Source organism: Coptis chinensis, chromosome 6, assembly GCF_015680905.1.
Source record: "Coptis chinensis isolate HL-2020 chromosome 6, ASM1568090v1, whole genome shotgun sequence".
In the NCBI taxonomy this organism is placed as follows: domain Eukaryota; kingdom Viridiplantae; phylum Streptophyta; class Magnoliopsida; order Ranunculales; family Ranunculaceae; genus Coptis; species Coptis chinensis.
Genome location: NC_141461.1, coordinates 83,467,213 through 83,611,391, shown reverse-complemented (window position 1 = coordinate 83,611,391; position 144,179 = coordinate 83,467,213). Strand labels below are relative to the sequence as shown.

Sequence of the window (144,179 nt, the reverse complement as noted above, 5' to 3'; positions counted from 1 at the left end):
CAACCAACAAAGATCAGTCCTCATAGATAGGGTCCTATAAAAAGACTTCCTCCACATCATGGGACATTAGCTTATGAAAATATTTTAACCGCTGGCCATTGACTTGAAAGGTACTGTTGTCCTTGGGATTTACCAGGGTGATTGCCCTGTAAAGGGTGACTTCAGTAACCAGAAAAGGACCAGACCAACGAGTTTTTAATTTCCCTGGAAAAATATGTAGATGGGAGTTGTAAAGTAAGACTTTTTAACCTACCACAAATTCTTTGTGCAAGATTTGCTTATCATGAACACGTTTCATGTTAACTTTATAATCTTTCGCGAGATCATAAGAATCGTTACGGATTTCTTCAAGCTCATTCAATTGCAACTTGCGCTTGACACCCGCCTTATTAAAATTGAAGTTAAGGCTTTTTATAGCCTACATAACACGGTGCTCCAATTCGATGGGCAAATGATAAGGTTTCCCAAATACAAGTCTAAAGGGAGACATACCTATAGGAGTTTTGAAAGCAGTCCTATATGCCCATAAGGCATCAGATAGATGCTTTGACCAGTCTTTCCTATCAGGATTTACAGTTATTTCTAAGATCTTTTTGATTTCCTTATTAGAAACTTCTACTTGTCCGCTAGTTTGTGGATGATACGGAGTTGCTACTTTATGTGTAACTCCATACTTTTTCACTAGATATGCAACAACTCTGTTGCAAAAATGTGTTCCACCATCACTAATGATGGCTTTAGGAATGCCAAATCGATAGAAAATGTATTCCTTAACAAAAAATATAATTGTCTTATGGTCATTGCAACGGCAAGCCATGGCCTCTATCCATTTAGACACGTAGTCCACGGCAACTAGAATATAAATGAAACCATGGGAAACTGGAAAAGGACCCATGAAATCAATGCCCCATATGTCAAAAATTTCTACCACCATGATTGGATTTAATGGCATCATATTACACTTCATGATTCGTCCAAGTTGTTGGCAATGAACACACGTCTTGCAATGCACTTGGGCATCTTTAAAGAGAGTAGGCCAATAAAACCCACATTGAAGAATTTTAGTGATAATCGTAAAAAGATAGTTTTACTCACAAATAAAGCGATGAAACTCTAAACGAAAGTAAAACTATAAACTAAACTTATACTAGACTTATCAAAGATATTTGTTTTCTACTCTCGAATCTATTGAAGTAGAGTTGGAATAGAAGATTCGTTCCACTCCTAGTTCTTTAGTATTCAAGTTTTCTATGACTATCAATCCTACCAAAGTCAATGAGAGAATTACGAATTATACTATGATGCAAATTTAACTAACAAGATATGAATAACTCAACTACGAAATGCTACTGAATACTAAGGTTTGAATCTAGAATAAGAATTAGGGGGGAATTGAATTCACCTCGACTCCAACTTAAGAGACTAGCATAGGTGATTGTAATCCAATTCTTACGTTCTCACGGTAAGAATTGGTCGTTCTAATCCCTAATTATACATAGCATTTCTACCAATTCATAACTAGCATGTGAGGAAATCCACCCATTCTCATAGCGAATCAACTTCCTTCTAGAGTGGAATAGACTCTTACAACGTTTCTACGCTACACAATCAAGTTTTCACCAAGGCTTCATCAAATCTCTCTAATGGAGGTTTAGCCTCGATTCATCAAACTATCATTTCCAACTGAAATTGAATAAGACATAATATAAAAATTCTACCTTTATTGAATTTAACTAAACAATAATTGAAATCTAAATTAACAACTAAGAATTGAATAACAACTAATAACTGAATTTAGATCTAAGTAATTCAATAAATAACAAAATCGAATAAACCAAGAATTAACTATTTTATTTCTCTAATCAATGATAAACAATGAATCAAATACTTAATCTAAAACAAGGAATGAAAACTAATTAATAAACTAATTAAAATCTCAAACTAGATCTAGAACTAAGGTTTAATGGCTACTCTAATGGCTACTTTCTAACTTAAAACTAATTGATACTTAAGAGTTAAGTCTTGTGTGTGGAAATGGAGGAGACCAGATCCACATTTTCATGCATGGGCTGAGGGTCCATGTTTTGGGCCAGAAAATCGAGCCCAAAGCCCAATTTCTTCAGTCCACAGGGACCTTTTCAGCTGGCTTTGACTTTAACAATCTTTTCTTCCACTTCTGCTTCTCTGATTGGGTCAATTTTTGGAGCACTGGAAAGCTCTTTCCGAGTCGGTCGTTTTGACATAAGGTATGCCCAATTCCAAGGCCTGAGTCCAAAGATACGATCTTCGGAAGTTCTGCTGACTTTTGTGTGTTGTTTCTACCCGTCTTGGCCTTTAATCCCAGAACTCTTAGCAACCAACCCTTTGCTCCTTTATATTGCCAAAGTGGCACATTTATGCACATAATTGAGTTCCATGCCTGAAATAAATAAAAGCATGTAATTAGCATTAACTCTTATTTATTACTTGTATAATTGGTCTAAAAATATTATTATTAAGGGGTTAAAACTACAGTTTTGGGCTCTTATCATTTAGCACCTGTTTTCATATCACTAAAATGGCCACTACACTCTTTTTTATGGCGGAATGAGAGAACCTTATTATATTCCCATTGGGGAATACAACGATGAATAATCTATTCCGCAAAATACTTGGAAAGGTAGGGCTCATCCCAGTAGTATAGCTTAACTCTGGCCAAGAACTTCTTACGTTCATTTCTTGACCAATCATAAGGAATAACATCAGACGCTAAATAATTCACATGTCAGCATACCATGGTGTAGAAAAAATAGCATACAGATGCTCATCAGGAAAAGAGTCCGGTATGGACTCAGAATCACTATCATCGTCGTTTGTAAGTCTAGATAAGTGGTCGGCAACTACGTTTTCGACCCCTCTTTTGTCATTTATTTCTAATGTGAACTCTTGCAGGAGAAGAATCCATTGGATTAATCTCTGCTTAGTATCCTTCTTTGCGAGAAGGTACCTAAGGGCTGCATGGTCCGTGTAAACTAGACTCTTAAAACCAACCAAATAAGGACGAAACTTATCTAAAGCATAAAACCATGACTAAGAATTCTTTTTCAGTAGTTGTATAATTCCTTTGAGCATCGTTTAGAGTTTTACTAGCATAATAAATAATAGTGGATTTATTATCTAGTTTCTGTCCCAAGACAGCACCAACTGCATAATCACTAGCATCACACATGAGTTCGAAAGGTTTAGACCAATCGGGACGCTGTATAATGGGTGCAGAAGTTAAGGCGGCTTTTAAAGTTTCAAAAGCCTGTCTACAGTTAAAATTAAAATCAAAGATGGCATCCTTTAAGAGCAGATTAGTTAACGGCCTAGCTATTTTTGAAAAATCTTTGATAAAGCGTCTATAAAAACCTACATGGCCTAGAAAGGCTCTAATATCACAGACAGTCCATGGTATAGGTAGAGTCACTATCTTATCTAGTTTGGCCTTATCTACTTCGATGCCATCACTAGATACAATGTGACCTAGTACTATGCCTTTTTTCACCATGAAATGACATTTTTTCCAATTTAAAACTAGACTCTTCTCTTCACATCGTGTCAAAACCTTAGACAGGTTAGACAGGCAGTTAGTGAAAGAGTCTCCATAGATAGAAAAATCATCCATGAATACTTCCATGAAACGCTCTACCATGTCACTAAATATATGAAGCATACACTGCTGGAAGGTACCAGGAGCATTACAAAGGCCAAAAGGCATTCGTTTATAGGCATATGTTCCAAAATGACATGTTAAGGTAGTCTTTTCTTGGTCATCAATATCAATAATAATTTGGAAATAGCCAGAGTAGCCATCCAAAAAACAATAAAAAGAATGACCAGCTAGACGTTCAAGCATCTGATCTATAAAGGGTAAAGGAAAATGATCCTTTTGTGTCATGGCATTTAAATGCCTGTAATCAATACAGATCCTCCATTTCATAGGACCATACGTGGCAACATATTCACCCTTGGCATTACGTACCATGATAATCCCTGATTTCTTAGGAACTACATGAATGGGACTTACCCATTCGCTATCAGAGATTGGGTATATGATACCCGTATCGAGTAACCATAAGACTTCTTCCCTGACCACTTCTTTCATGGCAAGGTTCAAACAATGCTGAGGTTCGCGAGAAGTCTTTGCGTTATCCTCTAAATGGATACGATGAGTGCACACATTAGGGTCAATTCCCTTAATGTCAGCTAGGGACCAACCAATCGCAGAACGATGTTCCCTAATCACCCTTATCAAACGTGTCTCTTCCTCCTTAGATAACAGAGAAGATATAATTACCGGATGACTACCATCCGGATCAAGTTGAATATATTTTAACTCGGAAGGAAGAGGTTTCAGTACCGTGGTGGTTGGAATGTCGATAAATGCTTCTGGAGGGTCCTCATCTTGAGTAATGAATACTTGCTTAGGCAGCAGGTCTTCAAACTCAGGAGATGAAGCAACAGAAGGGTCTAGGATAGGTGTAGACTCAAAGATGGTGTTTACTTCCTCTAAATAGGAGTCATCGACAAAATCTGAACTTCCAAAAGAAAAAAATTTATGCATATGGTTTTTTGGAAACGTGTTGTTAAAATAATCTTGAGCTAAGCTCTCGATCATACTAACCTCCCCATCTATAGAGGAATCTAGTAACTATTTCATCATTTTAAAAACGTTTACCTTAACAGAAAGATGGCCAAAAGACAAGGACATCGAACCATCGCTGCAATTTATAAGCGTGTTGGTAGTTGCCAAGAATAGACGCCCTAAGATGATCGGAACGGAGTCATTAATGACTTTCGTATCGAGGATAACAAAATCAGCAGGATAGTAGAAATCCTAAACCTTAGCAAGCACATTTTCAACCACACCCTTAGGATACTTAATAGACCGATCCGCTAATTGCAACGTCATTTGAGTCGGTTGCATCTCTTGTAGACCTATTTGTTTGTATAAATAATACGGGAGTAAGTTAACACTTGCCCCCAGGTCTAATAAAATGGTGGTCGTGTGAGAATCTCCTAAGGTGCATTGTATAGTAGGACGACCAGGGTTCTTGTACTTAACTATTCTATTACGTTCTGATAAAGTTGGAAATTGTTCAGTTAGAAAGGCGTCTTTGGGAATATTAGTCTTACGCCTAGTAGTGCACAACTCTTTAAGAAACTTAGCATGGTGAGGTAATTTTTTAATTACTTCGAGAAAGGGTAGGTTTATCATTAGATTTTTGAAAACTTCCCTAATCTCGTCAAAGTTTGTATCCCTGTTTAACATAGCTAATTTCTGGGGAAACGGTGGTTTCTGTCTATATTTAAAGTATGGATCAACTGGATGTCTAACCTTTGTTTTCTGTTTCTTAGGTTGTGGTTTAACTGGTACCTCTACAGGGGTAGGCTCTTCAGTTTCTATTTTGGTATCTAAATCAATCTCCGGTGTAGGGACAACTGGTGGGGTAACTATAGGCATAGTTACATTTTTATCAACCACTCTCCCAGAACGGAGAGTGGTGATGGCATTTAGCTCACCTACGTTTGGATTTTCCGTACTAGTATTATTGTTCACCTCAAAGGCTGTGTTTGTTGTTTTAGGATTAGTTATTGCTTGACCTGGAAACACACCTTTAGGTTGTACTTTCTCTTCAGCTAACTGCTGTAAGAAAGTTGGATGGCTTGAAAAATTTGTTGTTGAGATTGCATAAAGGTATCAAAACGATCCGGTTGTGGAGGAGTGTTAGTTATAGGTTGTGTGACAGGAACTATGTCACGTTGATTATTAATGGGTGGATTTTGATAGTTATTATTTACCGAAATGATACCTCTATTAGCATTATAATTATTATTGTTATAATTATTATTATTACCCTGACCTTGTGCTTGACCTTGTCCTTGTCGTGGTTGAGCTTGGTTGTTATAATTATTATAATTACCCTGACCTTGTGCTTGACCTTGTCCTTGTCGTGGTGGAGCTAGGTTATAATTGTTTGCTTGCCTAACATTTTGATTATTAAACCCTGGAGGTGTTACTTATTGATTATTTCTCCAACTGAAGTTGGGGTGTTGTCTCCAAGGGGCGTTAGGAATAGGATAACTATTAATTGAGCAAACGTTATCTTGTTGTAATGTTTGTTGTTCGTAGTTTAGAGGACAATAGAATTAGGGATGCTCGGACTCAAACAGAAATTACATGGATTGGAGTTGACATTCATGACAAGGGAATAGCCTTTTGTTGAACGTAAATAGCCTCTACCTTTTAGTGAGAGATTGATTAAATTTTTAAGTTCAGGATCGGGTTTCATCTCAAACATACCGGCGGCCTTAACTGTTGTAGAAGAACTAGCATAACGGGTCCCCCAAGTTATTATTACACTTTGTTTGATCTTCTAAAAATTTATAAGCCTCTGAGGCTCCCTTACTGAGGAAGCTACCCCCATTCATTATGTCAAGCACCTCTTCATGGTGGTGTAACAGTCCCTTGAAAAAGGCACGAACTAACGTGTCTTTCGCAAGGTTATGGTGTGGACACTCTATAAAAAGATTGGTGAAATGATTTCAAGCCTCTAAAAATAATTCATGAGGATTCTGTCGAAAGAAATGAATCTTGGAAAGCATTTCATCTGTCTTCAGTGGTGGGTAAAAATGTTCCATAAATAGTTGAACAAGTTTAGCCCACGAGTCCATAGAATTAGGCGTTTGGGTAGTTAACCAAGACGCCGCCTTATCGGCTAAGGTGAAAGGAAACACCCTCAGTTTAATTTGTTCAGCACCAACCATAGGATGGTGGAATGTAGTAAGGACTTGGTCAATCCTACGCATGTGCTGATAAGGTTTTTCATGGTCTAACCCATGAAAAACGGGTAACAAATTAAATATATTTGGGGGGATTCAGAAATCCCCCACTGGGTCTGATATAACGATGCAAGATTTAGGGATATCGTTCAAGGCTTTGTAAAAGTCAGAGAGAGGAGACTTTCTTTCTTCAGCCATTATTTCAGGTGTGGTGTGTGGTATACTAGCTAGAGGTGTAGTGAGTGGTATACTAGAAAGGCGTGTTTGTCGACGTTGCCGGTTGATTACGTTAGGCATTTTTCTTCGGCCTGACCTTAATCTCATGCAAGGCTAAGACCAATCTTAACTAAACATAACAACACTCCAAACAATCCTGATATGCTAGTATGAACCTCTAACAGGAGATGCGAGGTGTGGAAGAAAGAAGTACATGAATGCCTCCTTGCTTCGCTTATGAATAGCGTCTTGTATACGCATGCTTAGTGTGTTTAACGAGTTAGAAACACTGAATAACTTGAAAGAAATGGAAGTTTGAACTAACCTGTGGAAATCGGGCGTTCAGTAAGAAGAGGTAGTCGCTTCGAATCAAATTTTAGGTAGGGCTGGTAGCACCTTTTCGAGGTCCAACTCGAGCTCCAAGCACTTCAGTGCAAGGGGCGCTTGATCTTTGCCTTGGCAAGGCGCAGGTCGCGCTCAGATGAAACTCAAGTTCCAGGCGCTTCAGCGGGTAGTTTCAAGTTTTTGCCTTGGCAAAGCGCTGGTCGCCTTCGAGGTAAAACTCAAGTTCAGGCACTTGCAATTTCGAATTTTGCCTTAGTAGGGCACGGGTCGCGCTCCATGTATTCCTGCGAGGAAAAATTCAATTCTGAAATGAACAACCACATTTAGAATCAAACAAGGGCGGGTGGGTTATGGGACTTTGGAAGACTAACAATACTAAAGAAAACAATACTAAACGGGAACTAAGATGGCAGCGGCGCCATTTGATAACCGTAGAATGAATAGTTTTACCTACAAATAAAATATTGAACTCTAAACACAAGTAAAACTAAAACTGATTTCATGTGTGTTATATCAAAGATTATTCTACTCTCGATTCTATCGAAATAGAGATGGACTAAAAGATTCGTTCCACTCCTAGTTCGTTAGTATTCAATGTTTTCTATGACTATCGGTCTATCCGAGGTTTAATGAGAGTAATGTGGGATTTATACTACGATGCAAATTATGCTAACAAGATACGAATAACGAAATGACGGAAATACTAAGGGTTGAATCTAGATAAAGAATTAGGGGGGATTGAATCCACCTTAAATCCAACTTAATTAAACTAGCGCTAGCATAGATTGTTGTAATCAAATTCTTACATTCTTACGATAAGAATTGGTTGTTCTAATCCCTAATCATTCATGGCAATCTCTACCAACTAATGACTAGCATGTGAGGAAGTTCTACCCATTCTCATGGCGAATCAACTACCTTCTAGAGTGGAATAGACTCTTACAACGATTCTACACTACACAATCAAGTTTTCATCAAGGCTTTATCAAACCCCTCTAATGGAGGTTTAGCCTAGAGTCATCAAACTATCATTTCCATATGAATTTAAACTAGACATCATATAAAGATTCTAACTTTACTAATATAAACTACAATAGTAATGATTTCAATCAAATTTAACAATACTAAAACTAAATAAGAATTTAATTGATAAACTAAATTAAAATGAAAATAAATACTTTATTATGAAACTAATATTTGATTCTAAAATAACAATCTACTTGTTCTAACTAATCTATTGCAAAGTAAAAACTAGATCTAAAACAATAATTGAAAACTAATTAATTGAATGTAAAACTAGATCTAGATTCTTCTCTAATGGCTACTTTCTACCTTAACTAAGTATATCTTAAGAGCTAAATCTTCTCTATTCAAATGGAGGAGACAAGATCCACATTTTCGTGTATGGGCTGAGGAGCCATATTTTGGGCCAGAAAATCGAGCCCAAAACCCAATTTCTTCAGTCCATAGAGGCATTTTCAGCTGGATTTTGCTTCAACAGACTTTCGTCCACTTTTACTCCTCTGATTGGGTCAAAGTTTGGACCATTGGAAATCTCTTTCCGATCCGATCGTTTTGACATAAGGTACGCTCAATTCCGAGGTCTGAGTCCAAAGATACGGTCTTCGGAAGTTCTGCTGACTTTTGTGCTTATTTCTGCCCGTGTTGACTTTGACTTTTCAGCTTTGACCGGGCTTTTTAAAGGCTTTTTCTCCTTGAATCTTGGCCTTTAATCACAGAACTCCTTAGCAACCAACCCTTGCTCATTTATCTCACCAAAGTGACACATTTCTGTACATAATTGACTCTAATGCCTGAAATATATAAAAGCACGTAATCAGCATTAATTAATATTTATTACTCGCATAATTGGTCTAAAGGTATTATTGTTAAGGGGTTAAAACTACAGTTTTGGGCTCTTATCACATGGTGGTAGGTGTAAGCTCGTGGAAACCGAGTTGTTTAAATAGGTAATATGGAAGGATGTTAACAATTGCTCCAAGATCGAGCAAGGTAGTGGTTGTGTATTTGTCTCCTATAGTGCAAGGGATGGTAGGATGACCAGGGTCTTTATATTTGACGATTTTGTTGGTCTCTGTAAGAGATGGAAATTGTTCTGTAAGGAAGGCATCTTTTAGAATGTTTGTTTTTCTTTTGTTAGTGGACATATCCTTAAGAAATTTAGCATGTTTGGGTAAATATTTGATGGCATCAAGAAATGACAGATTTATGATTAGACTCTTGAATGTTTCTTTGATTTCATCAAAATTTTCATCCTCCTTCGGTGTCATTAAGCGTGCTGGAAATGGTGCCTTTGGTTCGTATTGCCTAAATAGGTCAGGTGGATACATCGATGGCTTAAGGATTGGAACATTGACAGGGATATGTGGGGAGGTATTTGGCTTTCAATTTTTGGTTATGGTACTGGAACTGGTACTTCTATAGGTGCAGGGTCTTCTAGTAAGACTATTTTGTTGTCAACTATTTTACCAGATCGCAAGGTTGTGACTGCTTTAATCTCTTGGGCTTTAAGGGTTTGAACTTTAAAACCTGGCAACACATTTTTCTAAGTTGTTTCTTGGGCTAACAAGTTTAGAGATTGTTGCATGGATGCTAGGATTTGGGTTTGTTGTTGCATGATAGATATCATTATTTCGGTGAGCTTATCTGTTTGGACGCTAGTTGATAGTGTAATAGGAACTAGGTCTCTTTGGTTGTTGATAGGTGGGTTATGGTAGTTCTGGTTAAAATGGGATGGAACCAATGCTCTGTTCTGATTGTTATACGTACTTTGTCCTTGTCCTTGTCGGAATGTATTTGATGGTTTTGTGAAACCTAGAGGTGGTTGGTTTTATGGAATGTTGGTTCATGCAAATTTTGGATGTTGTCTCCATGGTGCATTTGGTACATTGAAAGCACATACTTCTTCTGGCTGAAGTGATGATAGGTTTGTAATCAAGGGACAAGTGGCATCTATATGATTTAAGCTTAGTGATAATTGTAAAAACACGTTTTTAACCTATCTTAGCTAAATTAACTAGGCGGAAGTAAAAACTACTTAATTTTTTGTTATCAAATTTCTACTCTCGATTATCATATAATAAAACTGGAGTCAGAATTCGTTCCATTCCTAATTGCTTAGATCATAACTAATTTTACTAGTGATTAACAATTCAACAAACATAAGAATAATTATTATGAATATAACTAATATGGTGAAAACTATGAATTAAGATATTCTAATTTAAACTATGACAATTGAATAATAAGATTGAATATGAGAAGGAATTAAAGAGATTTGATATCCACCTTGATTAATCCCTAACATGCTAGTATGGAGTTTGTTTCAACCCTAATCCTTATATTTTCACACAAGGTTCAACATAAAGGTTAGGTATTTTTATCCCTAATTATTCATGGCATCTCTAATCAACTAATAATTAGCATGAGAGGAAATTGAAACCCATTCTCATGGTAAATAAACTACCCTATAGAATTGAAGCTCTTTAATACAACTATTCTATACTAACACATAAAGTCTTCATCAAAGCTTCAATCAAACCCTTCTAATAGAGGTTTAGCTATGGTTCATTAGATTATCATGGAATACATAAGAAGACATAATTAAAAGAATACTTGAATTGAAATTAACTTGAAATGTATTAATGGTGGCTAGGCTAATAAAACATAAAACTAGGTTTAGACTAAATTAAATAACTAATAGGATATAGAGATACATTAATTAACTAAGGGGTTATATTTAGAGTTTTACCTTAGTCCTCTTTATATAGGAGAGGGCTAGGATTACAATTTCGTGTATGGGCTTTAGATCTATGTTTTAGGCCAATAAATCAAGCCCAAAACCTAATTACTTAAGTCTAAAAAGGGTTTCTCTACTAGAAATTATTAAAACAACCTTTTCATCAATTTTTACTCCTCTGATTGGATCAAGGCCTAGACCATTAGAAATCTCTTTCCAAGCTGGTCATTTTGACATATAGTAGGCCCAATTTAAAGGTTTGAGTCTAAAGATACAACCTGCGGAAGTTCTATTGACTTTTATGCGCTATTTCTGCCCACGTTAACTTTGACTTTTCAGCTTTAACTGGGCTTTAAAAAGGCTTTTTTCTCCTTGAAACTTGGGCTTTAACCATAGAACTTCTTAGCAACCAACCTTTGCTCCTTTCTCTTGAAAAAGTGGCATATTTCTTCACATATTTGACTCCAAAACCTAAAATACACAAAAGTACATAAAAAGTACTAACTCTTATTTATTATAAACATAATTGGTCTAAATGTAATATTATTAAGGGGTTGAAACTACAGTTTTGGGCTTTTATCAAACCATCCCCAAACAGCATTTTGATTGTCCTCAAGCAAATATGAGAAATTAAAATAAATGACTAAAAATAGAGTACTAACTAATCTCGTTTTGCCGAGTGCGATTGCATTGACCATATACAATAAGGCATTAAACCACTATGAATTCCCTAGTGGATGAGTTATAGCCTCGTGAGAGTTTTACAGAGAAGATACTCACAAATTTCATTTATACTACAACGACTAAGAAATAAAATTAATGCTTCCTTATTTATTCTCAGATATCAATACATCTCACTAGCAATGAATACAGAATAATCAATTTGAAACCTAAGCTAATACTTGCATAATAATCAATCATCTACGAATAAACATGTATATAATGAACTATGCTATGAAATGCAATAACAGGTTCATTTCTGAAACTTTGGAATAGCGTCCTTAAATAGGTCCTCACAAATATGTCAAGACAAAAACACTTATTTTTCCACTATAGTTTCGCTCACTCCAGTGTGCAGTAGGCACACTTTTCCTCACAAACTTAATGATGTACAAGGAAGCCGAAGTTGATCAAACACATCTGCCACTTACTACCACACTAACATATTCCTAATTGAGCTATAGGTCTTTATTAGGTGTTGCAGGGATTATGTGATGGTTTTAAGAAGGAAGGAAATGGATATTCAAAAGGACAAGTCTGAGATAATAGGATCTTCAAAATATGTAACTAGAGAAAACATTGTTCTTACTTTGCTTCTACATTTTGTTTCCATCCTTAGCCATTTTTCTCTTTTTCTTTTGGATTTTGACTCATTTGATTCTGTTTTTTGAGTTTTAACTTTTTATTTTATTTATTTATATTATTATTTTTTCTTTTGATGGAAACTTTCTTTTTTTTTCTTATTTAAACCAACTAACAAATTATTGGTTTTCCACAGGTCTTTCTCTTTTCTTTATTCCATTTCATCCTACTTCTCAGACTCATTCAAAAATAGGTAGGCTGATTTTATTTTTATTTTGTTTTCATAAAAGGGTAAAGGGTTTGTGCTTTATGAAATGGCTAAAGAAAGGCTCAGAAGGGCGACTAGCGGAAAACAATTTCATATAGGTTTGAATTTCAGGCTATATCAATCCAAAAAAGGCCTAAATTCTCGCTTGGGATATAGTATAGTGATCAAGCAAATGGACATGTGATTTCTATATTCGGAATTTACTTCTCCTTTGTGTTATTACTCAGATATTTCACTCGTATAAGGTTTTTAGGCTATATTCTCATAGGATTTGTAGAATAAGTACTCTAGCCTAGATTTCATAAACTTACTGTCAATACAAACATAGATGCTTATATAATATATTTATGGAAAGTTGCAATGACTATTACCTACATATTAACCTACGTTTCTAAAAACTATTCTAATTTAAGAGCTAACGTGAAACTTCTAGACTACTACCATCACAGAAAAAGAAACAATACCAATATTCCTAAGTGCATAGTATAAATACTTTTTATTTATATTATTATTATTATTATTATTATTATTATTTACTAGAAAGCAAGTGAATATTATACATACATATATATACTAATAGGCGCCTTAAATTCCGCGTGTTTCTATGCCACCCCCAAACAAAAACATGCTTTGTCCTCAAAGTATAGAAATAAGAAAGATAGGAAATACCATGGAAATGCGTGAAAATTTTAGAGCATCTGCAAAACAAATTCAGAAAATAATAATATAGGTAAAGAAAAATAGACGCAACTCTATATGAGTTCCACCCATTATAGGAATAACAAAAATTAAATTGTTTGGGACATAAACAAACACTAACAGAAAGTAAAACTTACCTCCCCACTAAGTGTTGTCCTCCCTTTCTATAAAGAAGTGAGGTTCCTTTGCGTCCTGCCAAGCCATGATAATTTGTCAGGCCTCACGCCATTTATCATCTACCTTTGCTAACTTGTTAAGCGCCACTTGGTCGGATGGGGTGTAAGGTGCAACCCAATAAGGTTGTAGCCTCCACCCCAGCCAAATCATCGCACGGAAAGAGCGTATAATGCAATTGGTGGGTCTCATAATGTCAACCCCAACCCAATCCGTGGAATGGGTACAAAACTCAGGAAATAAACATAGCATTATGCAGCAAACCAAGACAGGCATAAGAAGGTGCTTATGCTTCATCCTATGTGCTCATGCTAAACTAGACACTATGGTCTGGAGAAGGTCATATCACATACGTCCCTCAACTAGAGCAAGTAAGACATCACAAGTTGCGTTATTCACTGAAGAAAAACGTCATTCCCCTAAAATATTCAGCATGATAAAGAACATAATAGTGCCTAAGTTAAGGGATAGGCTACCAAGGGCTACGTTATATTGCCCTTAGTCCTCTACACGAAAAATCCCTGCCCCATAGGTCTCATGGAAATAAATATAGTTGTAGATGTACATATTATCAACCATATAACCCCATGAGTTTTGGGCAGCAGGCATAGACTGTCCAATAGCAAAGGCCAACAAAAACTTGCTTAAATCCATTGTTACATCATCAATGGTGATGTCTTCCTTACATCAGAATGGCTTATGTCAGAGGGCGGGCGTGCTCTTTTCTGACAAAAGAAAAATCTGTGATACTGGAAGTTGGGAGTGGGCACGCTCTGTGTCAATGCAAAATAAGGGCGTGCGTGCTTGGAGTAAGACTTGTGGTATGAATATGAGAGGTGCAGTGTGAAGTATATGGTGTGCCATGTATTTATAGAACGCTAGTTTCTTAAACAAAGGTCCCTAAGGTTCCCAAATTGATAAGGAAAGAGATAGAATAAGAAAAGGGTTGCTAAAAACCAAAATAGAAACAGCCGAGAGAAACCTCAGCAGCAATTCTACATGGTTTTAACCATCCTATCAAAATAGCAATCTCAATGCCTTTAACCCTTGAGGTTGCACCAAACAACAGTAGCTAATTCTAGCAACACCACATTAGCAACATGCTCATATATAAACTATATTCTTACAACCTTGCAATATTAACTTCCAAAAACATGTGGATAGGGTAATACAATGTTAAACAATTAATGCCACCCCCAAACAAGTTGGAAAGGTGGGATTCATGAAGAATAGATAGCATGTTTGGACAAAAAATTAAACTAACTTCAAATTCAAATAACAACCAAATACATAATCTAATATTAACTACTTAACTAAACAACTCGGAATAAAAATTCTACTAAAATAGAGAAATATTTTTAAACATAATACAATGAAACTAGCCACGAGATGAGGAAGGGCCAGAGCCATCCATCCTGTGTCGACGACACTCACACCTTCCAGAGTCAGCAGAAGAAGAACCATCATGAGGTGGTAGGCGTCGTAGAACTTCTTCTTGAAACGTGCGTTGTTACTTCATTAAAATATGCATGGCTTCCCAACGATCATTATTACTCTGAACGAGAGTCTCCATGTTAGCCTGGAGATCCTAGTGACTATCACTGAGCAACTGAATATTGTTCTGAAGGTTAGCATGGTTACGTTGGATGTTACTTTGCCTAGTCTGGATAGCCTCACAGAGTCCACTAAGAGAACATTGGCTTGTACGAATCGTCTCATACTGGTTATGGAGAGTTCACAGGCCACAATGAAGTAAGGAGACATGGACTACATCCTTAGTAGCCATTTCCAAAGCTCCTATATCAAAATAGGTTGTATCTTCCTCCTCTTCCTCATCCGATTCCATCTCAGTAGCCAAAACCTCAGGCTAATTCCACTCCTTCTGAATACACTCCCTATAAATATATGCATTCTCATGCAACTTCAACTTAACCCTAACAGACTCTAGCACACATCCCCAAAACAACATAATTTTCATAATCAATGCAGGGAAAGTTGCGGTAGTTTGACCAACTGCTATAATCTCATTCAATAAAAATTTGAGAATGCAAAACCCATACCTTCTGTTCTAAAGGGTCTCGAGAATGTGTAGATAACTCAAATTGTTGTCACTACTTTTGTGGTGGCAATAACATTCCTGCGAACCCACTGAGCCACTGCCAGTTGGTTTCTTCTCAGAAACGTCTATCGAACACAATGTGACCCAAAATTGTAACGTCCCTCCAATATTGTCTCTGTCACCAGCAGACCTATACCCCTGAGCTGAGATTCCTGCATGGTGATCACGATGTCTCGTTCCTCAATGCCAGTAACCTCAGCCAACACTGCTATAGTCAACTCCTTATGACTACCATTCACATCCAGAAAAATCCTACGACCATTAATCACTTTTTTCTTGTGAAAAGCTAGTACCAAATCAGTATGATAAAAATCCTCATTAGAATACCACAACCCCTCCCACTTCCTAATACGCATCTCGGTATCGAAGAAGGGTGCAAACTTTGCACTGGAAAAAACTTGTTCAGGAAGAATTGTTGGTTTTAGGAGCCATTGAGATCTGGATTTGGAATTTGTTGTGAAGGTAAGGTATGGGATAGTAAACCAATCACTCGGTTTAAACTGGAACTGGGGTTGTGTGGAGGCTAGGGTGTGGGCGCACTCAAGTTGATCGGAAAACGGGTGCATGTGCGCTCAAAGTTTTCTGGGCTCAGGCAGTGTTCTTGAGTATGGAGGCAAAGAAGAAAAGAAGAAAATGCATGTGGTTTTTTAAATAGGAAGTCATGTACGAGGCACATGACCGCGTAGGGTTTTAAAATTTTGGGCCCAAGCCTAAAACAAATATGTAATACCCATCCTATCCTATGCCTCGTATAACTTAAGACTAAAATTCCCGATTCGTTAACGATCCAATTTTTACGAATGAGCTATGAAAATGATTAGCAAAGAAATTACAATCCAATGATCTATAAAAAAAAAACTCAAATCTAACCGTGGTTGACATATAAGAAGATGGAAAACACCTCGAAATGCGTGAATGGCATAAGTTATGTGATCAAAAGAAATCTAAATTCATAGATAGTGTCAACCCAAATCAAAGTACGACTAAACAGCATAAACAACAAGAATAGGAAGTTGAGTGATCAAGAATAGAAAGACCAAACACCCCACCCCCAAACAAATTTTTGAAAACAGGGTTTAGAAAATTTGTTTAAAAACATGGGTCTTTTAAAGTCAGATTCCCGAGACTTACTAGATTACTGCTTATATGGTTTTAATATTTTTTACCCTACTTTTTATGCATAAGGTTTCATATAAAAAAAACAATGAAGTAATAAAGACGTAAATCACTCCATAGAGAAACATGACTCAAAAACGAGAAAATATGCAAAAGTGGAAAGCGTGAATTACGTTAAACGTGGACTTAGGATCCAATACTTACAGCCACACACTCCAAAGGGAGGGCCCGATTACCTTAATGGTGCACTTATCAATATATGGAAATGAAAGGAAGTACACCAAACATCAAAGGTCAGTTCTCATAGACAGGGTATTTAATTTCCTTGGGAAAATATGCAAACGTGAGTTATAAAGCAAAACCTTTTGACCAACTACAAACTCTTTATGCAAAATCTGTTTATCATGAACACGTTTCATGTTAGCTTTATAATCTTTCGCGAGATCATAAGGATCTCTACGGATTTCTTCAAGCTCATTTAATTGCAATTTGCGCTTGACACCTGCCTCATCAATATTGAAGTTCAGGCTTTTTATAGCCCACATAGCACGGTGCTCTAATTCAACGGGCAAGTGACAAGATTTTCCAAACACAAGTCTAAAAGGAGGCATTCCTATAAGAGTTTTAAAAGTTGTCTGATTGGCCCATAAGGCATTTGTTAGACGCTTAGACCAATCTTTCTGATCAGGATTTACTGTCATTTCTAATATTTTTTAAATTTCCCTATTAGAGACTTCTACTTGGCCACTAGTTTGTGGATGATAAGAAGTTGCCACCTTATGGGTAACTCCGTACTTCTTAACTAAAGAAGCGACTACTCTATTGCAAAAATGCGTTCCACCATCACTGATGATGGCTTTAGGGATGCCAAAACGACAGAAAATGTATTCCTTAATAAAAAATACAACTGTCTTATAGTCATTGCTACGGCAAGCCATGGCCCCTATGCATTTGGAAACATAGTCCACGGCAACAAGAATATAAATAAAACTGTGGGAAACAGGAAAAGGACTCATGAAATCAATGCCCCATACATAAAAAATTTCCACTACCATAATGGGATTTAAAGGCATCATATTACGTTTAGTGATATGCCCAAGTTGTTGGCAACAAACACACGTCTTGTAATGAACTTGGGCATCCCTAAAAAGGGTAAGCTAATAAAAACCACATTGTAGTCACTGACCTAGCATTATTCCTCTTTTAACCATAAAATAACATTTTTTCCAATTTAAAACCAGATTCTTTTCCTCACACCATGTCAACACCTTGGAAAGGTTAGACAGGCAGTCACTGAAAGAGTCTCCATAGATAGAAAAATCATCCATGAAAACTTCCATGAAGCGCTCCACTATGTCACTAAAGATATGAAGCATACACCGCTAGAAGGTACCAGGAGCATTACAAAGGCCAAAAGGCATTTGTCTATAGGCATATGTTCCAAAAGGATATATGTAAGTAGTCTTGTCTTAGTCGTCAGGATTGATAATGATCTGAACATAGCCAGAGTAGCCATCTAAAAAATAGTAATAAGCATTACAAGCTAAACGTCCAAGCATCTAATCTATAAAAGGTAAAGGAACGTATTCCTTTCGTGTGATGGCATTTAAGCATTTGTAGTCAATACAGATCCTCTATTTCATAAGAACTCGTGTGGAAACATATTCACCAGCAACATTACACACAATAGTAACCCCCGATTTCTTAGGAACTACGTGAATGGGGCTTACCCATTTGCTATCGAAGATGGGATATATGATACACGCATCGAGCAACTGTAAGACTTCTTCCCTGACCACCTCTTTCATGGTAGGGTTCAAGTGACGCTGAGGTTCGTGTGAAGTCTTCACATTATCCTCCAAATGTATGCGATGTGTGCATACACTAGGGTCAATCCCCTTAATGTCGTCTAGGGACCAACCGATCGCAGAACGATGTTCCCTAATCACCCTAATCAAACGTGTCTCTTCATTAACAGACAACTGAGAAGATATGATCACCGGATGAATACCATCCAGATCAAGCTGGATATATTTTAACTCAGTAGGAAGAGGTTTAAGCACAGGGGTGGGAGGAATAGGTAGAAAGGCTTCCGAAGGGTCTTCGTCTTGAGTAGTAAAGACTTGTTTAGGTAAGACGTCTTCAAACTCGGAAGATTGAGCTACATAAGGATCTAAGATAGGAGTAGACTCCAAAAGGGCGTTGTCTTCCTCTACGTATGAGTCATCATCGAAATTGGAACTTCCAAAGGAAAGGAATTTATGCATCTGATTTTCTGGAAACGTGTTGTTTAAATAATCTTGAGCTAAACTCTCGATCATGCTAACTTCTCCATTGATAGTCGTATCGGGTAATTGTTGCATCTTTTTGAAAACATTTATCTCAACAAAAAGATGGCCAAAGGACATGGACATCGAACCATCGTGGTAGTTTATGAGTGTGTTGGCAGTTGCCAAGAAGGGACACCCTAAAATGATAGGAACAGAGTCGTTAGCGACTTTTGTGTCGAGGATAACGAAATCAGCTTGGTAGTAAAAATCTTGAACTTTAACAAACACGTTTTCAACAACACCCTTAGGATACTTAATAGAATGGTCAGCTAATTGCAACATCATTTTAGTTGGTTGCATCTTTTGGAGACCTATTTATTTATATAAATAATAAAGGAGTAAGTTAACACTCTCCCCCACGTCTAATAGAGCAGTTATCATGTGGGTATCCCCTAAGGTGCATTGTACAGTAGGACGACCAGGGTCCTTGTACTTAACGATTCCATTATATTCAGATAAAGTGGAAAATTGTTCAGTTAAAAAGGCATCTTTTGGAATGTTTGTTTTCCACCTAGTAGTGCACAACTCTTTTAGAAACTTAGCATGTTGTGGTAATTTTTTAATAGCTTCAAGAAAAGGTAGGTTTATTGTTAGATTTTTAAAAACTTCCCTAATCTCGTCAAAATTGGTATCTTTGTTTAACATGGCTAGTCTCTGGGAAAATGGTGGTTTCTCTCTATATTTAGCATATGGGTCAATAGGATTTTTAACCTTGGCCATTTTTTTCTTGGGTTGTGGTTTAACTGAGACTTCTACAGGGGTAGGATCTTCAGTTTCTATATCGGTATCTAGTATATTTTCATTTTCAATGACCACTGGTGGTGTATCAACGGGCATAGTGACGGCGTTATCAACCACTCTGCCATAACGGAGAGTGGTGATGGCATTTAACTCACCTATGTTTAAATTTCCGTTACTAGTATTGACAGTTACTTCAAAGGCTGTGTTTGATGTTTTAGGATTATATAGCTTGACCTGGAAACACACTTTTTGGTTAGGCTTTCTCTTGGGTTAACTGTTGTATGGATTGTAGAATCTTTTGTTGAGCTTGCATGTAGGCATTGAAATGATCCGGTTGTGACCACTATTATTATTATTATTATTATTATTATTATTACATGGTCCTTGTCCTTGTCATTGTGGAGCTGGGTTATAGTTGTTTGCTAGCCTAACATTTTGGTTATTAAACCCCGGAGGTGTTACTAGTTGATTATTATGCCAACTGAAGTTGGGTTTTATCTCCAAGGTGCATTAGGAAAAGAAAGGTTATTTATGGAGCAAACATTGTCCGGCTGTGCGGGTGGTTGTTTATAGACGAGAGGACAATAGGGGTCGGTATGCTCAAGACTAAAACAAAAATTACATGGAAAAAAGTTGATGATCATGACAAGAGTAGGCTTATGTTGAATAGAAATGGCTTCTACCTTTTCTGTGAGAGATTCGATTAGAGTTCTAAGCTCGGGATCAGTTTTAACCTCAAACATACTGGCAGCCTTGGCTGTGGAAGAAGAAAAAGTAGCGGAGCAGGGAATGTCGTTACCCCCCCCCCCCCACAAGTATTATTACGCTTAGATTGATCTTCTAAAAACTTATAAGCCTCTTATGCTCCTTTACTAAGGAAACTACCCCCATTCATTATATCAAGAACCTCCTTATGATGATGTGAAAGCCTCTAAAAAAAGGCACGAACAAGCGTGTCTTTCGCAAGGTTATGATGTGGACACTCTATAAGTAGATCAGTATACCGGTTTCAGGCCTTTGAAAAGGATTCATGAGGGTTCTGGCAGAAGAAATGAATCTTTTGAATCATCTCATCTGTCTTCAGTGGTGGGTAAAACTGTTCCATGAACAATTGAACAAGTTTGGCCCATGAGTCCACAGAATTAGGTGTTTGGGCAGTTAACCAAGACGTCGCCTTATCGGCTAGGGTGAAAGGAAACACCCCTAGTTTAATTTGTTCAAAACCTACGTTAGGATGATGGAATGTAGTGAGAACTTGTTATATCCTATGCATATGCTGATAAGGCTTTTCGTGGTCTAAACCATGAAAAACGGGTAACAAATTAAAAATATTCGGGGGAATTCAAAAATCCCTCATTGGGTCTGTAATAATGATACATGACTTAGGGCCATCGTTTAGGGCTTTGTAAAAATCAGAGAGAGGAGTCTCTGCTTCTTCAGCCATTTTTTTTTTTTTTTTTTTGAAAAGCTAGGGGTTAAGGTTGCCCCAACCTTTATTTGATCATGATCTCAAGTACAACTTACCCTCTTCATCCTCTTTGACCAAAACATGAAGTCTTTGGTCTAAAGGGGGAATGAAATACAAAACACTTTCATCTTTAGAATCACTAAGCTTAGATAAATAATCTGCAGGCTGGTTCCCTTCTTTGTAAACATGTTCAAAGTCCACCAATTCAAACTCAATAATAATGCGCTTTATCTGTGCTATGCTATTCCTCTCCGTCCAAGGTGGCTCCTCCTTCAAATTCAGAATGCGTACAACCCTCATGGAGTCAGATTGTACATGCAGTCTCTTTACTCCCAACTGGGCAGCTCCTTGTAGACCTTTCATGACTCCTAGCAGTTCCTGACGAAGCACTGAGGGAGATTTTGACAATCCAGTAAACCCAAAGAGGACCCTACCTTCTGAGTTTCTCATTAGCCCACCATACCCTGCCTTGCCGAAGCTTCATTGAACCATCGAGATTCAGCCGCAGTGCACGATCATTCGGCTTTGACCAAAGACACCCAATGTTCCTCAACTGGCTTGTAGTTACCTTCTATTCCTAGTCTTTGCAGCAACACCCGCATCGCATGGCTCTCCTTAATAGACTGCAGTGTTTTTCCAAGATACACTTTCATATCGTTTAGAATCTGCATACTCAAGATACTCGGTAGTCTTTTCCTGCCTTTCTTTAATCACCAGTTCCGCTCATTCCATATCGCATGGACTGTTGCACAAGTGAAGGCCCGCAGAATTTCGTTTTGCATTGAGTTCGCTCTGCATAGTCTCATTAAGAAGTACCACTCTTCATGTGATTGCTTCACCTGCCCAGACAAGCCCATAGCTAGCTTTATCCTCGCCCAAACTTTGCGGCTGAAAGTACGCATATCAAAAAAAGATCACGAAGAACATTCCATGTGACCATTACATAGACAAAAATTTGGATACATTTATGACTTTCTTTAACATAAGTCTATTTTGGGTGGGCAATGATCCAGAGAAGAGCTGCCATACAGTAAAAGAGTGTTTGGGCACCAATAACTTACCCCAAACTAGCTTGAACCATTTTACTTTTCCTCGAATTTTCTTGAGCGAGAGAGATACCGATGCAAAGGGAGAAGCGACCAGTGCTAGTTGGTGTCCAGATGACTCGATCCTCTGTCAAGAAGCTGTTTACCTCCGTTTCCATGATCCACTTTTTCAGTTCGCAGCTCGGTAATTGACAAATAACATTTGACCAACTCCCATTTTCAATTATCGATCCAACACAAGCATCATCAGGAATAGAAGTCGCTAGCAGTTCTCTAGCTAGCATCTTCAGCCATTAATGTAGGTGTAGTGTGTGATATTCTAGATAGGCGTGTGCGATGACGTTTACGATAGATAACGTTAGATGGTTTTCTCTTACCGGACCTTAATCTCATACAAGGCTAAGTCCAATATGAAAAAAAAAAAAAAAAAAAAAAAAAAAAAAAAACAAACAAACACCAGCAGTCAAACAACAACCTAATATACTAGAATTAAAACTCTTTTGACAGAAGAAACGAGGAGTGAAAGAAGGAGAACCTAAGTGTCTCCTTGCTACGCTTATGAATAACGTCTTTAATACGAACTTACTTGTCCTGTGGATGCTTGGAATACTAAATAAACAATAAATTCTAACGAAAAGAGGACCTGTGGCTAACTTGTTTTAAATCGAGCTTTCTTCAGAAGGGGCGCGGGCGCGCTCAAATATCAAGCAACAAGGGCGCGAGCGAGCTCTGTGATTCTTTTAGAAACAGGCTTTCGTGCTGTTTCTTAATGGGTTGGGCCTAAAATTTAGAAATAAAACTCGAAATAAGCTTACTAGAAGGAAGGGCGTGGGTGCGCTCAAATATAGAGTAAATAGGGCGAAGGCGCACTCCGAGTTACAGCTTTGAAAATTTCCAGTAGACTTCCAGGAGCAAAAATTCTGTTTTTCGAAATGGTGTATTTGGTTTGTATTGCCTAACTAGCTCAGGTGGATACGTCGATGGCTTAGGGACTGGAACATTGACAAGGATATATGGGGGTATTTGGCTTTCAATTTTTAGTTATGGTACTGGATCTGGTACTTATATAGGTGCAGGGTCTTCTAGTAAGACTATTTTGTTGTCAACTAATTTGCCAGGTCGCAAGGTTGTGACTGCTTTAATCTCTTGGGCTTTAAAGTTTTGAACTTTGTGTCCTACAACACATTTTTCTAGGTTGTTTCTTGGGCTAACAAGTTCAGAGATTGTTGCATGGATGCTAGGATTTGGGTTTGTTGTTGCATGACGGATATCATTATTTTGGTGGGCTTATCTGTTTGGACTCTAGTTGATGGTGTAATGGGAACTAGGTCTCTTTGGTTGTTGATAGGTGAGTTTTGGTAGTTCTGGTTAAAATGGGATGGAACCAATGCTCTATTCTAATTGTTATATGTACTTTGTCCTTGTCCTTATCGGAATGTATTTGATGATTTGTTGAAACTTGGACGTGGTTGGTTTTATGGAATGTTGGTCCATGTGAAGTTTGGATGTTGTCTCTATGGTGCATTTGGTACATTGAAAGCACATACTTCTTCTGGCTGAAGTGATGATAGGTTTGTGATCAAGGGACAGGTGGCATCTATATGATTTAAGCTTAGTGATAATTGTAAAAATACGCTTTTGCCCTATCTTAGCTAAATTAACTAGGCAGAAGTAAAAACTACTTAATCTTTTGTTATCAAATTTCTACTCTTGATTATCATATAATAAAACTGGAGTCAGAATTCATTCCACTTCTAATTGCTTAGAACATAACTAATTTTACTTGTGATTAACAATTCAACAAACATGAAAGTAATTATTGTGAATATAACTAATATGGTGAAAACTATGAATTAAGATATTCTAATTTAAACTATGACAATTGAATAATAAGATTGAATATGAGAAGGAATTAGGGAGATTTGATATCCACCTTGATTAATCCCTAACATGCTAGTATAGAGTTTGTTGCAACCCTAATCCTTATGTTTTCACACAAGGTTCAACATAAAGGTTAGGTCTTTTTATCCCTAATTATTCATGCCATCTCGAACCAACTAATAATTAGCATGAGAGGAAGTTGAGACCCATTCTCATGGTGAATAAATTACCCTCTAGAATTGAAGCTCTTTAATACAACTATTCTATACTGACACGTTAAGTGGATCTTCATCAAAGCTTCAATCAAACTTCTCTAATAGAGGTTTAGTTATGGTTCATTAAACTATCATGGAATACATAAGAAGACATAATTAAAAGAATACTTGAACTGAAATTAACTTGAATTATATTAATGGTGGCTAGGCTAATTAATAAATTATAAAACTAGGTTTAGACTAAATTAAATAACTAATGGGAGAGAGAGAACAACTAATTAACTAAGGGGTTATATTTTGAGTTTTGCCTTAGTCCTCTTTATATATGAGAGGGCTAGGTTTACAATTTCGTGCATGGGCTTTGGATCTATGTTTTGGGCCAATAAATCAAGCCCAAAACCTAATTACTTAAGTCCAAAAAGGGTTTATCTACTGGAAATTACTACAACAGCCTTTTTGTCCGTTTTTAATCTTCTGATTGGATCACGGATTAGACCATTAGAAAGCTCTTTCTGAGCCGATCATTTTGACATATAGTAGGCCCAATTCCGAGGTCTGAGTCCAAAGATACGACTTGCAGAAGTTCTATTGACTTTTATACGCTATTTCTGCCCGCATTAACTTTGACTTTTCATCTTTGACTAGGCTTTAAAAAAACTATTTCTCCCTGAAACTTGGGCTTTAACCATAGAACTTCTTAACAACCAACATTTGCTCTTTTCTCTTGCAAAAGTGACATATTTTTTCACATATTTGACTTTAAAACCTGAAATACACAAAAATATATAAACAGTACTAACTCTTATTTATTATAAACATAATTGGTCTAAATGTAATATTATTAAGAGGTTAAAACTACAGTTTTGGGCTCTTATCATTTAGACAGAAATTGGATTGTGAGGTATTTATGTTCATGACAAGATGAGGGGTTTGGTCTTTTTGTTTGGTTGTGAGGGCATCTATCTTTCTTGTGAGGGTTTCAATTAAAGTTTTGATTTTTGGATCGAATTTCACCTCAAAAATACCACTAGCCTTAGATGTACTGAGTTGGTCGCTTCTAGAATTGTTTATATCACCCCAATGGGTACTCTTTTCAGCTTGGTTTTCAAGAAATGTTAAGGCTTCGGTTGCACCTCTATCCAAAAAATTACCATTACTCATGATGTTAATGATGACTTTGTGTTCTTGGAGAAAACATTTGAAGAAACATTAGACAAGAGTGGATTTTTCTAGTTTATGGTGAGGACATGAATGGAAGAGGTCAGAGAATCTATCCCATGCTTCGAAAAATGTCTCACTTGGACTCTATCTGAAGAATTGTATTTTACTTCTTATATCTTCTGTTTTCTTCGACGGAAAGTACTTCTTCATGAAAGAGAACACAACATTTTCCCATGTATCAAAATAATCGAGCTTATGAGAAAGAAGCCATGCGTGAATCTTACCAGCTAAAGTGAAAGGAAACACTCGTAGCTTAACCTGATTGTCGGTAACGCCCGGATGGTGGAAAGTATTACATATTTCATGTATCCGGCGTAGATGCTTGTACGATAACTCGTGTTCAAACCCGTGGAATATGGGTAGAAGATTGAACACATTCGGTAGAATGCGAAAGTCACTCGTGAGCGGTGTGAGTCGTATACAGGATGGAGGCCCATCTTGCAACAGTGTGTAAAAGTTGGAGAAAGGCTCTTCAGCTTGCACTACGTACTTCGTCGGCCATCTTAGTAGATGGAGGACTAGAAATAGGAGATTGACTAGGACAATGTGATCTCCTACGTGAGTAAGTTTTATTCTTGCTAATACTTGCAGTGCCTTATCACAGTATCATGCACTTTTAGCAAGACCACAAAACTATCTTAACATGCGCAAACGATGCAAAATATGCTCAAGCAATCAAAATTCATTTTTTGCAAGTATGGAGTTTGCTTTGGTCTATAATTTACTATTCCTTGCTCAAAGGAACAATTGGGCGCAAGACTAGGATGGCTCTACTACACGTCTCAGAATAGTAGGCAGTCACTTCACCAAGTGGTGTGCTACCAAGAATCTCACTAACGATGAATCTGGGGGAGTGGAGTGAGGAAGGTAGTTGGTCCACCAAAATCTGGTAACTGATTACTCTAAATCCTCATGGCTATATTTTTGTCATTTTTTGGAGGAGTGTGACTGCTTTGGGCTCTAGTTGATTGATTTTAATTCATTTTTTTGTCTAGGGCTTCAAGAATCAAGCAACGTCCGATTTATCTTCATTGGGGAATGACTTCCTAATGGTTGTTATGAGGCTCAGGTTCAGCATTATGTGTAAATGTAAATTGCAGTGCGGAAATTAAATCTCAAACAATCACGTAAGCATGCTTGAACACACAAGGTATCCTCTTACATGGGCTTCGAGGTGGTTTAGAAGTTACCTCTCAAGCTGTGCTTACACGTTGCTTGAGGAGAAGGCGGCGTTGGTTGGCACGTGATCAGATAATCAAGCCCAACCGTTCGAGTTTTTCCCTATTTTAGGTTACAAATAAAGGTCCACTTAAAAAGCCCACAAGTTGGGTTTTTGATAATTAAACAACTTTGCCTTCAAGGGCCCAAAACTTAAAAGTAAACTATTACTAAACTAATCTAATAGATTAACTAGTTTAGATTGATTATCTAGATTAACCAGAGTTAAATGGACTTAGAGTGTTGATTACCAAGTTGATTCAAAGTGTGTGAGCGAAGATTCACGACTTGTCTCGCACACTTGAACTTTTCAAGGCAATGAAAACTCTAATCTCTTGGTAAGTTTACAACTTCAACCAAGTTTCAACTCATGTTCATCCACAAAAATCAATCAAAAACCATTTTTCCTTTTTTTCATTTTTCTTTTTATCTCTAACTATTACAAACAAGTTCTACTGATTTATCCTACTTTATTACAAAATCTAGATCTGGAGTTCAACTAAACATCACAAAACAACTGGAATTGGAAAAAGCTGGACAACTGTGTGTGGAGGTGACCTTGTGGTCGCCCGCCGACAAGGGTGCAGTCGCCTGGCGGATTCTAGCCAAGTTCTGTCGGTTAATTTTCAGCTGCAACTTCAGCTCCTTTCCAGCATGTTGATCTCAAACCTGGATTTGCAAAAAAGTAAGTCAGTAATGAAAAACAATGAAATAAATCAACGGAAATAAAAAACAAGAAGTGAAAAGGATGAGAAAGATGCTTCCTTTCTTAGATATTCAACCACTCATCTTTTTTCCTTCAATCCATGACGGCGACGCCATTTGAAGTTGTAGTTTTTGTGGTGTGTATCTTCAAAAGATTAGAAGTGTGATTCACCATAGATTGTTTGGACTTAAATGATTGGGGGTTTTAGAAAAAAAGATGGTAGATTCTTTTTAGGACTTGTTTAGTTTCTAGTTGAATGAAAAACATTGAAAGCTTAAGTTATTTTGAATATTAAAATAACATGAACTTGAAAAAAAGGATTGAAATGAAAGATTGGAACAAAAAACAATAATAAATAAAATTGATTGATTAAATAACAAAGCAAAATAACAAGATTGAAATGAAGAACAATAAAGTAAAATGACTTGAATGAAAAAGACTAGAAAAATAAATCTTACATGACACTAGATTAAGTCTAGGTGCCTTCTCTCTCTCTAACTTTTAGTTTATATACCCCTACTTTATGTTTTTGACTGATTTGCCCTTCTCCATTACATTTGAGACACATCACCCTTTACTTTATGTTTTTGTTTTTTTCTTTTGCTTTTTTATTTCTTCTTGATCAAGATATATAGGTTTTAGAGAATGTCATATTTTGTGCTAAGGACCTCCATCTTTGGTCTTCTTAGTTAAGGGCTTTGACCTTTGACTTTGAAGTTTGACTATTTCAGCACTTTTTCATAGCAGCTTTTGGTCTTCATAATAAGCATGATTAAGGCTCCTTTTGGTGCTAAGACGCAGCTTTTATGATAAGTGGTCTGAATTTCTCTGTAACCTGAAAAATGCAATAAAAGTTATGAGTTGTCTTTTCATTAAACGTAAGAAGGGCTATAATGTAGTAATGTAAGGGTAATAAAATACACATTTGGGAGCTGATCAGAGGCTTCAGAGTTAGTGAGTTGTACAGAACAGACTTATCAAAAGGAAGAGCATTTTTGAAAGCTTGCGCAACAACGTCATCTGGGACATTGTTAACCTCCTTGAGCAACACTCTGAGTTTTCTGACAAGGTCTCGAATGCTTTCTCCTTTCTCCATGTGGAGGTTGAAAAGAGTTCCAAAACCTTTTATGGTCTTCCTGTTATAGCAATAATATTTTGAAAATTTGTCAACAAGCTGCGAAAATGTATTGATTGAACCAGGACGGAGCTCGTTAAACCATTTCAAAGCTTCTCCGCTAAGGGTAGCTTGGAACACTATACACATCAACGCATCATTGTTGTTAAAAAAGAGCCATAAACTATCTGTACTTCATCAAGTGCTCATTTGGACAACCATCTACATCATCGTAGGTTGGAACTGAAGGTTGTTTGTAAGAACTAGGGGAAATGTAATCTTTGATTTCGTCTATAAAAGGAGATTCTTCAGGTCCTTTGATTGCCAGTTTATGTCACTTATCTTTCTGCGTAGCTTTGGAATCCATGGCATTTCTAATGAGTTCTTGGACTCGCCGCTCATTCAAGTTGTCACTATTTTCCTGCAGAGCGACATTGTTTGTGCCGACTCTGTGGGTACAATTCTCCTTTCAGGTCTCCAGCCTAGCTCAACAGAGTCGTGCCTATATCTCCTGAAATTTGCTTCAACCCTACATGGGTTTAGCTCTCTGGTTCCAACATAACCACCCACAGAATTATGGAGGGCTCCGATTTTGTACCTTCTAGTGTAACCACCCACAGAATTATGGCGGACTCTGGTTCTGTGGCTTCCGACCCACTGTTGTCTACCTCTTCTATCTCCAGCTCTCTGATAACCTCCATTAGTCCTCCGGCGAGTGTTCCTCGAACCATTGTATCAGGATTCTGAGGAATCTGAACCTCTAGGACTACGATCAAATCTTCTGTTACCTCAAGCTGGTTTGCATTGTCCTCTCTATGGTACTGGACTGTGAGATAGTGTTGTATGCCATGCTCTAGATCGATTTGATCCGAAGAGGAATATCCAGAAACTGACATTAAACGTTCATTGAAGTACTAGAAACGTCTTGATATTATTGATCTGCTTCGATGACGATGTGGGCTACAAACCCGTCCTAGTATAGCGTCAGCGCCACCTAAACACTCCACAATTGGAATTCTATGGTTGTGGGTGCAGCTGGAGGCATGGCTCCTTAGATGATGACTCCTTATTGGAGACCTGCTCTCCCTTGGTATGAAAGATTCCTGCTGAAAGTTTTCTTTCCTAGGCCTTTTATCGTCATTTCTCCTAAGATGGTCATTTTCTTTGGTCAGCTTGAGCAACATATACATTAGAGTTTCTTCATCAGATGGGTGAGCATCGTTACTCAAATTTTGAAGGCCCGATTCAGGCCCAAGGCATTCTTGCAAACGCCTAGGCAATATGGATGATCCAGATTTTGTGGAAATAGCACCCGACCTAGGCCCAAGGCGTTGCTGCAGACACTAAAGTAGCATCGAATGTCTTCCCCTAGTAGATGCAAATCCGTCTCCGTGTGTGACGACTCGAGTATCCCTAATTGCATCTTGTTCCCCTACTATAACAGTAACTAGCAGGTTCTCCACCAAATCTTCTTCTTCATGCTGAGCGACCAAATTCTGTGGGGGAATCTGACGCGCATGTTGATGCTGAGCATGAACCTCGTCAGTAACTATGTGTTGTGTTGTTTCAGCATTAGGAGGAAGGTTTTGTGCAATTTCTGGAGCCTGACTGGTGTCAGCCAACTTTTGATTTCTTTTAGATCTACCAGCAGCCATGGATCGTGATATTCAACAAAAGAGAATAACGTGGTCGTGGGTTCACTCCCCACAAACGGCGCCAAAAGATGTCGAGGCAAAAACTGTAGGCTACAGATCTACCAAGACACTCTTAAGAAACTGACCTATCAAATATCGTGACCCATAGAATGACGCATAGAATATTCAAAGTGACAGTGAATTGGTTTGTTTTAATGTTGAGACTGAACCACCTTTTAGTTCGGTGGCTGCCTACATACCCCAGAGGGATCAAGTCTACAGCGTATAGAGCTTCCAATATAGTTCTGCTGAGGAAAACTCTTCCATATGCAACTATTCAAAACACTAAAGAATCTCTATCTCTGAATCCTTATCCTTAGTTTTCAGGTCCATTGAATAGAGTCATAACCTCCAGATTCTATGGGATCTGGCTATGCCTTGTTTTTAGTTGATTACGAGCTTACATTGAGGCTTGGCCCACATTCCATGATGTGCCCTGGCTATGAACCAAGGCTAAGCCTGCAGATATGAAGGGTCCAGTTTGGGTGCCATGTCCAGAGAACATGCCCAGCTGGTCTACAGGGATGCTATGTTGCTGAACATTCCATCGAGTTGGATGTCGCATTGCACACAATCGATCCAACGAGACCACAGAATAGGATGATCAGATAATGCCATGTGGACTATTTATAAGGGTCATATAATGGGTTAAATCTCAGCAATACGACAAGCCCAACATATATTGGTCAAGAATAAATTCCACTCACCCATTTTTTTTTCGATAATAAATTCCACTCACTCATTGAACAAAGTTTTTGCTATCATAAAATACAACCGTTTTCTAGCTTTACCACCCCCTATTTCTTTCATCTAGAGGTTTACACTGCCACTTTTCAAGACCATTAACACATCCAAGTCAACCATGCTTGACTGTTATCTTTTTTAGTCAATACATATAACCCCCCTGATAAGGTTATATACTAAAAACATTACTTTTGTATTAACTCTAATTCTTTATATTTTGAATGAAAATCATATGAGCAAATGTTATGCATATTATATCGTTATTAGTTATATGCGCGTGTGTCTAATACTTTATGTTGTAGATGATATGGTGTGGACAATGTAAGATCATATCATCGAGACTTTATAAAATATAAGTAATCGTTCACAACCTAGATGGATTTGGACAAACCATTGCATACGGTTTGTAGTATAATCCCAGTATTAGTCTATCTTGACTATATGGGATTACACTAATACACTTTATGTGTATTGAACAGACCAAGTGAGGTTGTTTCTCTTTATATCGACTATATAAGAGAAACAAACACCTCATTATTATGGATGTTTGTCCTCTTAATCCGGATATAATAACAGTGACTTACGAAGATTGTACATCGCTTTTAAATCATCAATGAGTGAGATTCATTTGTGAATCAACAAACTCGATGGATTGGGTAATGACATTGTATGTAAGGTGTGTTGTTGATTATAGAAGCTAATTGGCCTAAGTTTTTAGGGAATAAAGCTAAAAAACTATTAAAAATAGCAAAGGGCAATAAAGTCTTTTTACATATATTGACCAAAAAGATAACAGTCAAGCATGGTTGACTTGGATGTGGTGTGGTCTTAGGGGGTATTTGCCGGGGGTACAATTTAGTAGTGACAAGTGGCACTAAATTTGCACATACAATCTGTCCGGTATTAGGATTTGGCATCATAATAATTCAGGAATCACTGAAGCCAGTCGCGGTTTTTGCAATAATTGCGAACATCAAGGACAAACAGAATTTAACACCTTCCATTTTTCATCTACTCTTTGTTAAAAGCAGGCTTCTCTCTCTCTCACTCTCTTCATTGGAGGGGCAAATAGAAAATGCAGAGGTTTGGGAATATAGGATCAGGAGTATACAGACACTTTTCAGAAACAATTCCACCAATAAAGAGAGTTTCTGGAGAAGCAATCAGAAGAACAAAGAATAATACTCTGTTTCTTTTCATCTTCTCTCTCTTCGTAATTGCCTTCGTTTATACCTTCTACACTAATATCGTAAGTCCCTCTTCTTTCCTTCTCTGTAAGTTCTGCTGCTATATATTGAATGTTATCGGGATCTGTGTTATGATGGTATGATCACTCAGTCAGTCCGAAATAAGTGTTTACTTTTAAGACTTGGCTTTGGTGTACAGAGCTCAGAGTTCAGACATTTGTTTGTTTCTTGTGCTCATGTACTGTTAAACACGTACAGTAACAACATGCGCGTGGGGGTTTGTTCTTTTTTGAGAGCTAAGATTACCTGCTCTCGTAAGTTGTGTCCCTAACGTGGTGTTTGTTATTTTCATGTTAACCCAGAAAGTTCTATCGAAATTTTGATTGCTCCGGACTTTTTTTTTAGATTCTGTCGGTATACATACTGTATGTTTCATGTCGGTATACATACTGTGGGCCTTAGTCTTATCAATGGACAATGGGCTAATTTGCAACACTGGTACCAATATTAGACTGAGCTTGTCTATGTCGGTAGAGTTCGAATTGCCCATCCAAATAGCGTCTCAATTAGTTTGGCTCATAATACCAAATTTCGTGCCAGACCAATTTAGACAACTCTTTTTATAATATATATTTGGTATATATCATATGTCCAAAGTCGGTAAAATGAGGTGAGGGAAGTCTGGAAATTTGATATTTAAAGATAAATATGGGTCCTATTACTGTCGGACCCCAATTTGTGTTGGGCGGACTCCCACAAAAAAAACAATTATTACAAGTGTGCTATTGGTTTTAAAAAAGCTAAAAAAAAAAAATAATTACAAGTATGTCATTTCGTCCCCAAAAATTGAATTGAAACCCCAAACTTAAACGACGAAATTTAGAGTCGTTTGGACTAAGTCCCAAACGACTTGGCCACACCGTTTGGGACTTAATCCAACGACGTGCCGCCAGTCGTTTGGACTAAGTCTCAAACGACTTGCCATTATCGTTGGGACTTAGTCCAACGACCCAGCCACCACCGATCAAGAGCCAAAAAGCGAATTTTGAATTTTTTTTCAAAATTCAAATCCCAAACGACATGGCCACATCGTTTTAGACTAAGTCCAAACGGTGTGGCCATATCGTTGGAGACTTAGTCCAAACGGTGTGGCCATATCGTTGGGGATTTTTCTAAGTCCAAATCCCAAACGATATGGCCACAACGTTTTGGACTCAGTCCAGATGTGTGGCCATGTCGTTTGGGATTTGGATTTGAAAAAAAAAAATTCAAAGCTCGTTTTGGGCTCTTGGCTCTTGGCGGTGTGGTCGGGTCGTTTGGACTAAGTCCCGGTGTAATTTAAGTCGTTTGGGACTTAGTCCAAACGACCTAGCCGAATAGTTTAAGTTTGGGGTTTCGAATTCAATTTTTTAGGAATCAAAGGCATACTTGTAATATATTTTTTTTTTTTTTGGATTTTTTGAAACCAATGACACTTGTAATAATCGTTTTTTTTTTGGAGTCCACCCAACACAAATTGGGGTCCGTCAGTAACAAATACCATAAATAATGGAATTTACCAGAAACATCGGTGGTACTAGTATAGGGTGGGCAACATATTAGCAACATGTGTGCTGAAATTTATGGTTCAAAAGACTGTAATGCGTTCTTTTATAGTATGGATGCACCTGCACCTGCACCTGCATAGTTTTTTTTTATAGAGATTCTAGCATGCGCTGGCTGTACCGGTACGCAGGCCTAAGAGAACCTAGATTCAGTACCTTGCATTGCAATACATTCTCACCTTTTGTTGGTGGCGGGCCCAAATGACTGCACACCCATAATTCCGCTTACTCTAGATTTTGCATTTTTTTTAAATAGAAAATGATCAGTAGAAAGGCATCCATATCATATTAAAATCAAAATAATACAAAAAGTCTTAGTCTGAGGGAACTGCCAAAAATGAATTGAAAATTATACCAATAAACTTTATCTGCATTGCCAAATGAAGTTTTTAAGTGCACATGAGTGGGGCTTCTTCACATATGAACAAGGGCAATCCCAAAACAGAAACAAAATTACGATTATCACACCTTAACATGCCAGTCCACAACCTGAAACACATATCTCCATTGTCAAATGAAGTTTTTAAGTGTAAATTACCAGGACTTCACATATGAACAATCCCCAAATATAGAAACAAAATTCAGATGATCACAACTCTACCTTGCCAGTCAACAATCTGAAGGCACCAACTACCTTGAGCCCATCCAATCAAATTGAACTAAAATGGTTTCAGTACCAAAATCCAAACCCAACATAAGTCTACTATCTACCATGATTTTTTCCGGTCTCCCAAACAAACGGTTGAATTGATACAATAGTAACCAATGTATCACGGTAATTTAGATAATATGTAAAAATATTGCAATTTACCATGATTTTTTCCGGTTAAGTTGAATTTCTCATATCATGGCATATATCAGTGATTTCTTCTGCCAATTAGCTGCAAAACCAATATTTATCGTGACAATATCGTGGCATTTTGTACTATGGTTTGGCTCTGAATTTTTGTGGATCAATATTTCAGTAGTCTGTGATAGGAATATAGGATAAAAATTTGTGTACCTTCAGACAACTAGTCAAGGTGGCTTAATTAGTGGGTGGCATGTCAAAAATTATGGGGGAACAAAATACTAATGGCTGATTGTGATGGTAGAGTTAGTTATTTTCTGACCCATTACTGGCACCGTTTATATATGGAAACATCCAATTTTGATTTATGAGCCGTTTTGCTTGGTGTAACACATACTTGGTGTTCTTGTGAAGCATTTCAATTCTATATAAATTGAAAGGACAGTAATCACTTTTTTGAAACCTCTTAGTGGCATTATTGCTGTTGCCTGTTGGACATCTGCTAATTCATTATTATTCGGTAGTATACTTGTGAATCCAATTTCGCAATTATCCTAACAACGCGCTAAGAATCATTTAGCTTGGTGCACATATATGCATATTAACTAAAATACTTAAAAAGCGATAATAATAATAATAATATAAATATAAATATAAACAGATAAACTAGTTCATTAGTTAAAAAATGAGCCTTGGATTTTAAGAGTGTTTAGGCTACCAACTACTTGGATCTTCAGACCTTCAGAGTATAAGAAGGTCAATTGGTGAAAACTAAGCTGTTTTTCATGCATTTCTTCAATTATATTTGGCAATGGAACAATGGTGATTAGCATTCCTCCAAATTCAAAATGAATATGAGCAAAATTTCCTTAGACAACGATGGTTTGTCATGATTTATGTGTGGCAAAATCTTCCCTAATAGATCATGTGAACAAGTTCGAATATACTGACATGTTTAGCAACGGAACAAAGATGACATAGGCCAGTACTATGTGTTGTTAGACAACGATGTATTTCTTACCAGATTCTCCTTGCTTTCCTAAGCTTAATTATTCTGGTGTTATGTTCAGTTCGTAGATCGCCTCTTTGTTTTTGTCCCTATATTAATTCTGGTTTCATGTTGAGTTATTTGCTTCTTTAGTTTATCTAAATTCATCACGGTTATCCCATTGCAGCCAGTACCAGTCAATGAACCATCAGCAGAATCAATCCTTGCGTCCGAACAATCCCATAAACCTCACCCAAAGAAAACCAGAATACCCTATTCCCTCAATTGCACCACAACAAACCAAACACAAACCTGTCCCAAAAACTTGCCACTTGTTGAACAAGAACCGCAATCCCCATCATCAACGTGTCCCGATTACTTCCGTTGGATCCACGAAGATCTACGTCCATGGAAAGAAAAGGGGATCACAAAGGAAATGGTGGAAAGTGCAAGAAGAACAGCTAACTTCAGATTAGTGATTTTAAGTGGAAAAGCTTACGTGGAAATATATGAGAAATCGCCTAGAGATGCATTTACGTTGTGGGGTATATTACAACTACTTAAGTTGTACCCAAAGCAATTGCCTGATTTGGATCTCATGTTTGATTGTGTTGACTGGCCAGTCATCAGAAAAGGTTTTTATTCAGGACCCAATGCTACGGCACCACCACCTTTGTTTCGTTATTGTTCAGATGACCAGTCTTTGGATATTGTGTTTCCTGACTGGACCTTTTGGGGTTGGTAAAGCTTCTACACTTTCTCAATTCTTGTACTTCTTTAATTTTTTTAATAAATTGCTTTTGCGGTTAGTTTTTCTTGGCCTCACACTCTCACCCAATTTCTTGTGTTTCCTGTTTGGATTCAGTAACTTATTGTGGCATAACATGTCTGAAAGAACTGCAATATAAAAAAGTTGAAGCAAGTTAGCCTCAGGGCACACTTAACAATTCATCTTGTAGTTTCCGTTTGTATTTGTAGTGCCAACAATTGTAGGATGATTACCATTCACATTCCACATTCTGTTATCCAATTTTTTGCTGTTTCTATCCTCCTATATTAAACTCAACTACCCCTTACAATTAAACGATTAAGTTGTATTTCAGTATGATGTTGAGAATGTAAAATGACTAATTTAGGCTAACGATATACGAATCCTACCAAAATGTCATGTTACATTTTTCTCTTTTGCTTCACTCTCTTTCCTAAAAGAAATAGTGACATATAATATCTTCTCCCCAAATCACTATATAAAGACACGTTAATAAGATCATCCATTTGAGATGAATGCTAAGTTTATTCAAAATGAAATGCCTTTGCCGGTTCATTGTTCTGACTCTGAAAAGCTTTCTTATATTTTCCAGGCCCGAGATTAATATAAAGCCGTGGAATTCGTTGTTGAAAGAAATCAAAGAAGAGAGTAATAAGGTCAATTGGACAGAAAGGGAACCCTATGCTTACTGGAAAGGGAACCCTTCTGTTGCCAAGACCAGGCAGGACCTCCTCACTTGTAATGTATCCGACAAAAAGGATTGGGGTGCTCGTCTCTACGCCCAGGTAAGAGTTTATGGACGCCTCTGAACAAATGGCAAAACTATTAAGATAATGCAGCCTCATATGAGAATATGATGTTTAAATATTTGATTACAATGTATAGTGAGAAAAGTTTAGTAATGAATTCTCAGTCGTCTCCTCAAAACGTAAGAGGGGATCATGCATCATGCATGCACACTTAAAATTTGGGATCCTTGCATCAAGGCAAAACCAAACAGTTTCAGTTGCTTGGGTGATAATCTATTTGATGAGTGGTGATTATATCAATACTATTTGTAGCTTATGAAATTTCCTATGGGGTTGTGGAATGATCAATTACGCTTATTTGCAGGATTGGGGTGCTGAATTTCAAAAAGGTTTCAAGCAATCCAACTTAGCAGACCAATGCATCCACAGGTCAGAGTGTAAATCTTTACATGCATTGAACTTTAATTAAGAACTTAGATCTTTGTGTTTGGTCATTTCTAAATTGTTTTTGACTTATTCTCGTATTGAATTTTAAGTTTTTGGTCCTTTTTTTCCTGAAAAATTCATACAGATATAAAATTTACATTGAAGGATCGGCCTGGTCTGTTAGCGAGAAATACATTCTAGCATGTGATTCTGTCACTTTGCTAGTAAGGCCCCAATACTATAATACATTCACAAGAGGTCTAGTTCCTGTGCACCACTACTGGCCTATAAAGGACAATGACAAATGCAGATCGATCAAGTTTGCAGTGCAGTGGGGTAATTCACACAAGAAAAAGGTACCACTAATTTAGTCAATTTTCCTCCAATTTAGTCTTAACAACATCTCTATTAATCTTTTTGCTTGTATTCTATCAGGCCCAAGAAATAGGAAAAGCATCGAGTAACTTCATCCACGATAACCTTACTATGGAATATGTGTATGACTACATGTTTCATCTATTAAACGAGTATGCTAAGCTCTTAAAATACAAACCTACTAAACCTGAAAATGCAATCGAGTTTTGTTCCGAGACTATGGCTTGTACTGCAGATGGGACAGCGAGAAAGTTCATGGAAGAAGCTATGGTGAGAAGTCCTAGTGATACAATGCCATGCAATTTTCCACCTCCCATGGATCCCCTCACTCGGCTATCTCTAATTAGGAGGAACGTGAATTCTATAAAACAAGTGGAAAAGTGGGAGAAGAAATATTGGGATGATCAAACAGAGTAGCTTTGGGTCTCCCCTTTTGGTAATTTTCCATACTGATTATGATGCACGGCTCTTACACTGTATTGATTAGTTTCTTGTCATGATATCCGTGTTGAAGTATGTATGGGCGTGAACCTATTATTTGCTTCTTTTATATATATATATATATATATATATATATATATATATATATATATATATATATATATATATCTTAATATTAAAGTTTCCACAGTAGGTATTTTTCGTGCTCTATTAATGTTGTGACCTATCTCTTCTCCCCCTCTCCTATTCTATTTATAATCCCCCTACTCTCCCTTGGGCCCTCCATCCGTCCATTCATCTCTCGGTCTATGGATTGCCACGTGGTAAGTTCCGTCTGACGACGTTAGGGTTTTCGGGCTTGCTCTGGCTGGCACGTGTCGAGATGGTTCAATTCCATGTCGGCCTAGCCTCCCGTGCGGCTCTCATTTGTCGGTCCTCGGTTCTCGGCCTCCATACTTGACTCCCATGTCCCCGGTCTTAAATAACATGCCCCGTCCCCCACCGGTCCTCTTTCCCGGATCCATTACGAGCCGGACCTTCGGCCCTCATAAATTGGGTCGCTACAATGCCCCCTCTCGAGTCCGCGAACCTCCTGAATGTTTGCGGGCTCGAGAACTCAAATCACCTGCCTTTTTCCTTGACTTCTGTTGCACGCCTTCCTATTAATGGCGCACGTGTCCCCCGCGTGCTTGGTTCGGGTCGCCTCGTTTCCTGCTCCTCCACGTGTCACCTTTCCTCTGGTTCAACTGACGGCTCCTTGGTTTTCAATCCTATTCATTTCCCCTTTTACCCCCTTCACGCTTCAACTTCCACTCACTTCTTCTTTCCTTCTCATTTCTTTCTCACCTTTCTTCTTCTTCCTTACCAGACGCCATTTTTGCACTTTCCACTTTCTTCCCACACTACTCTCACCCCCTTTTACATTCGACCACCTCCCCTTTCTAGTTTTCCTCCCACTCCTCCACTCTATACACTTCGCCTGCTCAAGCGTTTGCCTCTGCTGCTGGATTGGTGCACCAGGTTGGTAATCTTTTCTCTTTAACTTTTGCATTTCTTTTCGTGAACCGTTCATATTCCTTAGCTTTCTCCCATGTCGGATTCCCAATCCGACAGTCCGACTTCCTCGCGATCATATGCGGAGGAGTCTTCTCTTCCCTTTGATCCCACCGTGGCCCCTCCACCGGCGGGCGGCCTTTCAAACTTCCACCGCCTCCCCCGCTCCGTCGACCTAATCGAGGCGATTAGGGTTGGCTATGGCATCCCGTGACGACATCCTCCTCGAGCACGCGTGCCCGGCGTGACTCACTTCCCTCATCCGGTCCCACCCAAACACGGATTCCTCATTGGTCACGGTTGGCCAAATTGTCTCGGCTTTGCGACTACCATTTGTCTCGACTAGATGTCGAAGTATGTAATCACTTCAACATTCCACCCTGCCAGGGTATAGGCAATTTTTGGCGTATCATGTATGCCGCGAACTATTACAACCTCCACCATGAGCCCCAAATAGTCCTCCGCAACATAATTTCTCACTATTACATACGCTTAAAAGTACCAAAGATGTGGCGTTGGATACCACTCTTTCTGCGTCGTCACCGGTAACAAATCCTTCATTCTCAAACTCACCACCTCGGACAAAACTTGGCATCACTACACCCCTGTATGTCTCGGTAATTTCTTGTCGCGGATGTTCCATCCGAAGTGACTCTCAACCATCTCACCTTCCTGCCTCGCGGTGAGTTCGCTTTACTGCCTCTCTTTCTTATATTGACTATGTTGCGGACTCACTCTTTATCTTTATTTCTCTCCTGTGCAGGTTGGAAGTCTGACTCCAAATCCCGATTTTACGTCGGCTTGAAGTCCGCAATCTTTGAACAAATCCCATAATCCGGGCTCTTCTCGTGAAGTCCTCGGCATAGATCCTCCCCACGGAACCCCTTATTGGTGACCCCTCTCTACACACCTTGGGTAAATATTCAGCTCCATTTTATCGTCCACTGCCCCCCAAAGAACGAAAGCCTCGTCCTTCACCGCCCTCACTATCCGCCTCCCATCCTTCCCAAAGTAAACCTCATTTGCGGCGGCTTCATAAATAAAACCACCAAGTCTCGGGCCGGGCTCGGGCTCTAGAGAGATAGTCGGAAGGTCCATCGCCCACCTTCCTTCTCCGCCCGCCAATATACATCTCCTTCCCTTCCGCTCCCTTGTTGGGGGACGATCAATATATTCCTCCAACTTCCCCTCGGCCGACTCATCGCCTCCCCATGGGCGTCTCCAAGATTAAGGCGTTCGACAAATGACTCGACGATGAAGTGAGTGAAGTCCCCAACTCCCGCGCTGTCCCGGCCTCAGCTGTCCCCCACACGTCCGCGGATCTCTCGTCACGAAGAGCCCCCACAAAGCGCTAAAGTCGTCTCCCTACCAAGAAGCTTTTTGCGGCTCCTCCGCCCTCTCCCATCTACGTCACGGCAAAGAAACCGCCCGCTCTCTCCCTGGGTCTGCGGCTCCGGAAACTTTCCGCCCCCACTTCAAGGTGCGCGGCCGCTCGGTCAATGTAGAGGATTCTGCTCTAGAAAACCTTGTTGTGGCCTCGGCCATGTTCTACGGATCCCATCTTCCCCGCGACTTGGCTTATGCCGATTCTGGGACCTTTGAACAGCATCGCACCTCTCTGTATGCCGGCTGGGAGAAGGTATGTCTCTCTTGGCCACCTTTCACTTTCTGCTTTGCTCCTTATTCTGACTGCTCTTCCCTTGCTAGGTGAGCTTGGACATGGCCTATATGATCCGCGGCCTCTTCTCTTCCCCCGAAGTTACGTGGAATCCTTTAGAAGGAGGTCGGCGGCCCTAATGGACTAAGGGCCACACATTGCACGCCTCAAACCGATCATCGACCGCGGACATGGCAAAGTTTCGAGCTGAAGATGAATTGAGGACCGCTGAAGCCTCCCATCAGGCCTTTATGGATGGAGTGAATGACCGTTTAAGCAAACAATGGGAAGCCCTTGTCCTCCAACATAAGGAGAATACGGCCGCTCTCCTTCCGCGCAACACACTTTCGGGACATGGGGCGGTGCGGATAAGCTTCAAAGCTCAAAGCCGACAAGCGTGTGGCCAAAAACTTGGCGAGGAACATGCGCGTTTGCTCAAAGAAGGCCGACTCCTCCCCGAAAAGCCTCCCTCTCCCATGTCGGAAGATCCAGTGATCCACGGTCCCCATGGCGCAGAGCGACTGTTTGCGGGTCGAGTTGACGTTGCCCCCTCGATCCATTTGCAAGACTCGTTTGTGAGGCCACCTCCCGGCCCACGACTTCGAGTGCTCGACCATGTTCCTCTTGTCGAAGATCTGTTGCAGACTTTAGACTAGCCCCACGTTGGCTGTCTGTTATTGTACTAGCTATTTTGTAACTGACTTTTCCAACTAAGTGTGTCGTTGATCTTATTTTTTCTTTCCCTTTTTACTTGTGTGTTGGTTTGATTAGTAGCTGTTTCTCTCTTCCCGATTATACGTATGATCTCTTAGTTTTAATTGCTGTTTTGTCTGATATGCTGTTGTTCGTCCTTTCCTGCCTCTATTCTTTCTCATTTCGTCATTCTACAATGCTGGGCCTTCTCTTCTTGCCCCCACGTGTGATCCACGCTTCGCTTCGGGAATGTCTCTTTTCCCTTCGGAGTCACTCGTCGACTTCGAAGTTCCATCGGCGACTCAACCTGCTTGGACCCGATTTAAACAATTCAACCGCGGAAGGCTCCTCCCCAGCGCGGCTTCTTTTGGTGGTAAGCCGCTTCACCGGGCTCCTCTCTTTGCCCCGGTGCGGGTATGCCTTTCTTCGCGGAAGGCTCTCCGAGATCCAGCGGGCCCTAACTTCGAGGTGGACCTCTCGCCCTCGGGCGTCTCTTGCCCTCAACCGTGTTTAGCCTGACTGTTACATTTTATGCAGGATGGCGAAATTTACTCCTCAAAAGTGTCATTGTATTATATATTTACAAACAGCTCCAGTGTATCATTCTGGACTTTTGTTACATTCAAACATAAAACTTTTTTAACATTCTCACATTCTATGGCTTTTTTAGCACTTTTCCTTCCGCTGTTCTTAGCTTGTAACTTGTAAGTACCAGCTCCTCCTACGTCGACCACCGTATAGGGCCCCTCCCAGTTCGGCCCGAGCTTTCCGTCATTCTCTCTCTTGGTACTCTGCGTCACTTTCGTCGTAATCGGCATCCCTACTCAACCGCCGCGGCTTGACTCTCTTTGTTATAACGTCTTTGAAATTTGCGGTGATATTCCTCTAGTCCGATTCGCCGGCTGATCTCTTCTCTCTTCTACTAAAGTCATATCCATTTGCCAATATGCCCTCGTTTCCCCGTCTCCACCGCTCTTGTCCTCGTCGTGGTTGCTTTACCATTTCCGTGGGAATCACGGCCTCGACCCCGTAAGCTAAAGAAAGGGAGTTTCCACGGTTGGCGTTCGAGGCGTGGTCTGTATGCCCAAAGAACATGACTTCGGTTCATCGCCCACACTCCTTTCTTATCCTCTAGCTTCCTTTTGAGATTGTTCATAATGGCCTTGTTGGAAGACGCCGCGCCCATTGCCTTCGGATTATATGGGGTGAGAACCCCGCTTCACCTTGTATGCTTGCAAGAACGCCTTCACCTTGGACGGTGGTGAACCGGGTTCCATTGTCCGCTATGATAATATATGGCAATCCAAATTTCTGAGATGATATTCTCCCACAAGAACTTGATCACATGAGTTTCCTTGACTGTTGCGGGCCTTTGCCTCGATCCATTTGGTGAAATAATGCGGGTCGCCAACATGAATCTCCTTTTCTTTGGTAGCCATGGGCGTGGACCCACTATATCCATTGCCCACATCGCTGAAAGGCCACGGACTTGACACACTATGTAATGGTTCTGCTGGTGCAAAGATCATCTGAGCGAACTTCTGGCACTTCTCACATCGTTTAGTGTAGTCCACGGCATCCCTTTTCATGTGTGGCCAAAAGTAGCCCTGCGGATATCAATCGTATTTGTTATTACGCCTACCGAGTGACTTCCGCAATCTCCCCATGCAACTCCGCCAAAGACTTCTAGGGCTAACTCCGGCCCGAGACACTTTAGCAAAGGCCCACTGAAATTCCTTCGATATAGCTCCCCCTCTATGAGCACGTATCTCCGAGACGTCTGCTCCAGTCTCCTTTTCTCCCCTTTATCTTTCACCACGTTCCCCGACAAAAAACTCTTGATGGTTTTAATCCAACCCCCTTCTTCCTCCTCTGCCTGACATATCTCCGCCATTCTTTCCTCCCTCTCCTCTGTACTAGGTTTCTTCAATCGCTTCACCTTTATCACTCTCTCTTCATATTCAGGGATTGCGGCCGCCACATATGCTAGGGCGTCGGCATGTCTGTTCTCACTGCGGCCCAAGTGTATGAACTTAACCTTCGCAAAACCCGTGCCCCCTTTTGCAAAGACTTTCAAATATTTTACCATGCGTGGGCACCGCGCTACAAACCCCCTATTTGCTTGACACACTACCAAATTTGAGTCAGAACACACTGTCAATTCTTTCACCCCCACATCCTCTGCCATTCTCATGCCCGCTATTACTGCCTCATACTCTGCTTCGTTATTTGATGCCGTGAACCCTAACTTCATGGTTAATTCTATTCTGTTGTTTTCTGGCGTGACCAATATCGCTCCTATCCCACTACATGTAATGCGTAGGTGACCCGTCGGTGAAGACTCTCCATCCATTCCTTCGATCCCAGGGGTCCAACCAGTCCTGTTCCATGACCCTTTCCGGCTCCATGACCATCTCTTCCCCCTAGGTGGGGTCCTCCGCTGGGAACTCTGCTAAGAATTCTGCCACCGCCTGCGCCTTTTCCGCTATTCTAATCTGATACTGTATCTCGTAAGAACTCAACATTACTGCCCATTTCAGCATCCTCCCCGACTTTTCAGCTTTCAATGCTTGCTTTAGAGGCAGATTTGTCACCACCACTACAGAGTGCGCCTTAAAGTAAGGTTTCAACTTCAGGGCCGAGAACACCAATGCCAAGGCATATTTCTCTATTATACTATATCAGGTTTTCGCTTCCAGCAGTGTTTTACTTTGGAAGTACACCGGCTTTTCTAATTTACCCACAATTCTGACTAGTACCGAGCTAATGGCATATTCCGTGACCCCCAAATATAGGTACAACTTCTCTCCCTGTTCCGATCGCGACAACATAGGAGCCTTACCTAAATAACTCTTCAACTCTTGGAACGCCTCCTCGCACTCCGTGGTCCATTCGAAATCCCGAGTGTTTCTCAGCAACCGATACAATGGCCTACACTTATCGATGACTTTGAGATGAACCTATTCAAAGCCGCGACCCCTTCCCCGCAAGTCTCGCACCTCCTTGACATCCCGAGGCGACGACATCTCCACTAGGGCTCTTATCCGCTTTCGGGGTTGGCTTCTATTCGTGAGTAACTATGTATCCTGGGAACTTCCCGTAGTGGCCTTGAGCGTACATTTCTCCGGATTAAGCTTTTAAATTGTACAACCGCAGATATTTTAAAGCGTCTCTTTCGAACCCTCTAGATGCTCTTCCTCCGACATGCTAATCTCCACCATGTCGTCTATGTAAATCTCTCAATCCCCTTTCGGATCTTGCTTTCGAACATTTTTCCCCTAGCCATGAAATGTGGGCCGGGCGTTCTTCAATCCAAACGGCATTCTTGTGTAACAATACGTCCCCACCTTTCCACTGACGGCGTGTCTTTTCTCGATCTAGCCCATACATGGCCACTGGTTATATCCCATTGACGGCGTCCATGAAAGAAAACACTTTAAACCCCCGCAGGTTCTATCCACTAGCTTCGTCTACTCTCGGCATGGGGTAGGCAGTTGTCTTTGGGACATTCAATTCCCGCGTCGGTGAAGTCGACGCGACATCCGCACCTTGCCATTCTTCTTAGGTACCGCTACCACATTTGACAACCGATCGATAAACGACACCTCTCAGATATTATACGCCCCTTTCAACCTCGCGAATTCCTTCGGCGTACCTCGGTCTAATTCCTCGCATCTTCTGTCTTACCGGTTTCGCGTCCTCCCTCATATGTAACCTATGACATGCGAATTCTGGGTCTAATCCGGTGACTTCCTCGATCATCCATGCAAACACATATTTGTTGGCAGACAAGAACCGTACTAGTTTGCTCTTCCATTCCTCAGACAGAATGGACCCCACTGATGTGAACTTCTCTTCACCATCCTCCCCCAAATTCACTACCTCTATCTCATCCAAGGTCTTCGGTCCTTCTGTTAACTCCGCCGACCCCTCCCCGACGGGGCACTGTAATTGCTATGCCTGCCTCTTCCTGGAACGCGAGGTCTCAACAGTGGTTTTGTTTATGTTTTGGTGGCTAATTACTCAATTACCCTCGGCGTATAATACAAATAAGGGCGTGTATTTGGTTTTTTATTTTCCAAGCATGTGAAAAGACTAAAACAATTTTCTTAAAATTTCAACATACACCAATAATAAAGTTGAATCGGTAATCTACGAAATAATTATGTTTTAAGTGAGGACTTTTAAAAAAAAATTGCTGACATGGCGGCTTAGGAGCATCTTGGCTGAACGGATATTAATGTAGGTACGTAGGATTAGGAGGGGTAAAATTCAGTTCACAGTTTCACACATAGAGTGACAAGTTTCTATAACTGAGATTTTTTTGGGTAATTGCCTGAATCGGCCATGATAAATCCACATTGTTCTCCAACCGGCCATGCCTTTCAATTTTGACTAATTCAACAGGTTTTTGACCCTTTTGCCCTTCTGTACAACATTCTCTCTCCTCCTGCCACACTCTCCCTCCTCTGCAACACACTCTCTCTCCTCTTGTACTTCTGATGTTGACATGCACAGTCATATCTATCCGTTAGATTCTCTTAGCGATACGTACTAGCGATTAATGACCGTTGGATTTCAACCCAGCAAAAATAAAAACGGACTTTAGCTATTGTGGGATCAGGAACCAACAACTTATGGATCTACAATCAGCAAATTTTACGTTGTTTTTGTAATTCAAAGACGAGACAATATTTACCTCGTTTTTTGTGCCAACCTCAAAAAGTTTTTACAAAGCTCCAAAGCTACACTTTTTTCTTTGGGTTCTTCTTTTTTGATCTTCTACTCTGTCTTCTCCTTTTTGATTTTTCTAAGGATTGTGATGGATGAAAAGAACTCAAACCTCGATAATGGTCAATTTTGATGTTTGTTTAGTTATCTTTAGTGTTGGTTTGTTTCTATGTAGGTTTATGTTTCAGTTTGCTTCTTTGTAGTTTTACGTAGAAGTGTGAGTGTTTTTTTATAAGGTTTCCATGGTGGTTTACCATTTCCAAGTTGATTTTGTTGTCATAGTTATGGTATTTATACAAGGGTTATACAATGTCATAAATGTAGAACAATAAATGAAAGAACTTTACTGTAGTTTTATTAAAAGTTCCTACTTTTTATTGTGCTAACTTTGTATTTTTTCAGGTTCATTCGATATGCTTATTTATTATGATGGCGAGATGAAATCTGACAAGCATGGTGTGATGAAGTATCTAGGGGGTGAGGTGAAATTGAGAGTGTTTGATGTGGATACTCCCTTTGAAGGATTCATGTGTCTTGTTGAAGTTGTGTCATCGCACATAAGATTGGGTTTTTCTATTAGGTATTTGATGAACAAGTCCCCTTGTAGAATCGATGAAGAAACCGACTACTTGAACATGATTAAGAAGCAGAAGAAGGCTCCAATGAAATCAATGAAAGTTTGGGTTATCAATGAAGCAATCGTCATCACACCATGTGGTATGGGAGCAGGACAAATTAGAAGATCAACTCCTGGACAACCTACTGTGAAGAACAAAAAGTTAAATCTGAAATTTTAAAAGCAGATAGTGTTACTCCTGGAAAAGGTGGTGGACAACCTAAAGTGCAGAATAAACAGGTTAGTAGTGAGCTATTTAAACAAGAAATGGTTAGAAGTGCAAGTCCTGGATCAAGTTATGGAATTCCTAGTACGAAGAAGAAACAAGTTTGTAGTGAGCCGTTTAAACCTTCTCTGCTGCCAAAGAGTGCTTGTCCTGGATCAAGTGGTGGAGAACATTGTATTAAGAAGAAACTCAATGAAGAAATTCCAATTACTGATTCTCCAAGGAAACAATCTTTTTTTAAAGAAAAAATGCTAGCTCGATAGAAATATTCTTTCAATCAATTTAAACTTGTGGACGAACCAATATGTAAATCACTAATTTTATTTAGTTATTCTTAGTTCCAGTAAATGGTTTGATTGCTGACAGTTATAAACGTTGTGTTCCCTAGACAGTCTGCTAAAACAACCTTCAACTGCAACTCGTCAATTGCAAGATGTGGAAAATGAAAATGTCGTTGAAAATGTCTCGCACAGCTTGGAGATGTTCGAAAAGGTCATGGCAAGTGAGGGATGAGGAACAAGTATTACACCTATAAATATGTTAGTTACGCATAAATGTCTGTTCAATTACTCACATTTAGAAACCATTTTAGATTTGTTCCCAAAGGGAAGCTCAAGTGCAGTTGGTAGTTGCAAATCAATAGAAGAAAGGATACCTCTTCCAATTGTTATTGAAGGTGAGCAGTATAAACATTACAGGGGATAATTATAGTTTAAGTCGTTGATAGTCCGTGCACTAATGATTGACCTATTATAATGCAGAGGATGATCCCACTGGTATTGACTATGCTGATCAACCAGACTATGAAGAGTTTGATTCTCAAAATCCATATGGAGATACAACTGACATTCCTGAAGAATACATAATTGCCAGACCTCGAAGTAATAAGGAGGTTGAATTTCAAAATGAAGATGAAGATGAAGTTCAAATACTAAATGATTTAGTTGATGCAGCTGATAAACATAAAATTGAATAGTTTACCTACGAAATGAACGATAAAACTCAAAACGTAAGTAAACTAAAACTATCTTATGAACCTATATTTATCAAAGATTCTACTCTCAATCCTATGAGATATAGTGAAGTAGAGTGATTTGTTCCACTCCTAGTCCTTCCACATGTTAATGTTCTCTACGTATAAGTACTCTTAACTCTAAAGTCTATTGAGAGATTTACGAAGTGGCAACTAGACTACGATGCGACTACCCACAAGATGCAACTAGTCGATTGTTAGAACAACTATGGGAATGCTACGTTGATTCGATGATAAGGAGTTAGAGGGGGATTGATTCCACCTTAACTCGACTTAATCCTATTAACGACGAATCGTCGTAATCCGAATTGAAAGCGCCCGGCAGACAATTGGTTCTTCCTAATCCCTAATTACACATGGCATTCCTACCAATTCATAACTAGCATGTGAACGATTAAACTCATTCTCATGGTGAACTAATCGTTTCTAGAGTGGAAAGGAAATTATGACGACTCTACGATAATCGGAATCAAGCTTTCATCAAGGATTCTCAACCACCTCTAATGGAGGTTTAGCCGAGAATCATTACGCAATTATTTCCGATTAAATTAAAACTAAACATAATATAAATAATTGAAATTTACTAATCTAAATTAAACAATAATTAAAATCTAATTAATAACTAAGAATTGAATAACAAGTAATAAATGAAATCAGATCTAACACAAATGTAACTGACAAGAATCGAAATTGACAACCTAGCTATTTTATTAATCAAACTAATTAAGAATAATGATTCTAAGAGTTTAATCTAAAACAAGAATTGAATTTAAAACTAAACTTAATTTTATTACATGAAAACTAGATCTATAATTATCTATCTTTTAGGTCTAACTAGCTACCTTAACTATCTACCATTAACAAAGAGCTAAGCTTTGGTTTTTATACTTTCAGATCCAAAAATTGTGCATGGGCTTGGAGCCATGTTTTGGGCCAGAGAATTAGGCCCAAAACCCAATTCTTTCAGTCCAAAAAGGCCTTTTCAGCTGCAGTTGGCTTCAACAGACTTTTCGTCCACTTCTGCTCCTCTGATTGGATCAAGGCTTAGACCATTAGAAAGATCTTTCCGAGCCAGTCGTTTTGACATAAGGTAGGCCCCATTCCGAGGTCTGAGTCCAAAGATACTGCCGCCCGGAAGTTCTCACCGACTTGTGTGTTGTACGCCGCGTCGACTTTTTCACTTTTGACCGGGCTTTAGAAAGGCTTTGTCTTCTTGAAACTTGGCCTTTAATCACGGAACTCCTTAGTAACCGACCTTTGCTCCTTTATCTTGCTAAAGTGGCACATTTCGCATAATGGACTTTGAAGCCCGAAATGCATAAAACATGTAATCGGTGTTAACTCTTTAATTATTACTCACATAATCGGGTCTAATAGTATGATCATTCTGAGGGGTTAAAACTACTGATTTTGGGCTCTTATCGGTACCGACATTCCTAAAGAAAACATAATCGACAGTTCTCGAAGTAATGAGGAGGTTGAATTTCAAAATGAATATGAAAATGAAGTTCAAATACTAAATGATTTAGTTGATACAGCTGACATTCCTCAAGAAAACATAATCGGCAGTTCTCGAAGTAATGAGGATGTTGAATTTCAAAATGAATATGAAGATACTGCTGCGGGTGAAGTTGTGGCAGTTGAAGATGATGAAGATGATCAAGTTGAAGAATACGATCGTGATGATGGCGATATATGGTCGACTCCGAATCAAAGTCAAGAGTATTTGTGGGGGGACACACCTATGACAGTTGTGAATGATGGTGATAAGGAAGGTGAGATTGATTTCGAATTGGAGGGAGTGGTTGATGCTAGGGTTATTGGTGTTAAATATCTGAATTCTGAGACCTACGTCAAGGATATGATCCTTTGTATGGTTCTCATAGTCCAAAAACCTATACGAACCAAAGTGAGGTTGTAAATCCTTGTAATGAGGGGTTGAAGTTTGTACCCCCTAAAGTAGGTCAGCATTACGCCACTCGAGATGATCTTGTGAAGGACATGAAATCTTATGCAATTGCACATATGTTTGATTTACGTCGTTTGCAATACTACCTCCAAAAGTTGGTAATCAAGTGTAAGGCAACTAAGCGTCCATTTCATTTGTATGCAAAACCACTGAATCGGGTCTGATATGTGGGTGGTTATAACTTTTAGAGATGTACACACTTGTGCATAAGATAAGGCTGTTTCAAAAAATTCACAAGCAGACGCAAAGTGGGTTTTAGAAATTGTTATGTCCAAGCTTAAGGACAATAAAGAACTGACTGCAAAGAACCTTCAGTTGGAGGTGAAACAGTCACAAAGAACATCTAGTTGTACATCGAATTATTCTTTAGAGTATGCTATGAAGAACATGTATCATCTTTTCGATTAACTTGTATCTGTCATGGCGTGTAACTGGTAGGCATATGTAAACTGAGCTAGTGTATTTTGTTTCGATGTAGATAAGGGGCAGCTTCAGTCAATCATACCAGATGCTGCCAGTTTATTTTAAAGAACTGAAGAAAATTGATCCAGATTGCCACACTGATATAATAACAACAAGCGAGCACATGTTTGAGCGCTTGTTTGTGAGCTATGGCGTAACTGTTCGTGCCTATAGAAGGTGCCTTCATCTGTTGATTATGATTGATTGAACTTTCATGAAGGGTAGATACAAGTCTGTCATCCTAATTGCTCTTTCTGTTAATGGAGATAGTCATTGCTTTCCAATTGCAGTTAGTGTAGTCCCAAAAGAGAATAATGAACATTGGGATTGGTTTCTTCAAAAACTCAGAGATGTTGTAGTTGGTCCTACAGATAAGTTTGTTCTATTATCATATAGGCATACAAGCATTCTCTAGGCAGTGCCAAAAATTCTTCCAAATGCGTACCATTGCTTTTGTGCACAACATATCTCCAACAATGTTAGCAAAGAAGACACCAAAGGGAGAGTTAAGGCCGCTGCAGAAACTTATGATAAAGCTAACTTTGTGATAATCATGTATCGCATTTGGTGTAGTGATAGTAAAGGTTACGCAAAAATAATAAAGATTCTGAAGGAATAGTGGTCATTTGCCTATGTTGAAATGAGAAGGTATGGAATTTGTTATACAAATCATATCGAGAGTTGGAATAAGATGATTATGCCTGAGCGAGCTATGCCAATTACATCTCTGCTAAATGGTATTTGAATGAACATTATGAGGCACTTTTATGACTATCGGGTCATGGCTTCGAAGCTGAAGACAAAAATGACGAAATCAACTGAGGATGTAATCATTTCCTCTCGTTATGTTAGTTGGTCGTTCACTACAATAAGGGCTAGTGAATACGTATACTCGATTACCAGCATAGGGCTCACGGATACAGTTGACCTACTAAAAAAATATTGTACATGTGGTTTTTTTCAACAAGTTGGTATTCCTTGCAGCCATGCAATGAAGGCCATTGACGATGGTCGGTTTTGTGTATATGACTTCTGCCTGCCGTGCTACTCAAAGGAAACGATGATGGATACCTATCAAGAGAATTGGACACCGATGAAAGGCAAAGAACAGTGGCATTAGGGAAGTTACAACATCATGGTTCGTCCTCCCACAGATGAGGTAATGCCTGGCAGGCCCCAAAAGAATAGGAAACGTTCTAAAGGGGAGGGTGTGCCAGTGCAAAGGAGAAGGTGCAGCCGTTGTGGTGCCCTTGGACACAACATAGCAACCTGCCCTAATACGACAAATGATGCTGCTTGGATTGACTTTTCAGCTGGGGTTCCGGTTGATTTTACCAATGAAGACAATATTTGAGTTAACCATCAGCGACAAATATAAGTACTGTCAGCAACTAATCTTGTAATGTTATTTGGATTTTCTTGGGCCTTTCAATGACTATGTAAGTTATTTGGGAATCAATGTAATGGTATTTTGTTGTTTATACTTGCAGGTGTTTTGTCTATTGAAGTTATCAATATGTAGGCAAAATAAAAAAAATACTATAAAAAAAATACTATAAAATTAAGGGTTAAAATTAACGACACAATTCAAACACTTAGGATTGTAACTTGAAAATTAGAGACGTTATCTAGGGCCGTTATCTAAACAAACCACTGAGTTCAAACCCCTTCAAAATATTATGTTTGTCAAAATGGAGTACTGCAAAATTAGACACATAAGTTCCAAAATAATAACAAATATCTGAAAATGAGAGTATTTCGATGTCCCCTAGTTCTTGTCTTCACCTATTTTCTCCTGCTGGTCCTTACCTTTGTTGTTTTCTGCATCCTGTAGCTGTACCTGGCTTCTAGCTGTGTCGTCATGAGTCTCTTCATCTGGGTCAATGTTGAGTTAGTCCTCGATGAGCGGCTTCAAAGATCCTCCTTGACTTGGTCACTTCCCACCGTGATCTGGCCGTGACTCGTGGGCATTGGTTAGCCTCCACTTAGACCAACTCATTAGCAGGTTCAACATGGAGTTGGTCATCAGTACCAGCTTCAGCATCCTCCTTGACTTGGTCACTTCCAGTTGTATCTGCTGCACTCTGTTGGCATTGGTTAGCCTCCACTTGGACCAACTCATTAGCAGGTTCAACATTGAGTTGGTCCTTAGTACCAACTTCAGCATCCTCCTTGACTTGGTCACTTCCAACTGCATCTGCTGCACTCTGTTGGCATTGGTTAGCCTCCACTTGGACCAACTCATTAGCAAGTTCAACATCCTCATTCACTTTTTCACTTTCTGCTACATCTGCTTCACTCTGTTGGCATTGCTCAGTCTCCACTTGGACCAACTCAGTAGCAGGTTCAACATCCTCCTTAACTTGGTCACTTGCGGCTGCATCTGCTTCCCTTTGTTGACATTGCTCCGTCTCCACTTGGTTCTCAGGTTCAACATCCTCATGTTCAACATCCTTCTTCACTTGGTCACTTCCAGCTTCAACATCATCAGGTTCAACATCCTTGTTCACTTGGTCACTTCCAGCTTCAACATCCTCAGGTTCAACATCCTTGTTCACTTGGTCACTTCCAGTAGCTGCTTCAGCATCCTTGGACTCTTTGTCAATCCCAGCTAAATCTGCTTCACTCTGTACCTCTATGCCAATGTCAACTTGCTTTAGTACCTCTGTCCCAGTAGTTGCTACATCCTTGGACACTTAGTTCTCTACTTGCAGACTTTCTTCTCTCAACCTCTGTTCAAATTCTGTTCTCTTCTTAGCCACTTCATCTAGATTTATCCACAGGATATAATGTCCATTCCAATCCTCAGCCGCATTCTAAATGGTTGCATGTCAATATTGTTTACCCTCGCAGGAATACCTCTAAGAAGATTATCAATAAAGGCAAGACAATATAACCCACAGCTGTTGGAATCTGGTTGTTGTGTGACACTAATAAATTTACAATCCCATGGTGTGTTCAAATCAACAGTGGAGCTTGGATCAACACACCTGAGCACATAAGGAATCATTCTCTCCAAAGCTAGTTGTTCATCAGAAATTTGGTTTCCACCAAGAGAATCATAAGTGCACACTTTCATGTCTTTAAAGTTAAAGACATCAACAATCCAGTGACTACCATGAACTTGAAGAGGTACAATTACTCCCTTACCATGTACTGGGTGCGGTTGATTTCTAATCCTTCCTTTAAAGGGGTCCAAATACTCTTTCACAATTTCATCTGTATGGTACAAACCATTAACCACTTTTTCCTCTAGGCTTGCAGCTCGAAAACTTGGGTCTTGTAGCTTATTCTTGAATATCCCATACTCTCTTATCATGAATTTCTACATCCACAAAGTGATGATTAAGCTTATCAAACTTAAGTAAGATTAGTGAGTAAGCTTCAAATGTAAACTTAGTATTAAAGTATAGAGAACTCACAAACAAAGTAAACATCCTCCATAATAAAGATACACTTTATCTTCCGAATGGCATGTTCCTTACAAGTCTTCGCTTATACCACCTTATCAATAGCTTGACATATAAAGGCTGAGAACCTATAAAATAATCAAATAGGAATTAGTAACAATTAACTTTCTCATTTGTAGTTTACTTTGCACATTAATACCAAGTTCTTCGATAGTTTTTAGAGCTAATTACTAATGGTAGATTCATTACCTCACCATCCACCCATTGTCTTCCATGTAACTAATGAAAATTATGCACTGAAATAACTTGACCATACCCAAAACTCTCATATCCACGGAGAGTTTTGTTGATCCTTCTTCCCATCTTGCACTTTCTCCAAGAATAATTGACAACATTTACCTCACCAGTGGTAGTTGTTTTCTTGTAAAAGGTTGATGACTGAGCAACCTTGATTAATGAGTCACAGTCCTTTCCCATATTCTCTTCCCATAAACTAGTACTTTCTTTTCCCAGTTTTTTTCTCCCTCCTCCTTCTTCTACCTACCCTCTCTCGCACTTTTCTTATCTATTTCCTACTCCATCCGGACTGTGAATGAGTACCACATCAGGGTCATCCACATCACCAAAGATCATGTCAACCCACGTTGTTCTCCGGGTCATCATCTACAGCTGCCACATCATGTTCAGTGCTTACTCCTTCTGATGGTGATAGGGCTGGCAATATAGTTATGTCAAGGAGCTTTGCACTTCCAGCCAATAGAGAAATAAAACTGAATTTTTCCATTTCTCTATTCAGGATTGCTTCCCCATCAAGATCACCAAGAGGAAGGACTAAAACTAAAGCCAAAGGATATGATTCCCCATCAAGATTGATAAGAGCCCAAAACTGTAGTTTTAACCCTTTAACAATAATACTTTTAGACCAATTATGCGAGTAATAAATAAGAGTTAATGCTGATTACGTGCTTTTATGTATTTCAGGCATTGGAGTCAATTATATGCGGAAATGTGTCACTTTGGCGAGATAAAAGAGCAAGGGTTGGTTGCTAAAAAGTTCTGTGATTAAAGGCCAAGATTCAAGGAGAAAAAGCCTTTTTAAAGCCTGGTCAAAGCTGAAAAGTCAAAGTCAACGCAGGCAGAAACAGTGCACAAAAGTCAGTAGAACTTCCAAAGGCCGACTCTTTGGACTCAAACCTCAGAATTGGGCCTACCTTATATCAAAACGACCAGCTCAGAAAGAGCTTTCCAATGGTCTAAGACTTGACCCAATAAGAAGAGCATAAGTGGACGAAAAGTTTATTAAAGTCAAATCTAGCTGAAAAGGCCTAGGTGGACTGAAGAAATTAGGTTTTGGGCTCGATTTTCCGACCCAAAACATGGCTCCTCAGCCCATGCATGAAAATGTGGATCTGGTCTCCTCCATTTCAACAAAGAAAACTTAACTCTGAAGTAATCCTGAGTTTTTAGGTAGCAAGTAGTCATTAGAGAATAGTTTAGATCTAGATTTAGATTTTAAATTAATTAGTTTTAATTTTACCTTGTTTTAATTTAGTTATTGAATCAATTGTTATTTCTTCATTAGATCAATAAAGTTAGTTCTTCATAATTTAGTTTTATTTTCCATTAAATCATTGTAGTTTCAATTAAATCTTGCATGAGTAGATTTCCATTTAGTTCAAATAAGCAAAGTTATAATCTTTATATCATGTTTTGCTTAAATTTATATATTAATGATAGCATAATGATTCTAGGCTAAACCTCCATTAGAGGGGGTTGAAGAAGCCTTGATGAAGCTTGATTTTTGTTAAGCGTAGAATAGTCGTGATTTCCCATTCCATTCTAAAAAACAATTAGTTCACCATGAGAATGGGTTTGATTGTTTCACATGCTAGATGTTAGTTGGTAGAGATTACCATGAACAACTGGGGATTAGGAAGAACCAATTGTTATGCGGAAGCAGTTCAATTCGGATTACGACGATTCTTCGTTAGTAAATTAAGTCGAGTTAAGGTGGAATCAATCCCCCCTAATTCCTTATCATAGATTCAATTTAGCATTTCGTAATTGAATTATCGTATCTCGTTAGTATAATTTGCATCGTAGTATAATTTCGTAAAACTCTCATTAGCTTTGGATAGATTGATAATCTTAGGAAACACGAATTCTAAAGAACTAGGAGTGGAACGAATCTTCTATTCCCACTATATTGCTATAGAATCAAGAGTAGAAAACTTTGATAATCCCTAGCACCCCAACTAGTTTTAGTTTTACTTGCGTTAAGTTTCATCGTTTATGCGTAGGTAAAACTATTCATTTTACATTTATCAAATGGCGTCGTTGCCGTCTTAGTTCTCTTTAGAATTGTTTTCGTTAGTATAATTAGTCTTTCCAAAGTCCCATTAAACCCACCCACCCTTGTTTGATTCTAACTGTGGTTGTTGATTTCAGAAATGAAATTTTCCTCGCAGGATTACACAGAGTGCGACCCGCGCCCTTGGTAGGCTAAATTGGAGCGCCACCCGCGCCCAAATCACTGGACACTAGTGAAGGCCAGAGCGCACCCTGCGCCCTTGGTAGGCAAACTTGGAGCGCCACCCGCGCCCAAATCACTGGACATCAGTGAAGGCCAAAGCGCACCCTGTGCCCTTGGTAGGCAAACTTGGAGCGCCACCCGCGCCCAAATCACTGGACATCAGTGAAGGCCAGAGCGCACCCCCCACCCTTGGTAGGCAAACTTGGAGCGCCACCCGCACCCAAATCACTGGACCTGAGCGTGACCCGCTCCCTCCCAAGGCTTAACCAGAGCGCGCCCCGCGCCATCTTTTGAAACCGCTCGATTTCCGCAGGTTAGTTCAAACTTCCATTTCTTCAAGTTTTAATGTTTCTAACTTGTTAAATACACTGAGCTCGCGTAAACAAGACGTTATTCATAAACGAAGCAAGGAGGCTTTCAGGTACTTCTTTCTTCCACACCTTGCATCTCCAGTTAGAGATTTATACTAGCATATCAGGATTGTTTTAAGTGTTGTCGTGTTTAGTTAAGATTGGTCTTAGCCTTGCATGAGATTAAGGTCAGGTAGAAGAAAAATACCTAACGTAATCAACCGACAACGTCAACAAACACGCCTTTATAGTATACCACTCACTACACCTCTAGCTAATATACCACACACAACACCTGACATAATGGCTGAAGAAAGAGAGTCTCCTCTCTCTGACTTTTACAAAGCCTTGAACGATAGCCCGAAATCTTGCATCGTTCTTGCAGACCCAGTGGGGGATTTCCGAATCCCCCCAAATATATTTAATTTGTTACCCGTTTTTCATAGGTTAGATCATTAAAAACCTTATCAGCACATGCGTAGGATTGAACAAGTCCTAACCACATTCCACCATCCTACGGTTGGTGCTGAACAAATTAAACTGAGGGTGTTTCCTTTCACCTTAGCCGATAAAGCGGCGTCTTGATTAACTGCCCAAGCGCCTAATTCTGTGGACTCATGGGCCAAACTTGTTCAACTATTTATGCAACATTTTTACCCACCACTAAAGACAGATGAAATGCTTTCCAAGATTCATTTCTTTCGACAGAATCCTCATGAATCATTTTCAGAGGCTTGGAATCGTTTCACCGATCTTCTTATAGAGTGTCCACACCATAACCTCGCGAAAGACACGTTAGTTCGTGCCTTTTCCAAGGGACTGTTACACCACCACAAAGAGGTACTTGACATAATGAATGGGGGTAGTTTTCTCAGTAAAGGGGCCTAAGAGGCTTATAAATTTTTAGAAGATCAAACAAAGCGTAATAATAACTGGAGGGTAGTGACGATATCTCCCGTTCCGCTAATTCTTCTACAACAGTTAAGGCCGCCTGTATGTTTGAGATGAAACCCGATCCTGAACTAAAAACTTTAATCGAATCTCTAACTAGAAAGGTAGAAGCTATTTCTGTTCAACAAAAGCATATCCCCGTCATGAATGTCAACTCCATTCCATGTAATTTATGTTTGAGTCCTGCGCATCCCGACTCATATTGTCCTCTCGCCTATGAACAACAAAGTTCACAGCAAGACAATGTTTGTTCCATTAATAGTGAACGTAACGCACCTTGGAGAAAAAATCTCAACTACAGTTGGCAAAATAATCAACAAGCTACACCTCCAGCGTATAATAATCAAAACGTTAGGCAAGCAAACAATTAAAATCAAGCTCCACCGAGACAAGGACAAGGTCAGGGTAATTATAATAATTATAACAATAATAATTATAATGCTAATAGAGGTATCGTTCCGGTTAATCATAACTATCACAACCCACCCATTAATAATCAACGTGACATAGTTCCTATCACACAACCTGTAACAAACACTCCTCCACAACCGAATCGTTTCGACGCCTTTATGCAAACCCAACAACAGATTTTACAGTCCATCCAACTTTCCTTACAGCAGTTAGCCCAAGAGAAAGTACAACCAAAAGGTATGTTTCCAGGTCAAGCGATACCTAACCCTAAAACAACAAACACAGCCTTTGAAATAAACGGTAATACTAGTAATGAAAATGGAAACGTAGGTGAGCTAAAAGCCATCACCACTCTCCGTTCTAGCAGAGTGGTTGATAACAAAGTAAATATGCATGTAGTTACCCCACCAGTAGTCCCTACACCTAATATTTTACTAGATACCGAAATAGAAACTGAAGATCCTACCCCTGTAGAGGTACCACTTAAACCACAACCTAAGAAACAAAAAGCCAAGGTTAAACATCATGTTGATCCATATGCTAAATATAGAGAGAAACCACCGTTTCCCCAAAGATTAGCCATGTTAACCAAGGATATGAATTTCGATGAGATTAGGGAAGTTTTCAAAAATCTAACGATAAACCTACCCTTTCTTGAAACGATTAAAAAGTTACCTCACCATGCTAAGTTTCTTAAAGAGTTGTGCACTACTAGGCATAAGACAAATATTCCTAAAGATGCCTTTTTAACTGAACAGTTTCCAACTTTAACCGAACATAATAGAATCGTTAAGTGCAAGGACCCTGGTCGTCCTACTGTACAATGCACCTTAATTAAGAGATTTCCACACGACGACCACTTTATTAGACCTGGGGGAGAGTGTTAACTTACTCCCGTATTATCTATACAAACAAATAGGTCTACAAGAGATACAACCTACTAAAATGTCGTTGACGGATAGGACTATTAAGTATCCTAAGGGGGTGGTTTAAAACATGCTTGTTAAGGTTCAAGATTTCTACTATCCTGCTGATTTTGTTATCCTCAATACAGAAGTTACTAATGACTCTATTCCGATCATTTTAAGGTGTCCTTTCTTGGCTACTGCCAACGCGCTCATAAACTTCCGCGATGGTTCGATGTCCTTGTCCTTTGGCCATCTTTCTATTGAGGTAAATGTTTTTAAAACAACGAAACAGTTCCCATATACGACTTCGGATGGAGAGGTTAGCATGATCGAGAGCTTAGTTCAAGATTATTTCAAAACCATGTTTCCGGATAATCAGATGCACAAATTCTTTTCCTTTGGAAGTTCTAACTTCGACGAGAACTCCCTGGAAGTCGAGGAAGATATCCTTCGACTCTTTTGCAACTCTTCCTTGCCACCTAGCGAGTCCCTCCCTGTCAACATCCATTCATCCCTTGACGCTATAACGGGAGATGAATTTTTCACCCTCTATCCCAGTGATTCTTTTGACCCACCTATTGAGGAATGTCTTGCATATCTCTAGGCTTCTGATGAACTAGACCTGAAAGCTCTAGTCGAGCCCCATTCATCCACCTCACATCATCCTGTAACTCATTCATCTTCCATCACCAATATTCCCCACCTTCCACCTTTTCAAAGAAACCTTGAGTTTGCACTTGACCCTCTTGCTTCTTTTGTGCTTAATGATTTTCTAAATCCTCCTAATACAGAAATAATTCCCAAAGGAAAGGCACTTGACACCTTCATTTTCAGAATTGAGATAGTTCCTACCTACACCATGAATGAGTTTTGTCCTAAACCCACATTCTCATTTTTTTCACTCTTTCCTTCTAAAACTTATCCATATCCAACATATCTTCCACAAACCTCCATTTTCTCATGATCATTCACTTGGACACCCTCTCGTTCAAAGATGAAGAAGAAGGTGCATGCTCAGTTACGTTCTAGATCTATCAGACTTCGCTTTTATTTCACTAAGTTGCGTCGTAGAAAATCTTGGTGCTTGATTTTGTTTGGGGGTGCATTCCATGTTATTTATTTATGGAAAGACTCACAACTCTTTAGGTTGTTGATATATGGAAAACTGCAGGGTATGTATATATATCCAGTTATTTGTTAAAAGTCTCGAGTATCTGACTATAAACGGCTCATTTTGTTGTTTGGTGTACTTCCTTACACTTCCATATATTGATAAGTGCACCATTCAGGTAACCGGGCCCTCCCTATAGAGTGTGTGGATGTAAGTACCGGATCCTAAGTCCACGTTTAACGTAATTCACGCTTTTCACTTTCACATGTTTTCTCAGTTTTTGAGTCGTGTTTATCTATGGAGTGATTTACGTCTTTACTGCTTATTGTGTTCATAAAAATATCAAAACCATAAAAATAGTAATCTAGAAGTCTCGGGAATCTGACTTTAAAAGACCCACGTTCAAAACGAATTTTCTAAACTCTATTCTATAAAATTTGTTTGGGGATGGGGTGTTGGTATTTCCATCCTTGATTGCTCAACCATCTTCATCTCGAGGCTAGTTGTTTAGGAAAATTTGTGTTTTGATGTTGTTTTTATTGTTTTTAGTTCGAATATTAAGTTATTGAATTCAGTTGTTAAATTTGAATTCAATAGTTAAATTTGAATTCAGTAGTTAAATTTGAATTCGGTAGTTAATTGTTATTTGAATTTCGATTTTAATTTAATTTGGTTCTTTTCAAATTATGCGATGATTTTAGTGTTAATCCCACCTTCCCGAATTGTTTGGGGGTGGTATTATTTCTTTTAGCATGGTTTTTATATGATCCACAATTTTAGATGTAATTTTGCGATGATTGTTGGGAATGTTGCCGATATTGGCATGGCTATGATTAGATATTGTGGTAGGATGAAATTTCAAAGAGTTAGGAAGTTGCTATTCTAAATTCAATCTAAAAGATATTAGGTTTGTTTTGGAATAATGCATATAGGTTGTTTCCATTTTAGGTTTTGGAAATATTTTGTTTCCGGCAATTGCCTTAAACCTTTTTGGCAACTTGTCGATTCATTTTAGAAACTAAAACCCTATATATACTTCCTTCATTCCACACTCACAACCCACACTACAAACCTTGCACTCTCACCTTTCACTTTCAAGTTTTTCCTCTTTTGTTTCTTCACTTCAAAGACTCCAGCTATTATACGGAGAGCGCTCAAGGCTTCAAATGATGAAGCACTCGCTTTGAATCGCCTCATTACTCACTTTTTTTAGACTGAAGCGCTTCTCGCCTCACAAGACCAAATTCGAGCGCACCCCGCACTCAAAGTACTGAAACTTGCCCAAGGCACGAGCGCACCCCGCGCCCAAAACTGTAGTTTTAACCCCTTAATAATAATACTTTTAGACCAATTATGCGAGTAATAAATAAGAGTTAATGCTGATTACGTGCTTTTATGTATTTCAGGCATTGGAATTAATTATGTGTGGAAATGTGTCACTTTGGCGAGATAAAGGAGCAAGGGTTGGTTGCTAAGAAATTCTGTGATTAAAGGCCAAGATTCAAAAAGAAAAAGCTTTTTTAAAGCTCGGTCAAAGCTGAAAAGTTAAAGTCAACGCGGGCAGAAACAGTACACAAAAGTCAGCAGAACTTACGAAGGCCGTATCTTTGGACTCAGACCTCGGAATTGGGCCTACCTTATATCAAAACGACCGGATCGGAAAGAGCTTTCCAATGGTCTAAGCCTTGACCCAATCAGAGGAGCAGAAGTGGATGAAAAATCTGTTGAAGTCAAATCCAACTGAAAAAGCCTAGAAACCTAATTTCTTCAGTCCATTAGAAAATAGTTTAGATCTAGATTTAGATTTTAAATTAATTAGTTTTCATTTTACCTTGTTTTAATTTAGTTATTGAAAAATCGAGCCCAAAACCTAATTTCTTCAGTCCATTAGAAAATAGTTTAGATCTAGATTTAGATTTTAAATTAATTAGTTTTCATTTTACCTTGCTTTAATTTAGTTATTGAATCAATTGTTATTTCTTCATTAGATCAATAAAGTTAGTTAGTTCTTCATAATTTAGTTTCATTTTCCATTAAATCATTGTAGTTTCAATTAAATCTTGCATGAGTAGATTTCTATTTAGTTCAAATAAGCAAAGTTATAATCTTTATATCATGTCTTGCTTAAATTTATATATTAATGATAGCATAATGATTCTAGGCTAAACCTCCATTAGAGGGGGTTGAAGAAACCTTGATGAAGCTTGATTTTTGTTAAGCGTAGAATAGTCGTGATTTCCCATTCCATTCTAGAAAATAATTAGTTCACCATGAGAATGGGTTTGATTGTTTCACATGCTAGATGTTAGTTGGTAGAGATTACCATGAACAACTAGGGATTAGGAAGAACCAATTGTTATGCGAAAGTAGTTCAATTCGGATTACGACGATTCTTCATTAGTAAATTAAGTCGAGTTAAGGTGGAATCAATCCCCCCTAATTCCTTATCATATTTTCAATTTAGCATTTCATAGTTGAATTATCGTATTTCGTTAGTATGATTTGCATCGTAGTATAATTTCGTAAAACTCTCATTAATTTTGGATAGATTGATAATCTTAGGAAACGCGAATTCTAAAGAACTAGGAGTGGAACGAATCTTCTATTCCCATTATATTGCTATAGAATCGAGAGTAGAAAACTTTGATCACCCTAGCACACATTATAGTTTTAGCTTTACTTGCATTTAAGTTTCATCGTTTATGCGTAGGTAAAACTATCATTTTTACTTTTATCAAAGATCCCTAGGAGGAGGGGCAAAAGTAGAAGACAAAGGAGAGTAAAAGGGAACATGATCAAGCATTGAAGATTCAACATAAGGTACTATAGCAGTCTGTACCCCCACCAAGTCCTCCTCCAGCTCCACACTATGTTCTTGGTATGTCCTCTTGGGTATTACCTCACTAATCTCTTGCAAAGCACTTGCAGCAACTGACTCCAAATCATTTTGCCCTCTTTGTTGTTGTGCAACATCTTCATCTTCATCTGACTCAGCCTGAATCAACTTCCTTCTTTGTTTGGGTGTTTCAGCTTCCTTAAGCTTCAGCTCCCTTTCCCTTGTTCTCTCACTGATTTGATATTTTTTCTTCAAGTTTTGCCTCTCACTAGCCTTTATAGCCTTATTTTTGTTGGCCCTAGATGGCTGAACTCGAGTACCACAAACTTTGACCACTTTCCTTTTCTTTCTTTCAATCTGAGCAGGTATTGAAGTATCTCCCACAACTTCAAGGCTTTGATCCTTGTCCAATGCTCTTTTTCTTTTAGATGAGGAACTAGGAGAAACCTCAAAGGTAACTTTCTTAGAAGCAGATGAACTCTCTTTCTTAGGTTCTGAGTGAACCTTCTTCTGGGAAGACTTCTTCGGGGTATGTAAACTTCTTCTGGGAAGACCTTGTTGGTGTTTTCAGTTTAGCATCAACACCTACATTGCTTGGCTTCCTTGGGCTTGGGCTTATAGTTGTAGCTCCTTTCATAACCTTAACCTCTAAACTTCTGCTCGCTCCTTGTTCTAATGCTACTCTACTCCTTGTTTACGCCCTTGTTTTGTGCCCTTTCACAACCTCAACCTCTGAACTTTCCATACCACCTTTCATCCCACCATGAGCAATCTCTTGAATTATTGTTTCCATGCTAGTCCTTATTTCACTCTGGAGTATATCCCCAACAACCCTAACCTCCTTATTGACCTATTTTAGATTAATCAGAGCACATAACAAAGAATATAAGTAAGATCCCACTTCACTATTTGTAAACCACTACAGATACATTGTAGTGGCTGACATATCATGTCTAACAATAGCTCACTCATGGTACATTAACATATTACTACCTCATATATGAAACAATGCTGCAACATGCAGTTCCATAACAACACATCATCAGTGCTTCATATAACAACATGGGTCCACACAACATTTGCAATTCTAATTCAAGACTGTACCCATATCATATTACAACTTTCTATAACATTTTAAGATTATATGAGTACTTCAAATGTCAAAAACTGGTTACCCATATATTGTCATGGGTACCCTATTATCATTCTGGGTTCAACATGCAAGATCCCACTTCACTATTTATACATTGTACTTGCTAACATATCTTGTTTCACAATAGCTCACTTATGGTATCCTAACATATTACTGCCTCATATATGAAACAATGCTGCAACATGCAGTTCCATAACAACACATTATCAGAGCTTCATATAACAACATGGCAACATTTACAATTCCATTATCATATTACAACTTCTATAACATTATAAGATTATATGAGTACTTCAAATGTCATTCTAGGATACAACATGCAACATTGTTGAACACAGTAAAGAAAACAAGTTACTTACAAGGCCTTTAATTACTTTTGCCTGTCTTTGAAAAAGTTCCTCATTATTGTATGTCCCTAAAACTGCTAGACCACTTTGCATGGGCTACTGCCCCAAAGCATCCTTTAGCACTTCTTCATTCAGTTCTCCTTCTAAAAGATCTAGACTTTCCAACACCACTGCCTTCCCCTTAAGAGGCTGAAGCTTTTTCTTATAAGTATGTAGATGTAGGTATGTTTCTGGAAGGCAAGTCTACCCAATCTAGTATTCTGGGGAACCTACCATCAACTTGTCTCCTATCCCCAAGAGATAGGATGTGAAGATATACCCAAATAACAAAACAAATTAAACAACCATAAACTGCAAAAGAATCCTTTCCAACACTCACCAGGTTAGACATGTCTTCCAAAGACTCTTCCAACATTTCAAACAGAGGTGTGCCCCAAGGAAAGCTATCAAATGCATTTAAATTCTCAACCAGATCAATATACCTCCCATCAACTGTCCTACCAGATCCTGGAAGCACAACCTACAACAGTATATACAACCTATTCAGCCTAAACACATCATTCTGACTTTCTTCACCAACACTTGATTTTGCCAAGTTTCTAGCTTCCAATATTTCTATTTCAGAAACCGTGGTTCCTTTAAAAAACCTTGCACAAAATTTTGATGGGATTTTGATGTCTGCTGTGTAGAATGAATTAGAAACCGGCTTCACACTAAGACCCATTATAATAGCAACATCACTTTTTTAAAACACAAAATCCTTCTTACCGATTCGGTAGCAAAGTTTACCTACTTGGTGTCCCAAAACAGCATACAATAGCGTAGTAGTGGTGTGCATTCTCTCGTTAATGCTTAAAAACTTCCTGAAGCAAGACTTCTCAAAATCTTCCCTCTCTTCAGTAGTGAATGTCTTAAACAATTTATGCATTTTATCGAGTGACATACGAACAGTCAAATTAAGCTTTCTCATTTTTGAAAGATTGGAAATGGTCGGAAAATTAGGGATTCAAGGTATTCAATTTGAGCGGTTTTTAGGTCCGAAAATGAACACTGAACCGTCCTTATACCCTCAAACATATTACTATCGACACGTGCCAGTTAAAGGTTAAAAACCATCATTTCTTCAATAGTTCGGCGAATAATTAATGCTATCATATCCTTCCTAACACGTGGCAAAGATTTTTCCCGCCCAAACTAGATTCTTCATCTCACCAGTTTATCTTAGTACAGACTTATTCTAATGTACTAACTATCAGCAACTTCTGAGTCTGATCATTTTACAAAGGATGGGACTTCCTAACATTTTGGCTATTTGTATAAGAAAACTTTTTAAATATTGAACTACGGACAAACTTGTAACTGAGTTGGGTGGGAACAATGGTGAAATATGGCACGAAGATGCTAGTTACTACTTCTCAACTTCAGTATGTGTTATTAAATGCTGCATTTTTGCTTCACTTGATATTGAATAAAGGGTTGAATAAACTTATCAAAGTTAACTTTTGTTTAACTTGTTATTGGATAATACTATTTTGTACATAAGTTATAGGTGTATATTAAAGTCAGCCTGATAGTCTTAATTGTGTTCTTGTTTATGGTTTCAGTTGCTGATATATCATACATAAAATGTTGTCAATTACCTCCTTTTCAAATAACACGTCCAGCCCAGTTTTGTGAATGCTAAATACATTTTTTCTTTTTTCTTCTTATTGAGTTTCCATACAGATTTCTACCCAACCCACCCTTCTTTCTATTAGGGTCTTATTATCTCCTTATAAACAACAATAGTAATATAAGGGTACCCCTAATATAATCACAAACAAAACATATGGACATCAACAGTTACTGTGCAGACACTCAAACACAATGAACCGGCTGTTTCACAAACCACAAAATACCATTACATCAATTCAAGCCCAAACCTATACAGTGAAACATACTTCCCAAACTCCATAAGGTGATCTGTGAAGTGGAAGTGGGATTTCAAAAGAAACCCAAGTCAAACGCTTATGGTGACATCCATAGAGTCTTCATTGCTAAAACCTGACGGAACCTCGATTGAAAAGCCAATCCAAGCTCACCACAATGACTGCTCAGTTGTCTTCTTCTGCTTTTGAATCATGCCTTGAATCATATTCAAGTAGTCAATTTTTTTCATCGATCTAGAAAGGGACTTGTTCATCAGGTACATCATACAAAAACTCAATTTCATGCGCTTGGAAAAACCTTCCACAAGGCACATGAATCCTAAAAAAAAATATACACATCAAACACTCTCAATTTTCAATTTCACCTGCGTTACATACTTCTTCTTCACTCCATGCAAAAAGAACAAAATCAATATGGAAATAGTAAACACAACTATAGAAACCTTAAAAAAACTCTATACACTACTACGTAAAAACAAACCCTAGTTGCTGACGGTACATGTAAGTGTCGCTTATGGTGGCATCCAGAGAGTCTTCATTGTAAAAACCTGGCAGAACCGCGACTGAAAAGGCAATCCAAGCTCACCACAATGACTGCTCAGCTATCTTCTTCTACTTTTGAATCATATTCAAGTAGTCAATTTTTTCATCGATCTAGAAAGGGACTTGTTCATCAAGTACATCATACAAAAACTCAATTTCATGCGCTTGGAAAAACCTTCCACAAGACACAAGAATCCTTCTAAGAAAATATACACATCAAACACTCTCAATTTCACCTCACATGTTACATACTTCTTCACTCCATGCAAAAAGAACAAAATCAATATGGAAATAGTAAACACAACTATGGAAACCTTAAAAAAAAACTATATACACTACTACATAAAAACAAACCCTAGTTGCTGACGGTACATGTAGTTGTCGCTTATGGTGGCATCCAGAGGGTCTTCATTGCAAAAACCTGGCAGAACCGCGACTGAAAAGGCAATCCAAGCTCACCACAATGACTGCGCAGCTATCTTTTTCTGCTTTTGAATCATATTCAAGTAGTCAATTTTTTCATCGATCTAGAAAGTCCCTTGTTCATCAAGTACATCATACAAAAACTCAATTTCATGCGATTGGAAAAACATTCCACAAGACACATGAATCCTTCTAAGAAAATATACACATCAAACACTCTCAATTTCACCTCACCTGTTACATACTTCTTCACTCCATGCAACAAGAACAAAATCAACATGGAAATAATAAACACAACTATGGAAACCTTAAAAAACTATCTATACACTACTACGTAAAAAACAAACCCAAGACGACCTAGAAAGAAACCAACACTGAAGACAACAAACCAAAGTTCAAAACATATCAATAAACAATGAGAACCGTAAAGAGAGAGGATAATCAAGAAGATGAACCTCAGAAAAATCCATTATCAACATTTGTGTTCTTGTCCTCCATGAAAAACCTTACCAAAAGCACGAAGGAGAGGATAACCAAGAAGATGATGTAAAACTGGAAGTTTTGGAGGTTTGTAAACACTTTTATAGTTTGGCACAAAAATTAAGGTGATCGTTGTTTCATGTTCGTACAACAAAAACAAGCCATAAATTGCTGATAGTAGGTCCATAAGTTGCTGGTTCCTGATTCCTGATTCCTGATTCCCACAATAGCTAAAGTCCGTTTTTATTTTTGCTGAGTTGAAATCCAACGGTCATTAATCGCTAATACGTATCGCTAAGATAATATAACAGATATATATGATTGTGCATGTCAACATCAGAAGTACAAGAGGAAAGAGTGTGTGTTGCAGAAGAGAGAGTGTGTGGCAGGAGGAGAGAGAATGTTGTACAGAAGGGCAAAAGGGGTCAAAATCAGTTAAATTAGTCAAAATTGAAAAGCATGGCCAGTTGGAGAACAATGTAGATTTATCATGGCCGATTCAGGCAATTACCCTAATTCTATTTTTTTTACAAATGAGCGGCTATTGGTTCCCCTGGACTGGACCACATGAGATGAACCACTTTCAGGGGCAGCCTGCTTCAACAGGACTCCTCTCCCAGGTAAACTTCGTCCGTCAGACAATTCAATTCAATGTTCATAGTACAGCCTGGATAGATGGGCTGTTGTGCAATTGTTTCTCAAGGTAAATATATGCTGTTATTTGTGGGTTAAATCTCAGCAATACGTCAAGCCCGACATCATATTGGTCAAGAATAAATTCCACTCACCCATTGAACAAAGTTTTTGCTATCACAAAGTACAAATTAGTAATGAAAAGGTGACAAGTGGCACTAAATTTCTACAGACAACCTGTCCAGTACTTTTAAATCTGGAAGTTTTTAACAAACGGTCCAAATTTGGCATCATAATAATTCATGAATCACGGAAGGCAGTCGCGATTTTTGCAATAATTGCACCACCCCCCCAAAATAAGTCTATGGAATGTAGAAAAGTCTTTAGCGAACTCATCATTTTATACCACAACCAAACAGAGTTTAACACCATCCATTTTTTCATCTACTGTTTGTTAAAAGCAGGCTTCTCTCTCACTCTCTTCTGATTGTGGGGAGGGGCAGATAGAAAATGCAGAGGTTTGGGAATATAGGATCAGGAGTATACAGACATTTTTCAGAAACAATATGTCCACCAATAAGGAGAGTATCTGGAGAAGCAACCAGAAGAACAAAGAATAATACTCTGTTTCTTTTCATCTTCTCTCTCTTCGTAATTGCCTTCGTTTATACCTTCTACCTTATTAATACCGTAAGTCCCTCTTCTTTCCTTCTCTTTAAGTTCTGCTGATATATATTGAATGTTATCGGGATCTGTGTTATGATGAATGATATGATCATTCAGTCAGTCCGAAAATAAGTGCTTACTTTGGTGTTAAGAGTTCAGACATTTGTTTGTTTCTTGACGTTACCGACTTTTGCTGCCTAACATACGGCGTGGGTGTCGTTCGTAACATGTGGGTCATGTTAAAAAGTCCTTTTTGCTAACGCACTAAACACAGTAACATATGCGCGTGGGGGTTTGTACTTTTTTCGAGAGCTAAGATTACCTGCTCTCGTTCGTTTTTTTTTTATGTAGATTGTATCGGTATACATACTGTGGGCCTTAATCTTATCAATGGACCATGGGCTAATTTGCAACACTGGTACCAATATTAGATTGGGCTTATGTTTTGTCGGTAGAGCTCGAATTGCCCATGGTGATCCAAGTAGCGTCTAATGTGTGCAGCACAAGTGCACAACACATAGTACTGGACTATGTCATCTTTGCTCCGTTGCTAAACATGTCAGTATATTCCAACTTGTTCACATGATCTAGTTGTGTAAGAAAATTTTGCTCGTTGTGTAAGAAAATTTTGCTCATATGCATTTTGAATTTGGATGAATGCTAATCACCATTGTTCCATTGCCAAATATAATTGAAGAAATGCATGAAAAACAACTTAGTTTTCACCAATTGACCTTCCTATACTCTGAAGTCTGAAGATCCAAGCAGTTGGTAGCCTAAACACTCTTAAAATCCAAGGACTCATTTTTTAACTAATGAACTAGTTTATCTGTTTATGTTTTATTATTATTATTATTGCTTTTTAAGTATTTGAGTTAATCTGCATATATGTGCACCAAGCTAAATGATTCTTGGCGCATTGTTAGAATAATTGTGAAATTGGATTCACAAGTATACTACTGAATAATAATGAATTAGCAGATGTCCAACAACAATAATGCCACTCAGAGGTTTCAAAAAAAGAGATGCACATTGCAAGGAATGCTAGTTCATAGTTGATTACTGTCCTTTCAATTTATATAGAATTGAAATGCTTCACAAGAACACCAAGTATGTGTTACACCAAGCAAAATGGCTCATAAGTTAAAATTGGATGTTTCCATATGTAAACGGTGCTAGTTGAAGAGAAAGATAATTGGATGTATTCTTCTCTCTTGGAGGTAATACTTATACATGAAGAATCTTGATATACAAGCTATCTATAAAGGAAAGAAATAACAAATAAAATTTAGCGAATATTACATAAAAGGAAACACATGAGCTATGTCATGTGTGATGTGTGTATCCTTGACACTCCCTTGCAAACTCGACTGTCCTGGAGAGACGAGGTTGGATCCCAGAAGTTGAAAATGAGGCTTGTGTAGCCCTTTGGTGAAAATATCAGCTAGCTGATCAAGGGAGGGAACAAACTGGACTCGGTGAGTCCCATCAATAAGACGCTCTCGAATGAAGTGATAGTCCGGCCATGAAACACTAGGTTGGCAGCCATGTAAGTAGCGTTTATGTACAAAAAATGGTGATAGGGCCTGAAATCTACAGTTGGAGCTCTTGTAACAAATGAGAGACCCAAATAGTTTCAGCACACACATGAGCAAGAGATCAATACTCAGCCTCGGCACTAGAACGTGAGACAGTAGGTTGCTTCTCGACAGTCCAGGAAACCAGGGTGGAACTCAAGAAGATCCAAAAACCAATGGTAAAGCAGCCAGAATCCGGACACCCTGCCCAATCAACATCAGAATAAACCCGAATGGCGAGGGAAGTGGGATAACGACGAATCAGTAAGCCACACTCTAAAGAACCCTTAAGGTATCGGAGAATACGTTTGGCCGCAATCAAATGTAGAGTACATGGAGCACTCATAAATTGGGCAACGTGATGAATTGCATATGCAATGTCAAGGCGAGTGAAAGCCAAATACTGAAAAGAGCCAATAAGCTAACGATACTCAGTTGCATCAGGTAAAAGGGTCTCCACTTGAGGTAGAGTTGAGACTTAGCACACACAGGGGTGGGTGCCACAAGGTTTACATTCCATCATAGAGTAACGCTGAAGTAGATCAACAATGTGCTTGGTTTGTGATAGATGAAAACCAGTGGTAGTAGAGGTGGTCTCAATACCTAAGATGTATGAGAGAGATCCAAGGTCTTTAATCTCAAATTTTGCTCTAAGAATAAAGATGAAAGAGGATAGCAGAGATGGAACATTTACAGTCAAAATAATATCATCAACATACAATAACAAAACCATTATCTCTGATGAGTGGCGAAAAACAAGTATAGACGGATCTACACGGCTCTGAAGAAACCCATAATGAATAAGAAAGGTGTTAAGACGCAAAAACCAAGATCGAGGAGCTTGCTTAAGACCATAAATAGTTTTGTGAGGTCGGCATACATGATTGGGACGAGTAGGATCAACAAAACCAGGTGGCTGGCGCATAAAACCGTAGCATCAAGAAAGCCATGGACAAAAGCATTCTTGACATACAAATGTCGCAAAGACCAACCATAAGATACATCAGATTCAATGCTATCCGAATAGTAGTGGGCTTCTGGACTAAATGTCTTGTCATAGTTAACACCAGGCTGTTGATGAAAACCTTTAGCTACTAGCTGAGCCTGAGGTCGTTCAATAGAACCATCCGAGTTTAGTTTCACCCATTTGTTTGGTACAATAAGCTCACCTTTGGGAGGAGGGACAAAAGTCCATGTCTTGTTCTTCAGAAGAGCATTAAACTTGTCTGTCATTGCCTGACGCCATTCAGGAAACCAAACAGCCTGTGAGTAACAAGTGGGTTCCTCAGTAGAGGAGGTAAGCTGGGCAGCAAGTGCACGAGGAAGAGGGTTACCGCACCGTACCATCGGTGCGAACTTTAGGTCATCGAATGCCATCCATGTGACAAGTAACCATAGTATGTCCGGCAGGAGGGGGTCCGGACCCATTTGTAATGGCGGTAGGTGACTGAGAAGTGCCCGAGTCAATAGTCATAGAAGAACTAGCAGGCTGAGAAGAGACTGGAGGGGGCACAATCACTGTAGGAAGTACAAGAGCAATTAGTGGATCCGGGCGCTTGATCCACCGTCGATTGTAGGGAGAAGAGGAGCGTGTGTCCTTTGTCAAGAACTTCTTTGGGGGATCGCTTTCGGTGATTGGATTAAGAAATCTTTGGAACTAGAACCCAATCTGTAATAGTAGTAAAGGAGCCTGAAGGTGAAGATTGAAATGGAAAAGTTTGCTCATCAAAACAGACATGCCGACTGATGTATACTCTGCCAGTGGAGCAGTCAAAACACTTGTACCCCTTGTGCTGCATGTTGTAATCTAGAAACACACACTCGGTAGTTTTTGGCAAAAGTTTGTTAGTGAGATAAGCTCCTAAATGTGAATAACATGCACATCCTAAAACACATAACTCAGAGTAAGAGAGAGAGAGATTTCCCATAGAGGGGAGAATAAGGTGATGACCACTAAATAATAGGAGAGGGGAGACGGTTGATGAGATGGACTGCAGCTGAAACAACATCAACCCAATGAGTCAAAGGAACATGACTAGTAAACAAAATAGTACGAGCCATATCAGCTATGTGGTGATGTTTTTTTTTCTGCCAAACCATTTTGTTCTGGTATGTGAGGACAAGAAAAACGATGATGGATACCAAGGGAGGAGCAGAGTTGTTGGAAGTTACCATTATCAAATTCCCCTCCTCCATCACTCTGGAAATTTTGAAGTGTGGGGGAGAATTGAGTTTTGATATAGGCAAGGAAATTTTAAAAATGACTGAACACTTCTGATTTATGTTTCATAAAATACAATCAGGTAAAGCGTGTAAAATCATCAGTGAACAAAACATAGTACTTGTACCCAGAATGTGAAACAGTAGGAGATTGCCAAACATCAAAGTGGACAAGAGTAAAAGGTGAAACAGTACTTATATCGTTAGATATTTTAAATTGGAGGTATGTGGATTTACCCATAGCGCATCCTTTACATAAAGATCGCTTGTACTTAAACTCAGATGACAATACTTTATTCGACCGTAAGAAAGACATAACTTTACTAGACGGGTGTCCTAACCTACTATGCCACAGTGACGAAGATTGGTGAGACACATGTAAAGCTTGGACTCGAGGCGGAAGCGAAGATAGTTTGTAGAGACCATCTTTGCATTGGCCTTGAAAGAGAAGACATCCATTAGATTTAGCAAAGACATAGAAGTGGTGAGAATCAAATGCACACAAGACATTATTATCATGACAAAACTGAGCAATAGATAATAATTTTTTAGCATAGAAGGAATGACATAGACATTGTTAAGACGAAACTGAGAGGACCCAATAGGAAGTGCCATGTTACCCGTGTAAGTATTAGGGAGCTGGTCACCATTGCCAAGAAGCACAGAGTCAGATCCAATACATATGGTGTGTGCTGGTGAAGATAGACCAGGTTGCCAGTCATATGAATAGAGGCACCTGTATCCAAATAATAATCATGGTCATAGGACTGTTGCGGAGTATATCTAGACCGATTACCAGAAAAATAAGTTTGTTGAGCTACATGCGGAGAAGCAGAGTGTAGAGAGCCTGAAACCCGAGATATAGCAAAGTGAGGCAACAAGGGACAAGTGGGTGCAAGATGCCCAATACCATTACACAGCTGGCAAGATCTAATAGCAGAAGGCACTCCAAGAAGTTCGCCATAATGCTGAGACATAAACATAATTAATCTGCGTATGAAATATCAGAGAAAAGATTTCCACGTTTTATAGAGCACCTCCTTGGTATAGCCAATAGAAAATAAGAGATCAATTAATAGGAAAATCCGATACTATCGAGTGTCGACCTGTAAATGAAAACAGAACAGTAGAAAGTGGCAGCTGCTGCGAATGTCGTTTGAGTCGAACCAAGTTAGACTTTATGAGTATGTCACGTGAACACCAATACGACAAGTAGAGAAAGCAATGGAGTTTCTTTCTTTCCAGATGCAAAATCACAAAAAGTGATAAAATAAAGTGTATAAATGACCCCACCTTACACACGTTCTTGACGACAATCAAAGAGAACTCACCAATTAATCAATTAATGCTTACCCACCATGAAGTAATAAATGTTTCAACTGATGGAAACAATTTCTTGCCTCCACGTTTTGTTCAGCAAAATCAAACCTTTGTTTAAGCAACCCAGAAAGTAGAACGTTTTTTATGACTAGAGGGAAAACTATTCTTTTTATGAACAGCAATGACCGAACGACAAAAGGTCAGATTAGAGAATGAGATTAGACCGGTTGAAAGAGGGCTTGAGAAAGAGAGGTAGAGGTGTTAGGGTTTGTCGAGATCGACCTAAACTGATACCATGAAGGAGAAAGATAATTGGATGTATTCTTCTCTCTTGGAGGTAATACTTATACATGAAGAATCTTGATATACAAACTATGTGTAAAGAAAAGAAATAACAAAGAATATATAGCAAATATTACATAAAAAGAAACACACGAGCTATGTCATATGTGTATCCTTAACACCAGTAATGGGTCAGACAAAACTAACTCTACCATCACAATCAGCCATTAGTATTTTGTTCCCCCATAATTTTTTACATGCCACACACTAACTAGAATTACTGAATAGCAGTGGAGAAGTGAGCGTAGGAGATGAGAGGAGGAGGAAGATGAAGGATGTAGATGAAGAGAAGAGCTGGAGATGAGAGGAGGAAAATGAAGACAAAGAGAGAAGAGAGAAACTATTTAGGGGGGGGGCACAGACAGACAGCGGACAAGACTCATTTTAGGCCCTTAAAAAAAACCCAAATCAAGAACGTTCACATACGCTCACTTGATTAAAACACCTTGAGTAGTTATCTGAAGGTACCCCAACGTCAAATTTTTATCCTATATTCCTATCGCAGACTTGAACATTGATCGTATTTCTTACCAGATTCTCCTTGCTTTCCTAAACTTAATTATTCTGGTGTTATGTTCAGCTCATAGATTGCCTCTTTGTTTTTGTCCCTATATTCATTCTGGTTTCATGTTGAGTTATTTGCTTCTTTAGTTTATCTAAATTCATTACGGTTATCACATTGCAGCCAGTAGCAGTCAGTGAACCATCAGCAGAATCTATCCTTGCGTCCAAACAATCTCATAAAGCTCACCCAAAGAAAACCAGAATACGATATTCTCTCAATTGCAACACAACAAATCAAACACAAACCTGCCCCAAAAACTTGCCACTTGTTGAACAAGAACCACAATCCCCATCATCAACGTGTCCCGATTACTTCCGTTGGATCCACGAAGATCTACGTCCATGGAAAGAAAAGGGGATCACAAAGGAAATGGTGGAAAGTGCAAGAAGAACAGCTAACTTCAGATTAGTGATTTTAAGTGGAAAAGCTTACGTGGAAATATATGAGAAATCATTTCAATCTAGAGATGTATTTACGTTGTGGGGTATATTACAGCTACTTAAGTTGTACCCAAAGCAATTGCCTGATTTGGATCTCATGTTTGATTGTGTTGACTGGCCAGTCATCAGAAAAGGTTTTTATTCAGGACCCAATGCTACGGCACCACCACCTTTGTTTCGTTATTGTTCAGATGATCAGTCTTTGGATATTGTGTTTCCTGACTGGTCCTTCTGGGGTTGGTAAAGCTTCTACACTTTCTCAATTCTTGTACTTCATTTTTTAATAAATTGCTTTTGCGGTTAGTTTTTCTTGGTCTCACACTCTCACCCAATTTCTTGTGTTTCCTGTTTGGATTCAGTAACTTATAGTTGCATCACTTGTCTGAAAGAACTGCAATATAAAAAAGTTAAAGCAAGTTAGCCTCAGGGGACACTTTACAATTCGTCTTGTAGTTTCTGTTTGTATTTGTAGTGCCAACAATTGTAGGATGATTACCATTCACATTCCACATACTTTTATTCAAATTTTTGCTGTTTCTATCCTCCTATATTAAACTCAACTACCCCTTTCAATTAAACGATTAAGTTTTATTTCAGTATGATGTTGAGAATGTAAAATGATTAATTTGGGCTAACGATATACGGATTCTACCAAAATGTCATGTTTCATTTTACTCTATTGCTTCACTCTCTTTCCTAAAAGAAATGGTGACATCTACTAAAGAAACAGAATGCTATTAAATAAGGTTTCTTCCTAATTTTAACATTATGACACGTTAAGATTATCCATTTGAGATGAATGCTAAGTTTATTCAAAATGAAATGCCTTTGCCGGTTCATTGTTCTGACTCTGAAAAGCTTTCTTATCTTTTCCAGGTCCGAGATTAATATAAAGCCGTGGAATTCGTTGTTGAAAGAACTCAAAGAAGGGAATAATAGGGTCAAATGGACGGAAAGGGAACCCTATGCTTACTGGAAAGGGAATCCTTCTGTTGCCAAGACCAGGCAGGACCTCCTCACTTGTAATGTATCCAACAAAAAGGATTGGGGTGCTCGTCTCTACGCCCAGGTAAGAGTTTATGGATGCCTCTGAACAAATGGCAAAACTATTAAGATAATGCAGCCTCATATGAGAATATGGTGTTTAAATCTTTGATTACAATGTATAGTGAGAAAAGTTTAGTAATGAATATTCAGTCGTCTCCTCAAAACGTAAGAGGGGATCATGCATCATGCATGCACACTTGGGATCCTTACATCAAGGCAAAACCAAACAGTCTCAGTTGCTTGGGTGATAATCTATTTGATGAGTGGTGACCAGAGTAAATTATATCAATACTATTTTTAGCTTATGAAATTTCCGATGGGGTTGTGGAATGATCAGTTATGTTATTGTTACTATATGTGACTGCTTATTTACACTTTTACAAACTAATGATTTGCAGGATTGGGGTGCTGAAATTCAAAAAGGTTACAAGCAATCCAACTTAGCAGACCAATGCATCCACAGGTCAGAGTGTAAATCTTTACATGCATTGAACTTTATTTAAGAACTTAGATTTTTGTGTTCGGTCATTTCGAAATTGTTTTTGACTTATTCTTGTATTGAATTTTAAGTTTTTGGACCCTTTTTTTCCTGAAAAATTCATGCAGATATAAGATTTACATTGAAGGATCGGCCTGGTCTGTTAGCGAGAAATACATTCTAGCATGTGATTCTGTCACTTTGCTAGTAAAGCCCCTATACTATGATATATTCACAAGAGGTCTAGTTCCTGTGCACCACTACTGGCCTATAAAGGACAATGACAAATGCAGATCGATCAAGTTTGCAGTGGAGTGGGGTAATTCACACAAAAAAAAGGTACCACTCATTTAGTCAATTTTCCTCCAATTTAGTCTTAACAGCATCTCTATTAATCTTTTTGCGTGTATTCTATCAGGCCCAAGAAATAGGAAAAGCAGCGAGTAACTTCATCCACGATAACCTTACTATGGAATATGTGTATGACTACATGTTTCATCTATTAAATGAGTATGCTAAGCTCTTCAAATACAAACCTACTAAACCTGAAAATGCAATCGAGTTTTGTTCCGAGACCATGGCTTGTAATGCAGATGGAACAACGAGAAAGTTCATGGAAGAAGCTATGATGAGAAGTCCTAGTGATACAATGCCATGCAGTTTGCCACCTCCCATGGATCCCCTCACTCGGCTATCTCTAATGAGGAGGAAAGTGAATTCTGTAGAACAAGTGGAAAAGTGGGAGAAGAAATATTGGGATGATCAAACAGAGTAGCTCTGGGGTCCCCCCTTTTGGTAATTTTCCATATTGATTATGATGCGCGGCCCTTACACTGTATTGATTAGTTTCTTGTCCTGATATCCACAAGTTTGCGTGGGCGGTGTTTTTTACAGTCAGTAGCTATTTATCCTCTTGGGCTATGCCATAGATATGAACTACTTCAGGGCCAAGCCTTCAAGAAGAGTACTCTATCTCGAAGTGAGACTTTGTCTGTTCAGGTTTCTTTGGCTTTTTTGTCTCTTGTAATTTGTGTGGTGCTAGGGAGCAGGCAGGTCGAACGGCTAAGTGTGAGCATTGTCTTTGGCGGTCGTATTTTGGGAATCAAATATTGAAAACCATGGACAAGGTTTATGAGGATATGTATTGATGGAATGTATCGTTATCCACTTGTCATCACACAAGATGAAAATTCTGAAGAGATTGGTTTGGTTTAGCTTGAGGCTCTATTTTTTGGCGGATCATTGGCCACTTTTTTTTATAGAACCTTTTGTTCATGTTGTAGTTGTAGGGAGATTATGAGTTAGTAATTTTTCAGAATTGTTATAATCTATAGGTTGGCCCAATGTGGCTGCCCACCATGAAGTCCATCAATTATCTATGAAGACGTTACCTAATGTAACATACGTTTCCTATTCTACTTTATATCGTGGAGGAGGTTACCTCATTTATATAAAGATAAACCTCCTCCCATTATCAGACCACTCATAATAAGAATTCATCTCTTACTCTCATGTGTTAAAACTTCACTCATTTGCATAATTATTAAGTCGCAACACGTTAACAGCACGCTCTACGTACGAGTTTCTTTTACATCTCTAATTTGAGACCAAAATGTATGTAGCATGTATTAAATTAATTTTCTTTTACATCTCTAATTTGAGACCAAAATGTATATAACATGCATTAAATTAATTTTCACGAATTTATAAGACAAAAGTATTTGCTTGATTGATCTCTAATTTAATTTTGGAGTTAAAGCAATTATTAATGTTTTATGTGATACTTAATGATTTGTTAAAACAGTCATTTTAATGTTATGTTTATATTATACTTTATGTAATTACGTTTTACATTATACTTTACGTAATTCTATAGTAGTATGTTATCCAATGTTACTATTATTATTATTAACTAGCAAACGGGTACATGCGATGCACGTGATAGGCAAAACCTTTTGATCAAGGTTGGAATGCATAAATATGAATTTTGTTTTTGGTTTTTATCCTTTGATAAAAAAATGAATTGTACTATTAATTTCCTAAAAGATCCCACTATTCATTTTCTACTTTGTTTTTAGTTGTTCTACACTTTTACTTGCAAAAATATTCACGGTACAAAGCTTTGTTATATGCTAAATTTGGTAAAGAACTTCCTAAAAACACCATAAAGTAACATGTTTGGAAAAGAAAAGAAAAAAATTAAGATAAATAAAGAAATATATGATACACGGCAAGTACAACAAATTACAGATAAATAATTTCCAATTTTGATGTCTTGTCCAGTGTTTTCTCTATCACGAGCAGTCGCGAGCAGGTAATACGATTTTGTGAACTCTAAAACAAAGGTAAAGTCCAAAACCACTATGCTAGTTTCATGAGAATGTATGTCATACCAAATGGCTTGACTCCTCCAAGAAGCATTTTCCTCAGCAGCTCTGTAGCAATAGTTTTGGCCTTGACATGAGCTCTATCAAAGTCTTATATACATTTCTGGCATACCCTCACTTGCTACAACTCATAAACATTTTCTTCATAGCCTCTACATCACTCCTAAGTTGCAAACAATTAAGCTACTATGGATATGAGCAACGATTATTGTTGTGTAGATCTGTTAACATGTTAACAAAGGTTGTAATTTTCTGATCCATCTCCACCTCCCATGTCATCAAGGCTTCATCCATTCAGCTAGCTTTCTTGAATAACTTAGAGTATATATATCTATTAGTCCATGCTTGCAAAACACATAAGCAATTGCAATTGAGACACTATGCCTAATTTAACTATTTTGTCGACTTCATTTCCACCAAAGCTTTTCGTCTCAATATAATCCTCCTAGGCACAAAGATGTAGTGCCTTACATGTAGGAGCTTTTATACTACAAACATATCAGAGATGCCAAAATAATTAACTTGTTATAGAAAATCTGCCAAAATGCTAATAGATTGCCCATAACACCAAAAAAACAATCAAAATTCAACGTACGGTGATTCCTACGATGAGTGCTCCATTGATTTATTAATGAGGCATGATCCATTTTAGAGATCATGGACTTAGGGAGCTTACTAAAATGCTCTAGCAGAGACATCCTACTCTACTTGGGAGTAGTGCACGAAAATAATACAATCGAAATGACCACGTGAACTTTTGTGGAATCTTGATAAGGAAAAGGAAAATGTGTGATACTGCTGAAGTACTAATCAAAATCTAATTCATACCACCTACCAAGTACAACTTAAGGAAAATGCGTTTCCTGTAGACTCATTGGCACAAACACTTAACACCGTAATGTGATAAGAATATGGTTAAAACATGCATGCATTTTCTTACGTAAGCCTTTAAACCTGTCAGAGCACATGAGCAATACCCATATCTTTTTTTTTTTTTTTTTTTTACCAGTCTTCCTAAAGATATAATGAATGAAGGACAGCCAGATAAATCTATCTTTAAACCAATTTGCTTAGCCTATATATAATTCAAAGAACTGTGGACATAAGTAAATAATAATACAAAAGAAAACAATTATATATATATAAAAAAATCTCATTAAGATGTTTTTTAAATCTCTTTGTATCATTGTATTAAAATTAACATAACCTAAAACCAACATGCACTACACCTAAACAGGATATCCTTAACGGTGGAGAAACTTTACTGAAAATATTTGTAACGGTGTTTATGCGTAAAGAATTAGGCGTTATTAATTTGTTGATTTATTTCGTTACAGTTTTTTACCGTTACAAATTATTTATAGTAGTGGTTATTTATCGTCACTGAAGTAAATTACTAACGGTTTTTCAGCATCAAAAGCGTAATTATTTCCAACAATAGTAACAGGTTTCTAACTGATTTAAAGCGTACGTTTCTTAAACTATTAGTAACGGTTTTTGCACCCATTACTCACGCTTTTTTGGCTACATGAGTGACTCAATGAAACAATGTTGTATTTTAAAAAAAAAACTAATGTTCACTCTGCCACCCATTTACCACCTTCACCTGCATAAAATGCCTCTATTTTTTTTTTCGAGAATTCTACAAAAGTTATCAATAAACAGAAAACCTCATAAGTACCTCCGAGATCAAGTACTCCTTTTTATTACTACAAATCACAACCAAAAAGTCATACATAATGAGTATACAAATTCTGAAATTTGATGCACCAAAAGAAAATAAACATTTATCAAAATCAATCAAAATTGATAGTAAAGTTTGTCCTCATCTCCTTCGACTATCTATGCATTGACCCTCCATGAATCTGGAATCCTAAAAATAACATAAATTAAAATATGTAAGACATAGGCAAAATGAAAGAAACATCCAATCCTGAATCGAGTCAATGCGAGCTAATTCAAGTATTAACAAAGTACCTCAAAAACTTTCCAGCCAAATGCTTTTCCATAATGCAGAACTTATATGAGTGCATAATGCCATAACCATAGTAATTACTACATGAAGGTATCGATACCATGTTTTTGCAGCTCTTGCAGTTCATGGATTCCCTACAAAAGTCCAATATAAGTAGTCAGATTTATCAACACGAACACATGATGAACAAAAAGGTATTCGACTTTTTTAGATGGCTCATGGAGAAACCAATTAACTAAGCATGAAAACCCAAGTCATTGTAACCTAACTCATCAATACAATTAACATAGCATTATGGAACCAACTAATAAGCGGTAAAGGGCATCGAATTAAAACCAACTCACCTTCGTAAATACAACGCTCCGAGTTTTTCATAACTTCACTAATGAATATCACAGTAGAAGTTGTACCATATTATTCACTTGTATCATTTTGAACAGCAGCGGTTCTCTTAATCATGGCGCCTTCAAATTTCAGATTTGCTGAAAAACATGAATTAAATATCAAGTGGCAGATAAACCCAAAACAACTACATTCACATAGTACACGGTGAATTCCTCGGCAATCATCTAAAACAATATCTAGTAAAATATGGTCAGCTTGTCACGGGGAGAATCACGATGTAACCATGTTTAATAGGCATCAAAAGATGACCCTAACTAAAATAGACAATGGCTATATAAATGTTCAAAAACAGATATAAACGTGTTGTTCAGGATAATTAATTAGGGGCAACACTGATGACTAATTAAGGTAGCTGATTAGCATTTTTCTTAAGAAAAAAGGAATCTATAGACTTCTTCAATAGTCCCTCTTTCGATGCGTAAGAAACTGAATATATAGTTCCAACACCACCAACCCACATCAATCGACACGTGGATAAAAGGAAAATTCAGCATGCTATGCATGATACTAAGTATGGATTTGCTACGTGTCCATAAGATTCTAATATTGTAAGGAAAAAAATGTTAACACAAATAAATTACTACTGCCCTCAATTGTCTTTTTCGCTTAAGTAGGTAATCTTATGGCCGGTTTGTAATTTGTTGAGCACCTAAGCCTGCCCATCAGCACAATCAGACATGCGTAGAAAGTTGCAGATTCAGTCTTACTGCCTTAGTGGAACTTGGGCCACTATGACACTATCTACTCATATTTTGGCCCCCACTCAATAGTGGGTATGGTGTTCCGATTTGATTGGCTAGATAGCGAATGGTAATTAATTACGTACAAATACATAAATAGTTACGTATTAATTAATATACTATACTTACTTGGTAGGGATGGGGTATTCAGGGTAGAATTTGGCCAGTATCTCCACAACATCACTGCAGTGCAGTACGCTCTTGGCACATAGATACCTTCCAGAAGTAGGAGTCTCGTAATCGAGTATGTGAGTTAAATCCACGTCTCTAACGTGAACGCAAGTCTGTACCGAGTTGGCGTAGGTTTTAGCAGACCCAGTGAGGTACTTGAGTATGTGAACGATGCTAGCGTTGGCGATTGGTTGAAGTAATGGACCCACCACCAACACAGGGTTCACCACCACCAAATCTACTCGGTGTAAGTATTTACTTGCAGCCATATACAAATCACTGGAGGATGGGGTACACAACTCTGCAGAAAAAAGGGTTTTCCTTGCTATTCCACCTTTGCTCCTATAGTGAGAGTTGTTATATATTTTGAGAGGCAATCAACTCCAGAATCTAATTTTGTTCATCCTATGTGTCAACTTGTCAGAACACTGGAACTATCACATTATAGGAGTCCCTCCTTGGTCCCTCCCTGATAGTTAGATCCTGCATTGCTGGTTAGAAGTTCATATTCTACCTGCAGATTTATAGACATCGGTTATAATGTGACTTTAAAGGATGAACCCTTTTAAGTCTGATGGTAATGTGTATATTCATTCTTTAATCTGTTTATCCAAGTGAATGAAGGCATTTCATATGAATATAAAATTTATAGAATTGCAATGAAACAAACATAACTAAAACGAAATAATCATAGCACTGAAGCTATTGTGTAATGCGACCGGGCGCATTGTGACTTGGAAACTTAAGTTCTTGTATTGTACTGTATTGTCATGATGATTTGGCTTATGTATCATTGTAGCTTTAGTTGCTACACTTAGAATGTCCACTGTAAAGAATTGTTACATTGGTTACCTGTATCACGTGCTCATAATCTAAAAGCAGGTCATCCATTAGATGGTAATTTTTCTGAAACTTATGCACCATTGTCCCACCCAACTGACATTCTTGCCGCTAAAATGTGAGAATAACTATGAATTAGGAAGCTAGGTACATAAAGACCAACAATAAGATTGGTGCAATTTTGAAAAGATATAGTAATCTTTATGTATCTCGATGAACCAAAGATTTGGTATAGCTTGACATGTGATTTAACTATATAATAACTAATCACCCATAACCTATTTGTTCGAAACCACATTTTATGAATTGATGTCTTGAGTCTTGACAATTTGGAGCTGTGGTGGGGCAGGGGCACGTTAATTGTAAATGTACCTTCGAGTATGATACTGCAACACTTCAATGAATTTTTTTGTCCAGAACATGCGAGGGGAGTAGCGATTAGCTTAAAACTTAAAAAGGAGGAAAAGAAGCAAAAAACCGAGAAGAAAAAAATTTAGAGCAGTAAAATACTTATATGAGATAAACGATATTGAATTGTCTGCTGAAGATTAGAGAGGGCATGCGTTTTGGGTAAATGGAGAGAAATTAGGTGTGAGATGAAGATGTGTGAATTATAACAGATTCATTGAATCTAAAAGAATCGGTGTGTTGTTTGGGGATGAGTTTTTTTTAGTCTGAAAATAATTTCAATTACTAATTTGCCCTTCTAAGATAGAGCAAAAAGAAAGTGGCAGTCTAGATTTATCTCAAAGAATCGCCTCTTTGATGCATCAATCGATTATGAAAAAAAATGTAAAGGCACAGAGATAGAGAGTTGAGAAAGAGATTGGTTTAGAGAAGATGACCGAATAGTTTAGTTTTTCTAATTTTGGTAAACTGCTCGAAGCGGTGCGTCTGTTTGGGTTATTTTCCGGGTGACAGGCTAATTACAAATGTACCCTTTCAATGAAGAACAAAAAATAAGTGGCTGTCTAACTTTCTGGTACCCTTCCTATTAAAAACTTTGTGTTAAAACCGGGAATACGGGAACTAATTGGGAAATCTGGTATCCGCTTTATATATAAGATATCATTATCATATATATATTTTTGGTGAAGTTATCATAAATATATTCAACTTTAAGAGTATGTTGAATAGGGTTAATATCCCTACCCCAGAGTATCAACTTTGAATGGGCACATATTCACATTTACAGATTTACCTAAACATACACAAACTCAAAAGTTTCGAACTACATGGGTAAACATATAAATCATTACCAAATCATGATGATGTGTAGAAAAGGGTCACAAACCATATCCCCAAAACAAAACTTTGATGGACACACATCTTAATAAACGAAAATATGCACAAAATAAACAAGTTTTGAATTTCATTAATTTATTAACTCAAATATGCACAAACTCAAAGAGTATTGAATTGCATGAGTGCGCATTCGCTTAAATATGCACAAACCATTATATTCATTGCACGATTTGGATTATAATTTACCATTATATTACAAGTTAATTGATAATTAATGGTGGTTGAATATATATTTGTCCATGTTTACGTACATATCATATATATTTAACTTGCTCACTCTTTGATAACAGTTATGTATAATATCCAAAAATCTTCGTTTGCTAAGCTTGGTACTACTGGCAAGAACTACTTGTCATGGAAACAAGATGCTCGTTTTCACTTAATTGCTGCAGAATTGGATAACACTATAGTGGCTTAAAATCAAACCACACAAGTGCAAAAGGCCAAAACAATCATTATGCTCAGGCACCTTATTGATGAGGCCAGGGGCGGATCTAAGATTTTAGATAAGGGGAGGCTACCATGGAGTTAACCTTTAAAGATTTTTTTAGGAACCAATAATCAATGTCTACGGAAAATTATCTAAATATCTATTTGAGTTTATAATTAGCTAGCATTGATAAACAAAAGAATTATCGTTTTTATTACCTTACCCAAAATGGACAAAATAGTGTTTTCACTATAGACCTAGACAAATATAACAAAGAAATATGCAAGAATAGCATAGCACATTAGCATCACACTAGTGAAGTTTTGACTTGCATGGATTCTTATCAAATACATCTATTATTTCATCCAAATCAACTTCTTTAGCAAATTCCCGTTCAATGTAAATAGTCATGCAATCTGCAAGAAATTCATCCCCCATCTTGTTACGAAGTCGTGTTTGAGCAATTTCATAGCTGAGAATGCTCGTTCTGTAGTTGTCGTGGAAACAGGAAGTGTCAAAACAAGACAAATCAATCTATCAATCAAATAATAGATTTTGATCTTTCTTGTTTCAACTAGTCTTTGACATAATTAGGAAATGGTAGACAACTTCTGAAAAAGATGATGCTTGAGCACATCAAGTTTGTAATATTGCAGTTGACTTCTCAAATGATGTATCTCTTGTTTCATGAAGTCTCCACAATAAAAAAATTCTACGAGTTTGCAAATGTCATCAATGCTGAAGGACTTAAAAGCATCTTTCGAATCCAAAGCAGAACTAAGATAAAGAAGCTTTATTGTTTCTTCTGGAAATCTGTTATTTAATTCCACCAACTGGTAATCTATTACAGCATTAAATAACTCGACGCGGTAGTGATGCTCAACTGTAATGTAATCTTTCTGCTGGCAAGAACGACATGTACCCGCCATGTGTCGAGCACCCATATCAGGCATATCAATGTCATGTTTTTTGCAAAACAAAATCACATCACTAAGGAAAGCGTCCTAAGAAGATCATCTTAATTCTTGAAGAAGTGCTTTCGTATTGGAGACTAAGCTGATAGCATTTAAAATGTCTTGGGACTTTTCTTGCAGGGCTTTACACAAGACATTAGTAATTCTCATAGTCTTATGCAATAAATGAAAAAGAAAGACAAACTCAAAACTTTTCATTGCAAGAATAGCACATTTAGCTTCCCCACGCATAGAGTTGTTTGACCCGTTCTTCATGACGCTTTCAAGAACTATACAAATTGAATCAAACATCTCTTTCAGGCTACAAACCGAAGCAAAATGAGAACTCCATCTAGTATCTCATGCTCGTTGCAAAGTAGAAACTTGATTAACTCCTTTTCCAGTAACAAGTTCACCACTAGCTACCAGCATATCAATTTCATTTTTCCGAGTATCTTCCAACTCCTGTTTACGCTTGGGAGCAACATGAACATTAACAATAGAAGCCAACTTGGAAAAAAAACAACCAAACATCATAAACATCTTTAGAAGCCGCAACTAGAGCAAGTTGTAGACGTTGTGCAAAGTAATGCACATAATATGCATATGGACACTCCTTCAGAAACAATGTATGTAATCAATTCCATTGACCACGCATATTGCTAGCACCATCATAACTTTGACCTCTCATATTTATAATATGCAAATTATGGCGAGTAAGGATATTGCATATAGCTTCTTTCAAAGTTAAAGCGTAAGTGTCTTTAACACCAACAATACTAAGAAAATACTCTCTAACAAAACCACCTCTATCAACAAATCTTAGGACAATCGCCATTTGCTCCTTGTTTGAATTATCTTGTGCTTCATCAACAAGGACACAAAATTTTGCATCACCAATTTCCTCACAAATTCTCTCTCACACTTTATCGGCATAGAATTGAATGTGAGGTATATGTGGCATTTCTCGGAGCATCTTTTAATAATTCTACAACATTGTCATTCAACATCACTGCAAATCCCAACACTCTCTTGAAATTTCCACCATTTTTTGACTTTTTGGACTCGTCATGGCCTCTAAAAGAAATCCCTTGTAGTGCAAGAAATTAAATACACTGAATAATAGCTTTGACTAGCAAACGGTTCTTAACAACCTCTTCTTTAGATAATGTATTTAACACATTATCTATATGTCGAGAAGAATTCATTAAATTTTCACAAGCTATCATCGCCGACCTATGAGGTGAGCATGGACCTCCTTCATGTTGCAAAAAGGAACACTTCTTTCCATTATTAATCTTCTTCCAACATTTAAAACCTTCAACAGTGAATGCAGGACGCTTCGGCGGATTTGTTTCAAATATAAAACATGGAAAACAAAAGCTCTATCCGTATGGAGTTAGTACTCTACCCAAGGAAAGAGTGTGAACCAAGAGGAGTTGAACCGGCGAGTTTGTTTTCCAAATATGGTGGATGGAGACTCTTTCTCACTGAGTTCAAGTAACCAATGCCTCTTTCCAAGAAAAGCTCGTCGAACATCATCTTGTTGATTAACCGAGTAATTATATGTTGGAGTACGTTTACCCGGATCACGTTCAAGTAAAGATGTGGAGTCAACTTCTTCAACACTAACTCTTTGGGCTTAAGGAGAAGGTTCAACTTGCTCAATTTCAACAACTTAAACTTGTGAAGGAGGTTGGCCATCTCTATCAAGTCTTGAAATATCAAGACTAGATGATGTAGAAGTTACATCATTTTCCGAGGTGACATCTTTGGGTTTAAAGAAGGAAAACATGGTTTTCATTTTCTTACGAGCTTGATGTTCATACATTCTTACCTAAGATAAATCATAATAATTTCGTAATCAATAGTTTGCTCTATACTGAAAAACAAAAAAAAAATATCACAATAATAACTACAATAATATTCAACTAATTAAATAAGACCAAAAATTAAATGACAACCTAATACTCCAATATAAACTACAAGTTAACAAGACAATAAGTCGAGTAGAGAACACATTAGTATTTGAAAATTGAAAAACAAAAACGAAATAAAAAATATAGGCATAATGCAAAACAATTTACCTTAACCCTTAGGTAATGAATAACCGAATATGAAATAAAATGATAAATAGATTAGGCGCGGAATTGGAACTGCTGACTGGAAGAAGACAATAATAGAGAACAAAATTTTCTTTTGTGAACAGTACGACACAAAGGGCTATTTTGTTTTTTTGTTGACCTTTTAATTTTTTTTTTCGGTTTTACTTTTTGACTAGGAACGTGACTTAAGAAACTGGGATTGTCACTTGTGAGAAACTGGGATAGTAACTTGTGGGTTGGGGGGATTGTGTTGTGAGTTGTGATTTGTGAGAAACGAAACCTCTAGGATTTTTTTTTTTTTTTTTTTTTTTTCCGCTAATAGGAACAGCAAACAGGACGAGAACAAACTAGGATTGATTGTGACTTGTGGGCCTATGGGCTAGTGTTCATACTAATATATTTTTTTGGGGGAAAGTTTGTGGGGGTCTGTAGCCCCGGTCGATAACCTTTTAGATCCTACTGGATGAGGCACTAAAACTTGAATACTTAATTGTTCAAGTTTGTACTATGGAACAATTTGAATAACAGGTTTGACCATAAAAGGACCATTCTGCTACCTTAAGCAAAACAAGACGGGATGAATCTCTGATTCCAGGATTACAAAAGTGTATCAGAATATAATTATGCATTACACAAAATCACTTTTCTCTTAGAACTATGTGAAGAACCAGTTACGGAAGCTACTAAGATTGATAAAACTTTGTCAACTTTTCACACTAATGATATCATCCTCTCACAGTCATATCGTAGGACTAATGATGTTCAATTTTCAGATCTCATGCAAAAGCTCCTTCTTACTGAGAAGCATAATAACCTATTGCTTCAAAACCATCAGCAATGACCCACTGGAACTAATTCACTTCCACAAGCTAATAATATTGAAGCAAATAGTAACAAGTGGAAGGGAAAAGGGCGAAAACACCTTACGTGGGATCACTCTAGTTAGGATAATGATTATACAAGGCAACAAAATAAACGAAAGTTTAAGCATGCCAAAATTGACAAGCCTAAGAAAGGCAAAGAGCACAAGTCAAAGCAAACCCACACTGACGAGGTTTGTAATCGTTGTGGCCGAAAAGGTCACCACCAGCAAGTATGCCGCACTGGTGCTGCAAAAGTCAAAGCCTATCAAGATTAGGCTGCACATCTTGCTGAGGCGAATGCTCTAGAGGGTAGCTTTTGGGATCCAGAAAATTTTCCATAAATCACCGTGGAGGATTTATAAGAATTTGATAAGGCTAATGGTTTAGCTTATTTTGATTGATTTTTCTTGGAACAATGTCTGTAGTTTAACTATTACCAATAAAGGAATAAGTATTATATATCTCCTGATATAGTTTACAAATAACTCTATTTTGCAAGTTAGGCATTGAATGTTTAGTGGTATATAGTGCTACTACACATAAAATCCTACAAGAAAGGATTTTCTTCTCTGACATTAGTTTGTCGAAAGCAAGTCTACATACCATTGGTAGACAAATTACCACCATAGAAGGGTATGGCAATGTAAGTTTCAAATTACAAAATGGCTCCATATTGTCTATTGCAAATGCTCTATTTGCACCAAAATCCCAACGATCCTTAATTAGCTTTAAGGATTTAAGAGCAAATGGATAACATATTGAGACTGCTGATATTAAAGGGATTGAATACCTCTATATCACTAGAATAGTTTTCGGGGAAAAGCAACTAGTTGAAAAACTACCAGCTTTATCTAATGGTTTGTATAAAACAACCATTTCCCAAATTGAAACATATGCTACTAAAAAGACTACTCTGATAGTTCCTTTCTTGATTTGGCACAACCGATTAGAACATCCTGGAAAGAATACGATGAGCAACATCATCAATAGTACAGATGGACACAAGTTCAAAGATGTAAAAGTCTTACCAAATCATGAATTTGACTGCCAGGCATGTGCACAAGGTAAGTTAATTACTAGTATATACCATCTCCTTCCGTTATCTCACTCAAACATCCTCAATTTCTTGAGAGGATACAAGGAGATATATACGGACCAATACATTCATCTTCTGGACATTTTAGATATTTTATGGTCTTAATGGATGCTTCAACTAGATAGTCACATATTAGTCTTCTATGAAAACAACATGAAACTTGGCATTCGCTAAACTCTTAGCTCAAATTATTAGACTAATAACTCATTTCCCATACCACTCCATAAAGTCCATAAGACTTGACGGAGCCGGGGAGTTTACATCAAAATCATTTAATGATTATTGTATGACACAAGAGATTGATGTTGAACATCCAGTCCCACATGTACACACACAAAATGGTTTAGCATAATCCTTGATAAAACAGATTCAACTCATCGCACGCCTTATGCTAATGAGAACCCAATTACCAGTTTCTGCATGGGGACATGTTGTCTTACATGCTTCTACACTGATTAGACTTAGACCAACATCTTATTTGAAGCAATCACCATTTGAAATGGTCTTAGGCATTAGACCTGACATATCTCATCTAAGGATCTTTAGTTGTGTAGTGTATATTCCCATAATACCAAATAAGCGTGCAAAAATGGGACCTCAACGCCGATTGGGAATTTATGTTGGTTATGAGTCACTTGCTATTTTTAAATATTTAGAACCTCAAATAGGTGATATTTTTACTGCTATATTCGCAAATTGAAGGATTGATGAGACAATCTTCTCTACATTAGGGGGAGATATACTTAATAAACAACTAGAACTGACTTGGATTACACCAAGTTTGTCTCATCTAGATCAAGATACATCTCTATTTGACGATGAAGTACGTAGAATATGTTACTTACAAAACATTGCACAGATGTTACCAGATGCCTTTAATGATGCAGCAAAAGTGACAAGATCACATGTACCAGCTACCAATGCTCTAGCACGTATTGATCTTCCTTCAAGGAAAGGCATACATCAAGTTGTGATTGAAAGAGCACAAATGTCTCAAAATTGCAATTTGCAAAGAAGGCAAACTAATATACACTCAATGAGTGGTAGACCAACTAATGATACATCTCAAACCCGCCAAAAACGAGGTAGACCTTTCAGGTCAAAAGATGTAATTCCTCAAAAGAGAAGGTCTTTAATAAAAATACATGATAGTAGTCACAATGACAATACTATCATGAGCATATCTCAAGCTCAATCATCTCATAACATGTAGTCTTCAAGGGAAACGTCCCCAGTAAAGACCATGAGTAGTATTCAAAATGGATCTACCGAAGAAGAAATAACACCTTTCATACCCAATATCTCCAAAAACATATCGCTAGAAGTAACTGAACATCAAATTCAGGAAACTGGAAATGAAGAGATCTCTATAAATTATGCTCTAACTGGAATATTATGGGACCGCACTAATGTCATCGTAGATGACGTGTTTTCTTATGCCATTGCCACTGAGATCATGGAAGATGATCCTGATCGAGCCATTTACAGTGGATGAGTGTTGAAAAAGAGATGATTAGCCTCAATGGAAGGAATCAATTCAAGCTGAACTAAAATCTATCCCTTCTAAAATGGCAAGTCTATGGACCTGCCACTTTTATTTATTTATTTATTTTTCCAATAATCTCTATGGACCTATAGTCAAGACACCCAAAGGAATTAAACCAGTTGGTTACAATTGGGTATTCATACAAAAACGAAATAAGCAAAATGAGATTATGAGATACAAGGCTCGTCTAGTGGCTAAAGGTTTTCTACAAAAACCTATAATTGATTACGATGAAACATATTCTCCTATAATGGATGCAACTACCTTTCGGTACCTTATAAGTCTAGTTGTTCATGACAACGTAGACATGCATCTGATGGACGTGGTCGCTACATATCCTGAAGGAATTGTTGTCCCTAATGGAAAACATCGAGATATGTATTCGATCAAATTACAACGATGGATTGAAATAATCTAAACGTATGTGGTACAATCGTCCTAGTGATTAATTATTTGATCAAATTAGGATATAAAAATAATCCTATATTCCCTTGCATATTCATTAAGAAGTCAAACATAGGTTTTGCTATCATTGTTGTTTATGTTGATGATCTTAACCTTGTTGGAACTTATAATGAAGTAATGGTTACATCAAAGGTGATCGTACAAAGCACATTCCACCAAAGCTTTTCTATGCTCACGAACTTCAAAAGAAATGTGTCATTGATATCCAAAAGATTCAATCTTGTGACAATCCAGCTGATCTTTTCACGAAAGCCTTACCAACTACTACATTCAAAAAACATGTATTCAATATTGGAATGAGAAAAGTACAAACTCAGTCTTGCTAAATTCAGGGGGAGTATTCTTTGAGAATACAGTATCAGATATAGGGACCTAACACGTTGAACTCTTTTTCCTTAAATCATATTTTTCCCATTGGATTTTTCTGGCAAGGTTTTAATGAGACAACATTAAGCATGTCCAAACACCAGATCTAAGTTTACTTACCTTCGCACATATTTTCCCACATGTTTTTATGACAAGATTTTAATGAGGCAATATACTTAGAAATGGTGGACATCCAAAGGGGAGTGTTATAATCTATAAGTTGGCCCATTGTGGTTGCCCACCATGAAATCTATCAGTTATCTATGAAGACGTTATCTAATATAACATACGTTTCCTATTCTACTTTATATCTTGGAGAATGTTACCTCATCTATATAAATGTAAACCTCCTCCCATTATCTGACACTCATAATAAGAATTCCTCTCTTACATACTCTCATATGTTGAACTTCAATCATTTGCATAATTGTTAAGTCGCAACAAGAATCTCTTTGTACTTTTTTACTAAGTAAAAAAGAGTAGCACAAGAGCTATAAAATTGTATGAGCACGTATTTATTTTGGAGCAAATGTATGTACAACGAACCGTGATATGCATTGGTTTCTTTTATGTTTTCAAACCCGTCACTCAAGATCGATTGGTGGTATAGTATTTTTGGATTCTAATTCTATTGGAAGAAGTGGTATATAATTGTTAGATGGCTAATTACATAATTTCATTTTAGAGACAGAAGGGAGGTAATTCTAAATTATTTAAAAATTGGGGATAATTATATAATTTTAGTGACGTGAGATAGGCTTTTCTAAATTACTGAAAAAGATGGATCTCTGATTCTAATTGTAACAAAATAGGGAGGTGCTTCTAATTTGTAAAAAATAAATAAAAACTATTCAATTGTTTGGGGGGTTTGCGGGAAGTTCGGCTATCATATTCAACGGTCAAGATTTTTTAATTTCAAGACAACTTTTGACAAGATTAAACATATTCAATTGAGTTAGTTTTTAGTAGGAGTGTTCTTCATTATGTTGCTTTTTCAATTTTATCTGAAAACCATACTTGCATATCTCGATATAATTTTGACGGTGGGTTGATTGGTCGGTAAAGGTTTAATCCTTACAAACGCAACTGATAAACCCTATGTCATAAAAAGTTTTTTGTTCTCTTTTTCTTTCCAACAAAATGTAAAAGGCATGGGGTATTAGGATGGTCTATAGGGAAAAGTAATATCGTAAATCGTAATATCAACTATTAAAAAATATGGTTGGGATCAATAATTGGGATGGACTGGAGTTGCAAGTCATCATGTTATACTAGTTTTGAGAATTCATTTGCTTTGACCAACTTTTTCAAAAAATCCTACAAATGTTTTTGCCCCTAAAGTATACCAATTATTAGCATGATATGCAAATACTTATCTTGTAATTTAAGATACCAAATAGGGACAAAATCGTCTAAATAGATTGTATTGATAGAGACAACTCAATGAAAAAGTTGGCCCACGCCAATTATAAAGTTAGCATTCTTATTTACCTTTTAGCCCTTAAAATCTCATAAATATTACAATGATATTTAGCTGACTCTATGGTAATTTCAGCTGAAAACTACAGACAAAACTATCCTAAATGGTGTGAATGGATTTGTCATTTTGTGCGAACGAATTTTCTACGGCTTCCCAGCTCACTCGCCTACGCCTCATTACAACGTAGAATAGATTATATATCTTAAAAAAAAAAGTCATTGTGTTATTTCAAATAAGGGCTTTGGGTTAATCAGGGGAGGAAATGAATGGTGCGGATATGGATTTTTTAAAGAATTATACTCGGGCTTGATTTTAGGTTTTAAGAGTTGGACTTTGGACCTACTTACATTTTCAAAAAGAAAAAAGATTAATGGGCTTCAACTAATGTATCACTGTATCCCATACAAAAACGTTACAACAAAGTAAACAAACATTCACAAGTGTCATAAAACTTCAATGTGCTCTATAGCACATCTCCACATACTAAATCTATTGCATGATATGTGTTTAGATCTCATTCTAAAAATGTGGAATTTTAAATCTATTGCATGGTATGTGTTTAGATCTCATTCTAAAAATGTATAACTTTTGTAGGATTTCATATTTTCAAGTTTTAAAATTAAAATAAATATATAAATAATAATAGTAGTAAATAAACTTATTGCACTACTAATTGATAGTAGACATTAAATGCTTAAAACCCTCTCTTTAAAGTTAGAGAATGTGAGATTTAGTTTATCCTATCGTGTTCTACATGTCATATTTTCGGTACTAACAAAAAACTATATAAAAAAAAAAATTGTATTTTTGGAGAGTTAAATTTCTTTATAAGGCTTTCCATTTAAAACTTTGCATTGGTTCATTATATGTTGAGTATAATACACACGCAAGTATCTAAGAGAAAAGATTAACGAATGTCGATACTTCGAAGCATTTTCATATAGATGAACTTGCATATTCCACAATATCTCCACTAGACGCCAACGAGAGTTTCCATAGTGCCAATTCGCATTAAACATACAGTTGAAGTAGTTAGAAGTAATTGTGGTTTCTTTCCACTGAATCCAACTAGGAATATCTATCATAAACAATTACACAAGAATAAACACTCCTACAAGATTGATAAATCTTTCAAACCTTGTTAGCTTTTTACCAAGATGAAAACCATCATATTGGGATTGCATGACTTCTCCAAAAAGTTGTTCACGTCTTTAGTTAAGTTAACTCGCATTTATCCCCAAGCATAAAAGTAATAAATTGCAAAAAACTTTGATAATTTTTCCCAAATCTCGGGTGGTAGAGTCTCAAATATTTGGCGCTTTTGGGGGATGAAGGATTTAAGAAATCAAATAATTTTTGGTTGAAAATGTGTTTGAATGAATGGACTTACTCCATGTTTAACATTAGAAACCACAATTTTAGCAGAGAAATTATAACGAACTCTGTGCTTGTCAATAAGAGATGAGGCTCACAAGAAACATCTAACCAAGTTAAAAAATGAACTAGAGAACCCAAACAACAACCCCTTGTCCGTCTCACGAAAATTTGTGTTTTTTTTTTAGAGATATATATATATATATATATATAATTTTTTAAAAACTCTTGGCATCTTTCGGTTACCATAATCCCCAACATTGGAATCTAGATACATATTTCATTTTTCTAGTGTTGGGATTGTCATCTAACAATATAAGATTGTCGTGACACAGTCTAAAACTCCAACATTATGTGTTTCCTCGCAAACTTCATTTTATAGTCTTTCCACATGCTAGATGTTGCTATAGTCCAAACTCGAAAAACCCTCTCCAATTGATTAATCAATATAAATGTTGTACTTCAATCTAATCCAAATATCCTATTTAGTAGTTTCCTACGATATTAAAAAAAATATATATATATTTATTTGTTTATTTAATTTAGAGGGAGGACTTTTTCTACTTTTATTTTACTTCTGGTGAGTAGTGTGACCAACGGCTACTCTTCCTCAAAAAATTGTCGCTATCACCACATTGAGTGTACTGTGTAGTTATAATAGGTCGGTAACATTATCTGTCGACAACACTATGTCATGTTTACTCCATTTGTAGGTCATCAGCAATCTAACATTTTGCAAAACCAGCATGTTGGCCTGTTGGGTGTGTTGGAGATTGCCAGTGGCCACATTCGGTTATGAAAAAAAAAACCTAACGAAAATGTCGAAAATATCCAAAATCAGATCCAAAGAAAAAGACCAAAATATTCGGTCAAAGTAGACATTTCCGTAATTTCCCAAAAAAACCAAACCCCCCCAAAATCATAACGAACTATTTCACCCTATTCCTCAAAAACTCCCACGAAAAACACTCTCTTCCATTGAAACTCACAATCCCCCTGAACAACAAAAGGTACGTAAAGAAATTTCTCATTAATTTTATAAATTGAATCTATATGACATTTCAATTTTGAAAAATGGGTAAAGGAAGACCTAGATCAGTAGAAAAAGGAGTATTAGGTCAAAATTCACAATCTTTAATTGGTGCATTAAATATACCACAAGGTCCTACCTTTTACCCAAATGAAGAAGAATTTGAAGACCCATTAAAGTTTATTTATAAAATTAGACCAGAAGCTGAACCTTATGGTGTCTGTAAAATTGTTCCACCCAAAAATTGGAAACCCCCTTTTGCTCTTGATTTAGATAAGTTTACGTTTCCGACAAAAACACAAGCTATTCATCAGTTACAAGTTAGGTCGGCTGCTTGTGATCCGGATACGTTTGAATTGGAATATAATAGGTTTTTGGAACAACATTGTGGGAAGAAATTGAGGAGAAGGGTTGTTTTTGAAGAGGATGATTTGGATTTATGTAAATTGTTTAATGCTGTGAAACGGTATGGCGGGTATGATAAAGTTGTTAAAGATAAGAAATGGGGGGAGGTTTGTAGGTTTGTGTGGTCTGTTGGGAAGATTTCCGAGTGTTCGAAGCATGTTTTGTCTCAGTTGTATCGGGAGCATTTGTATGATTATGAGAGTTATAGTAATAGTCAGAATAAAGCGGATAAAAAATGTAAGAGGGCAATGCATGATGTTGGGGTGAGAAAGAGTGTGCAAGAATCGGATACAACGAGATCGAATAAAAGACTAAAGAATGGCAGTGGTGATAAGGTTAAAGAGGATAAGTTAGAGAAGGAAGAAGTGTTTGATCAGATATGTGAACAGTGCAATAGTGGCTTGCATGGAGAAGTTATGCTTTTGTGTGATAGGTGCAATAAGGGTTGGCATATTTATTGTCTTTCACCACCGTTAAAGCAGATTCCACCTGGGAACTGGTATTGCTTAGAATGTGTGAATTCCGATAAAGATAGCTTTGGTTTTGTGCCTGGCAAGCGTTTTTCTCTGGAAACCTTTAGGCGTCTGGCTGAGAGGGCGAAGAAGAAATGGTTTGGATCAACATCTCCTTCGCGAGTGCAACTAGAGAAAAAGTTTTGGGAAATCGTGGATGGTTCTGTGGGTGAAGTTGATGTTTTGTATGGAAATGATTTGGATACATCCAAGTACGGGAGTGGCTTTCCTCGCAACTGTGATTCGAGGCCACCATCAGTTGAGATTGAGGAATGGGATAAATATTCATCTAGTCCATGGAATCTTAACAACTTGCCTAAATTGGAAGGATCAATGCTTCAAGCAGTTCATAATAATATTGCTGGCGTGATGGTTCCATGGCTGTATGTTGGGATGCTGTTTTCATCCTTTTGTTGGCATTTTGAAGACCATTGCTTTTATTCAATCAATTATTTGCATTGGTATGTACTTTTCTTCTTCCTTTTGTTGTCATTTCTATCATTTTCATTCTCTATAATGAAGTTAGTGCCTGTTTTAGCTCTTAGTGCATTGCATTGAAGTTAGAGTGGCTAATGCAGTATATCGAATTGAGGATTTTCTGAAAGTAAAATGCCCTTTAGTAATGGTTTGTTGTTATATACTACAACCATTGGGCGAGGCAAGTCTAAATTTTTTAGACTCAAATATCCAAACCATGTTTACCATATACGCTTATACATGTATAATCAGTTTGATAATGAGACCAACAGTGAAGTAATTTACTCAACCTTGAGCACAAAAACGATATCTTGTTTTGGCCGGTCGGAAAAACTTCTGGAAAATAGAAAATAAGATGGTAAGTACATTACATTACCATAATCAGGATATCAGAAAATATAAACTAAAGAGACTTCCATTGATGCATATTCTCGATTTCCTTTCCATCCCAATAGTTTGCAGAGCTGTGAGCACAGATGCTATTCTTGGGGAGAACACATTGTGAATTTTAAATTTTTAGTAATCCTAACATATCAACGTGGAAACTTTCAAACCCAAAGAACGCTGTCTATCCTTGAAGAAATTAAGAATACCTTGTGTAAGTGCGATGGGAGAAGAGATGGGATATATGCTTTCTATATGTTAAATAACCACCTTCAAAAGGAATTGTGGGTAGGTAGAACTTGGCAGAGGATTTGAGATTAGTGGAAGTAAGGTTCTGTTCTTAAGATTCAGGTAAGAAAAAGTTTCAGAACCTTTATGCATGCACCTCATAATTAAAGAAAGAGCAGTTGCATATAACTGATCTGCCGTTATATGGATAAATAGATGTGGGCTTATCAAAGTAAGTATTGATTCTGTATAATGTGAATTTTGAGCATGTGGCCACAAAACATCATCTTGTCTTGGAACTACAGAAAGTCACCAGGCGATATCCATCTAAGAAAACTTGGAAACCTTGTATTGCCTACATACTGGCTTCCTTATTTAGCTTCCCTATATCACGATATATTTTACCAACTTGAAAACCACGAAAAAGGGACACAAGCTGTAACTTAGTTGGTTGTATTGTTGGAATATCTATAGTTGATTTCGGTAAACTTGATTAAGGAATCCCTATTTCTTAAGACCATGGGTAGCAGATCAATCACCAGTTCCCATATTTTGGGATTTACGACTATATATGAAGAATTGCATTTTGTTGTTCCTTCACTATAATAGTTTGTACAATTGGGTAGGCTAAAAGTGTTGGATGGAGATGAAAAGGTTGGAAAAAGAGAGGAGATTTAGAAAACAGATTCTGCAAGTTGTACGGGGGAGAGTCAAGAGGCTGATATGTGTGTGCGCGCGCACGTGCAATGAGGAGGGGGGAGTTGTAAGGGCTAAAAAGGCGAAGGAAGTCAAAATAGCAGTTGAATGTGTGGCTTACAACTAAACATTCCCATAAGGCCTTGAGAATTGGTGGAGTGGCACGGGTCATTTATTTGCTATTGGTCGACTCTTGAGCAAAATGGTTCTCATGCTATTACTGGACGTCTGAAAATTATGGCTTCAGAGAAATTAGAGAATTTTTTTATGACAAGTCTAGCAATGGTGAACCAATCAGACATGCAAATCTCTTGGGTGTCACATTTATCCACAATTAGGGATTGATGTTTGAGGACGTTGCCCTGAGATAAGTAAGTTGGGTGTTATGCAATTTGCTTCGACTCAAGATGGTTGGTGTGGTGTACACAAACTGGATTTTGTATCGAGATTTGGTTAATCATAATATTGGATGCCACATAGGAAAGAGAAAGTGGCTCCAAAAAACCTTTTCACTGCTGTGTGAAGTACTAAATATGTGTAAGTTATATATATGCACCTATATTGCGATTTTTTTGTCTCTTGACTGTTGGAGTTTAAAATTTCATGTAATTGATCAAGGTACTGAGCTGCCGTTTTCTTCTTAAGGTTGAATTTTTAGAGTTTTAGATATTTCATGTGTCACAACCAAACAATATGCTCTTATACTTATTTGTCTTGGAATATCGAATGGTAAATTGCTAACTGTTTGTCTCTTGCTTTTAGGGGAGAGCCAAAATGTTGGTATAGTGTCCCTGGAGGTGAAGCCCAAGCATTTGAGCAGGTAGTCTTTTGTCGATATTAGTAAATATAGCATCTGTATAGCTTTTTCATGTTTGAATTTCCCTTCAAAATTGTAGTTACCAACATCAACAAAATGTATTTTGATGTCAAAGATCAATGATTGATTTTCCCTTCAGTTGCCTGGTACTCTCTTCTAAAGTGAAATTTGTTTTCAATTTGTACAAGTTAAAGTGCATAAAATTCAAATTGTAGGAAGCCTATACTGTGCATATTCCTCTACTTATCTATGCTTTGAGTTTTTCTTTAGTAGACCATCTTGTCCTCCAGTTACTGGTTATGATTAAGGGTGATGTATAGGGAGAAACGAATAGGATGGGAGAAGAAGGGGGTTGATGGTTGGAGGATCGTGGTCTAGGTGAAGATGGTAGAAGCTTGGTGTTGGTTTTTGAGCTTCTGCCTCTTTTTCTGATTTTGGTTTTCGCTTTTCTTTACACCTTTTGTATTGTATTTAGGGTGTAATGTAGGGATGGGTCGTGGGTGTAAATGGCTAGGGTACTTTGGTCTTGGAAGTGCCTTGGTTATTGTTGGTTGTTGATGTATTTTCCTTAATTTTACTAAGGATTTTTTTAGGTTTTGCTTCCTAAATTGATAGAGGATTTAGGGCTTGTCTCCTAGTTTTTTTATAGTGAGAATTAGGGTTTTGGCCCTTTTGTAGAAAACCAAAACCGAACCGGCATTGGTAATTTCTTAGTTAAGATTTATTCGATATTCTGAATAAGAGAAAAACGATTTGCTCTTTTGCCCTTTAGCCTGGTGAAATCACCTTTATCTCAGTGATGCCCGAATTATGAAGTGAGAAATAATTCAACCTCAAAAAGAGGAATGTCTACGGAGCTCGTGATTTATGTGATGGGTATATGAAAAAAATAGAATTATTTTAGTTACATATCAATGCGTGTGTAAATAGATGCCATGGGATTCTGATCTATTTCTCTCTTACTCGTGTGTGTTTCACGTGTCAATAGGTTTTGTCTGATATGATGTGACAAAACATAAATTCATTTATACTCCTATTATCGAAACCTAATTGCCATCTTTTGTATTGACAGCTATTAGAGTTTAAGAGTAAAATGAGGGGAAAGATTGTCTTCGGAAAAGTAGGATTGTTTCAAGTAATTAATTAACAAAGACACGGAATTACAATCATATCCCTATAATCTAAAGATTATTGCCATTTTTTTTAAAGGTAAATTATTGAATTTCAAGATCTGAAAGGTGGTGGTAAAATTGTCCATGGGTTGTGAAAAAGAATGGCAGCCAATATACTATAGCTCGCAAGGGAATTTTACAAAAAAGTAAAGATTGGGATACCCTTGTACTATAAACGGGCTTGTAACCGGGTGGAGGGGATCTTCTTGGGCTTTGTGTAGCTCCTTGCCATGCCGCCTATTACTTGTAATACAATAGTTTTATCATTTTAATTATGGTATATGGACACACCATATTTCAAAAATAATCCGTGTCGGACACAAATTGTGTGTAATGTACCTCATTTTTTTATGTTTCACCTTGTCAGACACTTCGTATCTGTGTCGGATACAGACACATTTATCCGGGTCAGTTGGGTCAATGTAACTTAGCATTTTAATGAATTGAATTTTATCAGGGAACATGACGAAACTCTTTTCTTCATTTATAATACAACATGATTTAAGGTTTGATTTTTGGTGGAGTTGATCTCATTATGATGGAGATTATCCTCACAAAATTTTAGCTCGTTTGTATATATCTAGCCCTATCAAAAGAGTTGTGTAATTGTGAACCGTTCTATAAATTTTAAATGCTTCGCATTGTTAAACAAATTTAGATGACCTGATTTTTGTTAAGAGGATGAACTTCATGAGGGGGAGATTATTTCCACAAAAAACTAGCCCTTAATTTGTGGTGTAGGTCCACTCTAGCAATGGAGTCACTCTAACGTATACAGGCTCTTTGAAGTACTTTAAAATAAGTACGAAATCTCAAACAACCCAAAACTTCGCCTACAAAATGAATTAAAATTTAGTTTTTTGTAGATATGATATACTGACCATAAAAGATCATCTCTACAAATTTTCAGCTCGTTTGATAATTTTTAACATTGGCAAAAGATGATTGCAAAAAATCGACATTTCTGGGTCGTTAGATTTTTTTAAAAAAGTTGACAACAAATTTTATCTAGGCTAGAGGATATCAAACGAGCTGAATTTTTGTAGAGGTGATATTTATGGTTAGTAGATCATGTCTACGAAAAACTAGATTTACATTCATTTTGTATGCGAAGTTTTGGGTTGTTTGAGATTTCATAATTAGTTTAGTTTAGAACTTATTTTAAGCTACTTTTAAGAGCCGGGCTGTACATATTATATTACATTGCGTATTCTGTCATAAATGCTCTTTAGACGTTTTCCAGTGTTAAAGATTATGTGTTTTAGCTTGATTCTTTTTGGTTTCCTTCATCTGGCACCTTTGTCGGTGCACTATATCCTTGAATTAGCTGTGTGGCTGTTATCATCGTGATATTGGCAATCAATTGGTCAAGTAACAATTACCATTTTATATAGGTCATGCGGAAGAGTCTCCCGGACCTTTTCGATGCGCAACCGGATTTGCTTTTTCAGCTAGTTACCATGCTGAATCCGACAGTCTTGCAAGAAAATGGTGTTCCTGTTTATACTGTTCTGCAGGTTAGATGTCTTATGTTGTGCATGCGAAGTTAACCTATTCCTTTCCTTTCCTTTCCTTTTTTTTTTTCCTTTGATTTTGTTGAATTTTGGCTGTAATAGTCTGTTATGTCCGACTCTGCACTGTATTTATCCATTGTATACAACCCAAATTTTTAAGTTTCACAAGGTTTTCCTGAAAGTTTTTTGTTTTTTTGTTGAATTTTTTTATGCGACTTCAGACAATGTTTTTACTGATTCTGAATTGTGATAGCACAAGATGGCTTTGATTGCACATTTTGTTTCAATAGGATATTATTGAAAATTAATTCATGCATGTGTGCTCGCTCATAAACACTTATAGAAGATCCATTTTTGAGATACAAGGTTGTGCTAACGCCTTTTGTGGAATTGAGTCATGGAGAGTTGATCATCCTACTATGAAAGCGTCCTGTTTTAGAAAATTGTGGGGCCAGTTGTCCCTCATAACTAGGTTGAGGATCCATGTTAGTTATTCTGACTACTTGTGCCTATTAGCATTTCCCACAAAAAATATAGCCCTGTAAACAGTGGGTAGCACCTTATCAATTTCATCCATGTTGGCGTGCCTTAGTCAGGCTCAAGCCACGTAATTAGACCCTAAATCAGAGACTCACAAACACTAGAGTATCAATTTTATCCATGTTAGTGTGCTTTCGACATGTTCGCGCCTCTTGCACCATGTCTACTTGCATTTAACACATGTTGGTGCATCGAACGCTTTCTATGTGCTTTGAACACATATTAGTGTGTCACAGACACAATGATTTACTTTCAACAGCCCTAGGCAACATGTTTCTTGTAGCACGTTTGATTTTTAGAAGTCGATGTTCGTAGTAAGTGTCGTACACTTGTACCATGTTTGATATAACTCAAAATCTGGTATAAGGGATTTCTCTCCTGGATGAGGCATTTTGACAATGGTCAGGCTACCGTTGGCACCCTTTCCAAAAAGTGTACTTCCACAATGACTTAATGGCTGATTTTTAGTGGGTCCAATGAATTTGCAGAAAGTAATTCAACAATAATTTATTTTAATCATTAAAAGTTTATTAGTTGGTAGACCATCTTTTAGTGGGTCCAATGAATTTGCAGAAATGTTGGAATGTGCTGATTGTTGATTTCCTATTAGTCCTAGCTTATGCGTTGTTTCCCCTAGACAACAACCTTTCATTCTTAAATGGTTACTTCTTATCTGAAAAGGAGAAGGAAAAAGGGAAGAATGATAATTTATGGTTACCAACTTGAGTTGTCTGCAAATATGTGTGCTGCTTCTCGGATAGTTTATCTATCTCTGATATAAACTATTGTTTTCTGCATTTAATTAAATGTTCTATCTAAATTTCTGTGTGTTGTGCTGTCTCCCAGGAACCTGGAAACTTCGTAATAACCTTTCCTAGGTCTTTTCATGGAGGTTTTAATCTTGGTAAGCGACTTTACCATTGAGGTCCATATAACCTTGGCAGGTTAATAGAAATGATAATTATCTCATCACACAGTAAATCTCTTGATTGTCTTATGTTTCTTCAGGCTTAAATTGTGCCGAGGCTGTCAATTTTGCCCCTGCTGATTGGTTGCCTCACGGTGGACTTGGAGCAGAGCTATATCGACTATATCATAAGGCTGCTGTTTTATCTCATGAGGAACTTCTTTGTGTGGTAGCTAAGGTTGGAACTTTGGAACTTCTTAATATTCTTATCTTCATAACTTTTTTTGCTTAGCATCAAGTGTGTGGACTCCACTTCCATTAATGTGGCTAAGCTGCTGGACATGTTACCCTGTTATATAATCTTTCTCCTTGTGGTTTTTTAAAGGATTTCACTTATATTTTCTGAATTTTATGCTTGTCCTCTCTGTATATTTCTCTTGTTATTTACTTATTCCTTTTTCTTTGAATATTTAGTATAAGTTGTTGCACACATGAATAGAAAAGAAAGTAGTGTGGAAAAAGGCATGCAGGTAGATGAAAAATGGAAGTTAATGTTTTCTTGTTATCTACTCACCATCTGACGAAGGAAATATACAAAATTTTGTTAAAAGTTTTGTTGGAAGTCAAGGAATCACTCTGCGATTGCTCTAGGGGTGTGGTGGCATTGAAAGAGCTGAGGTGTTGTAGGATGGCAATTGGGATTCCAATTGTGTTGTAGGGTGTTGTATTGTATTGTGCCGTATTGTATGGTATTAGTGTTTGTAGAGAAATATATGGAAGTATTATTGTTCTATAGTATGAGGTTTTAGTCCCACATAGAGTAGGTAGGAGTGTTACTGTGTTAGTATGTGTTTAGTCTTTATTTAAGGAGAGTGAGTCCAATGTAATCACTTAACTTTGCTATTATCAATATATTAAAGATTTCTACTGTGTAGTTGTCCCTGTAGATGGGAAATTAGAACCTCATAACTTAGTGCCTTACTAAGTAGAGGTATCTATTATGTACTTTTGTAACTCTTTGGATATGAATAAGCTATATCTTTTACCTTTCCAGATAAAAAAAAAAAAACAATAAAGAAAAAAATAGGGACCCTGATGTGATTTGATTAGCGGAAGCTTTAATCAATAAACACACCTTTGAAATAACCGAAAACCCAGGGTTTATAATCTCACACAGATGAAGCACATAAAAACCATATTTTTATTCATAATTTCATAATTAAATAACCTAATTACACAGATCCTCATATGCCTTATTCAGAGAAAGGCTTTCTTGCTAGCCAAGAAACCTTATTTTGGCAACTAGTTAATGGTTCCCCTAAAACCCTAAATTTCTTGTAAGATAGGAAACAAAATTAAGAAAAACAATAATATAGTATATGACCAGGGTGTAACCAGGACCACCATTATCTGATACACATCAGACCCATTGATTAAAATACTTAAATACATGTTCTAGTTGATTACAAGATGTTGAACATACATTTTTTTTTACTTTAATTATGTTTACATAAAATTGATGGAGTGGTTTGATTGTATGTGTTGTAATCTTTACAGCTCTCTGTATAAACTCTTCACATGAGCTACTTGTGAATAAATTACAACTGTAGTCTTTATAGATGTGGAGGATTGTTGGCAGTTGAGCAGTGGTCTATACTTCTTTAGTTTTTGTATGAATTTCTCCTTTTTGTTTTCGAATTTGCTTTTATTGGGTTGTTAATGCTGTTCACTGAGGCAGGAAAATCTTCATACCCAGACTCCACGATTAGCAACTTTGGTTTATACAGCGATGCCATCATATGCTTGTCATCACCTTTACCATTGTCAGACACTGATGTCTTTACTGGCTATGTTTATTTATCTTTGTGACATCCCGTTTGCTGTGGCAGATGAATTTGAGTCTCACGTGCTTGTTTATGTATTATTCGTGCTCAGATGATCTTATATTTCTTCTTACTCCGTTTCTTTAACCTGCTTGTGACTCATGGATGCATATTTTTCTTTAACCTCCAATACCAGCGGAATGGATGTAATGACGATGTTTCTCCATACTTAAAGAAAGAGTTGCTTAGAATATTCAACAAAGAAAAAACTTGGAGAGAACGACTTTGGAGATACGGCATTGTCAAATCGGCACAAATGTCTCCTCGGAAACATCCTGAGTATGTGGGAACTGAAGAGGTAGTGGAATGGACATCCATTTGTATCATTCTCAATATTGAGATGAAGATATAGGGATGATACCTAGAGGTAATCTAAACTGCTGTTGACTTTTGCAGGATCCGACTTGCATCATATGTCAACAATATTTGTACCTTTCAGCTGTTGAATGTAGCTGCAGGCCATCGGCTTTTGTTTGTTTGGAGGTATATGAGTTCAATGGTTATACTATATAAGATTTCTCATTTATATAATGCCGAGCCTTTTGTATTTAACTTGTCGTTGTTGTGTTCCATATTTTTGAAGCAGGTGATCTCTTTTGTGATAGATTGATATTGATGTGAATATGCAGCAGATTAATAAACAAACAAATCACTAATTATGGTTTCAAGTTTCAACCCTATTTAACATTCAATGTCATAATCAGTCAATTAAAAAAAATCTTTTTCTCAACAAAAAGACAAAAACATGTACTTTTAATTTTTCATTACTCATATCACCAAATAACTTAACTAGTTTACAAGGAGGCTTCCAACCTGCGTATAATATTATTACCTCAAACTCTAGAAACCCTAAAACACTCTAGCTGGGTTTCTTTTATAGTTTTATAAGGGCTCTTTGGCCATTTAAAATAGATAAACTAAAGATACGGACAAGCCTGTTATGTCAGATATTCTTTTCCATTTGATTTCTCTTATTGAATGCAATTGTCAGTTCAAATTGCTTTCCTTTTTGCTTTTCCCTTATTATTTGGTGTAAGCAGTCAGAGTTGTCGAGGGAGTCGTATACTTTGTCTTATATAATATTGCAGATCAGTTTATGATGCGATTATATCCTATTCCTTTAAGATATTCATATTATGATTCTTATTTTGCGAACTTTTGATATATATTTATTTATTGCTCATGCAGCATTGGCGAAACCTCTGTGAATGTCGACCAAGTAAACATCGTCTTCTTTATCGTCACACACTTGCTGAACTGAATGACTTGTTGCTTGCAATTGATAAACATAGTTTGGAAGAGAGCCCCCAAAGTAGAACCTGCAGGCGGCAATTTCTATCTTCGGATGATTCAAATACATTGGCGAAAAAGGTACTTCCCCTGTCCCTCTAGCCTCATTTTGTTGCTTCTCTATATGCACCTTCTGAGTTAGTGGTTTGTCTTGTAAAAGGCAGTGCTAGTACTTCAACTTTATTTCTCCATGTCTCATGTTCCCATGAATTTAACAAAAATACTTATGTTGGGAAAGGAGATCATCAGCTTTAAATGCTTCTATTGCTTCTCATATGTGTTTCTCTTGATTCTTTCTGTTGATTAGACATTTTGGAAAAAATGACAGCTCTCTGGGTCTTGGTCCCCATTAACTCTAATTGGACCTAATTGAGTCATGCTTAGAACACATAGGATTTAAACTCCCTTGTTTGATGATGCGGGGGACTCAAGGATACCAGTGCTTTCATATACCATTTCGATATTCAATAGGAGTGGGATTAGTCCTTTGATGAGAGAGACCTTACTAAGCTATTGAGCGGGCCCTGCTAGTTGACTGACAAATCTCAGGTTCTCAATACATGATTGACAAGACAACCAAATTAGTTGATAACTTGATATGGTCTAGCCAGCTGGAGAAGGCCAACAAGATGGAAAGTTGGCAAGAGTTTTGATTGTGTATTGTTTTTTCCGATTTTCTGTGATTCTCGAGGGAACTCTAATTTTTGGGTTTCTTTGTATTTACCAATATGGTTGGTGACTTTGGGAAGAAAGCTTGTCTTAGCTTTTATACATGTTTTTTGTATTTATTTATAGCTCCACACCAGTTAAAGAGACTCATACTTTTATGGAGAGACACAAATTCTTTGAAGGGACACAGCCATAATTTTGTACAAATCTCTCCTCATCACAAATTGCATACTTTTCACATTCTTGTCTAGGCAAATTGCATACTTCTCAGCACAAAATTTCCAAGAGATCTCTTTATGGGTTGAAGATTTTATCAAGTATTAATGCACTTTATTTGCCAAACTTGTTAAAACTTTGTTGGTATATTCCTTTGCCACATAGGTTGTCAAACCGTTTAACTATGTGGTAGGGTGTTCTTATGTTAGGAAGGCAATTACAACAATTGCGTCAGTTCTACTAATTTAAGCACTTCATATAGATTTCTGTAGGACAACATGTACAACACCAATTATCCAAAATGCTTCCATTACAGTAATAGTAGCAGGTTCTTGAGGCTTGTCGAATTAGATATCCATCACAGCGGCCCCTGTTTAGCTGCATATAGCAAAGAAATAGAAGTTTGGTTGTGTTTGGTAACATAGTTGGCAAATGCAAATGTCTCCTGTTTGCTATCGGTCAATTTACCATTAGCAAATCACAAGTGGCAAATAAAGTCCCCTGTTTAGCTGCATATTGCGAAGAAATTGAAGTTAGGTTGTGTTTGATAGCATAGTTGGCAAATGCAAGTGTTCGCACCATTTGCTAATGGCCAATTTACCATTGACAAATCACAAGCGGCAAATAAAATTCTAAGTTTGTGTGGCACATTTATCCTTTATATGGTGGTCTAGCGGGCATATTATCTGTGGTTAAATTTGCCAAATTTTGCGAACTTCTCACAAATGCATTCAAACATGGGAAAATCATTATAGTGGCCAAGTTTATATATGTCCACTGTATAGTGGACGGATATTGACTAAACAGAGTCTTATCTCGTAATCCTGCAGTAATAATCACAATAGTGTACTGAGATTTCTTAATCATTACTATTTCTTCCACTTGCTTTAATTCTATGGATATCTTTCACTTCATATAAATTTCTATTAGGACAAGTTGTATGACATAAATTATCTGAAGTACCCCCGTGACCTGGCCCCATTGCTTTCATTGGAGTATGGGTGTAGATGCATATTGCTATTAAAGTGAATTTATTTCACAACTCTTCTTTAATAATCACAATAGTGGATAATCCCTTTTAGTCTTATAATCTTTGTAGGTTAAAAGTGGACGTGTCACTCATGCGCAACTTGCAGAAGATTGGCTTTTGAACTCACTTAAGATTTTTCAAAGTCCATTCTCCAATGCTGCCTATGTTAATGCTTTGAAAGAAGTTGAACAGTTTCTTTGGGCTGGTGCTGAAATGGATCCGGTATGCTGTATCTCTTTCTATTGCGACTGGTTTTGTTTTGATACCACTTGTAATACCACGTGATGTTACTCGAAAGTGCTAGATGTAGTTACTATTGAGTTCTTGGGCCTCAGAAATCTCTTTATTACATTACTGATGTAGGACCAAGGGTCAAGAATTCAATTGTTTTTCGTACCAGTTTTGGCCTTTGACGCATGTTCTTGTCTTTGTTGTTCACTCTCGCACGGACACAAATTTATTACTTAATCACGTGAGTCTTGCTTGCAGGTTCGAGACTTGGCGAAGAATCTGGTTGATGGGAAGAGATGGGCTCTGGATGTAAGGAATTGCCTTTCTAAAGTTGAGACCTGGTCGGATCAACAAAACAGTGATGCGGAGAAGGTTAACTTAGGAGAAGTACAGAAGTTACTTAGTTTTAATCATCTACCCTGTAACGAGCCTGGCCATCTTAAGTTGAAGGTTGTGAATAATTATTACTTGTTACTGTTTTTTTGTTTTTTAGTTAATTATTCTTTGTTTAGAACGCCATCTGGTTCAATCTATACAGGTATATGCAGAAGAAGCAAGTGAGTTGCTTTTGGAGATAAAATCTGCGCTTTCTGTTTGCTCAATGGTAACAATTTTATGTGCTTGTGGGTTAATGTTGAACTCTTTTTGATAATTTTTCACTATGTTCGTTGTGCTACAAGGAGTCTTCTTTTGAGTCTGTCTAATTATTCATACTAGTAACGTATACGCGCAGCGCGTATTTTTCTTATGCTACCGAATGCTAAAAGAAAAGAAAATGATATTGTTAGAGTTCTAAGGGACATCTCAACACAAGGCATTAAATTAAAGGACATCATAAATTCCTAATATCATTTTAAATAAAATAATATGACATAGTGCATTTATTGGAAAAACTGACTCGTCTCAACACAAGGCATTAAATTAAAAGACATCATAAATTCCTAATATCATTTTAAATAAAATAATATGACATAGTGCATTTATTGGAAAAACTGACTATTGTACCGTACAATTTTTTTAATTGTTACTTTGTTTTACTTATCTTGCTTGCTTTATTCTTCTTATTTATTTTATTATTATGACTTTACTTTGTTTTATAACCAGTTTTTGAGAAGAAGGGAAAAAAGTATTAGAGTAAGTTGTGAATTGTGATGCATAATGACTCAAATATGGGGCTATTGGATAATGAGTCCCGCTAAAGCCCCTCTTTTTATTGAAGTATAATTTACCTACTCAAGAATTAAACTCAGAAAAAAACTGCAGAAATATTTATTACCCACAGCCTTGTAGCTGTATTTGGGACCACTATTATCTGAACATGAAGATGTGAGTGCTGACATTTGGGCAACCATTAGACGCATTTTGTGACAAGTGGTTTGAATTATGTTAACTGCCTGTAGATTTTTAATTTATGTTGGCAAAAAGCAGGGGCACAACTGCTCCTACAATTGACAAAAAGGTAGTCGTTCATTATTTATTAATATTCTACTGTAGCTCACCCCAATTTTTTTATACTAAGATATGATCCAGGAGAAATTTAACCTGATCCTTTTATTTCTCTTTCCTCAGTCACCTTGTGATTCTTTATATGGGTCCTAACTTTTATATTAATGGTGTATGGGCTCAATTCTGTTTATTTTGTTAACGGTCGTTTTTAATTCCTTGCCACTTTAGATGGATGAACTGGAAAAACTGTACATTAAAGCAACTAAATCACCAATCCATGTGGAAGAATGTGGAAGATTAGCGGGAGAGATCTCATCTGCTGAGGTATATATTCTGATACCTTAATTCTAGGCTATATCGGGAATAATGTTGTCAGAGCTTGCGTGCTCTATTGCATGTTCTGTACTAGGTGACATGCAATGTTATTTTTAGAACTTGCGACCTGGGGTTATGGGGCATCCCCTCCGATCCGATTTTTCGATATATATATGTGTGAGAGAAGGCTGTTAGTCTTCTCTCTCTTGTTCTTCAGATTTTCGTCTTCTCTTGTTTAATAACTAAAATATGTTTTAATTGCTATATATATTTAACTTCTCTCACGTCACTGTAGTGATAAAATTGTGTTCGTTACTTTGTTCCACCAGGTTTGGATTGATAGTGTAGATCAATTTTTCTCAGTGAAAAATCCAAGAAAGATGGAGATTGATGATCTTCACAAGTTATACTTTCAGGTAAGTTGTACTCAAAAGTTTAGACGACATAGCCAGGAAGGAATTCTCTTCTCATGCTCCACAGGGTTTCATAGTTCTGATCAGATTACTTATATATAGATGTTGGAGCTTCGCGTTCAGCTTCCAGAAATGGAGTTACTTTTGGATATGTTAGAGCAGGCGGATTCATGGAAAACTCGTTGTAATGAAATGTTGAAAGGGCCCTTACGTTTAAAGGTTGTTTACTTTAATCAAATTGGAATCACTTTATCCATTACAGTATTTGTGGAAGAACTTACATCTGTCTAGTGGGGTTTAAACCTTTTTAATTAATCACTGCTGTAGGAACTTGATATTTTTCTAGAGGAAGCTCGCTGCTTTGTAGTTGATATTCCAGAATTGAAGCTTCTGAGACAACATCACTGTGATGCTGCGTCTTGGGTTTCCCGCTTTCATGAAGCTCTTGTGAATATCCAGGAAAGAGAAGATCAAGAAAGTCTTGTCCAAGAATTAACTTGCATTCTCAAGGATGGGGAAATGTTGAGTGTACAGGGTAAGTTTCTGCTTATTTCTTTCTTTTATTTAGTTGCTTGATTAAAATAGTTTGATTCTTGTCTCTTCCTCTTTAATTACTTCATCTAAAATTCTTTATATGCAGTTGATGAATTGCCTCTTGTTGAGACAGAACTGAAGAGGGTCTCTTGTAGGGTAAAAGCACTGAAGGTAGCCTAATTAGTAACATGGTTTGATGGTTTTAAATATCTTTGTATCAGCTGAATGAGTATGAAATATATTTTTGTTGTCTTTATATCATTTTATTTTTCTTTCATTTTTATTTTTTGTTATTATTATTTAGTTGTTTATAAATGTTTATTTATATACTTAGTTAAGTGTTTATTATTGCTACGTCCCGAAATTTATAACTGTTGCTTCTGCCTTTGTTGAAATTTGTTACTTGTACAGGCACGCTGTACTCAAATGCCACTTGACTACATCCAGCAACTCATGTCAGATGCTATTGTGTATGTCTCTTTCCTTGCTGTGACAGCATAGCTAACTATGTCCCTTTTTTGTTTTGGTTTTTTTTTATGCTATATTTATATGATTATTTTAATCACTGATTTTTTTTTCAAATAACTTCTACAGACTACAAATAGAAAAAGAGAAACTGTTTGTCGATATGTCTGGAGTTCTTGCGGCTGCTATTTCATGGGAAGAAAGAGCTAAACGAGTTCTTGGGACTGTGGCTGAGATGTCTGAGTTTGAGGATGTTTTCAGGTTTGTAGCCATTGATACTAATTTTATAGCCCTCCTTCCCCTCCTTTCCCTTTTGGCCTTTTAGATATGTAGGCTTTACGAGTTTAGGTGGTGATCAGAACCATTATTGATGAAACTTACTCATATGCACCGCATCAATTATTTATTATGGCGACTTTTAAATATTTCAGGGCTTCGGAAAAAATCTTCATGATACTACCATCCCTACATGAGGTAAAAGATGTATTTTTATCTGCCAAGTCCTGGTTAAGAAGATGTCAGAATTTTCTTAGTGGGAAGTCTTCAAGTTCGTTGCTGAAAGTGGATGCCCTCAAGGTGACTATACTGTCTTCTGTGTGCAGTAGTCTTCTGTTAAGTTAATGCACAAGCTGTAATCACTTTTTGTGTTTTGTAGGAAGTAATTGCTCAGTCAAAGCATCTGAAGGTATCTTTGGAAGAACCAGAAATGCTTCAGCGTGTTTTAAAAGAATATGAGGCTTGGGAGCATGAGGCTCATACGCTTCTAGGATGTGCAGAGTCCTTGTTAGATACATGTGATATAGTCAGTGCAGTGAACAATGATTTTATGGATAAAACCACACAACTACTTGATAGATTTCAGAGTGCCACAAAAGCTGGGTTGTCTTTAGGTTTCGACTTTCCTGAGATGTATAAGCTTCAAAGTGCATCAGCCAAACTCCAGTGGTGCTTGAAGGCTATCTCTTTTTGCTCCAAGGTTCCTTTACTTGAGGTGATAAGTGCTTACTGGGCTTTGCATTTTTAGCAGTATGTTTATAGTAATATATTGCATCAAATCAGTTACTCCTTTCTTTTGCTTACAAAATTTATTTAGTTAACCTTGATGGATTCTTGCTACCTTTTCAGAATCTTATCAATGTAACAGACAAATGCTTTATATCTTTATATCGATGTGTTTGACATTATCGAAAAAAATCGATGTGGTTGTTACATGGAAAATAATGTTATTTTGTTGGTCTTCTAGGAGGTTGAGGTATTGCTGGAAGATGCCAAATGCTTATCTATTGCATGCACCTGCAATAATTTAGAGAGCTCATTGATTAATGGAGCAAGATGGCTTCGAAAAGCATTGGCAGTACTTTCAAAGAGTTCTTTGCAGAAAAGGTGCAAATTGACTGATGTTGAAGAAACACAGGAAGAAGCTCAGGTAATATGATTTAGATGTGTATGGTCTCCTTCTAACTTAAGATGGGAAGAACGTCATGGTTTTCTTTACACTGCAATCTTACGTGATATTATTATTTTGCTGCCTTTAAATTGCAGGGCATGAAATTACCCTTTCCCGAGGTGGTTGCTCAGCTTGTAAATGCTATTGAAGAACACAAGTAAGTTTCCTATTTGTATGGTGCAATTTTTTTTTTCCGTAATTTGAGAGTTCGTTAGATCTATATTAATCTCATTCCAGGAAAGTCCATTTTGTTTACAGCTCATTGCCTCATTTGTTAAAGATACTATGATTAGTACTGCAACTGTGACCAACACCTTGATTGACTTCTAACACAGTAACTCATAACTTGATTTTCTCCATTATTTTTATGGGTCTGTTCGGTAGCCATTTAAACTAAAATTAGTTATGTCTATAGAATTGATAATGAGAAACTCATTCTTTGTATAGACTACTATGATAGTAGTGAACGGCAATAAACTATTATTCTCATTTTGCTAGAAACATATGCAAAAAGTAATGGCGGAAGGCCGAGATCAGTTTTTAGAATGTCTAAATTCTACAGTTGTTTTCCGTAGTCATTTCAAAACACAAACAGTCACCCTCATGATTTGGGTTGGTGAATCTGTATAATACATCATTAAATTCATTTCTAAAGGCGTTCATCTTTTTAGGTTGTTGTGAATCTAATGGTGCACTAGTTCTTGTTGATGAAGCCTATTGTTTTCACTTTCCACTAAATAGTTTGGTTCTCATAAATTGAGATTAAGTTGGCAGAGCTCCTTGTAAGGCTTGTTGGGAAACATACTTTTTTCTGATTAGGAATTACTTTCTTGTCATTGCATTCAAATAAAATTATGGATGTCACCCTGCTACTACAGTCTATCTTTGCATTGGAAAAGTAGAACGGGCAGGCATTCAAATAAAATTATGGATGTCACCCTGCTACTACAGTCTATCTTTGCATTGGAAAAGTAGAACGGGCAGGATATTTATTGATTGGAAACCGTGCCTTGTCTGCCTTCGTTATACCAAAACCATGTCGAATGTGACAATTCTCAGTTAAGAGTGAGTGTAGTTGAACAATTCCTTGGGCACTAATTGTTGGATGCTTTTATAATCCTGTAAGTGATATGACACTCTTCGTTTGGTGCTAGGATGTTAGAATAGCCTACCTTCACAACATAACATTGTCCCGTGGTCTACTGATTAAAAGTTAAAAAAAAAACTAGACAAGCATACCTTCTGGAGTGGGAGAGAAAACTTAAACTGTTGACTAAACCCCATTTGATAGAAAAGGGACTTGATAAAAACCCTAAAAAGCACATAACTCAACTGCTATCCGTCTCTTAGTACCAGCTCCTTACCTATGAGAATTGATATATTGTTAAACATGAAACCTTGTTGTACTAGGAAAAAACACTACAACATAAAAGAAACTTAATTTGAAAATAAAAGTATTCTGCTAACTATCCTAATATAGGCACCTGGAGCTTGAAACCATGGCTGAGACATGTGCCTTGTGCCTATTAAGCTCCACGTCTTTTAGAATATATAGATCTACTTGGACTATGATTGTGAAGTGACATACTCGTCAATTAGATAAGTTTCTCCTGTAGTGCTGTCTTAGTGGAAACCTGTATCATACACTTCCTTATAATGTTTATCTTTACATTCTGCTATTGCAGTTTGTTCCCTTCTGCTTGACATTCTTTATTGGGCAAAAGCATTACACAATTGGGACTTTCCCTGGCGTGTTTCTGTATGCTGCTTTGAATTTTTTTTGCTGATTGTCTGTTACACTGTATATGCAGGTCTTGGCAAGAGAAGGTTCATATGTTCTTCAACTCTAGGTCGGGGAAGCAATCTTACACTGCATTGTTGCAGCTGAAGGTAATTAACGTTTCCTTTCTTTTCTAAGCCAGTGTTAATTGTGTCTTTGGTTGGCAATCAGCGTGTTCTTTTATCTTGGGAAGTTTTAACCTTTCTATGTTTGTATAATGGTTGTTTCTTAACTCACTTATGTATGCACTGATTGATGTGTTTAACAGTGAGGCGTAGGAATAGTTCTCTTTTTTAGTATCCTGAATATTATATTTGCCATGTTCCTTGTTCACCCTTTTTTCTCTGTGTTGTGGCAAGATTACTGTTTGCTTACATTTATATGGTTAATAGCTTTTCTGTAAAGACTTTGCCCATGAAACTCGTTTTCATGTTAAATAGTATAGGTGGTGGAGGTATATGTTAATTATAAGTGCGCCCCTTGCATATAGGTTTTCGGTTTCGTTAGTATTGAGTATTGACTCATTGACTCATATATCCATATGCTTCTGTGAACATATAGGTGTATCATGTCAGTGAATTTTAAGTTCTGTTTTGGCCAATAGGTGCCTCGTGGAGGGTGTTGATTATAATAGTTTCTTTTTCTGATCAACTCCTCAATCAACCAGTACCGTTATTGTGATATCCCGTCTTGAACAACTTTATGTCCCAAGGTAAATGATCTTTGACGAAGTGAGCTAGACCGAAACAACTAGTTTGATCGGTGAAGTTGGGAATATGCATAACCTAAATATGAATAGATGGGGCTACAAAGTATGGTAGCTTATTAGATCACTGTCATTTGGGATCCCATACTTCCCATCCAATTAAGACAAATATAGTACATCACTTGTGGAAGCGTAGAAAGAATTGTGCAACTTACTACTTCAGTGTTTAAATAATTTAGTATACACAATTATTTGAAATGTTAATTGTATTTCGGTTTCTACTTTGAGCTGGGTGCTAGCTATTTGCTGGTGTGTGTTTGTATAGAAAGAAGATTTCAAGTTGTTTTTCTTTTTTATTTACTCTTTTCTCTTTTCTTTATTTTTTATTTCTAATGATTATGATAACAAGGTTTCTAATGTTATCAGTCCGCAAGTCGTAGTGTCATTAGGACTTTAGGCAATGTATGTTTGTACATCAACAATAAGTACTCATGTTTAAAGTCTTTATTAAGGTGGGCAATATAACCACACAATTAATGTTTTTCAATTATGAAAGATCACGAGTTTTTCCTTGAAATGAATGATATCTGTTTTAGGAGTTTACTTATTTTTTTTTTCATATGTGAGCGTATTTTATTTCTACCCTCATTAGATATCCACAAATTATCTTATTTTTTGTAAATTTTAAACTTTATTTTTTACTTTTAATATCATTAAGTTATATCGTCGATATATTTTCTGCACAGAAGTAAGTCAATTTGAAATACATACACAAATATACTGATGGTTAATATTGATAACAAATATTTTTTAATGGGAAAAAATTACGGTGATCTGTGATGATGTATTAGCATGTTTAGAAAAAAAAATAAAAACATTTTGATTTCTTAGTTTCCATTGGTTCATGTTTGCCAGTGTCTACCTGTATGGTTGATAAGCTGTAGTCTTGTGTTTCTTCAAACTAAAGATGAGAAAAATTCAGTTTCTCTATTTAACTTAGGTGTGAGAAATTTGTTTGTATACTAAACTAGCATGCGTTACATGCAGCAAGGTTTAGTATGACTTACGTGGCTGTCATGTTTGAGTTACATATTTCAGGACCTTGGAGATTCAGTTGCCTTTGACAGTCTAGAGCTTGATTTGATTGCGTCAGAAAGTGGTAAAGTTGAGAAGTGGATTTTATGTTGCAAAGAAGTTATTGAGCTTGTAGTTGGTGAGATGAAACCATTACGTAGTTCTCTTTTAACGGTGAGGGTTTAGGATCTTAGTTGTTAATTTATGACCCAATTGCTGTTTCAGTTTCGACAGTTGTTTTAAAACAATTTTTATTTTCGGACAGATTGAGCAAAATCTTGATAGATCTTTACACATATATCAAGATCTGAAAGGCTGCAGAATTAATAATAAGCTCCCATACATGTGCTGTGCGAGTGATTCTGGAGAGCAGGACGTCTTGGCCTGCTCAATTTGCAAAGACCGGTAAGGTCCCTTGTCATAGGATCAATTTTTACCTTGACCTGGGGAGGGGGGATCCAAGGGTTTAGGGGTGAGAATTCTGTAAAGTTTGCGAGTAAAGAAAATGTCCAGGTGATTTTGATGTCTCCCAAATTTTTGGTGGAGTTTTTTTATTTCTTAATTTTTTTTCTCGTGTGTCTTGTTGGGGATTGCTGCTTAGGTATGAGGTATGACCACCAATTTGTTGTTACAACTAGGGGGACCCCACTTTATCAAAAATATTAGGCAGAACCCTTGCAAATTCCAACGCCTACACGATGACCTTTTTTTCCATGCGAAGAAGCATTACTGTTGGATCTTGCAACTGGGGAGGGGGGGGGGGGCTTTTACTTTTTTTAAAATAAAATTATTATCTCTTTAGTCGGATTGAACTTTTCGTTTAAGGACATCCTAGAATTTGTTAAGTTTGCCTGCAACAGGTACCATTTTGCATGCATGGATTCAAGGCTTGCTCATACAAACAAATATACTTGCCCTTATTGCCTTTTCATGGAGAGTGGAGCTGTTTCGAGAAATGGACGCATCAATAAGGTATCACATTGTATCTGTATTTGTCTAGTTTAAGAATTAACTTATTTCGTATCTTCTAATTCTAGTTATTGTAGATATTGAGGGGAAAACGCAATGAACTGAAGATTCTCGTTGAGCTTGTATCTGCTGCCAAGGAATTTTGCATACGGTAATATTCCATTAGTCTGTAGAATGTTGTTGTCAGTTTACCACGTGGCATGAATTTGCCATTTCAGGCAGCTCAGTGTTTTAGTTGTATAATTTTACCAGTTAATATTCATTTTCTTGTTGAAATTGTATGTTAATTCAGAATAAGTGAAGTGAATTAATAAAACGTTTGGAAGGGTTAATTGACTGAATACGAATTCTATAATTAATAGGAGAGATTTGTGATCATTTTTCTAAGGAGAAACAAATAAGTAAACTTTTAGGAAGAATGTCAAAATTTCAATGTTCAAAAAAATTAAGTTCGTTCTTTCTGTTGTTTATATATAATTGGATTCTTCTGTAATGAATTTCTTTCTTCCTCTTGTACATTTCTTATTATCTGGACATATAGAGTAATGATTATCACATATGTGTCAAGGCCTATTAAGGATAGCCGAAATCCCAACTTCCATTAATAAGGTCAAGCTGTGGGCTTTGGGTAGACGTGACTGTAGGCGATGTGTCGTTACAGAGGTGGACCCCTTCTACCTCATTTTGATGCCTGCTTACCCGTTTTACAATTTTCTTATTTCTCTTTGATTCCTTGGAATCTCTTACACTACTCGTGAATAGTGATTATAATGATATCCTTTGTATAAGATTAACATTTAGCCATATCATAAATGCTCATTTTTTTTCCCCTGATTCCTTAAGCTCTACTGTTTTGCAACTCTCGAACAATCTTGAACTTGTCTTAACCATTCTCTTTATAACAATATACTATGTGTTTTCATGCCAAATAAGTACACCTCTATTCTTCTGTTTTTTCAGTGTCATTTCAGACATAATTTTTGGCCAAACGTCACTTTTTTGGGAGACAAAATCTTGGGAAAATTTTACCTATCTTATAAAAGAAAAAGAAATTTGGAAGTTTGAAATTTAACCATTGGTGTTTAGTGTCAAATTTGAATTTGTGAAATACCATTTGTACTCGTCTAGTTTAAATGTATGCCCTAGCAAAGGTGTATTAAATTTAGAAAAAAGTAGGAACAACTGAATACTTAACATATAGGTAGTTTTTACGTGTAATACACGTCTGGTAGGGCTTCCGTATACCCTTGTGTGTATTTCCTTGTTTTTTTGTTTTATATGGATTATCTGTTAAATTACTTATCTATACAAAACTCCAATTGGCTTGTGAAATGCATCACATCACACCTTAGAAATTAAACGGTTGACTGATGTGCTTTTTCATTGGTTTCCTATAATGTTGACATGTTAGGTCATAGAAAAAATAGTGGAAGATGTACTTTTTCATTTGTGATGTTGTTGTGTGAGCTCAGTAGATGGGTGTTCCTGTGTTTACCAGGATTGAAGAAACAGAGATGCTAGAACATGTTGTGAAACAAGCTCTTGATTGCAAATCTTTCTTAACTGAAATAGTCGATGATGTCCTTGTCTATGTTGATAAAGATCTCAGCTCCGTTTCTAATAAACTTCTGACTTTGTTGAAGGTGCTTATCTTCTCTTATATTACCCTTTTTTTTTACCCCTTAAGAACCTTATATTTTATTTAGATATAGTAAAAGACGGGAGAAGACAAGCGTGCAACAAATTATGCCGCAAGTCTCTTTTTCTGGTTGCCCTGACAAATAATACTCTGTTTGGGAGCAGGCAGTGGCTGTGGCTGGTGTATATGATCAAGAGGCTATCTGCAGCTTGGAATTGGCAATTACTAGATACTCGTGGAAAGTCAAAGCTGAGAAATTGTTAATGGGTTCACAAAAGCCCTTGATTCAACAGATCCAGCGCCTACTGAAAGATGTATGTCTTGTCAACTGCTCATTTTGGTTTTAGAACAGTAATATCTTCTAAGTTTTGCACTGTATTTATTTTTTTCCATTCATTTTTTATTAAACCAGCTTGGTTCCTAACATCGATGTTCTTATGGACTATATTATCACCTTTTAGTAGTTTGGATCATGTAATGTAGTTTGTGATATGAAGTTTAGTTAAGTTTATTATAGATTAAAACTTCATACCCTGTACTTAGTTGCAACCATGCTCGTTCCTGCATATTGCTCAAAGCTACGATTTATCTCTGCTATAATGGTTTCACTGACCTCTGGTCCACTTATTAGAAGCTCTTGTTGGCGTCACACTTTACAAGGGAATTTTATGCTTTCTTTGCATCCTCTGGGTACCCTATGACACTATGTAACCTTTTGCCCTTCCGGTGGTTGCTCTGGTTGAGACTATTTCTCACACTTGACTGATTTGTCACTCATGCTTTGTTTGGGTCACTTATGTGCAGTAGCTTGGTTTCCCGAGTGTCTCTTCATGCCCTACACTTGCCATAGCTACTGTGCTAAGTTGCATTCACTGTAGGACAGTAGGAGGTGGGATAGAAAAGGATGAGTCCGCTAAAACATGCTAACCTCCTTAGGATTATTTTGCACCTTGTAGATGCGTGGGTTCCCCCTCTCATACAATTTTGTCGATACATTTTCTTATGGAGACTTAGTTTCACTGAATTAAAGTAAATAAAAATAAATATAATGTATAAAGTTAAGACACTGATCCTGTTGACAGAGCAACACGACTATTCTACTATTCATATCGATCCTACTGACAATTTTTGTAGTCTTAGTTGAACTTATTGCATACTTGTATATAGCAACCACCTTATTTTCTTGGTTAGAAATGAAATATATTGATCCATGAATTGTGGACAACTAGAATGATGTCTATTGAGCATGGAAGCTAAATCAGAGATTGGGAATATGTGACAGGGTTCAGCAATAAATATGCCGTCTGAAGATTTCTTTGTGAAGAAACTTACGGAAGTGAAATGCATTGGCTTGCAATGGTCTGATAAAGCAAAGAAGGTTGAGGCATTTCCATTAGTATAAGGTGTACTCCAATTAGATCACACAACTAATTAATTGAAAACAATGTCATCTTCATGCAGGTTGCTTCTGACTGTGGGGAGCTTGGGTTGGATGAAGTATTCAAAACAATAGCAGAGGGTGAAAGTTTACCAGTTCATCCTGAAAAAGAGCTGAAGGTAATTTACTAATCACAATTTTGTATGGCATTAATCTCTCTCATTCTAATTTAGCCTTTTTGGATTGGCAAATGCAGTTATTAAGAGCTCGAAGTGTACTTTATTGTATATGTCGAAAGCCTTATGATAACAGAGCAATGATTGCTTGTGATTCATGTGACGAATGGTATCACTTTGATTGCGTTAATCTACATGGACCACCACCGAAGATCTACCACTGTCCTGCTTGTAAACCACTGACGGAAGAGTTTTCTTTCCCACCACAGTTGAGCCGTGAGGAGAGGTAAGAGATTGTGTTTAGTTGGCATTAGCTATGTTGTCTTTTCCATGCATTTAATTTTTCATTTCAAATATTTGATTGTGGTTGCCTATTTTGTTTATTGTTGAGACCGCGCTTATCTGTCTGGGGTCACCAGTTGTCAAAAAATTTAAATTAGAAATGATGCCACTCGTGTGTGATGGCTAAATACTTGTGCACTATTGGTGAAAAAGTAAGCAGCGTATGGAAGTTTAATTTGACATTTTAATCCTTGAGAAAAACGAAAATAGACTAACCACAAGTCGTAAGTTTGGACACAAGTTTTGCTTCTCATCTCAGGCAAGACAAGTAGTACAAGCTCCAAAGCAGCAACTCTACTTCTGGAACTAATTATTTATCTTTTTTTGGATCTTATTAACGACTTGAGAAAGTGTTTCCATTGTGCATCTTAAAACTCTTGCTGTTATTATTATTATTTAAAGAACATTATCTAGTTATTGCCCTTGCTGTATGTTTCTCAATGAATTGAAATTTTTAGATCTATTTCTTGAAATTAACACAAATAATTAGGTTGAAGGTCTACTTGTATTAATAATTCTTATGGCATTGCCGTTGTCAATCAGTTTTACTGTTCTGGTTCCCGTCAAACCTACTATGTTGTAGTTTTCATGGGGATGTGAGGCAATCTTTAATTGTGTTCAGTCATATATTTGATGGAATGAAGACTTTTAGAAGATGGGCTCGACTCATCACATACATGGAGAACTGAATTAATATTTAACTGATGAGATGCTCTTAGAGATGCCATGTGATCAATGACCTATCATGCATACTGTTCGGTTGTGTTATTTTATTTACCGTTGTTTTATTTCTTTGGTTGGAGTCCTTGAAATTCTTGGTTATTTATTCAATTTGATGCGTTGACAGGTCAACTGATTTTGACAGTGTGGGGCCTCAGACACCCTCTCCTCGGAGCAGTAAATCAAAACAACGAAGAAAATCAAGTTCTAAACTGAATCAGAAGATGCTGGTTGTCACTGATCTTAGTTATATATTGAGGAATTCTAATGGCATTGATCAATTATGGTGGAGAAACAGAAAACCTCTAAAGAGAACATCTAGAAAACGTGTTAAGCTTGATAGCCTCTCGCCATTTTTCCATTTGCAATTGTAAGGAAATTTTTTGGTCATTCATATCATTCAATTCATTCATTTAATTCTTATATTTCATTCTTTTTGGCTATCACAAGTAACGAATAAAATTCACTTATTTCAGCGCAGTATCTATTTGAACTCATTTTAAAAGGCTGAGTGAAGTTCTCTTAAAATTCTTTTCAGACGTTTTGTTACTTTCAACTTTGCTATAATATAAACAGCAGACACTGCCGAAAGGTGAAAATTCTCTCTTTTCACCTGTAGATTTTCCTTTGCGTGGTGCCAATTCTTTCCAAATATCCTGTAAATGTGTAACTTTATAACTGTATACCAAAATAAGTTTGTGGTTTCATTGGAAGCTGGTTATAGGAAGATAAGTTTCTCAAATTAACTTTTAAAGGGGCGAAAGTTTAAAAGAAAATACAAAGGAAATTGTTGATGGTAATATAGGAGAGATGTGGTTTCTCTGTGTGCCGGAAAGGTGTAGTTGAACCGGTGCTGCTTATCATTTCTATTGTAGTTTCTTTAGGGATGGAGATACATACTACGAATATCGTTGTTGGACTATATGGGCTTCGAAAATGTTGTGAATGGAAACTGGGTTTTATCTAATTGTTGTCTTTGGGCCTCTCGGTACACAGCAGTAACTTTTGGGGCCGTAAAGCAAATGCAGTCTCCAGATTTTCAAATCCTTCATAGCGTTACGTAGATAGGTAGTGTCAGTCACGTCCTGCAATTTGCATTTATACAACCCATATAGACTGCTGCTCTACTGGACTACTCAGGGATGTAAAATGACTCTCGCGTGCTCGTCAAGGTTCACTTACGTTTTTTAAGTTTTTTCATGCATAAATGCATTATGGAAATCTTGTTCTGCTATGCGCCTATGCCACACCAACTGGGTTGTTCAAGGTCACAAGTCACAAAGCAAATAGTCCACAACACACCAGGACATAAAATGAAAACTTCCCGATTCTTGGCTCAAAACAACTTGGAAGCTGCCCAGGAAGGCCATTTAGCTGGTTTGGATCTGCAGCATCGTGCAAGTAAAATAAGCTAACTCTTATTGTTTGTTGATAATGTTTATAGCTCTGGTACAATTTTTGATTAAAGAGTTGCAAGAGCCAGATTCACAAGGCCTTCCACTGCTTCAGTACTGACGGGTTAATAATATTTTTCTGAACCACCAGATAGTTGCCTAATGAGAAAAGGCGAGCAAATGAGCAGACACTATCAACTTTCACTTACTGTATGATTCCCACATAACACCCAGATCAACGTTACCTCCTGAAACTATAATACCAATATTGCCAGAGTCTTTATATGCAGGATTCTGCTGAAAAGAGTGAGACAGGACAGCAGCAAGGCCGATAGCTCCGCTAGGCTCCACTACAACCTTCAAAATCTCATAACACATTCTCATGGCTTGTATGATCTCCTTGTCTTCCACTACAATGACTTCATCGACTAAATCTCGCACTACGGGCCTGTAATAGAAAGATAACACAGTAACAAACTCCAACTTAAAAAAGGTTCGCTGAGAAAATGAGTACACAAACTTGCAGGACTTTACTTGTACCACTGTACTTAAGTTTAGATGAACTTCCCTTTTTAATTTTTTACAAATGTATAGCAACATTTCCAATCGGAAGAGCACAAATGGTAAGCCCATAGGTTTAAATTGTAAATTTGTAATCCTTAAATATCATGAAGACAAAGAAGTCATTGGATTCAATTTGGGCCTCAGCTCTCAACTCTAAAGCTGTCAGAGGACGACATTTTGTTTAAAGCACAGTTGGCTTTATTATCAAGTAATTAACTGTATCGAGTATCGACTATGGACTCGTTAAGGGTTTTTACCACTATTATCCGAAGCATGTGTGATAACTGGAACTCAACTACATGGCCTTCTCCATAAGAACCCACTAGTGGGATTGTACTAGTGCTGCTTCTAAATTGAAATTGTCGAAGTAGTACAAGCTACAAGGGTAGAGAAGTATGGCGAGGAAGGATTAGTTTAAAAAATGACTTCAAGCAAGTGCACACTACCTGCATTTATATCCAGTTTTTAACAGTTGTTCATTATTTACTGGCACATTTTAGGTGGCAATGGTTTTTTCTGTAATGTTATACAGACTTTGTAGAAGCAAGAATATGTTTACCATGTCAAGTCTCCAAGAAAAGCTCGAAGCCCATCGGCAATTGTGTTGGTCTCTGGCAGTGTGACAATCCGTCCAACTGCCTTTGACTGAGCAGCATCATTAGCTCCCCTTGGTTCAGCTGCCAAAATCCGAATGGATGGCTTGATAGACTTGGCCGCCAATGCCACACCAGAAATCAAACCACCTCCTACATGTTTTTCACAAAATAAACAAATGTACTTTCTTAAACAAGAGTAGTCACTAGAAATTGATAAGCCGAAAATAATTGATAGCACAAATCATTGAGCTGACCACTTATTGGGACTACTATAGTGTCAATTTGAGGGACTTGCTCCAAAAACTCCAGTGATATGGTACCCTGCCCACTGCAAAATCACAAACACCGTCATCCTTGAATCATGGAACTGCCAATTCCAAGCAAAAGAAACACATTATGTGTAAGCAGTGTCGTAGCAAATAGGATGTGGATGATCCATTTATTGAAACAGAAACATAGGCTTAACTATTTTAGTTCCTCATTTGAGAATGTTTTTGGATGTCTTTGACAAAAATGACGGCCTAAACCATCACTTAAGTAAAAATACTTTGAGATCAACATGCCTTTTCGTTCCAATATATTACACTATTCAGTAGATCGATATGTAGCAGGTTCCTATATATAACCTTTTCCGGAAGGTGAGGCAACCAAAACTGCTTGGGCATTACCAAAAGAAACAAAAACAAGGATTAGGAGAATGCACCAACTCAACTAACTAAAGCTTAAAATGGTGTTGTACTGTGTAACAAGTACCTATATCTAGGACGTGAAGTGTGTGTTTGATGTTACATCCTCGCGCTGTCCTGTACCCTGTGTTGCTCTAGAAGTAGCCATTTTGATACCTACCCAGCTAAAAAACAAGAAGCTACGGTCACTTTATTATATACTTATACTATATTGTATGCTAAAATTTCCAAACCCCCTCCCCCCCCTCTCTTTACACACACTCACATACTGTCACCTCCGTTAGCCAAGCGAGTATAGGTAGCTCAGTGATCTTTCTTGAAATTTTCAATTGTTTATAATGTAGGGATGGTTGGGAGGAAAGTAGAAAATAAATGAAAAACAAATAGAAGGTGTAATTCACTTGGCTTAGACGATCATGAGACATAAACTACCTTATTATCTTCCCATCGTTGAATGGATGAATCAGAGTTGCACCAGTTTCCTCCATAACCTTCAGAGCAGCACGTTCTCTTGACTGCATTGTGGCTTCACTCCAGAAAACCTTCCCACCGTAACGCTTGACATTTTCAACTTTACACAGTGGGGCATTTCTCGGTATAACAATATAGGCTGGGATTCCACGGAGCTTTGCAGCCAAGGACACAGCTGCGGCATGGTTTCCACTGGTGTGGAATGCATTATCAAGATTGTTAATGCTTAAAACATATAAGGAAGATATATTTGAAATCTGGTAGCAAAAGTAGCATACCTGCTGTGGGTAACAACCCCTTTAGCTGCTTGACCATCTTCAAGAGAGAATATAGCATTGCAGGCACCTCTGAATTTGAAAGCACCACTGCGACAATATGGAGGCACTCAATCTCGTTAAATTTCTTTACTCATGCTGACTGAAATGATATTCTCATAAAGATAAAAAAGAAAAAGAAAACAACTTGAAGCAAAAAATAATCAGAAAATTTTATCCTTCCACCTGTATATAATTTCTCACCCCTTCTGAAAACATTCACATTTAAAGAATAACCTCCTTCCCGAAATAGAATTTAGAAGTTCTGAAGACATGATTGGAGTTCTATGTATGAAAGGCTCGATGCGTACTTGTGCATCTATAATGGATGAAATATCAGCTGCATAATCTTCAGTCTGAGACTCTTTATTTGCGTCCATCTGTCCATGGTAACAACAACGATGAAAAGTGGTTAACAAGTATAGATGAAACAGTACATTGTAACTACGGTTCCAATATATGAATAATAATATCTTGAAGTATCCAAAAATTAAGGGAAGTTCTAGTGACGAGCTTGGCAGCGGATCAGCTGGCAAGGCAGTTTTTCCAAGAGGCCTTGAGTTCAAGCTCATACATAAGGTGGTCGGAGGGGTTATGAGCTATGTTGTCAGGGGAGTGGCGAGACATTAGGCTTCCTAAGTGGCGTCTTGGGACACCTTACCCGACGCTGAGCACCTTGGTGGCTACTTTGACAGCATAGGATAAGAGTATGAGGTTCAAAATAGAATACTCACTGTTATTATTCTTTTTCTAACTTTCTGTAGCTTGGGGGTTATCGTGGAAGTATGCAAGAATGTCATCTCTATAATAATGTAATGACTTGAACAAGTAGATAATTCTAGTTCCAGTTAATCCTTTCTGAGCCAAGGGCTATTGAACTTACAGTCGGATGTTGAGAATTCATGATGTAGATTGGAACTAAAGGAATACATGTTTTGGTTTTGACTAAGATAACACAGATTGTTAAGCCTTAGATAAGTACATCCAAAAAAATGCATCCGTCTCTGTGCGTGCATAATTATATATACTGATATACCACATCCAAGAAAGCTTCAACTGTTCGGGATGCTACTAAGGCTACAACTGACAAGTTACAACTCTCTAGTTAATCAGTCATGTACAGAGCTATCATAGTTTCATACAAAGAAACATAAAATCTTCAAAATAATTTCCTCATCCTGCCACTTACTGGCCCAGCCTTCCTTAGCATACCTTTTCTCCTAATCTAATTTTCAGCTTTTGTTTTTAACAATCAAAGCTTGACAACAGCAAAGTAAACTAAAACTAGAACACACCCCCAACAGCATGCCCCGCATCTCCGCACCCACCTCTTACCTGAGCCTTTACACATTAGAAAAAAAATCACAACTAACAAAGACTACTTAAAAAATTATGTGTACAACATAACCTCTTTTCTTTCCAACCAAATCATTTATCATAACATACACTTCACTACTCAAATCAGTATAGTCAACTGACATGTAAAATTACTCAAACATTAATATGAGTTGTTCGACAAGTATATAAGCATCCAAATTAGCATTTCATGATTCATGAAGAACCTTCAATAAGGTCACACTACGAAATAATAATATTAAAAGGACCCATATTAAAAATCTAAAACCTACTTGCAAAGTTCTATTGCAATTTAGTTTGCTTAAAACTTGCTATCATTTCATACAACCAAACCCACACACTAATTAGTTCCAACTGTTTTAAATTGTAGAATGGTGGGTTTTACAAAATTGTAGTTATTGCCTTGATAACAATTAAGTACAGTCAACACTGGAAAACTTTAAGAGTTGAGGATTCAAAATGGACTTACAATATTGTTGGATTACAAAAGCTCTATAATCCTACTTTTTGGCTAATGCTGCTCAACTGGCGAAAGTGCTCCTCAATTTCTCAGCAACACTTAAATGGGTTAACCCAAGGTTATGTTTTGACCTTCTGAGTACCACTCAAATACAAATTGACAAACTCACTTGGCCCACTTAAATTCTCTAAATACTCCACTTAAAAATTGATCGCCCATGGTGCGTGTACATGACTTGTTGTTCTCTGTTATTCCGGAGAATATGGAAAACATCTTTGCAAGTGGGACATTCATGCACGCATTGTAAAAGGCACACAATATTCTTCAGAAGGAGATTTCTTTTTGCCCCTTTTCATATCATTTTTTCGTATATGGAGTTCCATTGTTTTTAGCCCTCGGTAGCACAAAATTTGATGACCCCGACTGAATAGAAGTTAGTGAAAGATATTGAGATTTATTTTATGCAGTTCAATCTATAACTTCAACTATTACATTACATCATCATCAGCAACATCGACAGAAACATTGTCCTCCTCAAGTGACACACTTTGGCTATGTGCAGCAGGAGCTTCCATTGCTGTCAAATTCGCAGGAAATGACCAATCAATTTGTGTTTCGAACGATTGAACTTCACAAAGGAGTTTCAAGGCTAGTGTTACTCCCTGTTCAAATTCTTCGCAGGACTCTCACTCAATGCTTTGAATATTTCAATTGGCAGCTGAGCAAATAACACATGCAACATGTCCACAAAGTATTGCCCTATAAACTGGTACATATCCTCTACGTACTGATGAGTAAGTTCCATGCATACTTGAAGAGAAGGCAGCATCTCGCTTCCGCTATTTTTTTTAAGGATCGATCACATTTGCTTGATCCAATTCAGACTGAGATGGATCATATGTGGTACCCTCAAAATATTTGGGAAGAAGAGAAGCCCGCCAATCCTTGCGTGCCCACATATGTAGCAAGCCTTAATATGTCATAGTTGTTCTCAATTAAGTTAATTATTTCATACGTTTCGTTCAACGCTAGCACTAAAGATCTACTGAGGTTCTGTCGAGGAGTACAATAGAAAGAAAGGACACTTCCATACCTTCTCCATCGATTAGCAAACCTCGATCAGTGTGTCTCATGATAAGAAACTGTTGGGAAGAATGAATACTGGAAAGAAGTAGGGACAACTGATTTGAATATTCACTTTCTCTCAACTTCATTGATCTTTTCATGCCCTGCACACTCTTCCATGCTGTCCATTCGTCTAACTCAAAACTTTCATGAACCAAATCATTAACTTCCTCTATTGCTACATCGTCTCTGGCTTTGTAATTGAAGAAACTACACCATTTTGAACGATTTACAAGATGTCCAAGTGATTAAACTACTATTATTGATGGAAGCACCATCAACACTAGTACAACGACGTATCCTACCAAGTTTAAAAATGCAAAGATTCGTCGATAAGAAGTATACCACATGTTCTAAGAAGCCAACATTAGATCTATTGCATCAGTTGTTGTTCTGCCATCAGTGTAAATGTCTAAAATTATCTTTTTGGATTATGAGGACATTACACCAAAGTTAAGACTTAGTTATTAAGTTAAGATAGAGAAAGGGAATGGTTTTGTTTGTTGTCAATGGCTACTCTTCATATAGATGAAGATGCCTACTATACGTATCCAGTCTGTGTATTGGGAGATAGTAGTGAGTTGAGAGTTAGTAACTCAGGTTAGGGTTCATTAACCAGACTGGAATCAAGCCACTCCTAGTTCTTGAGGGCGGTTTTTATAGGCATTAGGTGTGTGCATCGGATGCGACACATATACTGATGAGTACAGATGTACAGTCGTGATGAATGACATGTTTCTATAAGACGCACGTGGGTAGCAGTTGTAGGTGTTTAGGCTTATTTGAGCTGGCATATGGTGTAATGATGGTGAGCGGCTGTAATGGTTCATGTATTACGGCGGGAAGGAGGCTTAAGGATATTGTTAGTAATGATGACAGTGGCAAGTGATGGCGTCACGAGGTGGGTGTCGTGGGCAAATATCGTCAACCCGATATTCCAGCTCGAATATCGTAAATAAATCGAAATATCGACATAATTGTCGATATCTTGCGTATAAGTTCATGTGTTACAGGAATAAGCGGGAAGAAGGAAGGAGAAGAATGGGAATGGACACGCGTCAGGATAGGATTGGACACCACTATAGCTAAAGGACTATATAAAGCGATGATCAGGAGAAAGAAGATTCATTCGATTCATTCCATAAAAACTTGTAAAACCAAAGCAATATAGAGAGAGTTTGAGCGACTTTGCAACCGCCATTACCGATTAATACAAGAGCTTAAGCTTTACTTCTTTTTTATTCTCAATTCAATCCAAACCTATTCAAGCCATAACTGATCTTAGAAGAAGAACTTGATCACTACATTGGCACCGTCCGTGATTCAAAGACAAGAAAAGTTGTTTATTTTCTTTTTCTTTGAAGATCGAATCCATTGGTAGACATTTAGGATAAAGAATAATTGGTTGTCTTCAAGGAAATTCTGTGAGATCAGGGAAGTGTTCATTTTCTTGTCAAGATGCCTCCAAAGCGTACTACAACAAGTAAAACGATGATGATTAATGAAGGAAGCACTTCTCAAGCAGCGTCCAAGAATGAGGAACATAGAACAAGGTGATCGGTAAGTAGGTTGGTGGAAGAAGTAGAAGAGATACATGAAGAAGAGGTTTCTTAACTTTAAAAGCCTTGTTGAGAAAGTTTGAAGAATTGGAAAAGTAGAACAAAGTTTTAATGGCTGAAAACAAAGCTGAGAGAGAAGAGAATGAGAAGCGTGCAGTAGAAGCTATGTAGGAGAAAGATGGCGATAAATCGAGTTCAGGCACTCCAGTGGTGAGAAAGAGCCATCACGAGGAAGTGAGAAAAAGCCACCTCAAAGAGGTGCAATCAATGGCGAAATCGACACCAAAGGTGGTGCAAGAGGAAGAGGTAAAAGCACCAATCACGAAAGAAATGGTGTAGGAGATGATGCAAAGGCAATTTGGGGACCAACTACTGGAAAAGGTATCAGCTTCAATTCGTAAATTGGCCGATGATATAGGTCAAAACCCGCTGAAAAAGGAAATAGAGAGAGTGTCATTACCTCCAAAATTCAAAAATCCAAAATTTGCCCAATATGATGGGACCATTGACCCCATGGACCATCTATTCAGCTATCGACACCAATTCTCGATATATCATGGAACAGAGTATTGGGATGCCATGCTATGTTGGTCATTTTCTGCAAGCCTAAAAGGCAAAATATTAAAGTGGTTCTGTACAATACCTGAGGGGACCATTTCTTGTTTTCGTGAGATTGAAGAGAGATTCCTCACCAATTATGGTCATCAGAGGGTGAAGCCGAAACAGGTGTCGGTCCTATTCCAGCTGAAACAAGGAAAGAATGAGTCATTGAAGGATTTCTTGGCCAGATTCAAGGCCGAAACTCAATCAGTCGAGAGGCTGGACGAGTATGAAATGACAGCCGTCATGGCTTTCCAAACAGGTGTGATACCTGGATCATATATGCACAAATATCTTTTACGTAAGGAAGACAAAAGTTGTATGACAAAGCTGACAGAGATATTCGAGTAGAAGAAGGTATACAAACAGCCACGACGCAAAATGTGCTACAAGTATCGGAAAAGAAAGAGAAGGATAATGGAGATCGACATGAAAGTCGAGATTCCTCGAGATCAGATCACAAAAGGCCTCAAGAAAATTATACAAATCAAGATAATCAGCCGCAGTAAAGGAGGAGATATGAAAAGACACTGAAAGAGGAGCTGGATCCAAAAAAAATTATTGCCATCAATACCACATTAGAAGATATATTAAGGAGGATAGCGAAAGAAGATTTCGTGATATGGCCAAAATACACTCTCAGGGAGATGAAGGGTAATGTAATACTAAGTGCGTTAGCTCACAAACAATCAAAGAATCGCTCTTTAACCAAGAAATAATGAAATAATTTTATAAACTTGATGAATAATCCTATCACAATTCTTTTAAGCCTTTAAATAGGCGTCCTAACCCTAAACTAAACAAGCGGTGAATCTACCGATCCAATCCTACCAAAAATAAACAAAACAAGCGATAGTTCGCATAAAGCCCGCAATAAAGCCCAAAGCGCGTGCGCGAAGGCAAAAATCGAAAGCACGCGTGCGCTCTCGCTCTCATCAGTAACATTCTCTAGCTTTGAGCGCGCCCCGCGCTTGTACCAAGGCAAAACTGAGTGTGTGAGCCCTCGTACCATTCAAAGCAACTTATCATACTTTGACGACCTTATCATATTCATCAAGGTATTCTTCAGCAAGCATTTGTACTGCATCATTCCCCCTTGGTTGGAAGGAATTCGTCCTCGAATTTAAAGAATCCTCATTGTCAGACGAGTCACCACAGAATGGAATGAGATGTCGAACATTGAAGACATCCAAAATCCGGATATGACTAGGCAAACGCAGGCGATAGGCATTTGCGTTAATCTTTTCAATCACCTCTACAGGACCAATCTTGCGATGTTTCAATTTATTATAGTCACCAACGGAAAAATGATCTTTAGTAAGGACAACCCAGACAAAATCACCCAGGCCACCTCAAAATGAACATCACGATGGTGGCGATCAACAATATCCTTGTACTTTGCATTGGACTCTAATAACTTCTGACGAACAGTAGCATGAGTATCCTGAAGGTGTTGAGCAATCTCAGAAGCAGTAGAATGAATAGGCTGTAAACTAGGAATAGGCGCTAGATCAGCCGCAATGCAAGGATTAAACCCATAGAGAACCTGGAAGGGACTAAACCCAGAACTCCGATTAACCGAACGGTTAAAGGCAAACTAGGCTTGGGCAAGATGAGAATCCTATTGCTTGATCTTAGTACCCACCAAAGAACGTAACAGATTACCTAAGAACCAGTTAACAACCTCAGTCTGGCCATCAATTTGTGGATGATAGGCAGTACTAAATTTCAACTCAGTGTGCATCATCTTCCATAAACAACGCCAAAAATGACTAAGGAAACGAGTATCCTGATCAGAAACAATAGAGGTAGGCAAACCATGTAACCGGTAAACATCGTGAAAGAACAACTGTGCAACACTGACAGCATCGGTAGTTTTCTTGCACGCAATGAAATGCACCATCTTAGAGAACCGATCTACCACCACAAAAATAGAGTCATGACCCTGTTGAGTACGAGGAAGACCAAGAACAAAGTCCATACTGATATCACACCATGGACGACTCGGAACAGGTAAAGGAATATATAACCCTACATTAGTAGCATGGCCCTTTGAGACTTGGCAAATATGACAACGAGCAACAAATTTGTGAACATCTGTGCTAAGACCCGGCCAAAAATAAGACTTAGAGACAAGCCTTAGTGTCTTGTCACGCCTAAAATGGTCCTCATTATGCAATTCAGTGATGAGGCGGAGACAAAGGCTGCAGGCGAGAACATAGAGACGCTTACCCTTAAACAAAAACCCCTCCTGTAGAGAAAATTCAGATAATTGGCCCTCCTGTATATCAGTCAGAACAAGTGAAAAATAGGGATCACTAGTGTATATCTCAGGAAAATAGTCAAACCCAAAAACCGAAGTACGCAAGGACACCAACAACAAAAAACGCCTGTTAAGAGCATCCGCCACATGATTTTGAACCACATATTTGTGGCACAAGACAATGGTAAAATCCTGCAAATAACTAGACCAGTGCAGTTGGCGGGCACTGACGTTATCTTGGTTACCAATATGCTTAAGTGCTTCATGGTCAGTATAAAGGAGAAATTCGGAGTGAATCAAATAATGATGCCAATGTTTAAGGGTAGTTTGAACAACGACATAAAATTCTAACTCATAAGCACTGTAGTTATGTTTCGCACCTGAGAGTTTCTCATTGAAATAAGTGACAGGGTGAGTATGCTGACTAAGAACAGTCCCAATACCAACTTTAGAAGCATTAGTACACACTTCAAATGGAGATGAAAAATCCAACAGTTTAAGAATTGGTGCCGAAATAAGCTTAGTCTTGAAAAATTGAAAACTCTCTTCAGCTGCCTGAGACCAAAGAAACTTACTACCACGCAAACAGTCAGTAATAGGAGCAGTGATAGTACTAAAATGAGGGACAAAGCGGTGATAAAAAGAAGCAAACCCATGAAAACTACGGGATTCAGTTAAGGTCGTCGAGCTAGGCCAGGAGCGAAACGCCTCGACCTTAGACATATCCACAGAGATACTTGCTGCTGAAACCACATAACCCAGAAACAGAACTGAGTCAGTAAAGAAAACGCATTTGGCAACAACAGCAAATAGCTGAGCTTGGCGTAAGATAGACAACACCGCCTGGAGATCCTGGAGATGAGACGCGGTATCCTTGCTGTAAATTAAGATGTCATCGAAGTAAACCACCACACACTTGCCCAAAAATGGCTTAAACACCTGGTTCATGACTCGCATGAAAGTACTGGGTGCATTAGAGAGACCGAATGGCATGACCAACCACTCATATAGGCCTTCCTTAGTCTTAAAGGCGGTCTTCCACTCATCACCAATTCGGATGCGAATATGATAATAACCAGATTTTAAGTCAAGCTTGGTAAAGATGACAACACCATGTAACTGATCGAGAAGATCATCTAACCTTGGAATAGGAAATCTGTATTTGGTAGTGATCTTATTAATAGCCCGACTGTCAACACACATACGCCAAGACCCATCCTTCTTGGGAACTAACAAAGCAGGAACCGCACATGGTCTTAAACTTTCCCGAAGAAATCCTTTATCAAGCAAATCGGTAACCTGTCGTTGTAACTCAGCAAGCTCTTTCGAACTCATCCGATAATGCGGATGATTTGGGATTTTAGAACCCGGAACCAAATCGATTTGGTGATGTATATCCCTCATAGGAGGCAAACCAGCTGGTAACTTATCCGGAAAAAGGTCCGAGAATTCTTGTAACAATCCCTGCACACTGGCATTGCAATCTTTGGCGTGTGAGGTTCACACATTAAAATAAACACGTGATTAGCACCAAGCATTTCGGTCTCAAAACTGCTCAAAGCCAAACAAGAAGACTTTGGCTCAGTTGAGGCTGTGGGCACAGGCTCCCGAGTTAGGACTAACACAATTTTAACACCTCAAACTAAAAACTATGAGTATTATTCCAACCATCATGAGCAACCCGCCGATTAAATTGCCAGGGGCAACCCAATAACAAATGACAAGCATCCATAGTAACAACATCACACCACACCTTATCAACATACTTAGAACCAATAGAAAAAGAAACCAAACAACATTTAGTCACTGTTACCTCTGTGCCCTTCTTTAGCCAAGAGAGAGAATAAAGCGCCGGATGTTTCTCAGTGGCCAAGTTAAGCTTACGAATAGCTTTAGAATAGATGACATTTTCACAGCTACCTGAATCAATAACCAGCTTGCAGACCTTTCCAAGAATGGTACAAGTCGATTGGAAAATATGATTGCAGAGCCAACCATCACCCTCAATCTCCTTAGGAGTATAACACAGGCGGCGCACCACCAGAAGTTCACCCCTGTCACTAGTGACTAGTTCTTTCGGAATGTCATCCGAGCCCACATAAAAAATGGGAGCCCCAAGAAACCCACCCACGGGATCCTCATCAATATCCTCATTCTCAGCAAACAAAATCTTACCAGGAGCAGGCGGTTTTGGACATTTGTTAGCATAGTGACCAATCTCACCACAACAAAAACACTTAACCGAATTAGTGCCACGACCAAGAGCTTCTGGACCCTACGGCCTAGTGATAGGAACATTGGGAGTACGGGGAACAGGACCACTAACCTTGCGGTTCTGTTGTTTTTCCAGAATTAAGGCATGTTGATGAGCCTCAGAGACCGAAAAAACATCAAACAGGTTCAAGGCATCCTGTAGGTTAGAACGAAACCCCCCAATATAACGGGCCACCAACTGATCATCATACTCTATTAGTTCGACACGAGACAATAACTGATAAAAGACCTTGGTATAGTCATCCACAGATTTGGCACCTTGACGCAAATTCTAAAGGCGTTGATATAATTCACGCGTATAATTGAATGGTAAAAAATCAGCACGGAGATATTTTTTAAGTTTACCCCAATCCATGATTTTAGACTTACCTCGCGTGCGCGGACGAAGTCGCCTTCATTTATTTGCCACCAAGCCATAGCGACCATTTAAAAACGAGTTGCCACAAGCACCAACTGTTTGTCGTCTGGCACTTCTTTGAACTCCATAACTTCTTCCACAGTCCCGAGCCAATCAATCAGTTCATCTGGTTCTAGGCTACTATGAAACTCGGGCAGATTAATTTTCAAACCAGATTCCCAGCATCTGTTGTCTCTGTGTTATGGAACACGCGGGAAATTGTCCATCTCCTCCAAATCAGCAAAGGGGTTATTATCCTCTGCCTCCAGATCATCCTCCACTAGCTGTGGTTCACGGTCTCATGGTTGGTCAAGTTGCTGATTAAGGGCCTCGACCTGGCGGGTTAGCGCTGCTACTTGCCTTGAAAGTTCGGTCATTCGATCACGAGTATACACATCGTCCAAATTAGCTTCTCTCTGAGGTCTACCACGTCCTCTTCCTACTTGACGAGGCATATTGCAGATCGTAACTTAATCTGATACCAACTAATGTAATACTAAGTGCGTTAGCTCACAAACAATCAAAGAATCGCTCTTTAACCAAGAAACGATGAAATAATTTTATAAACTCGATGAATAATCCTATCACAATTCTTCTAAGCCTTTAAATAGGCGTTCTAACCTTAAACTAAACAAGCGATGAATCCACCGATCCAATCCTACCAAAAATAAACAAAACAAGCGATAGTTCGCATAAAGCCCGCGGATAAAGCCCGAGCTGTCTGGCGGCGAAAAAACCGAAACACACGTGCCGCTTCATCAGTAACATTCTCTAGCTTTGAGCACGCCCCGCGCTTGCATCAAGGCAAAACTGAGTGTGTGCGCTCTCGTACTATTCAAAGCAACTTCTCATACTTTGACGACCTTATCATATTCATCAAGGTATTCTTCAGCAAGCATCTGTACTGCATCAAAGGGCAATCCTTATTGTTAATTCCACAAGATTTAGGACCATGATACAGATAGATGCTTGCAGTTTTGAAAAGAAATTGATAGGCTGATGAAAGATGGGAAGTTGCGAGAGTTCAAGGCTGATGTCAGACCCGCAAAAACTATAATCATACATGAGAAACCCCCTGGAGTAATAAATATGATCTACAAAGGGGAAATACCACAGAAAAAAATCATTAGAGATAAAATAAGAAAGATTTCAATGGTAAAAGAAGTGCTCGAGGTTAATGTTGAGCCTATTCCAGTAAATCAGAGTCTGGTATCGGCTAGCATTCCAGGAGCAATTATGTTCATACCAGATGAACTGTCTAAGGTGATGTTGCCGCATGATAATGTATTATTAATCACTTTGCATATCTCTAGATATGATCTGCAAAAGAAATTGGTGGATTGTGGTAGTTTTGTGAACATTTTATTATGGAAAGTGTTCACAGGCATCGGTCTCGATGAGACTCATCTAAAGCCACCACAATTCAGTCTGTTCAGGTTTAATGGAAGCTCTACCAAGCCCGTTGGAGAGATAAAATTGCCAGTTTGAGCGGGACCTCACACAGTGATGACGAAGTTCGTGGTCATAAAACATCACTCTAATCACAATGCAATACTCGGTAGAAAGTGGATACACAATATGTGGCTGCCCAAGTACATTCTACCAGGTAATCAGATTTCTCACAGTGTATGGCTTGCACGAAATTAGGGGGGATCAGTCGGAGTAAGAAAAGTATAATTTTGTCACTGTAAAGGGGATGATGAAGGGAAAAAGCCAAGACACTGGGCGCGTCTTGGAAAGCTCTAGGTAGCAGTTACAGCAACCTTTACCTGCCGACACCGATATGCAGATACATGAGCAGGTAAAGTTCACACAAAAGCTAAAGCAAAACGAAGAACCTTGGAAAAGAAAAACAATATAGGCGGTGGAAAAAATTGATATTGGCATAGGAGAAAGTAAGCGTCATACGTTCATTGGTACAGAAATGGCAGCTAATACAAAAAATGAGTTGATGGTCTTCTTGAAAGAGAATTAGGATGTTTTTGCATGTTCAATGTCGAACCTCACTGGTATCGACCCAACTATTTGTTCGCACAAGTTAAATATGGAAGAAAATACAACTCCTGTCCATCAAAAGCATCGAAAAGTTAGACCAATGTACGAAGAAGCAGTGCAAGCCGAAATACAAAAGATGCTAAATAATGGCATAATTAGAGAAGTGGATCATTCTGGGTGACGAACATAGTCGTAGTGTCCAAGAAAGATGGTAGAGTTCGAATCTATGTCGACTTTACCGATGTAAATAAGAAATGTTCTAAAGATCTTATCCGATGCCAAGGATAGATGAGTTGGTTGATCGAACAACTGGTTTCGAGTTAATCAGTTTTTGCAATGGATATTCAGGATATTTTCAGATTCTAATGGCTATTATAGATCAACTCAAAATGGCGTTCGTTGTAAATGGAGGCATATATTGCTTCATTAGAATACCATTTGGATTGAAAAATGCAGGAGCTACTTATCAAAGGTTAGTAGAGAAAATGTTTAAAAGGCTTATTAAGCAAATCGTTGAGGTGTATATCGATGACATGGTGATAAAATCTATGAGAGATGAAGACCATGTGAGGGATCTCGATACTGTATTTCAAATATTGAGAGAATTTAACATGAAACTTAACCCAGAGAAGTGTACTTTCGGGGTCAATTTTGGGAAGTTCTTGGGGTACATTGTTACCAAGCGAGGTATCGACACTAATCCAGATCAGATACGAGCGTTTCAGCATATGCCATCACCAACAACTAGAAAGCAAATACAAAGGTTAACTGGGTGAATAGCTGTTCTCAACAGATTCATCTCCAGAACTTCTGATCGATGTAAGCCTCTTTTCAAGTTGCTTAAAAACAATACCAAATTCTATTGGAATGAAGAATGTGAAGAAGCATTTTCCGAGTTAAAGAAATATTTACAAGAAATGCCAACACTTACAAAGCCAGATGAGGGAGAAAGTTTGCTTCTCTATTTGGTCATTTCAGAATTTGCTATAAGTTCGGTGTTAGTAAAAGTTGAAAATGGTGTCGAAAGACCGGTATATTTTCAAAGCAAAACAATGCTTGAGGCAGAGACACGGTATTCGACACTGGAGAAATACGCTTTGGCACTCTTATTCTCATCCTAGAGACTAAAGTCGTATTTTCAATCACACTTGGTGATCGTTATGATCTCCCATTAAAGCAGACTCTGGCAAAAACTGCTAAGTTAGGAAGGATGTCGAAATGGTCGGTACTAATAAACGAATTTGGAGTCGAATACCGAAACCGGATATCGGAAAAAAGTCAGGTACTAGCTGATTTCCCATGCTAGGATGCTAGTTGGGGCATGGAAGAGGAGGAGTTCTCAACGCTGCAAGAGCCTGAGGATATTATCGATATATATAATCCATGGGCTAGAACAAAGAGTTAGAGACTATTTGTCGATGGATCATCTGGGAGTAAGGGATGTGGCATCGGGATTATATTGGTTATACCCGAAAATAAAAGGCTCAAAACAGCAATGACATTGGGATTCCATGCATCTAACAACGAGACTTAGTATGAAGCTTTAATCGCTGGACTCGAGATGGCCAAATCTCTCAAAGTGAAAGAATTATCAATTTTTAGCGAGTCAATGCTGGTAGTCAGTCAGATTAATGGAGGATATTCAGCAAAATGTGACTTGAGTTTTATAAAAACTAAGTTGAGTGACTTTAATAAAATAAGGCTTCAGCACCTCAATAGAAATGAAAACATGCATGCAGATGCCCTGGCGTATGTTGTAGCGATGTTAGAAAACACGGAGGGTCGCATTTTGCACATCGGCGTCCAATAGAGGCCAAGCATCTATGGCGACGAATCAGAGGTTATGGAAATCGACACACTGGGGGCGGCATGGATGGAAGCATATATATCATACTTATCTTATGGTAAATTACCTGAGGACAAAAATGAGGCCAGAAGGATCAAGTCTGGAGCGCAAAGATATATATTGATTGATAATGAGCTATATCGAAAGAATCCTATAGGTCCACATTTGGAATGTATATCACATGAGGATGCACATCTAATCATTACAGAGCTTTACGAAGGAGAATATGGAAACCACTTAGCTGGAAGATCATTGGCAAATAAAATAACGAGGCAAGAATATTTTTGGACTCAGATGTGAAGAGATTGTCTTCGTTATGCTAAAAAGTGCATGCAATACCAAATACATGGAAAGGCTATACATGTTCTAGTTGAGGAGTTGCACTGTGTATCGAATCTATGGCCTTTTACGCTATGGAGCATGGATATTGTCGGTCCTCTAGCACCTAGAAGAGGCAAAAGACGATTCATGCTTGCGGTCATAGACTATTTCACTAAGTGGGTAGAAGCCATAACGTTACAACATATAAAAGAGAAAGATGTGATAAATTTTTTTTTCGAGAGAGTAATATGTCGATACGGGTTGCCGTATGCCAATAAATCAGATAATGGGCCACAGTTCGAGGGAGGAAAAGTAAAAGCTTTCTTGGAATCATACAAGGTAAAGCATTTCACATCTGCGCCATATTATGCTCAAAGTAACGGGCAAGCAGAAGCAACAAATAAAACCATTATGGATAATATCAAGAAAAAGTTAGAGGACAAGAAAGGTCTCTGGGTGGATGAATTAAACAGCGTTCTATGAGCTTATAGAACAACGCCTCGAACTGCGACAGGGGAATCTCTTTTTACATTAGCTTATGGCATGGAGGCAGTAACTCCATCAGAAATGGTGGTATCGACATCCAGAACCAAAGTCTTAATGAATGGCCAAAATAATGAAGTAATGGCAACATAAGTCCTCAATCTCGAGGAAACAAGAGATCAAGCAAGATTAAGGCTCGACACATATCATCGGCAGCTCAGAAAAGCTTTAAACAAGAAAGTAAGAGAAAGACATTTTCAGGAAGGTGATTTAGTCTTGAAAATGGTTACTCAAGCAACTAAAGAGAACGAGACTGACAAACTAGCATCAAGCTGGGATGGGCCTTACATCATTCACAAAGTGGGAATCAATAGAGCTTATTACTTAAAAACAGCTGAAGGTGTAATATTACCAAAGCCTCAAAATGTAAGCAATTTGAAAGTGTTTTATCAATAAAGAATATTATAATATGATGTAATTTCGAAGCTATGCATTCAATAAAGAGAATGATATTTCCAAGTGCAATACCTATACAAATATCGCAAATCCTCATTTTTTTCTAGAATTATATGTTGATAACATGTCAAACAAAAAATCCTGGTGATCTGTAGATCCTCATCTTGATACCAGGTCAAAGAAAAAACCCTGGTGATCTGTAGATCATCATCTCGATATTAGGTCAAGGAAAAAACCCTAGTGATCTGTAGATCCTCATCTCGATACGAGGTCAAGAAATCTAGTTCTTGACAGCAATGTCGAGTTCGGGTAAAAAAATCCAGTTCTTGGCAGCAATGTCGAGTTCGGGTAAAAAAATCCAGTTCTTGGTAGTAATGTCGAGTTCGGGTAAAAAAATCCAGTTCTTGGCAGCAATGTCGATCTCGGGTAAAAAAATCTAGTTCTTGACAGCAATGTTGAGTTCGGGTAAAAAAATCTTGGTATTGGCAGAAATGTAGATATCAGGTCAAGATCGTGATGAAAATCCTGGTATTGGCAAAAATGTCGATATCAGGTCAAGATCGTGATGAAAATCCTGGTATTGGCAGAAATGTCAATATCAGGTCAAGATCGTGATGAAAATCCTGGTATTGGCAGAAATGTCGATATCAGGTCAAGATCGTGATAAAAATCCTGGTATTGGCAGAAATGTCGATATCATGTCAAGATCGTGATGAAAATCCTGGTATTGGCGGAAATAACGATATCAAGTCAAAAGCGTGATGATACCAAGATTAGGTCAAAATTTATTTTAAGCTACAATAAAAAAACTCAAAGAAAATCCTGGTATCTGTGGTGACGTATGCTCGATATCAGGTCAAAGAACAAAGGGGAAAACACCAAAGGTATGTAACACAAGGGATACTATCTTGGAATGAAATAGTGTCGAAATTGTATTTTGTTTTCAATATTATTACAAGTGCCATTTGATAATATTTGTAAATAGAGTAGCATTGGATTTTTAGTTTTTGGTTATTGCAATGTGAAAAAATTAAATAGTTTAAGCACAAATAATATGATAATATTTCATGTAAAAACAGAGCTATTTTATTCATCAATTTTTCAAAAGTAAATAGAACATTAGGAAAATAAAGAACATAATGAGAGCATCAATCTTCATCCTCATCATATTCATCTTCATCATCATCATCTGCTTCATCATCTGCCTCATCATCTTCATCTTCATCTGCCTCGTCATCACCTTTTTTATAACAGTAAGAGTCTCGAAGCCATTCATCATCTTCTTCCTCGTCTATTTCTTCTTCTTCTTCTTCTTTGTCTGCTTCTTCGTCTGAATACTCACTGGTAGGGCAATCTGACCAGTGAGACCATTCGGTGATAGCCATGAAAGCAACTAAAGAGAGGAAGAAGTATGTGAGAGGAGACATTGTTTTTGTAAGAAGTTTTTTGTTTATAAAACACAGGTTATTCTCATATAGTTTGAGGATGGTT

General features: G+C 37.6%; 4 protein-coding genes, 1 long non-coding RNA gene, 1 other non-coding gene and 1 pseudogene across 15 annotated transcripts; 3 read left to right on the top strand and 4 right to left on the bottom strand.

Moving 5' to 3' along the window:
- The first annotated feature begins 25,715 nt into the window (after positions 1-25,715).
- On the top strand, positions 25,716-25,822 carry LOC147494927 (small nucleolar RNA R71). Its single transcript, XR_015200474.1, has one exon. It is a non-coding gene; the product is annotated as a small nucleolar RNA R71 (small nucleolar RNA).
- A 6,218-nt stretch (positions 25,823-32,040) lies between these two features.
- LOC147494925 (uncharacterized) lies at positions 32,041-79,022 on the top strand. 4 transcript variants are annotated; one of them, XM_086569430.1, is made up of 6 exons: positions 32,041-32,430; positions 35,938-36,491; positions 37,112-37,304; positions 37,633-37,697; positions 37,840-38,050; positions 38,130-38,587. In XM_086569430.1, the coding sequence occupies exons 1-6, from the start codon at positions 32,257-32,259 to the stop codon at positions 38,484-38,486; spliced, it is 1,554 nt and encodes a 517-aa protein (XP_086425556.1). In that variant the 5' UTR covers positions 32,041-32,256; the 3' UTR covers positions 38,487-38,587. The 4 variants fall into 4 exon arrangements, with proteins under 4 accessions (XP_086425556.1, XP_086425555.1, XP_086425554.1 ...); XM_086569429.1 differs by lacking the exons at positions 35,938-36,491; positions 37,112-37,304; positions 37,633-37,697; positions 37,840-38,050; positions 38,130-38,587 and adding exons at positions 75,778-76,337; positions 76,974-77,166; positions 77,543-77,607; positions 77,751-77,961; positions 78,041-79,022 and having other exon boundaries at positions 32,078-32,430; XM_086569428.1 differs by lacking the exons at positions 32,041-32,430; positions 35,938-36,491; positions 37,112-37,304; ... (1 more) ...; positions 37,840-38,050; positions 38,130-38,587 and adding exons at positions 69,031-69,657; positions 75,778-76,337; positions 76,974-77,166; ... (1 more) ...; positions 77,751-77,961; positions 78,041-79,022.
- Positions 70,813-74,365, bottom strand: LOC147494926 (uncharacterized). Its single transcript, XR_015200314.1, has 2 exons — positions 74,252-74,365; positions 70,813-74,166 (listed from the first exon to the last, which is right to left on the bottom strand). It is a non-coding gene; the product is annotated as an uncharacterized LOC147494926 (long non-coding RNA).
- Positions 79,023-81,851: 2,829 nt separating the features above from the next.
- Positions 81,852-83,569, bottom strand: LOC147494924 (cinnamoyl-CoA reductase 1 pseudogene; annotated as a pseudogene).
- A 2,896-nt stretch (positions 83,570-86,465) lies between these two features.
- On the bottom strand, positions 86,466-86,828 carry LOC147494923 (uncharacterized). The gene has a single exon (XM_086568278.1). The coding sequence runs from the start codon at positions 86,826-86,828 to the stop codon at positions 86,466-86,468; it is 363 nt and encodes a 120-aa protein (XP_086424404.1).
- A 10,216-nt stretch (positions 86,829-97,044) lies between these two features.
- On the top strand, positions 97,045-124,270 carry LOC147494922 (transcription factor jumonji (jmjC) domain-containing protein). Of its 5 annotated transcripts, none has more exons than XM_086569420.1 (34): positions 97,045-98,531; positions 100,618-100,675; positions 103,239-103,361; positions 104,745-104,802; positions 104,907-105,043; positions 106,825-106,986; positions 107,085-107,171; positions 107,877-108,059; positions 109,963-110,115; positions 110,383-110,574; positions 110,663-110,728; positions 111,799-111,894; positions 112,215-112,301; positions 112,401-112,517; positions 112,626-112,833; positions 112,939-113,003; positions 113,244-113,302; positions 113,427-113,558; positions 113,729-113,873; positions 113,953-114,288; positions 114,541-114,723; positions 114,840-114,901; positions 116,556-116,634; positions 118,329-118,478; positions 118,570-118,709; positions 119,165-119,276; positions 119,351-119,424; positions 120,772-120,916; positions 121,077-121,226; positions 122,195-122,290; positions 122,374-122,469; positions 122,547-122,752; positions 123,674-123,898; positions 124,067-124,270. In XM_086569420.1, the coding sequence occupies exons 1-34, from the start codon at positions 97,198-97,200 to the stop codon at positions 124,098-124,100; spliced, it is 5,550 nt and encodes a 1,849-aa protein (XP_086425546.1). In that variant the 5' UTR covers positions 97,045-97,197; the 3' UTR covers positions 124,101-124,270. The 5 variants fall into 5 exon arrangements, with proteins under 5 accessions (XP_086425546.1, XP_086425547.1, XP_086425543.1 ...); XM_086569421.1 differs by having other exon boundaries at positions 124,005-124,270; XM_086569417.1 differs by having other exon boundaries at positions 123,656-123,898.
- A 660-nt stretch (positions 124,271-124,930) lies between these two features.
- Positions 124,931-129,728, bottom strand: SR (serine racemase). 3 transcript variants are annotated; one of them, XM_086569422.1, is made up of 7 exons: positions 129,379-129,728; positions 127,758-127,933; positions 127,518-127,604; positions 127,201-127,431; positions 126,337-126,410; positions 126,046-126,232; positions 124,931-125,370 (listed from the first exon to the last, which is right to left on the bottom strand). In XM_086569422.1, exons 2-7 carry the CDS (start codon positions 127,931-127,933, stop codon positions 125,124-125,126), a joined length of 1,002 nt encoding a protein of 333 aa, XP_086425548.1. In that variant the 5' UTR covers positions 129,379-129,728; the 3' UTR covers positions 124,931-125,123. The 3 variants fall into 3 exon arrangements, with proteins under 3 accessions (XP_086425548.1, XP_086425550.1, XP_086425549.1); XM_086569424.1 differs by having other exon boundaries at positions 127,865-127,933; positions 129,379-129,695; XM_086569423.1 differs by lacking the exon at positions 129,379-129,728 and adding an exon at positions 129,182-129,246.
- Between the last annotated feature and the right edge of the window lie 14,451 nt (positions 129,729-144,179).

Excerpts from the sequence above, each read along its gene's own strand:
- LOC147494925 (XM_086569428.1), top strand. The coding sequence starts at position 69,478 with ATGCAGAGGTTTGGGAATATAGGATCAGGAGTATACAGACATTTTTCA. Across the intron at positions 69,658-75,777 it reads CCTTCTACCTTATTAATACC|CCAGTAGCAGTCAGTGAACC; the intron begins GTAAGTCCCTCT and ends ATCACATTGCAG. Across the intron at positions 77,962-78,040 it reads GTAATTCACACAAAAAAAAG|GCCCAAGAAATAGGAAAAGC; the intron begins GTACCACTCATT and ends GTATTCTATCAG.
- LOC147494923 (XM_086568278.1), bottom strand. The coding sequence starts at position 86,828 with ATGCCTGATATGGGTGCTCGACACATGGCGGGTACATGTCGTTCTTGC.
- LOC147494922 (XM_086569417.1), top strand. The coding sequence starts at position 97,198 with ATGGGTAAAGGAAGACCTAGATCAGTAGAAAAAGGAGTATTAGGTCAA. Across the intron at positions 107,172-107,876 it reads CGGCTTTTGTTTGTTTGGAG|CATTGGCGAAACCTCTGTGA; the intron begins GTATATGAGTTC and ends TTGCTCATGCAG. Across the intron at positions 108,060-109,962 it reads CAAATACATTGGCGAAAAAG|GTTAAAAGTGGACGTGTCAC; the intron begins GTACTTCCCCTG and ends TAATCTTTGTAG.
- SR (XM_086569422.1), bottom strand. The coding sequence starts at position 127,933 with ATGGACGCAAATAAAGAGTCTCAGACTGAAGATTATGCAGCTGATATT. Across the intron at positions 127,605-127,757 it reads TGTGAATGTTTTCAGAAGGG|TGGTGCTTTCAAATTCAGAG; the intron begins GTGAGAAATTAT and ends ATATTGTCGCAG. Across the intron at positions 126,411-127,200 it reads AACGATGGGAAGATAATAAG|TGGGCAGGGTACCATATCAC; the intron begins GTAGTTTATGTC and ends GTGATTTTGCAG.